At 37.3% G+C, this 122,785-nt stretch overlaps 3 protein-coding genes across 5 annotated transcripts; 1 reads left to right on the plus strand and 2 right to left on the minus strand.

The window, feature by feature from the left end:
* Positions 1 to 18,840: 18,840 nt before the first annotated feature.
* LOC149837030 (ranBP2-type zinc finger protein At1g67325-like) lies at positions 18,841 to 27,013 on the minus strand. Its single transcript, XM_090005768.1, has 10 exons — positions 26,912 to 27,013; positions 24,921 to 24,966; positions 23,997 to 24,112; positions 20,737 to 21,004; positions 20,506 to 20,576; positions 20,156 to 20,207; positions 19,956 to 20,071; positions 19,736 to 19,766; positions 19,291 to 19,442; positions 18,841 to 19,087 (listed from the first exon to the last, which is right to left on the minus strand). Exons 1-10 carry the CDS (start codon positions 26,918 to 26,920, stop codon positions 19,085 to 19,087), a joined length of 864 nt encoding a protein of 287 aa, XP_089861894.1. The 5' UTR covers positions 26,921 to 27,013; the 3' UTR covers positions 18,841 to 19,084.
* Positions 27,014 to 52,318: 25,305 nt separating this feature from the next.
* Positions 52,319 to 70,381, plus strand: LOC149837031 (YTH domain-containing protein ECT4-like). 2 transcript variants are annotated; one of them, XM_090005771.1, is made up of 8 exons: positions 52,319 to 52,417; positions 53,778 to 53,853; positions 53,931 to 54,102; positions 54,588 to 54,664; positions 54,750 to 55,289; positions 55,988 to 56,521; positions 56,939 to 57,151; positions 69,691 to 70,381. In XM_090005771.1, the coding sequence occupies exons 2-8, from the start codon at positions 53,797 to 53,799 to the stop codon at positions 70,033 to 70,035; spliced, it is 1,938 nt and encodes a 645-aa protein (XP_089861897.1). In that variant the 5' UTR covers positions 52,319 to 52,417; positions 53,778 to 53,796; the 3' UTR covers positions 70,036 to 70,381. The 2 variants fall into 2 exon arrangements, with proteins under 2 accessions (XP_089861897.1, XP_089861899.1); XM_090005773.1 differs by having other exon boundaries at positions 55,994 to 56,521.
* A 5,377-nt stretch (positions 70,382 to 75,758) lies between these two features.
* On the minus strand, positions 75,759 to 102,476 carry LOC149837032 (serine/threonine-protein kinase STY13-like). Of its 2 annotated transcripts, XM_090005770.1 has the most exons (4): positions 102,250 to 102,476; positions 102,026 to 102,113; positions 100,790 to 101,758; positions 75,759 to 76,456 (listed from the first exon to the last, which is right to left on the minus strand). In XM_090005770.1, the coding sequence occupies exons 3-4, from the start codon at positions 101,659 to 101,661 to the stop codon at positions 76,117 to 76,119; spliced, it is 1,212 nt and encodes a 403-aa protein (XP_089861896.1). In that variant the 5' UTR covers positions 101,662 to 101,758; positions 102,026 to 102,113; positions 102,250 to 102,476; the 3' UTR covers positions 75,759 to 76,116. The 2 variants fall into 2 exon arrangements, with proteins under 2 accessions (XP_089861896.1, XP_089861895.1); XM_090005769.1 differs by having other exon boundaries at positions 102,026 to 102,476.
* Positions 102,477 to 122,785: the final 20,309 nt, after the last annotated feature.

Consider the following 122,785-nt stretch of genomic DNA (forward strand, 5'->3'; position numbering starts at 1 on the left):
TATCATGGCTATATCATACATACCTTGAATAATTCCAATATATTCATACAAGATCTCTTCCTTCTTCAATATTGACCATATTAGTTTTCTTCCAGCTTTACCACAAGCTCTTTTTAAATCAATAAAGGCCATATGCAAATCTCGTCTCCCTTCCCTAAAATTTTTTCATGAGCTGTCGTAACAAGAAAATAGCATCTATAGTTTATCTTCCTGTCATAAAATCAAATTGGTTCTTTAAAACATGTGACTTTCTTCTCAGTCATTGTTCTATTATTCTCTCCAAAGCTTTATATTCTGATTCATAAGTTTAATATCTCTATAGTTAGAAGAATTTGAATGTCACGTTTATTTCTTATATACAAGGACCAAAATACTCTCTCCATCCCAATCTTACCCATTGACATTCAAAATTCAACAAACATCCATCTAGACCAATTATTTCATTTGTCTTCATTTCTTCATCACTAATCTTGTCAACCATAACATGGTTTGATTCTTTCTCTTGCAATATTTCATTTATTTCTTGAGCTGCAAAAATATTTTCTCAGTAAGTCCTTGACTTGATTATCTCTAAGGAAGACCTTTTCAGCAGCATCTTTACCACAGCTCACCCAGTTCAAATCTCTAGTCCTAGATGTTATAATTCACCATAAATATATACACCCCACAATTTTTATATAATATGGTGGTTTCATGCATGCATAAAATGGAATCAAGATGGGAGAAGTTGCTTAATTGACACCATGATATTTTAAAATTTGTTTGGGGGTACAGATTTGTGGTAAACATGCCAACATCCACATATGGCCATGTGTCACACAAACATTTGTAATATAGTATTAGGAGAATAAGGAAACTGAAAATAGTTTTAATTTAAATGAATGGTATTAGTTGTAGTTTATTGGAAATTTAGTACTTGATCTGTTTATGATGTGCTAATTGTTACTAAGATGCTAATTTTTTATATTGCACACTAAGACCTATTGAAAACATCACAACCGTTACAAGTTCATTAGGTGGATTGTTCCTATATTTCAAGAATATAATATAAAAAATCCTAAGGTTCACTCTGATCTTTAACCTTGCTCTTACATCACTCTGCATATGTCACTCCAAAAAAGAGCTATTAAAGCAGATGTCCAATCATAAACCTCATTAGCACAATTATAAGCAATCGGGTCACCTTCTCAGCTCGTTCAAACTCAGTTTCACTCCGTGCAGCATCCTCAATGTTGAAAGGAGCACGGTTAACCAGGGGGAAACGGGTCAGATACACTTCGGATCAATTTTTAGATCCGAATTGAATCCAAAATTTAAGGACCAAGTCCAAATCCAAGTCAGGGTCCAAATTAGACCCGATGTACTACCTCTGAGTTCGAATCCGAATTTGATGTGATGCTACTACGTCTGGTAAAGAGAGGTTGGAAAAAGTGTAGCTGGATACAAACCCAGACACGAACCTAGGGATGTAGACCATTAGGAATCAGGTTGGATATCTGACCGAATTCAAATCCATTTAGTAAGATTTTGTATTTAAGTTTGGATCTGATTAATAGATGTATCTGGATTTAGTGTCAAGTTTTGCATCTGAATCCCAGTTTGAATCCAATAAAAATCCTAACACGGATATATGTAAATGTCGGATTTTAAGCAAGTGAGATCCAAATTTGGCATTAGCTGATCTCTATCCAACTCTAAATCTGAATCCAGATCCCCATTAAGTTGCCCCAAGGAGGGTTGGTGTAGTGGGGTGGAGCCTTGGCTGTTAGACAGGCAGTCAAGGTTGGATTCACATGGGTGTCACCCCTCTGCGCAAGCCAATGTGTAGCATAGGCCCTGGGGGCAGGGGTACTAGTCTAGGAGTTTTTAGGTATGACGACCATAGGTATGGCAGGCTGAGCCAGTGCAACCAGATCTTCTTGCCGGGTGCGATTTTTTCTAGTTACAAATTAAAAAATAATCCTCATTAAGTCATATTCCGTATTGCCTAGATGTGTCAAAGTCTAACTCATTTACATCCCTACACTAATCTGATAGAAAATTATTGACTTGAGTCCTAATTCAACACCAGAAGAAGTCCATTCATGTAAGTCTGAATCTGACTCAGATTCAATTACTCATTCCTGCATTGTTTTATACCTGAATTGTTAGGATTTTCTCGTCACATCTGATCCATTTACATTACACCCCTTTAATGTGCTTCAAGCGGTTGTACTACAGAGAAATGCACAAACTGGGTCTGGATCTGAGATCAACTGTCAGCCGATCGAATCCTTTTCGGCAGACAAAGCACGTTAGTGTCCTTGGTGTCATGACCTTTTTTTTTTGTAGGATTGTGTGGCGCTTAAGATACGGACTAGGCAAGCCTGCGGGGCGAAAGCGGCACATTGGAGCAACCCGAGAGCAACACAAGGCGATGCTTCGAGAGAAGGCACCAAGGAGCGAAAGCGACATGTGGGAGGCAACTATCGAAGGCCACCGCGTAGGAGTGGATGCCCAATCAGTGTTCTTAGTACTTGGGAGGCCCAACGAGGCTAGAGGCTCGTGAGCAAGCAACAACTTGAAAGGTATGACCACACGTGATGCCACAAAGACAAGCAGTGTGGCAGGCAATCACCAAAGAGCACAAACAACCCGCAAGCAATACAAGCAAACACACAAGTGGTGCAGCAAGGCACCGAGCAAGGCAACCGAAAAGAGATGAAAGCATAGTGTCCAAGAATTTAACTTATATTCATAAGTTGGCCAAGCGGCACTTATAGACGCGGCATAGGAGTGGCACGTAGACTCACCATGGGGGAATGTGAGGTGGGATAATCTTTGAGAGTGTGCCTTCGAGTTCACCGCTTTCATTCGGCTTTCTTTTTCTTTTGGCCTTGAAGCTAAGTTGGGTAGCTTCGTTAGGAAAAACGAAGTTGTGAGTAACGCCCGTATCCACCATGGCCCTGATAGTTTTCTCGTTGATGCAAACATCTAAGTACATGAGTTCCTTACAGGAGACTGAGGGGGAGGCACGACTCACCTAAGTGTGTTTAGCTTATGAAGGGCCCCATCTTTGGTTCTTTCTCTTGATTCTCTTCTTCGATTTGAGCTGCATTGGCGTTGGCTTAACGGTTGAAGCACTTGGGGAACTCAACCATCCAATGCATTGCATCACAAATGAGGGAGGGAGAGTTAGGGCATTATGGATGCCCTATGTGGTTGGACTCACCCTTAGAGTGATAGACATCATCAAGCTTATGAGGAGGGTCGTAGGACTCTTGTTTGGCATCCTGTTTGAGTCCCTCATGCTTTGTCTCATTCTCCTCCTTGTGCTCGTGGGAACATTTATCATTATTTTGATGGTGGGGCGCATTGGATTTACTATGGTTATCATTCTGACATTCATTTTTTTTATAGTCAATGAGTTGTCCTGCAGCAAGCACTTGGAGTACTCAACCATCAAATGCATTGCACTGTAAATGAGGAAGGGAGAGTTGGGGCATTATGGATGCCTCGTGTGGTTGGACTCGCCCTTAGGGTAATAGACATTGTCACGCTTATCAGGAGGGCAATAGGACTCTTGCTTGGCATCCCGTTTGGGTCTCTCATGCTTTGCCCCACCCCCCTTCTTGTGCTCGTGGGGATGATTGTCATTATGTTGATGGTGGGGCGCGTTGGACTTACCGTGGTTATCATTCTAACGTTTATTTTTAAGATAGTTAATGTGTTTTTCTATGGCAATAACATCTGCTATATTCTGTGGGCATTGCTTTTAAATTTTTTGTTTCGCCCATGGTTGTAAGTCGTGTATGAAGTGGAACAGTTTGTCCTACTATGGCATATTAGAAATGTCCAAGATAAGGCTAGTGAAAGCCTTAATATAGTCGTATATGGAGTCAGTGTGACGAAGGGCCATCAACTTGAAACAGGATTCAAACTCTGCATTGGTGAGTAGGAAGTGACCTCGTAGCTCCCTCCCAAAGTGTCAATTTCTGTCAACCCACGATTAATGTCTTTGTTACGTCGATGCCACCAGAGAGTGGCATCACCTGTGAGGAACGATACAGTGGTGTTGATCTTAGCTTCATCATCACAGAGTTAAGCCACCTTCATGTAGTGCTTGACTTCTTAAATAAAGTTCTCCAGTTCCTTTGCATTCTGAGCACTGACATACTTTTAAGAGTCAGGAAGCTTTCTTCGGTGACCTTCTTGGTGGACGAAAACTCCACTTTGAGCGAGGTCGCCTTGCAAGAAGCGTTTGAGGGCACCCATTATAGTAGAGAATTGAATGCTCTTCCCTTCCAACTTGACAACACGTTCACATAGTTGGAGCAGTTCTTTGAGCAATGGAATGAGATCGCTCCCTTATTCTCGAACAGTGAGTAGAGAGAGCTACTCCCTTGGTCACGAATGGGCACAAGTTATGTCACCCTGTCCTATACAACTTGCAAACCATCGATGTTAGGCCATACATCATGTTCCAAAATCTGTTGTTCCTCATCGATATTGACAATGGTTCTTTTAACTACGTTGAGAGTTCCATCGATGCGACTAATAGTCGCTTCTACATGAATCAATTGAGCTTCAAGTGAGGCCTCTGTTGTGAACGCGAAAAAAAAAGTTTGGGGGCTCATCGAAAGAGGGACCGAAGGGAGCTGAGAGCTTTGTGTCGCTTCATAGGAGGAGCTAAAGGATCTTTTCTTCTTATTTTGTTTGACAGGAATAAAGTCTTCATCAGCTGATATGGTGGCAATGAATTATGGCTCTGATACCAGTTGTCACAGTCTTTTTCTTCGCACTTCCTGCCTCGCACGAAGAGAGAGCTTAACAGACAGTTTGGGTCATGTGGCACGTAGCTTACCTTGGTGGTAAGAGCTACGTAAGCCTAGCGGAAGCAGACTCGAGGTTGTGTATATCTCATGCATGCTTAGCACAACAGAATTGTTTGCCGCAATATAGTCGAACTGCTCGATAGTGTGGTGATGCCAAAGCTTTTGGCGTATAAGTGTCCAAGCCAACGAGGGATGGGTGTGTCAGTCGATCAAATCCTCTTAAGCAGTCAAAGTATGTTCGTGTCCCTTGTGTCATGACTTTTTTTCTAGGATTGTGCGACACCTAGGATACGGACTAGGCAAGCCTGCGGGGTGAAAGCGGCACGCTGAAGCCACCCGAGAGCAACGCAAGGTGGTGCTTCGAGAGAAGGCACCAATGAGTAGAAGCGATATATGGGAGGCAACTATCGAAGGCCATCGTGTAGGAGCGGATGCACAATCAGTGCTCTCAACACTTGAGAGGCTCAACGAGGCTAGAAGCTCGCGGGCAAGCAACAACCCGAGAGGGACGATCACATGCGATGCCACAAAAGCAAGTGGTATGGCGGACAATCACCAAAGAGCACAAATAACCTGCAAGCAACAGAAGCAAGCACACAAGTGGTGCAGCGAGGCACCGAGCAAGGCAACCGAAAATGGGCGAAGGCATAGTGTTCAAGAATTCAACTTGTATTCATAAGTTGGCCAAATGGCAATTACAGACGTGACACAGAGGTGGCCCGTAGACTCACTGTGGGGGAATGTGAAGTGGGATGGTCTTAGAGAGTGGGCCTTCGAGTTCACCGCTTTCATGCGGCTTTCTTTTCTTTTGGCCTTGAGGCCGAGGTGGGTAGCTTCGTTAAGGGAAACGAAGTTGTAAGTAGCGCTTGTATCTACCATGGCCCTGGTGGTTTTCTCATTGATGCAAACATCTAGGTACATGAGTTTCGTACTTACAAGAGGCTGAAGGGGGAGGCATGGATCCCCTAAGTGCGTAGTATCTGAAGGGCCCCCATCTTTGATTCTTTCTCTCGATTATCTTCTTTTATTTAAGCCGCATTGACATTGGCTTGACGAACGAAGCGCTTGGGGCACTGAACCACCCAATGCATTGCACCGTAAATAAGGAAGAGAGAGTTGGGGTGTTATGGATGCCTCGTGTGGTTGGACTCGCCCTTAGGGTGATGGACATCATCATGCTTATGAGGAGTGCGTTAGGACTCTTTCTTCGCATCCCGTTTGGGTCCCTTATGCTTTGCCCCATTTTCCTTCTTGTGCTCTTGGAGACATCTGTCATTATGATGATGATGCGGCGCATTGGACTTACTGCGGTTATCATTCTGACGTTCATTTTTGCGATAGTCAATGAGTTGCTCTGCGGCAAGCGCTTGGGGCACTCAACCATCCAATGCATTGAACCACAAATGAGGGAGGGAGAGTTGAGGTGTTATAGATGACACGTGGTTGGACTTGCCCTTAGGGTGATGGACATCATCATGCTTATGAGGTGGGCGGTAGAATTCTTGCTTGGCATTCTGTTTGGGTCCCTCATGCTTTGCCCCATCCCCCTTTTTGTGCTCGTGTGGACGTTTGGCATTGTACTGATGATGGGGCACATTGGATTTACTGTGGTTATCATTATGACGTTCATTTTTTGCAATAGTCAATGAGTTGCTCTACGGTAGTACTATCACAGACTGTAGGCATTGCCTTTAAATTTCTTGTTTCACCCATGGTTGTAAGCCGTGTATAAAGTGGAACAATTTGTCCTTATTTAGCATATTAGAAATGTCCAACATAAGGCTAGTCAAAGCCTTAATATAATCGTGTATGGGGCCAGTGTGATGAAGGGCCATCAACTTGAAAGGAGACTCAAACTCTACATTGATGAGTAGGAAGTGACCTCGCAGCTCCGCTTCCTCCCAAATGTCAATTTCTATCAACCCATGATCAATGTCTTTGTTACGTCGACGCGACCAGAGAGTGGCATCACCTGTGAAGAACGATACAGCGGTGTCGATCTTAGTTTCATCATCACAGATTTGAGCCACTTTCATGTAGTGTTCCACTTCCCAAATAAAGTTCTCCAATTCCTTCGCATTCTAAGCACCAACATAATTTTGAGGGTCAGGAAGCTTTCTTCGGTGACCTTCTTGGTGGTTTCTTCGGTGACCTTCTTAGCGAACGACAACTTCACCTTGAGCAAGGTCGCCTTGCAAGAGGCGTTTGAGGGCAGCCATTATAGCAGAGAATTGAATGTTCCTCCCTTCCAACTTAGTAACGCGTTCACGTAATTGGAGCACTTATTCGAGCAATGGCATGAGATCGCTCACTTGTTCTCGAACAGTGAGCAGGGAGAGCAACTCCCTTACTTGGTCACGAATGGGCACAAGTTTTGTCACCCTGTCTCTTACATCCTGCAAACCATCAATCTTAGGCCATACATCATATTCCAAAATTTGTTGTTCCTCGTCGATATTGGCAAAGGTTCTTCCAACCAGGTTGAGAGTTTCATTGATGCAAGCAATAGCCGCTTTTATGTGAATCAATTGAGCTTCGAGCGAGACCGCTGTCGTGAACGCGGAAAAAGGAGTTTGGGGACATATCGGAAGAGGGACCGGAGGGAGCTGAGAGCTTTGTGTCACTCCAGAGGATGAGCTAAAGGATCTCTTCTTCTTACTTTGTTTGACAGGAATGGTCTTCGTCAGATGATATGGCGGCAACAAATTATGGCTTTGATACCAGTTGTCACAGTCTTTTTCTCTGTAGTTCCTGTCTCTCGCGAAAAGAGAGCTTGACAAACAGTTTGGGTCATGTGGCACATAGTTTGCCTTGGTGGTGAGCGCTACGTAAGCCTAGCGAAAGCAGACTCGAGGTTGTGCATATCTCTTGCATCCTTAGCACAATAGAATTGTCAGTCGCAATAGAATCGAACGGGTCGATAGTGCGTTGATGCCAAAGCTTTGAGGGTATAAGTGTTCAAGCCAACGAGGGACGAGTGTGTCGCCTTTCTGTAATGAGTGCACGAGCAATCAAGGATCGTAGAGATAGCTACGCGTCTGAATAAGCATCACAAACATTGGAGTGAGCATCGAGTTCCTGAGATGCACTGAACGAGAGACATTGATTTTTTGAACCTACGGACCCCGCGAAGTGCAATGCGCATCCCACGAAAAAAACCCCGCTATGATTAAAAAGACCTTTCGGGCCCCAGCCTAATTAAACCGGTTGTTAGTATGGTGTAGTGAAACTCTTTAGCCAAGATGAATCAATGTTGTTCGACATGCACTTGTTGAGCCCCTCGCAAGGGTGGGCGACAAGAGTGGGCTTCGCGCATGCCTGAGATGTCCATGGAGAATTTTCATACTCGTGAGTACCCTCGTGTACTCCGATGTGCTAGTCATAAGATATAAGAGATCATCCTCTTGCATTGGTGCACCATCGTGCGGTCCGAAGTAGGTAACACCAGAATTTTTCGAAAGACAAATGTAGCTCGACTATGGAAAAATTGCATTTTTGTGCTCCTAAGAAACGAACGTGCCCTAATAAATAACCACACATCACAATAAACCTTTAAAGAAATTAACACCAGGCCACGCTTTGTCGGCAATCACATAAACAAAGGAATACACACTGAGTGTGGCTACCCATCAAGGAAATGCTTCCAACGCAACAAAAATCATCTCTTCCAAAATCACAAGTCAAAGCCCTCGCTTGTCTGGCATGAGGAGTTAGTGCACGTCACCTTGTGTTGGGACGTTGCAAGTTCCAATCCCAATGGTATATGGTTGTATAACCCCAGCTTTCTTTGTCGAAAAGAAAGAAAAAAAAAACTGCCCTTCTTAACAAAAGCCAAGAGCACACCCACGTTGCTTTGTCCAGGACCTGTGTGGGAAAGAGAGATGCTGATTGTTGTCTTGTTGAGAGGTCCAACCGTAAGCTAAGCTAATCTTTACCTTCAAAGAATCAAAGATCTTCCTGTTCCATTGTTAGAAAAGGGCTCATAATCTTCTTTGAAAAAATGAGATGGAGGTTCATATTCCAAAACCTTCAGTTCAACGCATTACACCTGCAACAATTTGGTCAATCTCTTATCATATCCATAATCTGCACTCTTACTAGCTAGTCATTCCATACATAAAGCTTCCTTCATCAAGCATATCCATACAGTATGCATAAGGATCGGAACAATCAGAGGCTAATCAAAATCAATTATGACTAGGGGTGGAAATTTCTGACACGACCCACCAACCCGACCCGCCAACCTGCCTCTTAGGCGGGTTCGGGTTGGGCTTAAGCCAACCCGTTTAATAAACGGGTCGACCCGTGTAACCCGTTTATTAAACAGGTCGGGTTCGGGTTGGGGGTATGCCAACCCGCCAACCCGGCTGACCTGTTTAATAAACGGGTTAGGCGGGTGGGTCAACCCGCCAACCCGTCTGCCCGACCCGTCAACCCGCCAACCTGCCTACCTGCCAACCCGATCCGTCAACCCGCGAACCTGAAAACCCGTTTACCCGACCCAACCCATTTATTAAATGGGTTGGCGGGTCGTGTCGGGTTACCCGTTTAATAAACGGGTCGGGTTCGGGTTGAGGTATGCTGACACACCAACCCGCCAACCCGACCCGATTGCCACCCCTAATTATGACATATGATCATCAAACATGTAAGCAGCCTGGCAGTTCACGATACCAGGAAGACCTGTTCTAGTTTGGTCACCAATCTCTAGTCTTGTACGTCAAAGTTCAACTCATCCCCACCAATCTTTTACAGCCACATGTGCACAAGAAATCCAAGTAGAAATTTCGGGAAATGGCCGTACTGTGCAACAAAAAATGATGCATTTAAAAAAAAACTATAATTTTCGAAAATCCGATGGCCTGTGTCCAAAATTGCAACTTTTTGGCTATAAAATAACTTTTTCACCCTTCTCACATGTGAATTTCCTCTGTGTATGTGAACTTCTCTCTCAAATATTCAAATATGTGAATTTTCTCCCATACGAATGTCTTCTCAAAAGATGAGAATATACGAATGTCCTAAATATATCATTTTCTCCCAAAATATATGAATGTCATTAATGTATTTTGTGATTTCCCCCAAATATGTATTTTTGAAGAAACACTAAAGGCTTTAGCAGCATTTTTAAAGGCCCATCACTCTTTTGAAGCATCACTAAAGGCTTTAGTGGCATTTTTAAAGTAGCGCTAAATGCTCATCACGATTTTGAAGTGTCATTTTTTCCAATAAACTCTTTTTATTAAAAATCGCATAAAGGGTGCAGGTAGAAGTACATTCACAGATGTGTAGGAAAAAATTCACATATTTGGATATTTGAGAGGGAAGTTAATATATCAGAGAAAATTCTCTTGTGCAAAAGGTGAAAAGGTCCTTTTATAGCCGAAAAGTTATTGTTTTGGACGTCGGGTGGATTTTTGAAAACTATAGAGCTTTTTTGAAAAACACATCATTTTTGCCATACATGGTCATTTTTCTTAAAACTTTTTTGCAAAGTACCAATCAAAATTTTTGCAATAGAACATCTAATTGGTGCTCCTCAATGCTACCAATGGATCGAGTCTCAATTATTTCTTAAACAAGCATCCACTGTAACAGTACCAGGATTTTTTTTTCAAAAAATAACCATACCATCCTTGAATATAGTAATTTCCAAAAGTAAAAACAAATACAATAAAAAAGTCTCCTTGTAGAGTCCCCTTGTTTTTTGGATGATTTTGTCCTTGTCGACGAAACAATAAATATTGGCCCTCAACTTGCCAAGCCCTACCTTTACTAACAGCAAGCTCTCTCTCTCTCTCTTTCTCTCTTAGGGATGGCAGTGGACCGGGGGACAACAGGGCCCCACCTTGCCCCGTTTGGACTGGGGATGATGGGCATGAAACGGGGATGGAGGCGGGGATGAAGGTTAAAATTTATCCCCATGCGGGGATGGACTTACGTTTTTTCCCGCTAGCCCCGCCCCGCCCCGCCCCATCCCCAATCCTTTAAGGGATGACTATAGACTAAGGGGAAACGGGGCCCCGCCTCGCCCCCGTTTGGACCGGGGATGGAGAACATGAAACGGGGATGGAGGCGGGGGTGGAGGTTAAAATCCATCCTCGTGCGGGGATGGAGGTTCGGATTTTGAAACGGGGCAGGGGTGGAGACCTTGTCCCCCGCCCCGGTCCACTGCCATCCCTACTCTCTCTCTCTCTCTCTCTCTCTCTCTCTCTCTCTCTCTCTCTCTCTCTCTCTCTCTCTCTCTCATGCACGATCCCAACCAAAGAGTGAAAGATATGCTAGTCACTTCTAACTTCTTATCAGAGTTTGTAATTGAGAATAATGAGACATTTTTGTTGGGTTGAAATAGTATTTATGGATAGCTGATGAAATATACAAATATATCAGAGAATCAACATAGTTTCTAATTATAAATAAAATGAGTTTGAAGAGATTGCCATATATGAAACATAGTAGTGCAATAAAATGATTATATTGCACCTATAACAAACGAGAACTTATATAAATATATAAACTATTAATATGACCCTAACATCAATAGCTGTGTACAAATTAGATAAAGAAATAAAAGAATCAAAGTGAGAAATAAAAGAACGAATTTGAGAAACTTCTGAATGTTATTGTTCCCCTTCAATTAATTGACTATTTAACATACACAAATCTTGCTTTGATCTTCATTTTCTCCAAGTAATGTTGTCTTCTTTTTTAATGAGAGGAAAACCTCGGGTGGGGCCCCACGACCACCATGCCTTACGTGGCCCACCTCTGAAAGCTAAATGATACTCCCTTGATGAAATAGACTGCAAATAGAGATTAAGACTTCAATTATGCATCTTTTTGCATCCAAGCTTTTAGACGCTTCCATATCTCAGCCTTTGCAGTTGTTGGTAGACAATGCTAGTTTCTACTATTAGTATTAGTATTATAATATTATGGAAGCTTGGAGAATAATAGCTTACACTAGGATTAAAACCTGAGATCCCTTAGCTAAGATAGTGACATTCTACCAATCCATCCATCCTGAATACAAGATTGCATTCAACCTAGTTGTACTTAATGTTCTTTGGATTGCAAAGAGTGTGTACTTGCTGATAACCAGATATACTTGCCGGTGTTGGTAGTGGGCCACCTGAATGATGATGAGTTCGCCAATCGCCACTGATCGATGTTCTTGAGTGGGGAGGGATAGGCAAGGTAGGTTGAGGGCTATGTCACAGGGATTCGGCCAAGAAGGTGCCGCACCCACGTCGACGTGACTCGACTCAAGTGTGGGTGTGGCACCCGGTGCGCTCAAGCTGACCCTGGGTGCAGTGAACGCACCCAGGGTCATAACTGTCCAAAAAAAAAGATGAAAGGAGGCTGGGTGAATGATTAGGACAAATCTCCCTCCCATCGACCTCGATGCCTCCCTCTTTCTCTTCTCCTACTCTTCTCTTATATTAATCTTGGCCCGTCCAAACAACGGTGAGGATGAGTCCACATTGTCACCTGGATCTGGACTAATCCTAACAGTCCAGATGCATCGAATGAACCACTAAGATCAACATAGGATCCTCTGGCATTTGATGTCAGAGGACAGTATCCTTTTTGAGCTGGATAGTTGCTAATTCATTGTCCACTGGGCTAAATTATGTGAATGACCCCACTATATATAATGGCAAGATGGCTAAAGCCACTCTCTGATCTGGCGAATGGATGAACTCAAGCCTTTGCAAAGATCAATGGGTGATATGTAATGCTTAACAAGAACTCGCTAGTCCATATTGCTGTTCTAGAGAGTCTGTGGATCACGGTTCTAGATGACACGGATGCCTACAAGGGCTCTGCTCATCTGGTTGAGGTGATACATGAAGGTCACCATGTCGATGCCTCCCCCTTTCTCTTCTCCTACTCCTCTTCTCTTTCGACGGACAACGGCTGCACTCTTGATGCCTCCTCTCCTTCGACGAGCAGCGGCTGTCAACCCGAGCTCTCCTCTCCTCCTCCGGCGACTACAAGGTATTTCTCTCTCTCTCTCTGGGTTCAGCTCCCAACCTTGCTTCTGCGATGTCAAACCCAGGCTCCCAGCCCAGGGATGTCGAACCCAGCCCATGATATTTCATTAGTGTTACTGTTAAAAATTTTATATATATATATATATATATATATATATATATATATATATATATATATATATATATATATATATATATATATATATATATATATATATATATACCCAACTGCACCCACGCACCCAACGCATCGCCGCCACACCTATGTGACAGGTTGAGGGAATAATATTTTAGAAGGTTCTTTTAGTTCTCCAAGTTTCCCATTGTTTAGCCAATAAAACACCAAAAAAAGTGAATAAAAAGATTAGCTATGAGGGGAATTTTCTAATATTTGGTAACATTTTTTAAATAGTTATATTTTGAGTGATAGTATGATCATTATCCTTTTTAATTCCTTCTCACCATATAGAACCATGCAAGAAAGTTGAACTGTCCCAACACCACATCAGTGCCTCATCTTATCCAAATCTCCTGTTTATGAGATGAATGTTTAACCTGCTTTAAGCTACCAGCTAGTGTCCTTGCCTTCTTTCACATTTACTCCCAATCCAAAGAGCTCCAGATCCAGCCAACACCAGAGTAAGAACTTGAAAGCGCACACAGACCAAGTTGAGTTTTACGCGGCTGTTAGCTAAGATGCAGGCTCATGTGCATCAGCTTGCTAAAATTCAGCTTAATGGGATATCCCTTTTGTTGAAGCTTGCTTTTTAGACTTTCTAAATTCCCTAATCTTGCAGCATAGTGTCTACCTTTTGCATATGTTCTTCAACCTCCCATTGAATGGTTCAACTTGCTAGTTGTTTTCCCCTTGTTCCCTGCATGTTTCAGGTTCAAAAAACACAACCCCTCAAGATGAGGAAGCCCCAGGTGCACACTGTTGATTGAGTTTTCCCAGATCTTCAGAACATCAAATAAAGTTGGTTTCATTTGCCCATACAAGACTTGCTAACTGAGGTATAGTCTGAGAACAAATTTCTTTCTCTGCAAAGAGATCTGACTGCAATCTATGAGAAGATTCAGAGGTATTATCTTAGAATAACACGAAGGCGTGGATCCCTTCCTCCCCCATCTTCTCTCTCACAGCTCCCAAATCTTTCTAATAAGGGTAGGGAACCTAGTCTAATTGCTCGGTTAACCAAAAAATGCAGGAAATCTAATAGAAAAGATGTGATTGAGAGAGCTATGCATGGGTGAAATGAATACGCTCCTCATGGCTCCTACAGCATTTCGTGGCTTGAACTTGGGTACCTTGAAAATGTACAACCTGCATTTTGGCCACGGTTAAGAACTACAGAAACCAAGGAAATTGCCCTTATCTAAACTGTAGATTTTCCTGTAGGCCAAGAGTGATTTTCCACATCATTGCTTCATAGAACAGCTTGTAATTAGCACCGCACATCTACATCTGATCAATGCCCCTGTTATCCACACCAGATCAAGACCCGTGTAGGAATCTCTTGTTTTTGGGGCAAGTGAGTTGAATTTGGTGATTATGACATCAAAATTGGTTTGACTATGCAGTGGCCTTTGTTCATGATATACAATATACAATGGCCTAACGGTGGTGGTGGATAACAATCAATATCCTGGTCATTAAAGTACCTACTTTGTTATGGTTTAGCAGTTACCCTTCCAACGACAGGTAACTTGCCTTCCATCCACTATCTTACATCATTCTCCCGCAAGGGCTCCGCTCATCTGGTAGGGGCAACTTGTGCATGTCACCAAGTTGACAGGACGTCACAAGTTCGAAACCCACGAGTGGTGTCCCTTGCTGCAATGTCGAAGCTGGGTGTACTCCCCGGTGGGCAGGGGGGACCCTAAGGGTTTTACCAACCGGAGGTCAGCCAAGGTGTGGTCGGTGATGGGGAGTTTCCCTTGGATTATCCAAAAGAAAAAAATTTGCTCCCTTCCAGTTCAGGGAACTGGAATGGCGGATATGGATATGCACAAAGTGTTGCAACTTACAAGGAAGCAAAAATATCAATAAAACTCATAGAAAACGCACATAAGATGCCAACTTGAAATAGATAGTTGATATATCCAAATAAGTTACTGATAGTATAAGACATTCCTGGCTGATAACGGAAAATTGTACAGCCCTCTACACAACTGCTGGCATTGGCTATCCATTGAATCTTCATGCGAAAATAATAACACGTAGCAGCTTAGCTTTTTTATTTTATTCCCGAGCTGCACCCAGCACAAAGACCTGGTCATGCTGGCTCAGCCTGTCATATCCCCGGCAACGTAAAACTCCAAGGCTAGGACCCCTGCCCCCGGGGCCTATGCTACGTGTTGGCTTGTGCAGAGGGGCAACGCCCATGGGAATCGAACCTTGACTGGCTGTTTAGCAGCCAAGGCCCCACCCCACTACGCCACACCCCCTTGGGGAAGTGGTAGCATAACTCAATTTGGCAAAATCCAAAATCATGACCACATGGTAGCTTACCTCCTTGATAACATCACCAGGATACAAAAACTACCAACTAATAGCAAATCTAATTGATGTCTTGAAACACAACTGAGACCAGCACTAGGCTTATTTAACAAGTTCACAACTATAAAAATAAACTGGTTTCTTATAGTTGCAGCCCCCACAAAAACAGAAGTAAATCTTTTTACTGATAATTGTTAATACAAACGGATTGAAGGTGGCTACCTACACTCGTAAAAATTTGAAATCTTAAATAGCTTCAGAAATTTTGCTTTCCATAAGCACTTCTTATTGGTAATATCAACACTTGGGTCAACTATACAAATCTATCTGTCTTTACACAACTTGGTTCTTCACCACAGTGCTTCAACACTGGTGATCAATATGAACAAAACCTAAAGAAAACAACCTTAATCGATTCCTAATATTCACAAGTAGGGGTGCAAACGGAATATGCTTCTCATTTGAAATCGAATCTGAATAGTCTAATTTTCTGGAGTCAATGGAAAAGAACAATCATGGTGGATCTAGTGGTCAAGTTTCAGTGGACATGATGACTAGCGAAAAAAGATAAGTGGATTCAATGCATATCTTAATTAATTTTAACATTGAACTTTATATAACTAAATTAATGTCAAGTTTTTTTTTATTTACTTTTGTTATTTCCATGTAGCTTTGGAGCTTACTTCCGACATGGATGACCTTGTGTTGGACTCATTCACATCGTAGTGTATTGTTGGCTTAGTTTGCAAATGGTATCTCTTTGTGCACAATAACATTTGGGATAATTCCCATATATTTTTTAATTTCCATAAAATATACATCATCTTGACTAATTTTTAGTTTTCAGGAGGCCATTTTGAGGGATGTGTATGCATGATATCTAGTTGCATTCTTTTGCTCTCATTTCTGGTGGTTTTCTTTTTTGTATGTTTTGGTGGTGCCATTGTACTGCACAAATTTTGGTGGATTTCCATTATCAATAGATGTGCATATTCACATTAAGTTTGGTATGCTATTAATTTTTTATACATGTATTTGTTTACAATATAAACTTTATTGATCCATATTTTGGAAAGTTCATTATCTTTGTTTTAGTTTTTCCTTGATAATGTGAGTTAGTGTGTTTTTTCAGGTGTAGATTTGGATTCAAGATAATCAATGTGGTGGAAGCTCTCATTCAAGCATTTGATAGCTCACTAAATCATTTCGGTGTTATATTTTTTTAACATGCACATACATTTCTTTTTTGTGATATGAATGTATATCAACTACTTATTGGAGAGTGATGCTTTATAAGTGCTAGATGTGGAATTTTTTATGTTGAACAATATACATATGTTTCTTCCAATTAGTTTCACTTTTTTTGTCAATTTATTCTGTCTTTAAAAACAATATAATGAATCTATGTCAGCCGGGTGGGCATATTTTTGACAGGATGCATGACAATGCAGGAAATACTTTTTGTCAATTTATTTTGCCTTTAAAAACATTATAATGAATCTATTAGAAGCGTGGATATATTTTTTTGCCAGGATGCATGACAATGCAGGAAATAGAGTTGGTGGTGGCACCAAACAAGTTCTTTGTGAGCTGTTAAATTGTTTGGAAAAGTTTGTTGATACATCAGATATGTGCATATATAACCTATTATGCTTTTTGACACGAGAAATTCTCACAGCTTGTTGGAAATTTGAATATAAAACCATTAAGTCAAATTGGCTTTCATAGTTTCTTTTAAAGTATGTAAATAGCATAGAAAAATGTAGTGAGAATCAGATAAAGATTTGAATCCAAATGGTTGGATTTAGTTTTCTCATTCCGATCCAGATTTTTCAGATTCAATATCAGATTTGGATTTGGTTCTGCGAATAGTAGTGTCAGATTGAATTCGGATGTGATTTTTCAGAACAATTTGGATTTGGATACTGGACTCGGATGTTCTTAGATCCGCCCGAATCCAACCCGCTTGTACCCCCTATCCACAAGTATGAAAACTGTCACAAGTTCTCTTATCATGTCTGGTTGATCTTAATCCTTTCGAAGACAATGGACAAGCTTATTCAATTAATCTAGATGAACAAATCATCAAATAAATCTCAATAATTTTATTGGTCGCTTCGGAGTTTAATAAAATTCCTTGTAAACGAGTTCAAGTCTGTTTCAAATCTCAACTTGCACCAAGTTGAATAAAACCTTATTATGTCAATATTTCCTCAACTCAAAAGCATTTCAAAGATAGCATCCAGCCATAAAGTTCCTACCTAAAAACATATTGAACAGAATTATCACATCAAGTATGGTGGGATGTACCAGACAAAGTCATGATTAAGGCACTTTAACATATCACCAATATTTCCCTTTCATTACCAGACCGACAATTAACCACCACCACCCACCGCAACACCCCCAACCCCCAAAAAAATAAAAATTTAAAAAAAAAAGAGAAGGAAAAAATCCTAGGCAAAAAAGTCATGACCAGGGAGTTCTAACATGTCACCAATGTTTCCAGCTTCATCATGTGACTGAGCCCACCTTCTACAGTAAACACTTTCGATCACTCACCAACAACTGCACACACCTACCCCCCCCCCCCCCATCGGGTACTTCCCAGCCAACCACCAACCCAACTCTCTAAAATAAATAAATAAATAAAATTAATTTCCTGATGCTCATTGTTTTTTAGTTCTAACAGCTCATGTACTGCATCTGTTTCAACAGATTCACATTACCATGTAACTTACAATTTTGCTCCAGCCTCCAAGCAAGACAATATACAAACCAAAATTATTCTACGGTCGCACGTTCACTGGCTACTCAATGCCAAGCTTTCCGATGACACATGATAACCAAGTTTTAGTACAAAGATGTGCAAATAGACTAACCTATTCATAGAATCATAAGCTGTAGAATTTCAAAAAAAAAAAACATACAAACCAATCGAGAACCCACGAATCTAGCTTCAAATTTAGATGCTAAATGTTGATGCCTTCGTCTAAAGGGTTTAAAGCCATATTATGATAGTAAGGAAGTGATATTCATCATTGAAAAAATAATACGAGGGTTGAAACTTTGGTGTGCATCCAATAGCAAGCAGAAAGATGCCATGACAAGACCTGGAGAACTTTGGCACAGAGCTATACATGCATAACCAAGGAAAACATGACTCAAAACACAATGAACGAGACAAGACAGCAGCAACACTTTCGAACATATCCTACTATAAATTCAAGATCAGAATCTACCCTTTTCTTCCAACAGATCAACCAACAAGTCAACAACAAACCTTGCTGAAAACAAAACTTTCTGGATCTGATGATAGGAAAACACCCTTATGGAGACCCATCAAAAAGAAAGAACTGAATGCATGAACGCTAAAAAAACATAATTCTAAAAGAAATTTACAGGCTCCCAAGAACCCTCATGTTCTATCTATAAGACTAGGCGGCTCATATCAAAGGGGCTAAGAGAAGTACCACCAGAACAGACAAGAATTTAATCAACAACAAAAACTAACTACTAACAACCGACAATAACCAACCTGTAATTGTAGCCAATGCATATGTTTTCAAGAATATGATCCATAAAGACAAGAAAATTCATTTCCAAGTTGAGACCAGGTTGCTGCTAATACAAATTAAACATGGATCATGAGAAGGCGAAGTAACTTGACAACCGCTGCAACAGGATGACACATGACTGACTTTCAGAGACCCATAGTGAGCGACGCCAACGACGACTCTGGACCTTCTCAACCCTCAAAGGGATTCTAGTACTCACTGGAACAGTAGCATAATGAAAGATCAATGCGTGCAGAAAACATTCGTACCATATCAAAAGAATTGAAAAAAAAAAGTTTCCAAAAGAACTTATTCTCACAAAAGAACCAATAAGATACTTTAATATTTTTCGGTTCATCATGTACAAATAACAATAGGAGGTAGTGGCATGGGGACAAAAACAAAAACATTTGAATACAAACCTGTTCCTCCTCATCAGTCGCTGACCTAGGAGAATTCTTTGACTCAGATGGCTTCTCCGCACCACAGTTTGCTCTATTGCACTTGGTTCTAAATGGGTAATTAATGTTATTACACTTTTCGCATTTCCAACTACCCTCAGGCATACTTGATTCTGCAGTTCCAGCATGGCAGTGGAATAAAAAACTGAAATCAGCATCAATGTACTTTCACGAATATAAAACTGTACCACAGATACCAAAACATGACATATACTAAATGATTATGGCAATCCCCATCAAGGCATTCTCCTTAATGGGGTCAAGCAGATCACACCTCATAAGTCAAGTGTGATTAATATCAACCACCTATTACCAAACATGTTTGGATCAAATTATGGAAATCATTCCATTTCTACCATTTGGTGTGAGTGTGTGTGTCTGTGTATAGAGAGACACAAAGACTTACTGGAGCCTTTTGCATTGTCAGCCTTTCCACCCTGAAATCAGTAAACAACGGTGCCTCCATCAGTGAACCAAATCCATAAATCAAATAGAAAATAACAAAAGCACGGACACTAGAAGTAGACCTAGGTATATTATGCTTCTATCACAAGACCAAAAGGAAACAAACAAAGCGGACACAACAAATCGTAGCCCGCTATGGAATGGGACAACTGAAAACTAACCTTTGACTGAGTACCAGGCTTGGGAGTACCACACTTCCTCATGTTACAAACAGATCGGAAGGCAAAATTAACATTTCCACACTTAGGGCAGGTCCAGTCACTATCTCGCATACCATCTGCTTGATGTGCATACTTTAATCGAGTAAAAATCACTGGAAAAAATGAATCAATGAAGGTCACAGTGAACAATCCAGGCTTACCTCCACCACGTTTTTGGTTATTATCATCTGCAAATGGGCCAGGCCGAACACCCTGAAACAGAGTTCAATTCATAATTCAAAGTGGAGAAGTCGGGCCCCTGTGATCTTCAAAGTATGAACACACTGTTTATTCTTGCAAACGGAGTAATTATAAAATGAAAATTGACAATAGAAAACGAATTTATGTACATGCAAGGGCCAGGAGAGAGAGAGACTCAGTAAGTTTTGTGGATGGATTAACAAGAATCAGCAATTAAATTTGAAACTAGATGGAAGTTTGACTAGAAAAGAACAAACAAGAAAAGAAAATGCAGATACAAATACTCCAAATTACATAATTGATAAGTTACCATGACACCAGGAGCCACAGGCATCCCCATTCCATATCGGTCCATAAGAGAAGGCATACCATATACTCCACCTGGGTTACAAAGGAGAAAAGAAAGATAATCAACAGTCTCACAGGATATGAACAACATTAATGGAGATCCATATGGTTTCTTCTGAAAACAAAGTTTTGCATTCAGAAAATAAAATTGCCTCTAAAACCATCTGATATCAAACAATGTTTGCATCATTACCAGCTCCCATTACAGATCCACCAGAATAAGGATTTGGTCCAGACATCATAGGCCCATAAGGACTTCCACTAGGAAGGCGGTTAGCATAGTCGTAAGGATAGCCCGATCCTCCAGAGAAAGGGACATTGTAAGGAGGCATTGAAGTTCCACCAAAGAAAGATGACCCATATGGTGGCATACCAAGGTACATTGACGAAGCACCACCAGGACCCATGTAGGGAGCTGATGAGTTGAAACCTTGAGGAGCTTGAGGAGGTTTCGCAGTTTTCTGGAAGAAAGTAGCCCGAGTTATAAATATATCATAAAGAGAACAGCATTATGAACCACTAACTTAAAAAGAGATCTTTCAAAGACCTTGCTAGTAAAAAGAGAAGCATAACGACCAATACACTGAAAATACAAAACCACTAGCAACTGATCATTTTATAGTATTGCAATTTAGACTATGATTGATAATTTGATATGGAATAATGCATACAGAAGTCGTCCAGTGAAATAATCAACCATCTTTCAAGTTTCATCCCATGACTCAAATTTAACATGGTCAGGTGCATTATGAGTTGTTTCACGATTACAAAACCTTAAGCATAGCATACTACTAAGCTTCACAACTGCATAAATGAAAAGTACAAAATTATGATTCTAATGTTAGAGAGTAGAGAATCAAAGTTGCTGACTAACTATGCATATTAATCCATGCCAATCACCAGAACAATAAAAGGAAGAAGGAACATCACGGCATGTCGGCCAACTTTTTTTGGTTGAGAAGAATGAAAAAGATTTACTAAAATAAGAAAGGTAACAAACAGTCACCGATATACAAACATAAAGAGAAAGGAATGGGAAGAAACAGATGTTCAATGATTCCAATCCTAGCTCCGCCTACCCGAGATAGATCCTTTAAAGCCCAACTGCCTTTGGCACGGTAAAGAATGTCTACCTGGATATGCTGGTGAATAGCAGTAAGGCAAGAGAAATTTTCTTAAAGATCCTATCATTCCATTTTAACTATAGACCCTAGTGACCCACTAAGCAGTAAATAGCCACCACTTCCAAACAGACCACCATTTGCATGACCTAATAAGAGACTCTAGGACAAAGAGAAGATCCCTAAAACATGTTTCTGACCTGACTCAGACCCGATCAAGAAAGGTGAAACAACTTCTGAAAGGATGAGCATAACCAAAATAGGTGTCAGCTAGTCCTCTTCACAACCACATATCAGACAACTGCTGGAAAGACAACACTGTCTTTTAAAGGTTATCAAGGGTGTGCACCTTTTCCACTAGGACCAACAAAGAAAACAATGTTGCATGCGGAGATAATTCCTGCTCTCAAGCACATCTCTAGGGCATAGATCCAAGACTTGCTCCAGCCTTGCAAAGCAGGATGAGAAAACTGTCAAGAATACATTCTTAGAAGTCTCCATTGAAGGCCGTCTTGCTAGTTGAATTAACACAAAAAAGGTTCCCAGGGAAAAGTAATCAGTCAACCGGTTCTTTATGTTTGGCACCTAAAGAACCATACCAATGATGCTGACCGAGCCTTTAAATCTCAAAAGGTAGCACTCTATGTTTAAGATCATTGATCCCAATTCTCAATAGCTGTAAATTTGATAGTGTTCGAAATAAAACCACCTCAAGGACTTAACGCGCAGAGGTACATTAAATACTCAATAGATAGAGATGTTCTATCAATAGTCATCACAAAAAGGAAAATCAGGACATCAAGGTGGAGTTTGCCTTTTCCTGTAGCTAAGCACTGGATACAAAGAGGCCCAAGATACCTGGAAGATATCAGTCAAAGGACGGACCGACCCCTTCCCTTGTGACTCATGAGTGAGGCACCAGCCATTATACTAAAGAGAGACTCAATTATCACCTTGAAGGCCCATAACAACTGTTTCTTTGTCTAATACGAACACTGGATGGTTGAGTGTGGCTAACAAGAAAATTTGATTTAGATGTAATTACCTTTTTTTGATGGTCTGAGCCCTGAAAGTAATGTTCAGAATTGATCAGACATTCAGAATTTATACATAATTTGGCTAGGCACAAGCAAAAAACTTCCAACATGCTTATCTGGCTTTGCAAATGGATTTACTAGCTATTGATGACAGGTCTATCTTAATTTGGCTGCCCTCACAAAAGGCATGCAGAATGATCACAAAATTCACATTGTACTGCAGCATCGCTGAGAGTTTTTGGATGCCTGTGCAAAAGGACTGGCTGATTCTTCACTGCCAGATTTTGACCTTTGAAGCTGAACAACCCATGTAAAACCTAGTAACAGTTTCTTCTTTTGGTATTCAATAAAAATATATTTGAGCAAGCAACTATTCTTATGTGCAACAATCAGTAGTCAGTAAATCTCTACAATTTTAAATTTCTAACCTACATGACTTAGATTGCTTGTGACGTGGAAGAATCATTTCAACAGAAAAATAGCTCATAAATAGAAGCAACAAATGCCAAAAATGGCTTACTTTTGGCACAAAATATGAATCACATGACAAATAGAAACATGCCAACACTAAAAATTGGATATGGAGCTAACATATTCGCATGTCCAAAAGGGCAAATAAAGGCTTCAGTGAACCTTCACATTATATTGTCCAAAGATATATAATTTCCCAACAACTAATAGAACTGGAAGAGAGAATATCTTGATATTCAAACATTTCATAGGTCTAGTAACAGCTCCAGCAGCAAAATATAACTGACACTTTGCAAGGAAATGAAATAAAATCACAACATAAACAAATAATTTTCATAAATCTTCAACAACTCGCAACAAATCAGCAACCCACCCAGTATTTAAAACAAGTTGAGATGTAAATAGAAGATAAATACAGAGCAGCACAGAATTTTGCTTTTATTTTATCATATATCTGTGTATCATGTGCAAACTCGTGTCAAGCATAGCCAACACAAACTACCAAACTTTTAGGTTTAAAACTGCTGATTAAATCATTCCTGTGTAAATAAAGAGGCTGATGCTGCACCCACTATTGGTATAACAAATGTAGATTAATTGAGCAAACACTGCATTGCTATATTATCCACGTATCACCATAACTAGAAGGTTGACTGTAGTATTAGGTCAAACAGGTGAAGCATACTTGTGCCTCCAAAATAACTTGGACTTTAAAATCTTAAAATTTTATATCTTACAGGAATCTAATCAAAGAATACCATGCACATATAATAAAGTTGCTTATTTAAATTTCAGATAAATGTCAAGGATTTTAAAATATGTACCATGTTATGATCTGTGGGCCTCGATTGGGTACAATTTCTCATGTTACAAGTGGTCCTAAAAGAAAAGTTGACATTTCCACAGCTAGGGCATGTCCAATCATCTTCTCTACGGCTACCTGTATTGACCACAAATAAGAACATGAATAATAGAAAAATAAAAACTCAAGACCAAACTCTCTGGTTGATGGAATAAAAGCTACAGAGGAAGAACTGAAAAAAAAATAGTGGAGAATAGAATTATAGAACATGCATTTTCTCATCTTTTATTACCCACTTTGATAGAAATTGAAACAACTTCAAGCACATTTGTATCAAAAAAGAGCAATGGCAGCTTAAACAATTTCAAACTTGGTTGCAGCAAAGAATATTTGAGATATAGATTGCCTACATGAAATGGAAACAGCGTACAGATTTTGGTCTTTACAATATGAAATAAAAGAGAAGGTAGCAGAGATACAAAAGGTTAAGATTCTATTTGGATGCACATACTACAAAACCTGATTTATCCAATAATTTATTTGGATTTAGACTTAAATAGGGATAACACTTTCCAATTCAGATCCAGTTAACTTCTTGTCCTTATTAGATACAATTTGACAATGTGTGTCAATGATTTCATTCATAATCTTGTCAGATTAAGATTTTGAAACCCCAAGGCTCAAGCTAACACCATCAGGTCTAGTCAAATATTGGAAAGAGCATCTGGATCCAGCTAAATGGTAATTCAGTCAGTTGAATGAACAAACAAAACATAGAGAGAGAGAGAGAAAATGACTCAATAACTGCAGATTAGAACCCTTCACTTGCAAGTGTCTAATGCATGTGTACATACAAATGGCACAGAAAACCATGTTTTTGCGGTTGGTGGGATGTTCAAACTGGAAAATACAAATATAAAAAGAGTATAAACAAAGATACACATACCATCAGTTCGAGCGCGTTTGGTTGCAGAAGAGTTGCGATTATCCACCTATGAAAAGAAAATTAGCACAAGAAAGAGAAAGTCACTAGAGCACAAATTTTAGCTTGTGCATATTTCACCAGAAATTAACAAACAATCTCAATAATGAATAAATACTTTAGCACAAAGTTGCCAGTCGATGAAGTGGGAGCGGGAAGCGATACGGGAAGTGAGGCACTTTCAAAATTTTAGGAAGTGGGAAGCGTGGGACGACTTAAAAGCGAACCAAGAATCGTCTCAAAACCGACCTAAGAAGTGAACCGGAAACGAGGGGGAAGCGAAAAAAAAGAAAAAAAAAAGAAAAAGAAAAAAAAAGAAAAAAAAAAGAAAAAAAAAGGAAGAAGCGAGGGGGGAAGCGAGCTTCCCCAAAATGGGAAGCACACTTCCCAAAAAAAATGGCGCTTCCCAGCGCGTTTCAAAAGCATGGCGTTTCGCGCTTTGGGGAAGCACGCTTCCCCACTGCATATGAAGCTTCCGGTAACTCTGCTTTAGCATGCAAAACAATATTAACATTATGAATTAAAGCATATGAATTATGTGAAGCAATGTAAAGAGGTCAACAATTATCAAAACTAGATGACAATAATGAAACATATGAGAAGTAAACATGGATGGGATTTTTTCAAGCAAAAAGGAAAAATAAGGAAGCGTCCATCACGAATGGTTCAAAGGAAAACAGGCCAGAAACATAAGGAATTGAGAATAAACAAATAAGGCGCTAGAACATATTTTGACACAAGGAAATGGTCGTCATGAACAGCTGATTTATGTTTGAACATGAAGCAGCTGTAGAAGTGCAGCTCACTTTACATATGAAATACATGTAAGTGCTCTAAGTAACACCTTTTACAGCTTGTAGAATTCAACCATTAATACATATATGCAAAAGCTAATAGGCAACTAGCGGGAAATATTGTGCATCCAGGACAGTGGCAAAGACAATGTTTAAATCAACCACAATTGGGGTCCTAAGCAGTACCCAATTCCCAAGTACCCAGAATCGGTAAAAGCCCATGAACTTCGACAACCCAAATTCCCTCTATCCCTAAATGCCAGTGAAAACAGAAAATGTTACCATACTGCCATCTACACCAAATGATGTCAAGCTGAATCGGCCCCATCTTAGCAGAAACGGTCACAGGCATAAACAATGAACCATACCAAAGACCCAGTGCACATGTTCATACCAAGCATGAATGCAGTTATCTTTTTCTGGACCGCATAATGTGGAAAACAAGAAACAGTGCCCACAGTAGATATAAAGATCATGAAGCATACTCGTTGTTCACACTATGTGCCCCTCGGCTCAATCTCGTAAGTTTGATTTCTATGTTTCCATTGATCTCCCGTTAAAACCCCTAAAACCCACGCACTCAAAACTATATTCTTCGCTTTAATATTTTTCTAAAACCTACAGCAACCAGCCCATCGACGCCAAAATATTGCACGTAAACTAATTATTCACGCTATAAAAGATCACAGCCTTAAAATGCCCAAAATTTATCAACATAGAACCTAAAGCAACTACGATATGTAAGATGATACGAATGATTCAAAGGTCCCAACGGAAAAAACCCTAGAAGCACCAAAACAAAACAAAAATCAATAACTAAAACCCTAGAATCGCCAACATTCCAGATATCTGTAGGGAGAACCCCAGAACTCAAAACGTCTCGTGAAACACAACTTATGAAACACTAGAATGACCAAATCTAGCCTCAAACACACGCAATAAAGAGGATAAAACCACAATACGGCTAAAACTCATTATCGACTACATCGTAAACCAAAAAACTTGATGACAATCGAACCCCATCAATCAGTACATGGAACAAAACGCTATTTGACGCGAATTACGCCAATTCTCGAAATTATGCACCAAATTTCTCAAGGAAAAAAACAAGAAAAACGAAGTAATGGAAAATGGCGCAGCTCAGATGAGGAGAAGGGTCACCTGAGACATTGTTCCGTGAAGAACAGCAAGACTTTTGGAAGAAGATAGACCGCAAATCAAGCGTCTCGCTTCCTCTCTCTCTCTCTCTCTCTTTGCCCTAAAACGAAAGGGGAAGTCGGGGGGGGGGACGCTAGGGTTGTTTATCTAAGGCCGTAATGGCGGAAAAGCCCGTCAGCTTTTCACAATATTTACGAAAATGTCAAGGGCAAGAAGCGAGCGAGCCTATGCTAGGGTGCAACTGGGTCTTGGGTCTGGGACCAATTTCATGAGTCAGTTTGGTTGGAGCTGTAGAATTTGACTCTACTCCGTCGACCTTAACCGGAGTCAATTGAGGATGAGTCTGATCCGGTTTGGTTTGGATATCCAACTGACTGATTGCCTATGTCACCAAGATACTAACATGCAATGCAGGTTTGACCCGTGTGTTCAAAAACTCTTCAAAGAAAAATAAAGGCTTGTTTGGGATCGGTAGTTGGGATGGGCGTTTATGGAGTTTAAGCATAAGAAGTGGCTTCTACTTTGCACTGCCAAATCCATCATTTAGTGTAAATACAAAGGAGAAAGGGCCTCACTTCTCATCCCAAACCTCCCATCCCAAACACATAAACGCCCATCTTAGAGCCGGGGTTCCAAACAGGACCACCATGGGTGTTTGACCAAGATTTTGCCTCGGGAACACCAAATGCATAAACACCCATCCCAGCCCCAAGATTCCAAACAGACCATGAGGACATAGATTTCTTAAATATTTTAAAAATAATAACTTGTTTTTATATTTTAATACTTCAAAATACTTTTTCAATGTTATTAACAATAATAAAAAATGATAGAAATATATTTATATGAATCCATGTATAAATCACCATTTTCAAAATGTTATGTCCGTCTGACATAACTTATTGTTGTTTAATCGGATTAATGGTGCATACAAAACCATGATCATGTTGGATCATGGTTGAAATGAATATGAGTTTGACTTGTACCTAAGGCATAGTGACAAACGTTTTTTAGGCAAAAAATCTCGCTCGCGAGAATTTGAAATTTTTTCATAAAACTTGCATTTTTTTGGCAAAATCTCAGCAATAAAAAAGTAAATTAAAAAATATATAAATATTTTTTATAAGAAAATATTAATAAAAAATATTTAAAAATAAAAAACTCACATTTTTTACGATAAATAGCCATTTAAAACATAAATATTGCAATATTTATGTCTTTTTCATAAATCTCACGATATTTTGAAAATCTAGTGAGAAATTGTCGTTTTAAACTTTCAAGCAATTTCTCATGATATTATCGCCCATACGGATGTGATATACATGTTTGGTTTCATGAGTACATGTAAATCATCTGATTTTGATGCATGAAAGAGATCTTTTAATGCTTTAAAATCAATTGCTCATGTTCTTCATAAATATTGAAGCATTCAAAAATCATATTGAATCATTCAAAAATTATATTTTTCATCGAAAATACAACATCTAGGTTGATTCCTAGCAAATTCATCATGCCAAGCACAACCACGTGGTTAGATTTGCAAAAAAAGTGTTGAAAATACTCATATTTTCAGTTCTCATATTCTAGTGATTATATATATGATATTTAAAAAAACAAGAAATATATTTTTGTGTTGTTTCGACAGCAACATGAGATTTAAAAAAAAAATGGAATTTGTAAAAAAATATTTTAATCCAGTGAATATTTTGATTAACAAAACTTAAAAAAACTTGGGTCTTTTTTTTTCTTAAAACAAGGCTCAGCCCACTCCCTCCACCACCCCTCAATCCAAACCAGACCTCTCTCTCTCTCTCTCTCTCTCTCTCTCTCTCTCTCTCTCTCTCTCTCTCTCTCTCCTTTTTTTCTTTCGGGTAAGGTTGGGAATTCAGCAATAGCTGATTAGTGTGCAGAAATCATCGATCTTCTCGAGTTGATGACTTCGTTGGTAATTTCTTCTCTCTTTTTTTGCTTCACCTATCTTTTATCAGTTTCTTGTTTGTTGGGTTTTGATGGATCGGTTTGTGAGGTCTTAGGTCTGAGTCCTCTCATTCCCCTCCTCTTTAAGGAAGCTTGGACCTCTTTATGAAGCCCTTACAAACATAAATTTGTTGCAATACTGGCTTCTTTTTCTAATCATTGAAAAGGAGGAAGCTTTGACAAACATAAAATTTCTTGGAGAATTTAAGGGACAAAAGATCACTCAATATGTAACGAGTGTTGAGGGATGAGAGCACTATGATGCCACTGAGGTCATAGGCGCAAGCGAGTGATAGGGGTACCTTAGCGATACAGATCTTCATGGGCTAAGAGTTTGACTTTTCATGATGATATACAAATTCAATATGACCTGATTGTGACACTGGTGTGCATGATTTCGGTGTCACACACTATACTTCTGACTCTTTTACTTGACTCATGAATGCATGAATAAGAAAATAAATGTTATAAATTTATTACATGTAAATGAGATACTAGGAAATGAATCAGCGGCACACATGACTGAACAAGTGATCTTTCAAGAACTCGCCAAACCTTGAGAATTTTTTATTTATTTTTAGATATGTGACTCGTGTTTGCACAAGTATGCCCCAATTATCTTTCGTTCAATGCACATTTGTTCAAATTGACTTCAAAACTTGGTCATTTCAACATTTCACCTTTTAAGATTATCCCAGATTAAAAAGGTCGGCTTGACATTTTACCATCACCCTCCTTATTAGATTCAATCACTATATTGAGTCTTAGAGATTATAACTCTATATGCGGACAAACAGGGAAAGAACCTTGGGTATTTTTCATGCCCTAAAAAAAATATTAGAGATAAATTTAGGTTCACCTCAAGTTAGTTCACCTTGTTATGGCTTTCCCCAACTAATAATCTACTCATTTCCTCACTTTCACGGACTTTTTTATTTTATTTTCACGTGTGGCAACTTTTGGCTCTTTGTGACTATGACTTTGTATGCTTGTGGTCACTTTGGCCCTTTTCATCTCTTGACAGTTGTCACCTGAACCTATGATCGAGACATATCCTTCACAGAAACCATCAAGCCTAAGGGTATGACAATGTTTTTCTCACCTTTGACACATTTTTATCATATTTGGTCCTTTTTCACTTATATTTTCGGTTTGACCATTGGTGAAATCCACCTAAGGATAGTGATTAGGGATTTCTTGGGATCGACCAAAGGAAATTGAGAAGTAAAGTCAAACAAAAGGTAACTTAAGCCTGGTTTTAAGCTCATAGAGTTGGTTATATAAGGAAGTCTTCTATGGTCTTACATTATTGACTAAGGATATCTAGCTATGACTCATCATGATTCGCTTCTAGAAATATCTGGTTATGGTACAATGACTTGGGCAACTCCACTTCATCGCCAATCTTTCTTCCTTAGTATAACCTCTTCAATGGGATTCTGATCTCCACACCTTTTTTTTTTACCAAATATTTCTAAAAGACATATTTTCAAATGACAAGAGGGATTTTTGTGAAATTTTCAAAAAGATCCATTTGAATGATATATTTTTTCTTTTAAATACATGGCATCAATTGGATTGAGTGATTCAATTAAATCATAATTGATTAGCTGATATGAATTTGCAGGTAAGACTCACTTGACAATGTATGGCCCTTCATAATTAAGGCACTATTTTCTCAAAAGATACGGGCCCACATGGTAAATGAATCATAGAACTAATTCATTGTCTTGAAAAGATCGCTCAAACATATGCCAAACAATATCTCTTAATGAAGCTACATGTTGAGCCTTGACTCTAACTAAGAAGACAACTTTGTCCTACTTGGTGCAATACTCAATAACGCTTAAGATGTAGTAATAATTGTTAGATGTGTGAGGATATATGAGACCTATGGCATTGAATGCCCACATGGAGAATGTCATAATGCAATGCAAATGAGGGTGCATGAATGATATTACCATGAAAGCTTGATGATGTCTTTCCCGAACTCTCCTATATCTCATGCTCCAGATTTCCTTCACACTTATTTTGGAAAGACTCCTAAAAATCAAAAGCATTAGGTTTTTTGGTTTTCTTTTCTTTTTTTGAAAAAAATTCTTTTTTTTAACAAGGACGAAAGAAACTGACAAAAAAGGGGCAGACTGCAACAAATCCTTAAATTTCTATCCTCAAGACACATTAAAGTTCCATAATATGGGTAAAGTTATGGCATGTAACGCCCCAACTTTTTATAGTAAAAATTTTGGAGTAAATTTTTTTTTTGAAATAGCGGAAGTGCAAAAAACACAAGTCGAGTGCATTACAGGGTAAAACAGAGAAATACTAAACATATCATTCATTAATTGAAACATTAATGTCATTAATTACATCCCATAACAGAAATGCAAATCTACTAATCAGAGTTCAAACATAAAATACTGAATAAATGAGATCTCTTGGTTTTATCCAAAACGACACCCCGATGCTCCAATTAGATGCTACCTGAAAAACATTTAAAGCAGAAGGGTCAGACTCCCTTGTCTGCGTAAGAAGCATTATATTTATATGTGGTGCTCAGTGACCTGTGTACAAATATGTGCAAGTATTGCAGATATAACTAGCATGGAAGTTTATAACATTCTAAGAAGATCATTATGCTTTCTAATTCATGATACAGTGCAAAAGATAACTGAACTAAAGGTAGATTTATCCACATTAGTACAAGCTGTAGATTCTACAAGTTTTACTAAAGTCAACTCAACAGTATATAATTCTTCAAAGATAAGTTTCTAGTCAACTTAAATTATTTAATGTTTATCTTACTCTTACCCTGTGGGTACGCACAGGCATAGACCTCGTAGCGGACCGAGACCATATGAGGGTCTATTATTTAATAACCCGTATGACTAGCCGTACAGATATCCAAAGGGGACGGTCAGTGACCGAGAGAGAACTCCCCAGTGGCTAGAACAAAAATTAGGATGCACCCTGTACTTCTGCAGAAGACTTGGATCTACCACCTAGAACATACTGGTAGTCCTGGTCCCCTAACTTCGTGGACTGAGAACCGGGTGAGACGCCTAGCTCTCACAAGAACAAGAATGTCCACGAAGCTTGTACCACCTACTCTCTCTAAGGTAGACCATGGGTCCAGTAACATACACCATCTTTTAGGTGTACCCAGAGCCCTAGGAAACCAGTAACATATACCATTTTCAGGTATACCAAGAATCCAACATTTAATTTATATGTGTATAAATTTTTATTCTTGTTTGTTTGGATCTAGTAACATACATTTTCTTTCAGATGTACCCAGAACCTTGGGAAACCAGTAACATATACCATCTTTCAGGTATACCTAGAATCTCATATTTAGGTTATGTGTGCATATTTTTAATTTTATTTATTCTTATGTGCAAGTCAGGTTGATCTTAGTATATGCACATTACCCATTGAATGCCTCAAAGGCACCAACCACAATTTCTCATAATTCTGGTTCAACTTTGTGTCCAGTACTTATACAATCGGCACTTTAAGTTTTGTTTATGAGCTCGAATGTACGTTTCGTACCCCCACTGGTTATGCCGCAACATGGCATTATCCAACTTTATCATTTTTTAAGTGCTTGTTTGGCACTCCCAACATTTAGCGAAACCACATGATCATTTTTGAACTCTTATATTGCCCTGAACAAGAAATGATCTTCGTTGTGCAAGTATCTGTACCACGTGTCTTTCATGTATTGGACATAATCCTAAAGTCCATATGTGAATCACATATTTAGTTTATCATCAAAACTATTTCCTTCATAGATATTTCAATTGCATTTCACCTAAAGAGTCTTTAGGAGAACTTTTCTAAAAGAACCCTTCATGAAAATCATTTTAGAAATCTCTTTACTTAATTTTTTTCCAGGTTTATTAGTCAACCAATAGATTCACCGGTCGACCAACCTTTTTGCTTCAAATCTTCTAAGCAAAATGTTATTTTTTTTATAAAATTAGTCGACCGAAAGTTTTATCAGTCGACCAGACAGAATGTCTGTTTTCTAAAAAAAATTTAGCAGCAGTCGACTGAAGGTTTTATCAGTCGACTGAACAGAATATCAGTTTTTTGGAAAAATTTAGCAGCAGTCGACTGAAGGTTTTATCAGTCAACTGAACAGAATATCAGTTTTCTAGAAAATTTAACAGTAGTCGACTGAAGGTTTTATCAGTCGACTGATCAGAATATCTGTTTTCTAGAAAATTTAACAGTAGTCGATTGAAGGTTTTATCAGTCGACTTATCATAATGTTTGTTTTGTGGAAAAATTTTAGCATCAGTCGATTGAAGGTTTTATCAGTCGAGTGATCAGAATGTCTGTTTTCTGAAAAAAATTTAACATCAGTCGACTGAAGGTTTTATCAGTCGACTGATCAGAAAGTCTGTTTTCTGGAAAAAATTTAGCATCAGTCGACTGAAGGTTTTATCAGTCGACTGAACAGAATGTTTGTTTCCTGGAAATTTTAGCAGCAGTCGACTGAAGGTTTTATCAGTCGACTGAACATATTATCAGTCGACTAACTATTGTTCCAGTCGACTAATTTTGTCGTTTTTCTGTAACTTTTAAAAGGGTGTATCTTTTTATTTTTCAAACATTTTGATCATTCTAAGTGGATTGTTTTGCCACCCCTTTCATTCTTAATGTATGGAATCTTTCAACTATAAATATGAGTGCGTTCCACACTTCAAAACATCAAATCTAATAGAATTACCCTATAGGAATGATATATCTTTATTTTTCTATGATGTAATATTGCAATCACGTATACATAACTTCAGACTTGATTAAGACCATTCAATCTACAAAGTATGAAAAGTGTATTGAACAAGAAAATACAATCAAACAATAATTTCATGAATAATAATCCGAGATACTTAAGGTTCCACGTCATTCGCCTACTTAATTTTGTTTCGATCTTGAATCCGTCATGGCTAACACCCACACCAAAAATATATGCATTTTCCTACATAGATTCGAACTGTAGGTTTTGATATGAGTACTACATATCACCATGCATACACATAGGAACAAAATGCCCTTACAAAGAACACCACAGTGCCCCAATGTTGGCCAAGGGTGAGAACCATTGGCTGAACCACTACATATTGACCTATTGGCGAGTAGGTGTTTCAGCTCATGCCACCTGGGTCTCGAGGCCCTAAACATACCTACATATAGGTGGCGCTTGTCGCATAAACTCCATGATATTGCAACATATATGTGCAACAAGGCATCAACCACTTACATACAAATAGCAATGCTCCTTACCTCTCGTTGAAGCGTCAAGCGAACGAAGCAACGCTTCTTCCTTCGTTGGAGTAGCACACTACGTTTGCCAATGGAAGTCCAGTCGTGCAGCAATAGAAAACTCCACCACCAACTATGGAGGTCTGATCACCCAAGAGAGAGAGAGAGAGAGAGAGAGAGAGAGAGTCTAACTCCTTACCAAAAATCTCTCATTTAACTCCTCTATTTAGGGGGAAGTTACTAAATTTTCAAAGCATTAAATCTTCACCCAAATCTCACGTTTTTTGTGGGTGATGTCTATTTCCAACAATGCCCCTTCCTCTCTTTGGCATGATTTCCTCTAACTTCCCTCACTATTTGCTTTATGGGTACCCATCTTCCATGTCACATGGGATTCTTCTCAATCCTTGGTAGAGCTAGATGAAAAAGCCAAAAAATTAGGCTTAACTTAATCCCACGTTTTTACCCTTTTCACCAAGGTAGAAATCATCACTTTCTTGTAAAAAAAATAATTTGTGTATAAGAGGTTTTGAACTTGGGTGGTGGTATCACACACCGTGTGTCCTACCACAACACCACACCATCACTTGGTGTTTACTTTTGCAGAAAATTCTCTTTATGTCACAATGGGACATTTTTCCTTGTTGATGGATTTCTTTCGTTTTCACATGGATTTTTCACCCGTTTGGTCTAAATTTGCACTCGCTTACTCTAATCGTGTTTCGGATCTCACACTATCATTCTGAAACCATCAGTTTTCTCATTGGGCCCCGTAAGTCGGGTCGGATCATCGGATCTCGCCAAGATCCGGATCCAAAACCACTTGTGAGAGTTTGTTATCGGTTTCGTTCTAGGAACCACAAGTCATAAAAATTGTACTGCCTAACTTAAAATCTTACTAATTCACTTAACTGCTCCCTTTTATTCATTTAGAATTTCATAAATTTCACGGGTTTTACATACTTCCCCTCTAAAAAGAAATTTCGTCCGCGAAATTTGTAATACATATCAATCAAACAATTGTGGGTATTTGTCCTTCATTGCTGCTTCTGGTTCCCACGTGCATTCTTCTAAGCCATGATGTCTCCATCTCACTTTGACTAATGGGATGATCTTATTTCGTATCACCCGCTCACTGCGATCCACGATTTCAATCGGTCTCTCTTCTACGGTTAGATCTTCTTGCACACTGATGTCCTCGAACTGAATCACGTGTGACATATCTTGAATGTATTTTCTCAACATTGATACGTGAAATACATTATGAATCTTGGCAAGTTGAGATGGTAACTCAACTCGATAAGCAGTTTCGTCGATCCGCTCCAATATCGAGAAAGGTCCGACATATCTAGGACTCAACTTTCCCTTCTTTCTGAATCTGAAAACGCTCTTGGTCGGCGATACCTTGACAAACACTGCATCTCCCACTTCAAAACTAAGCTCTCTGCGTCGTTGATACACATAACTTTTTTGTCGACTCTGTGCTGCTCTAAGTCGATCTCGTATCTTCTGTATTTGTTCAGTGTAATGTTGAAGTACCATTGGTGACTCAACTGTTCTTTCGCCAACTTCATCCCAATATACTGGTGACCTAAAAGGCCGCTCATACAGTGCTTCGAAGGGCGCCATGCCAATACTCGCATGGTAGCTATTATTGTAGGCGAACTCTGCTAGTACCACGTGAGCATCCCATTCGCCTTTCCAATCCAACATACAAGCACGTAGCATGTCCTCCAGTGTCTGTATGGTCCTTTCTGACTGTCCATCGGTTTGTGGATGAAAGGCAGTACTGAATTTCAACTTGGTTCCTAATGTCTTTTGTAACTGCCCCAACAGTCGTGAGGTAAACCGAGGGTCTCTGTTGGATATGATAGAGACAAGCACCCCATGTAGTCGTACTATCTCCTGGATATACAGGTCGGTCAAGCTCTCATGCCTTGGTTTCTTGGTTTGATGGTTGAAACGTTTTCCACCAAACCTCTTCTTGAACTCGGGTTTCTGAACCCCCGTTCTGTTCTTTTGCGACTTTTGCCTCTCCTTCCAGTCATCGTCGAGGAGAGTCGCAACCTGAATAACAAGGATAGTTGATAACTAGTCAATGTTTCTTGATAGTCTAAGTGTTAATTTTGCTAACTTAAAATAAGACTTGTATCACAATGAGTATAGTGATTTTACCTGAATGGCTTCGTCAAGGCTCTTTGGCCCTCAAGTATACAGACGGTTTCTCAAGCCCGTCTTCAAGCCTCGAGCAAACTTCATTGCTCGATCTTCATCCGATGTATACACATTTGGGCAATAGCGTTCCAAACTGTGGAACTTAGTGATGTACTTGGCGAGGGACATCTCACCCTGCTGTAGGTCCAAGAACTCCTGCATCTTCTTCGCCCTCTCGTGCTTTGGAAAGTAGGCAGCGTTAAAAACCTCTACGAACTCCGTCCAAGATACAGGACCATCCTGCAACTTGACTGCCCTAGTGGTTTCCCACCACTTTTCAGCATGATCCTTGAGACGATAAGTCCCAAAGTCCACCCGACGCTCCTCGGGCACCTCCAGTACACGAAAGATACGTTCAATCTCCCGGATCCAACTCTCAACAGCTTCTGGATCCGTCTTTCCGAAGAAAGCAGGAGGATCCATGTCCATGAATTTCTTGTAGGACATAGTCCCACCGTTTGTACTCTTCTCCTGGGCCACATGGTGTAGATTGTCACCCATCTGCTGCATTGTCGTAGCTTGTTGGCCTACTACTTCAGCCAAGTTATGTAGCGTTTTCATAATATCGTTGCAACGATTTGCCCACGCCATCTATTTGAGCAAATAAAATTCATTATAACCTGAGTTATGATTTTGTGAATTAATCGTACGCACTCATATGTTTCTTGTTTCTACATTATAAAAATAACATTTATACATACTTACAGAGTCATCGCGGTCGCTGAAAAAGCCAAGATCTCAAATTATTCAGTCCTGCTCTCATATCAAAGTTGTAACGCCCTAACTTTTTATAGTAAAAATTTTGGAGTAAATTTTTTTTTGAAATAGCGGAAGTGCGGAAAACACAAGTCGGGTGCATTACAGGGTAAAATAGAGAAATACTAAACATATCATTCATTAATTGAAACATTAATGTCATTAATTAAATCCCATAACAGAAATTTAAATCTACTAATCAGAGTTCAAATATAAAATATTGAATAAATGAGATCTCTTGGCTTTATCCAAAATGACACCCCGATGCTTCAATTAGCTGCTACCTGAAAAACATTTAAAGCAGAAGGATCAGACTCCCTTGTCTGCGTAAGAAACATTATATTTATATGTGGTGCTCAGTGACCTGTGTACAAATATGTGCAAGTATTGCAGATATAACTATCATGGAAGTTTATAACATTCTAAGAAGATCATTATGCTTTCTAATTCATGATACAATGCAAAAGATAACTGAACTAAAGGTAGATTTATCCACATTAGTACAAGCTGTAGATTCTGCAAGTTTTACTAAAGTCAACTCAACAGTATATAATTCTTCAGAGATAAGTTTCTAGTCAACTTAAATTATTTAATACTTATCTTACTCTTACCCTGTGGGTACGCACAGGCATAGACCTCGTAGCGGACCGAGACCATATGAGGGTCTATTATTTAATAACCCGTATGACTAGCCGTACAAATATCCAAAGGGGACGGTTATTGACCGAGAGAGAACTCCCCAGTGGCTAGAACAAAAATTAGGATGCACCATGTACTTCTGCAGAAGACTTGGATCTACCACCTAAAACATACTGGTAGTCCTGGTCCCCTAACTTCGTGGTCTGAGAACCGGGTGAGACGCCTAGCTCTCACAAGAACAAGAATGTCCACGAAGCTTGTACCACCTACCCTCTCTAAGGTAGACCATGGGTCCAGTAACATACACCATCTTTCAGGTGTACCCAGAGCCCTGGGAAACCAGTAACATATACCATTTTCAGGTATACCCAGAATCCAACATTTAATTTATGTGTATAAATTTTTATTCTTGTTTGTTTGGATCCAGTAACATACATCTTCTTTCAGATGTACCCAGAACCTTGGGAAACCAGTAACATATACCATCTTTCAGGTATACCTAGAATCTCATATTTAGGTTATGTGTGCATATTTTTAATTTTATTTATTCTTATGTGCAAGTCATTGCACCACAGGGGATTTTCAAAACCTCAACCCACACTCAGGTTGATCTTAGTATATGCACATTACCCATCGAATGCCTCAAAGGCACCAACCGCAATTTCTCATAATTCTGGTTCAACTTTGTGTCCAGTACTTATACAATCGGCATTTTAAGTTTTGTTTATGAGCTCGAGTATACGTTTCGTACCCCCACTGGTTATGCTGCAACATGGCATTATCCAACTTTATCATTTTTTAAGTGCTTGTTTGGCACTCCCAATATTTAGCGAAACCACATGTTCATTTTTGAACTCTTATATTGCCCTGAACAAGAAATGATCTTCGTTGTGCAAGTATTTGTACCATGTGTGTTCCATGTATTGGACATAATCCTAAAGTCCATATGTGAATCACATATTTAGTTTACCATCAAAACTATTTTCTTCATAGATATTTCAATTGCATTTCACCTAAAGAGTCTTTTGGAGAACTTTTCTAAAAGAACCCTTCATGAAAATCATTTTAGAAAACTCTTTACTTAATTTTTTTCCAGGTTTATTAGTCGACCAATAGATTCACCGGTCGACCAACCTTTTTGCTTCAAATCTTCTAAGCAAAATGTTATTTTTTTTATAAAATTAGTTGACCGAAAGTTTTATCAGTTGACCAGACAGAATGTCTGTTTTCTAAAAAAAATTTAGCAGCAGTCGACTGAAGGTTTTATCAGTTGACTGAACAGAATATCAGTTTTCTGGAAAAATTTAGCAGCAGTCGACTGAAGGTTTTATCAGTCGACTGAACAGAATATCAGTTTTTTGAAAAATTTAACAGCAGTCGATTGAAGGTTTTATCAGTCCACTGATCAGAATGTATGTTTTATGGAAAATATTTAGCATCAGTCGACTAAAGGTTTTATCAGTCGACTGATCAGAATGTTTGTTTTCTGGAAAAAATTTAGCATCCGTCGACTGAAGGTTTTATCAGTCGAGTGATCAGAATGTCTATTTTCTGGAAAAATTTTAGCATCAGTCGACTGAAGGTTTTATCAGTCGACTGATCAGAAAGTCTGTTTTCTGGAAAAAATTTAGCATCAGTCGACTGAAGGTTTTATCAGTCGACTGAACAGAATGTCTGTTTCCTGGAAATTTTAGCAGCAGTCGACTGAAGGTTTTATCAGTCGACTGAACATATTATCAATCGACTAACTATTGTTCCAGTCGACTAATTTTGTCGTTTTTCTGTAACTTTTAAAAGGGTGTATCTTTTTATTTTTCAAACATTTTGATCATTCTAAGTGGATTGTTTTGCCACCCCTTTCATTCTTAATGTATGGAATCTTTCAACTATAAATATGAGTGCGTTTCACACTCCAAAACATCAAATCTAATAGAATTACCCTATAGGAATGATATATCTTTATTTTTCTATGATGTAATATTGCAATCACGTATACATAACTTCAGACTTGATTAAGACCATTCAATCTACAAAGTATGAAAAGTGTATTGAACAAGAAAATACAACCAAACAATAATTTCATGAATAATAATTCAAGATACTTAAGGTTCCACGCCATTCGCCTACTTAATTTTGTTTCGATCTTGAATCCGTCATGGCTAACACCCACACCAAAAATATATGCATTTTCCTATATAGATTCGAACTGTAGGTTTTGATATGAGTACTACATATCACCATGCATACACATAGGAACAAAATGCCCTTACAAAGAACACCACAGTGCCCCAACGTTGGCCAAGGGTGAGAACCATTGGCTGAACCACTACATATTGACCTATTGGCGAGTAGGTGTTTCAGCTCATGCCACCTGGGTCTCGAGGCCCTAAACATACCTATATATAGGTGGCGCTTGTCGCGTAAACTCTATGATATTGCAACATATATGTGCAACAAGGCATCAACCACTTACATACAAATAGCAATGCTCCTTACCTCTTGTTGGAGCGTCAAGCGAACGAAGCAACGCTTCTTCATTCGTTGGAGTAGCACACTACGTTTGTCAATGGAAGTCCAGTCGTGCAGCAATAAAAAACTCCACCACCAACTATGGAGGTCTGATCACCCAAGAGAGAGAGAGAGAGAGAGAGAGAGAGAGAGAGAGAGAGAGAGAGAGAGAGAGAGACGTCTAGTCTAACTCCTTACCAAAAATCTCTCATTTAACTCCTCTATTTAGGAGGAAGTTATTAAATTTTCAAAGCATTAAATCTTCACCCAAATCTCACATTTTTTGTGGGTGATGTCTATTTCCAACAATGCCCCTTCCTCTTTTTGGCATGATTTCCTCTAACTTCCCTCACTATTTGCTTTATGGGTACCCCTCTTCCATGTTACATGGGATTCTCCTCAATCCTTGGTAGAGCTAGATGAAAAAGCCTAAAATTTAGGCTTAACTTAATCCCATGTTTTTACCCTTTTCACCAAAGTAGAAATCATCACTTTCTTGTAAAAAAAATAATTTGTGTACAGGGGGTTTTGAGCTTGGGTGGTGGTATCACACACCGTGTGTCCTACCACAACACCACACCATCACTTGGTGTTTACTTTTGCAGAAAATTCTCTTTATGTCACAATGGGACATTTTTCCTTGCTGATGGATTTCTTTCGTTTTCACATGGATTTTTCACCCGTTTGGTCTAAACTTGCACTCGCTTACTCTAATCGTGTTTCGGACTATCATTCCAAAACCATCAGGTTTCCCATTGGGCCCCGTAAGTCGGGTCGGATCATCGGATCTCGCCAAGATCCGGATCCAAAACCACTTGTGAGAGTTTGTTATCGGTTTCGTTCTAGAAACCACAAGTCATAAAAATTGTACTGCCTAACTTAAAATCTTACTATTTCACATAACTTATCCCTTTTATTCATTTAGAATTTCATAAATTTCACGGGTTTTACATGGCATCCCTAGATAGAAAAGCTAACATATTTTTGGACATTTCATTATTTTATTTTATTTTTTAATTTTTAATGATAATGTACATAGTCCAAGTGAGAATTGTTTACCTAGGGTTTTTGGTATCACTACCCAATTATGCTTCTTTGTTGACCTCTTTGACAAATGGCAATTCTTCAATCATAGAAGAACATGCAACAAATGACATAGCATAGAACAAAGTATCCATGCCTAAGGTTTCAAAATCTAAATCCAAAGCAAAAAGGCTTGTTGTGTCCTCAAACTCATCAATCATGTGGAGAAGAACTGAATGAACAAAACAAGGACTATCATAATTATTCATAAACACTAGGATCTCCAAATATAGGTGGACTTGAATTCTCACAAACTCTTAAAGAGGTTCTTAAAAGAGAGTCGATTTAGATCAAAGTCCTCATCTTTGAATCTCCTAGAGTGGGTTGGCTTTGCGGATATAGTTGCTTTCTCAAATGGTAGAGAGTATTTCAAAGATGGTATTCCCATGTTGAAACCATGAGATTGTAGGCATACTGCTCCCATAATTTGGTTTCCTAATAATAATATTTCTCTTCCACCAAATGCTAGTGGTCCAAATGATCGATCCATTTGGTGTACCTCAGCCATTCAACATACATTTTGATAGTAGCTTGAGGGTAAGTTCACTCCACCTATGAAATGGCTGAGAACTCTATCTTCGTAGGAGTTACCTGTTGAAGACGCCTTTAGGGGTAATGTGTAACGTGTTTTCACACATAATCATTTTGATAGTCATCTTACATATGTTTTAGCCATACCTCAAATGCTTTTTGGACTTCCATTTCAAAATGATGGAGTCTGAATCAGTTCTCATATATGAGTTCATTCCCAAAGTTTCACCATTTGGATGTGTTGGTGGCAGTGGATCATGATCATCATAAGGGTCAATAGAATCAAGATTGAATTCAGGATTATTAAACCCCTCATAATTATCATAGACATCTTATTCAAACCAGGCTATAGTGGTTTCACCTCCATGATTGATCTCATTAGAGAGGAAAGTCAAACCTTCAGAGCCTTTTTGTGAATCTGACAATGTTTTGACATTTTCATCTTTCAAACTAGACTCACATTCTGACTCATAATCTGAACAATTGGTTGCCTCAATATGGATGCTTTCTCATTGGACAAAGTTGAGCAATGACTTTGAGTAGCCTACTTTTTTTTTGTTGCGCTTGTATCTCAAGACTTTGCTTGGGTTGGACCTTGTAACTTCAATGAGTTCGTGTATACCTTGGTCATGCTTGTCTATACCTTTAAATGGATTATTACTCATCCTTATGATCATGGCCTACTCTTTCACAAACTTTACAAAGAGAGACTATTTGTTTTAACTTTTGAATTGGGGCCTCCTGGAGCAATCTACAATTGCCACTTTGAATTGGTTTCCAAAGGTTGATATTGAGGTTGAGGATGAAGTCTCCCCCTTTTCCCAGATTAAGGGTATGATGGGTAACTTGTTAGACCTAGGGATCATGGGTTGGAATAGCCTAATAGTTGAATCATTTACGAAGATAACAATTATCTTGTCACTCCATGAGATTTTGATACATTGGTGATACGTTGATGGAACAACTTTCAAATCATAGATCCAGGGTGTCCCTAATAATAACAAGTTGTAAGAGGTAGGTATATCAATGACATATAACAATGTTTTATGATATATGAGTCTGGCTCTTACATCCAAAATGCTGGTTCTCAAAGTCATTGTTATGTTCTCATCATACCCACCATTTGGATTCTATGATCCTTGATTCAGCTTGGGTTATGTCAAGTTTTTTGGAGACATTGTAAGGATAGATATTCAGACCACCTTCACCATCAGCTAAGCCATTTGGGATAGGGAACCTATTGATCTAGACAATAATATGAAGATCTTTGGTATGATGAAAGAGATGTTCAAGTGGATCATCTTCTAAGAAGGTGATAAGTATTTGGGTCATGACTTGAGATACTAATACAACTATACCATTCAATTTTGTAGATAGGGGGACTCTCATTTTGCTGAGAATTTTCTTGATTACTTGTTTATACTCTATCAATGCTCTGATCAATTTCAAGATAGAAATGAGAGTTGTGAGCTTGGCTAAATGACACACAATATCATATCAACCTTTCTTCCTTTGATTTGGCCCAACTAGAGCAACTAGCACTCTTGTTTTTAGATCTTAATAAGTGTGGCCTCATTTGGTATCACAAGGGGGGAATGTCGTTTATGAGGTGTTCTAGTTGGTATATCTACCCAGACTGCATGAGATGATCAACACCATGGGATGGCATGCAGTTAGAAGATAAACACAAAGTTTAGAGCATGCTTTGACTGGAAGACTCTTGACTGTTTATTTTGAGAGCGTACAAGATACTCCTGATTGACTTATCAAGGCAAATGATTTTGACCGATTACAACTAGCTAAACATACCTTTATCGGCTTGAGGCATGATCTTGACAATGGTTACCTTAACCAAACTTGGAATGGCCACAAAGTGTTGTTTGTCTTGAGGATCTCCATAGACTGCTCGTAAGACCATCACATTTGACTTTCTTGGTTGAGGAAAATCCCGCTAACAATGACTATCTATTTTTTCTACTGTCTCAACATTGTTGGATTGATGGCAAGTGAATAGGTTGGTATAAATACTCGTATTCTAATTTTCAGACTAGTTTTCTTTTATGAGCTCGAGCTCTCCTTTTCAAGGTAATCTTGAATGATGTGACAAAGAACAATGCATTGCTCAGTGTCATGACTCACAGTTTGACGAATTTTGTAAACCTTTGTGGGATTCTTACCCTTGATTGGATGAGGGTTAGAGACATCAAGGAGCTTAATAATCTTGGCTTGCAACAAGAATTCAAAGACTTCTAAACTTGGCGGACTTCTGATCTTGAGTCCAATTTTGGTTATAATTAGAACTGGGCTTCCCCTATTTTTGGGATTCTAGCCTTTGTTGATTTTGAGAACTTTGGATATCTAGCCTTTGTTGTGTTTGATTTTGAGATGCGTCTGACTGCCTTTGACCTCAGTTTGGCCCTCTCGATCTCATAGTGTTGACATGGTTCTTAGGGTCAGACTTCTTAGAGCTTGAGTCCTTGCTTCCCCTACTTTTGAGGACTACCCCTTCTTACATTCCTCTTTTCAAATTGGAATCCATCTAGGTGGTTGCACTTATTAACTCCATAAAAGTATTACACTTATGGTGTCATGCTACCGAATTTTTGTCAAGTTTTTTTTAAATGATATTGAAAATAGTTAAAGGAAACTTGGTTTAAGAAAACTGATTTAAGAGAAAGAATTCTCAATACTAAACTAACTCAAGAGTTTAAATCCACCTAAGCTTTGCATTTCATTCAAAAGAGAGTTCATTTATACATAGTTTAGTTACAAAATATCAAAATTCATAAAATGTGAAAGTCCCAAAAAATACAATGGTCATATGAATAGAAGGGTACATGATCCAGCTCTAGAGATACTCATCTCACCGCATTCATCGCCACCAAAGTACGCCTATCCGTGGGTACCTGAAAAAGAAAAAGTAAGCAGGGGTGAGACCAACCACTATCTCAATAAGAAACTCGACCTCCCGTCTCACTATAGTGAACATGACTAGGTCTACAAGCAAAAGGACCTCACAAGAGTCCACAACACAACCATGAGCTATACACTCGTCTCTCTACAAGATTTGACTCAACACTTCCTCAGACTCTAGAAGAAACTCCAACAACCGGTCACACAGACAAAGAAAGACATGTACAATCATAGATGATTGCATATATTTTATTTACTTTCTCCATTTAAGTTTTTCTCTTTTGCACTCTACATAATGCAAATGTAATTACTTTATTTCGATATTAATTAATTATTTTCATGAAGACACCACCGCTTTAGGCCGTTATAGGCTTACCAATCTACATAGTGTTGTATTTTCAAATACAAGTATTTTATATATTTTATTAACCCCAAGAGCACACGGTTATACCAGCACCAAGGTCCAAAACCCTTTATCAAGGCATAACTTTCTTTGGACAAAGTCATAGTGCACTGTTGCCAGTGTACGTAACATGAACCTCCTACTTTCAGGAGTCCTTATCCCCTAAACCATTATGGTTGGAGACTAGTCCACCCTTAGTTACCTAGACGAAGCCCATAACATGCCACCGTCGTTAAGAAGAGGTTGATGCAAACTCGCTCACAAGACGAGTACAAAATCACTGAAGGTGATAGGTTACCCCATCTTTCTGGGTGTAACCACACATCTCTGTGTAACTTATTCCACTTTATGTTTTAGTTTATATGCATTAATGCAAATTATTTAGGTACCCACATCAGTACCTTATGTGTTTTCCCAACAAACTACACACTTTTATTTATTAAGCAACGTATGTATGCTATTTATGCACAATTCTCATTACATGCATGAGGTCACACTCATAACCCAATTGACATCATGCCATGCATTCATCTATGTATTGTCCATCCTTGCAATACAAAACAAAATTTGTGTGCCCACATCAGCATTACAACTTTGTATTGCCACACTTGCAAATACGAACCACAACCAAACATTACCATGCATGCTTAAACCATGCAATGTCATATATGCATTGATATAACAAAAACCTTTTATCAAGCATACTGAAAGGAAATGAGCATGAATCACATTCATATGCATCGTCCCATGCATGTATGCTTGCAAATTTGTATATCTGAACACAAATCGGGTTCTCCTTGAACCACTAAACACATATCAATGCATTAATCTCAAAAATACAACAAATACAAGCCTTTCAGCATGTTCCTGGGGTGATTCACTTGAATCTCTAGCTCAATAGCCTTTACCCAAGCTCAAAACATTGAAACATCAAAATCTAGAATGCAAGAGTCGACTCTCCCAAATACTGGAGCCGATCCTTAGGCCAAACATGTCTTAAATCATATATAAGATTTGACTCTCATAATCCAGGAGATGACTCTTAAGTCAAAAATCTCCCAAACAACTCTTGAGAGTTGACTCCCCTAGTTCAAGAGTTGACTCACAGGGTGCAGGGGTCAACTCTCCATAGAAAAAGTTGAGTCTTCTATTGCAGGGGTCGACTCTGAGTCTGCAAGGGTCGACTATTCTAAAAAGAGTCATCTCATTTAAAATAGGAGTCAACTCTTTTGAAAGGAGTTGACTATTCAAAATAAGAGTCAACTATTTTCAAAAGTAACAGTTGACCCTATGCAAAGAGGAGTTGATCCTCAGGAAAAAGAGGTCGACCCTCGGATCTTCCCAACTTCTATAAAGCAATAGGGTCCTATACCTTGCAGATTCGGGTAGCTCCACCAAACCCTCATTTTGAGCTATAATACTCTACCAAACAATGGTTATACCCCATCACACTCCATTCCAATATGCTAGGGGTTAAAATGAACAATCACTACATACATGATTCGTGAAAACCCCAAACTTAGAACAATTTTAAGAAATCGTATCATGAATAATAACTTGGGTTATACAACTAGAATGCATACATTTTTGCCAAATTCCCAAACACATATTACATTCTTAACTTATCAATTCCATCATAGCTCTACGAAAGAGCTAATCACTAACACATTTGGAAGCATGTCAATTCATGAAACATGCTACGTCATACATTCTACACATAAAATCTGTTGTACATGCAATTTCTAAAATACCATCTTTTAAAACATGTTTTTCCTTAAAACTAAGTCCAAATTCAAAAGAAACACTTTTAGAAATACCCACATGCTAAAATAAATTTTTAGTTTGTTTAACAAGTACTAAAATTTATGTTGTCAACACTTTGTAATGTGAAAGAACTACGAGATTTGAATTCATGTAATATATACATAAATCAGATTTTAAACACTTTTATAACAGAAAAGTAGGACAAAATTTTCAATTAATTTAATAGATAGAAAAGATTAGATTTAAATACACTTTTTTAAGAGTGATGAACTATAAAATTTTCAGTTCATATAACAAGTACAAAAATTATATTGTGAGCACTCTTTGTAATAGAAACTAATTCATATTTGCATATCCAGTTTACAACAACAACAAAAGCATATATTGTTCTTGAAACTTGTCTTGAGCAAAGATACGAGAAAAAGCATATGCTTCAGTTGAAAATCTAATGAAAAATATGAGTGAAGATCACAAGAGATAGTAATCATAGGTCCTACCGACCTATGCACGACTGTTGCATAACCCACTCAGAAGTCGACTCTCCTGAGTACATGAGTCAACTCTTGAGCTAACTAGGCAAAAACAATATATAGCAGTCGACTCTTATGTTGCAGGAGTCAACTCTTGAAGTGCAGGAGTCAACTCAGCAAACTACAATAGAGAACTCTTTGATCCCAGGAGTCGACTCTTTAGCTGCTCAACCACACCAAACGGAACAGAATAAGGAGAAATCGACCCTAGTTCTGCAGAAATCTTGCCTTGGGTAAACCATAACCTAAAAAATACACTGAAGTCGACTCTCGAATTGTAGGAGTCGACCCCTGAGATATTCTAGTTCGGTTCCATACTTCTGAAACACTGAAATCTTGGGATTTGAAGCATCAAACTCGAATGAAACTCAACCCCAACACATCTAAAGGTGTCTCAATTCAGTTAAACACATCAACAACCATGAGCATCACCAACAATCAAATTTACCAACAAATCAAAGCATTCTAAGCATGATCCTAAGCATGTTATTTCACAAAAGCACAACACGTCTTACACATAGTCCTAGCATAGTCACTACCTATAAAATAAAGAATCAAGCACCTACCTTGCAATGATATGTTCGACTCGAATAGGAACACAATATGCACAACACAAACACTAATACTCTATATGCAGCTCTCACACATGTCACGAGCTCATGTTGTCTCCAACCACTACACTCGAGCTTAGGAGACGCCTACACCGAAACAAGCCTAAGCATGCACTAGGATATCTCCACACCTCATTTCAGCTGTAGCAAGACTCCAACAATGGTGCATCTCAACCATAGAATGTGGCAAAACAGGTGGTCATCCACTAGGGGAGGGACAATGTGAGATTGTAGAAAGAAGGAGAGAATGAGTGTCAGAGTGAAGGTAAGAGAGTGTTAGCCCAAAAAGAGAAAAAAGATGTGTGGCCTTAGAGGGGTCCCATATATCCTGGGTAAACATGATTCGAAAGGGTCCAGATTGGTTAGGTTCCAACTAGATCCCAACTAGCTAGTGGTGTGGGTTCCTAGTTAGCACACTAGTTTGGTTAACTAGGTCTCAACCTAGTTGGTCTAACCAAATAAAAGACAACAAAAAACAAGAGCCTGCCACTTGGCTAGGTCCTACTGGGGTTGGCTGAGCTGGGTGGCAACTATAGTTGTTGCCTTAGTCCAAAAGATCGTAACGCCCTCAAAAAGAAAATTGTGGCCAAGTAGTCCATCCAACCCATTTTTAGCCTTTTCCAAAACCGAAAACTATAAAAATGCCACTCAAATAAATCAAGCATTTTTGGATATGTCCCACATGCAGTTAACTGACCTGGTCAACTCTAGGTTTGATGACTATAACTTGTGGGACAAAAATGCCCCCTAAAACAACTCAAAATTATCCAAAATACCTTGGAAACTTGTTGGGCACACTCTCAACTCATTACAACTTTGATTTTGATGAAATAAAGACCGTTCTTCTAGAAAATTTATAAGAACACAACTAAATATGTAAATGGCATGAAAAACTTATCTTTATTTCAGTTTTTTAGATATTACAAAAATAAAAAAATGACAAATATTATATATGGGTATCAAGAAGACCTTCGAGGGAGAACACACAACACCCTCTCCAAAGAACGGGCCAACCACTGAATGGACCTGCCCCCAATGACGCAAACCTTGGGTGTGGCCCTTGACCACCTTGCTTTACGCTACATGGCTCACCTTCAAAAGCTAGATACACACCTGTGCACTAAGGAGTTTGATCTGGAACCTTCATCTGAACGACTTACTACCACTCTGCTGGCCACACGAGTGACCCATATGATGGCATTTGCTGGGTGGTTGACTCCTTGTCGAAAAAAAGAAAGGAGCCTTGATGGCTACATGCAAAGGAATTATTTTATATCCACCTATTTTTTTCACTTTTTTTTTCCTCAACTCCCTAAGTGTTACTTAATTATAATTAGTTAAGGATTATGTCTTGCTTTCACCATAGTGATTTTAAAAATGACACTTTTAATTATGAGCCATGAGCTTTTGAATTTTGTCTTTCCTCCAAAATAGATCCAAAATAAAAAATGATGAGATAAATTTAATCAAAATACCTAGGTGCACTTAAGTGGTTATGTAATGTGAATTTTAAAATCAAATAGGTAGAGTTAAGAAAATAAATACGACCAGTTTAACAACTTCTCATTTTGTGAGAATCATGAGCGTATTTGGTTTTAAACTTTTCCCGTGTTATAAGAAGCTATTTTTATCAAATCTGACCCCATTTATGTGCTTAGCATGGCCAAAATAGTAGGGATCATACATAAAATTATCATTTCTTGATAGTTGAAAGTGCAGTACGTTGCGTGCTATTATATTTTCAACCCTAGAAAATCCAACATACACGTTAGAAGAACATGATCTACGAGCTAGCTTCTCCTAAACTAAACATGTAGATCATATTTGGATGATAAAATATACAAAAAGAAAAAAAAGAGCTTTCCATTGGGAGATTTGGGATCCACAGGGACGACAAACAGTGTCCCTGTAATCAATGGGTTTATGCTTTGCCAATGATTCCAAACGTCCCTAAGATCTCGGAAAACCAAGTACCCTCTCAGCATCAGCATCCCAGCACCCAAAACAACAAAAAAAAAACACAGGATTTTGGCTCCTGAGAACCGAAATTCTCCACCGCCAAAAAAACCCAAACCCCATCCCACCACAGAAAACCAGAAATTCACCTTAATAAAATGAATAACCCACAAAATTCAGATCCTAAAAGTGGACCTCCTTCTGAATCATGTCCAGAGTTGCAACTGGCAAGAAGAGGAGGAGGGTGGTGGCGCACCATTGGTGGTTGCCGGAAAGAGGGCCGGAGATGGGTCGGGCTATCGATCAGTGGGAGAAAAGGTAGAAGGAGGCGTGAGGGAGAGAGAGGTCTGCAGTGAGGGCAAAGAGAGTGAGATATACAAAAAGAGTTCATCGGGCCTTCTCTAAATATGACTCTATAACAGCAAGATAACTCTCATCGTTATAAAGTAAACCCTATAAATGCTAGATCCAGATCTTGCTATTATTGATCTATAACAATAAAATTTTGTGGCTGTCATAAGTATTTTTATGATAATATTTAACTGCAAGATAATTTTGCCCTTAACAATATATTTTTAATGACAAAATCCAAATGTCGTCGTTGTAGATATAAGCAATAACAATGCGATGTGTGCAAGAACAAGGCATTCAATGACAGGTTTGAAACAACAACCATGAGCTTCATGGCTATAGTAGAGTAAGGTGGAAACAAAACTATCAACCCATATTGCATGATCAATAGTGTTGAGTTTTTTTCTGACCGTTAAATAGTCGCCGCTATTGACCCTAAGCTACAAACCTACCAATTGGGGCTCCGCTTGTCTAGTAGAAGCAGTTAGTGCAAGTTACTCTGTGTTGAGATGTTGCAAGTTCGAAACCCAATGGTATAATTGTATAATTTGTAGGGGTCAGCTTAACCCCAGCTTGCCTTTAAAAAGAAAGGCTGAACAACCTATGTCATCCAATGTTGGTATTAGATCATAGTCGTACTTAGAATTTATGAAGAGGTTGAAAATATGTTTGAACTTGCTCTATTAAGACTGATTACGGATTCTATTGATCAATGTTATCAGTATCGGTGCATATCCACAGAAAACCGACACCCTTTACCCCTGAAGCGGTTATTTCTTAATAAACAAAAAGATATTAAACATTAATTTTTAATATTAGTTTAATATTATTCTAATAGTTTTAACAGGTGTCACATTATTATAGACATGTAATAATTTTTATTGTTTTTTTACGGATATAGAACAATTGACCTGAGTATCAATATGGGCCGATACATGTGAATAGTTGGCCAAACGATTCAGGACCGATACCAAGACAACATTGCTATTGATCTTCCTGGTTAGGATTGGCAATCGGGTCGGGTTGGTGGGTCATGTCGGCGGGTCAGCATACCTCAACACGAACCTGACCCGTTTATTAAAAGGGGTCGGCTATGGCAAACACGAACCCGGCCCATTTATTAAATGGGTAACCCGACACGACACGGTTAACCGGTTTAATAAACGGGTCGGGTCGGGTAAATGGGTTGACGGGTTAGCGGGTTGGCGGGTAGGGTTTTACATTAATAAATTTTTGTGGAATCATATCAAATCTAAAGGTAGCACTTAACCATGGAGTGAATTGATTTGGATGGGTAATTTCTTACTTGGAGCAGCATGAGTTCTGTTTTTGGTGTGTGATGAGCCAAGCTGCATGGCCTACCATGGTCGAGTTTGGGCCAAGATTTTAAGCACAAGCCTATAGGTACCGGGCTGAAACTTGGCCCGTGATATAGTGGGTCAAGCTCGGCCAGGTCCATGTGCTATCACGCCAGTTCAATGGGCCTGAGTTATTTATTAAAATTTTAATAATATAAAATTTTAAAAATTAACTATTGCATAGGAACTTGGTAACTACCCAAGTATAATTTCCCTTAGCATTTTGCGCCCATATCTGGATATTCGGGTTTGGTACATGAAACAAACCTGACCCATTGACATCACAGTACCTAAAAGGCTAGTGATGTGACTGTGAACAATTTGGAGTCTGGCCAGATGTGACCGATACCAGTATACTAGCTAATCCGTATGGGATTCTGCTGATGAAAAAAAAAACGTACTACCGTATCTCATTAAATACATGTAATCGGATTTAGATATCCGTTGGATTCAGTTAGAAAATCCTAAACCGAATCCGACTAATCACAGTCGAATTCGAATTCGAATTCGAATTCAGTTCGGATGTTATCCAACCCGTTCACATGGAATAAAAGGCTAGAGAGGGAGAGAGAGAAGAGAGGGAGAGAGATTATTCTTCGTGCTGGCACTGCTCCTCCTGCTGCATCGTCGCCCCTCCCCACGTAAGTCTCCCTCTCTCTCTCTCTCTCTCTCTCTCTCTCTCTCTAGAATTTCATTCTCTATGGCCGCTTTTTTACGGGCTAGGGTTAGGGTTTCGGAACAAGCGATCTTTCCCCGAAAATCACTTTTTTTGGATGGAAAACCCAATCTCCTCCTTCAAGAAATAAGGGTGTTCGTCCTTTTTCCGCTCTCCCTCACTTACAGCGTTAGATCTGCAAATTATGATTGGGATCATCAGTTGTTCTTTCGACCTTTGGTCGTTTTCTGCCATCATCTTTTTGCTAAGCGGATTTAGGGTTTCTTGGTCGTTTTCTACCATCATCTTTTTGTTAAGCGGATTTAGGGTGACTTGTGGGTATTAAAAAACCTAACAGATTTACATATGTATGGAGATAGAATCCTTTAATTTGCGTTTTTCGTGAGCTGTGAATTCAAGAATTGTGTTATCTTAATTGATGGACTGTGATTATAAGACGTTGACTAATCTTCATGCAATCTCCTTTTGAATGGGCATGTTTTTTCTGTGTGGTTCTGCTCGATTTAGTTGTACTTGGGGGGTTTCTTTCATGGATTGCGTTAATTTGATGCGTCGAGAAGTTTTGTATGTATGCAGATTTCTTTTGCCCACTAGGTGAAAATTGTCTAATGTGCTAATCCTGCCATTCACCATATGATTTGGCGGGCACAACTGGCTGGTGCTTCTGTTGATTTGTATTTCCAGGCTTGATTAATGATTGTCACATCTTAGATTCCAAATGCTTTTGGAACTGTTACAGTTGTAACTTTCATGTTTGAGGATCAAAAGCAGGTGACTGAATTCTTAGATATTTGAAAGGAAGACGATTCAAGAAATTTTCCATCCAAGAAACTGCCTCTTCTGTGAAGAAAGGAATGTTCTTGCGGTATATTGAAGACCGTTAGTGTTTGTATTAATCAAGATCCGTTCCTTTATTGTTCACATGAGACCTATGGAATTCATCGGAAATTTTCTTTCCCCCAGTTGTGCACTTGCATCGTGTGAAATTATATATAGAGGTTATGGCTCACTGTATTATGGTTAACGTTTTTGTTGTGCATGCTTCTGGTTGGTCAGATGGATTTTAAATCATGCACTGTAATTGCATGCTTTTTATAAACATTGGTGCTGTTAAGTTATTTTTACATTGTAGTAGTGACACGCAGTTTCACTCAAAGAATGCAGGCACATACAAAAAAATCTTTATTTACTGAAATTTCACCAGTTATTGTCTATGTTTGATTAGAGCTTTGCTGGAAATTTTGACTTGTGTGCATTCGAAATCCGGAGCTATTTTGCTTTATTATATCTGTTAAATCACTTTGAAAAAACTGGATTTGCCTCAGATCCTAGTGATTTGCTAAAATGTTGGTGCATGATGCCAAAGAAGAATCGTCAGATGTGGAAGGTGTTAAGGAACAGGTAATTTCTCTACATATAATTATTTTTTTTTCAGCTTTAGAATTTCAAGACAACTGAGACTTATCTCTATGGTGCAGCCCATGTCAAATGAAGGTGAGGGGATGTCCTCATCTGATGTTTCATTAGATCCAACCATGATTGATTGTTCAAAGGATTCAGCAGGCCAACCTGATCCTCGGGAAGTAAGTGGAGCAAGTAATGGCGTACATCTGCCTAATGTCTATGCACCTCAACAGATTTACTATGGAGGTTAGTTTTGTGTCCATCTATCACCCCCCACATATGTTAGGTTTTATTTTTGGGAGCAAGCCTTTACTTAATAATGTGAGTCGGTGTCTATCCAGAAAAAAAAATGAGTTGGTGTGTTTCCAGAAAAAAGTGAGTTGGTGGTTTCGTGGAGTCTAGTATGGATTTTTAGTTAGGTTTACATAGAGTTTGCAACCTGTCAATCAGAATTACTGAAAAGAGATATATAATCTTCTCCTTTTGCTCTCTGTCCTTTGTATCCCTTCTCTTTTTCTAATTGAAATTTGATAATTTTTCCATATAAATCTTCTTCAGTTAACTGTGTGGTAATTCATGGAATTTAGCAAAAAAGGACAAATAAAGAAGGATTGGGGTTTTGCTGTTTCCTTTTCTGGGCCATGTTCATGATGGTTTTGGTTGTTTTTACATATTTTTAGCATTTGAAGGATGTTGTTTGCAACCCTTTATATTTTGTTTATTTTTAACAGGTTATGAAAACTCCATTGTTGAATGGGATGAATACCCTCAATATGGAAATGCTGATGGTGTGGAAATTGGTTCTCCTGTAAGTGTTGTGCATGGTTTTTCTTCTCAATTTTCATTAAACATACTAGTGTTGTTAACTATGATTTTTGTTTCTTTTTTCACAGGGAGTTTATCATCCTGGATATGCGTATAACCCTCAAATGCCTTATGGTCCCTATTCTCCAGCCACAACTCCTGTGCCTCCTATCCATGCAGATGGTCCTTTATACCCTCCACATCAATTCCCATACACAGGTTCCTATTACCCACCAGTAGTTCCACCCAGTATGCCATATATAAGTTCACCAACACATATCTCTCAAGCGGATCTTTCTATGCCATCCAGCATTGATCAGCAAGGAGGTTCTATTCCAGGCAGTTCCATGAATAACAGTGCGCAATTTGGACCAAGGCCTGGTTATTCTCCTCCTTATGGATCTTTAGGTGGGGGGAGTTTTGCTGGGAATGTTGGCAATACTGGCTACCGTGATTTTAGGCAAGGCTTTGGTGGTTTTGGATCTAGTGGATCTTGGTCAGATTGGTCGAAATCATCTGATGGCCACAACAGATCATGGAATTCATTGTCTCCGTCTTCCACTGGTCCACAGCCAATTTCAGCATTTGGATCTTTAGGGCATAGCGTTGCACCTTTGGCTCCTGGAGGTGTAAGTTGTTTTGCTATGTACAGTGTGCGTTTTGATTATCAGACTTGCATCACCTCATCTTGGATTTGTGATTGTACATGGTTCTTTGTTCTACCTGCTCATTGTGTACATTTCTGGATAACAAATGTTTCCTCATCTGGAAAAACTTTTCTGCCTGAGGATCATCTCTCTTTGATGGTTAAAAAGTTGGTTGATGTGCTATTTTTCTTACCCATTTCATGTCTGCACCTTTTTGTGTTTTTTGCACCCTGTGGTTTGCCTTGCCGAAGTTTGTGTCTCCTGTCCTTTTTTCATTCCAGGAAAAAGTTATAACAGCTGGCTTGCATTTTCTTTTTGTTTCAAATGGTTAATGTGGTCGGTTTAGGGGCTTCAATGTATTGGTTGGTATGTTTATGTGGGACGTGTATAACCTTTTTCTACCTGCTTTATCCCTGTTGATTTAAAATATCCGGAAAGAAAAAGATGTACTGTTGTGCATTTCTGGAAGTTAATAGAGAATTAGAGGTCATGCTGCATGAAGTTTCATGGTGCTACATTGTCCTAAAATCTAGAACGTGTAAAGATTTGGTAAAAGTCTGTATTTTTTGGTGTTCCCTGAATTGGTAATATCCTTGACATTTATGTCTTTTCCTTTATATGGTTAGCAACTTTGATTAAGAAGTTCTTCCCTTTAAACACACATAATATAGATTCTCTAGTTTCAGGCTTCTCCACAGCAAAGTCCAGCATATGGCTCTGGTGCATCAATGGGTTCCTATGGCAGACTTTATGGACATGGTGGAATCTATCATCAAGGTGTTAATCTTGGAAGATCTACTGTTGGTTTTGGAGCTAATAGCAGGAACTGGATTTCTATTGACAAAGGTCAGTGGAGAACAAGAGGTACTGGCTCCTTGTGCAGCTGCAATGGCACACTTGATATTCTCAGTGAGCAAAACAAGGGACCTAGAGCTACAAGGCCAAGGCCAACAGATCAGGAATCACCGATTGAGAGCAAGAATGGGAGATCTACTGTGGATGCACATAATGAAAAATACAACCGGCCTGACTTTGTCACCGAGTATGAAGATGCTAGGTTTTTCATAATCAAATCATATAATGAAGATAATGTTCACAAGAGCATTAAATATGATGTTTGGGCTAGCACACCCAATGGGAATAGAAAGCTAGATTCTGCATATCATGAATCAAAGGAGAAAGATGGCAGCTGCCCTGTATTCCTTCTTTTCTCGGTAAGCAACCTGAAGGTTCATCTATTATTTATCTTCTCTTCTGCACTCCCTATATCTGGTTTACTACAGTCCTTTGGGTGCCTTGAGTCGGTCTGTACTTTAATAAGCCTCGTTTTAGTTTAACTCTTGAAGTTAGTGGATAATTATATCAATGTTATCCAAAACACTTAGGGTCCTTTGGTGCTTCATGGTGGTTGGTACATTAATATTAAGCATTCTGGTAGTGTAACTCTTCAAGTTGGTGGGTAATTATATCAAAGTTATCCAAAAACCCTCGGTACATTTTCCTATCATTTGTAAAATAGAGATGCTTTTGTGAAGATCCATATTTCTCTTTCTCTTCATGGTTCTTAGCACTTTTTTGATCTCTTGAAACTTGTTTGCTCATCTTTTTCGATTATCTTGTAATCTATACAGGTTAATGCTAGTGCACAATTCTGTGGGGTAGCTGAGATGGTGGGCCCAGTGGATTTTGATAAGAGCGTGGACTATTGGCAGCAGGACAAGTGGAGTGGCCAGTTTCCAGTCAAGTGGCATATTGTAAAAGATGTCCCAAACAGCCTGTTCCGTCACATTATTCTTGAAAATAATGATAACAAGCCTGTGACAAATAGTAGGGACACACAAGAGGTAAGAATTTCTTCATGGCAAAATCTGTGATTGTTGTTGAAATATTTCCTTGATTGTATGGTGTACTTTAACCTGATTGTGGATCCATCTACCTAAAGCAATCTCAGAGTGTGTACAATTTGTTCTTGGTGTTGTTTTTGTGGTTTGAGTCTTAGATGTTGTGTTTGTGAAGCCTGTAGTTTTTTTGGGAAGTATAATGCATGAGGAATACAGTTAAAATTATTCATGTTCTCATGATTCTTTTTCTTTCATGCAAATGGACACATATAATGGGTTACAAGATTTTCATTAGACATTTAGGGCATGTTTGGAAGCGAGAAAAACTCTCATAGGAAAATAAAGTTTTGCCTATGAGAAGTTTTCCAAAAGATTTTTTTGCTTGTTTGTGTAGCATGAGAAAAACAAAGTGGGAAAATATGAAAAAATTTGCCAGAGGTGAGATGGGTGGTGGTGGGTGGTGGTGAGATGGATGGTGGTGGTGATGGTGGTGGGGAGATGGGGTGGTGGGGAGTGTAAAAATAAATTCTCTTGTTATAAAGCATTCCTCCACCCCTCCCATGGAGGAATGTTTCCTATCAAAAAGTGTACTTTTTAGAAAAACTCTCAGCGAAAGTCTCTTTCGTTTGGAAGTGTCGGAAAATCCATATGGATTTTCCATTTTGCATGACTTTTCCTATATCCTTCTCGCTTCCAAACGTGCCCTTAGTACACAGATTTTTTTTCTTTTTGTTTGATTTTTTTTCTTAACAGATGAAGGGATACATGCATATATTGATTGAACTTATGACATCTGATCCACTTACCCAAAGCAATCATGAAGTGTTTAAAACTTTTTCTCGGAGTTTCTCTAATTTTAACCCTAGATGTTATAATGCACTAGACTGTAGCATGTATCTTCTTAGGAAATTATAATGCACTACACTGTTAGTCTTCTATATGTTTAGGCTATGCAAAATGAACAGGCTGATAGAAAATTTAAAAAAATAGAAATGATAAAAGATAGGTAAATTTAAAAGGTTTTAAGTTATACGTTCTTTTAACTTGCGACAATGTGCTTTCAGATTTAGTTCACCTTTTTGATGAGGAAGTTTAGTTAATAAATATCTAAGAATGTGAATGGTTTTACATAGAAACTAAAAAGAAAAACATAAAAACATACTTTTTAAAGAGAAAGGAAAAAGGAAAAACTTAAAAAACAAATGGATATCCTTTTATCCTCTTTGGACCATCTTGTTCAAATTTAACCCTTACAGTGCTTTTACATTTTTTTAAAATTAACATCGTATTAAGAATTCATTTTGGAGGGAGATATCACGACTAATTTTAATTACATTGGTAAAAGTTCCAAATAAAATACATGTGAAGTACTGTCCCGAAAGTCAAACAATTTTTGATAAGAAAATAGGGAGCATGGTCTGTTACTTTAGGGAAACGTGGAGAGGGGTCTTTTAGAATTTCATCTAATAAAGTTACCACAGTTGGGAAAAAAGAAAGGTTACTTCACTACCATAACCAGAGAGTTTAGCACTTTATAAAGTTTTTTGAAAAAATTATCTTGAATGTTGCCTTATATTTACCTTTTCAGTTTGGTACTTGCCATCAACTTATGGATTAAAAAATGTGAAATTGCCCAAAGAAATTTAAGATTTCACTCTAACTACATGGGACAAAATGCCATGTCAGAAAAAAAAAGTTCTATATAGCAAATATTTTGGATACCACTAGCCTTGCATTTGCTTTTACAAGAACATGGTTGGCTATATAGTGGTTTGTTCTCATGAGTAATTTTCTGTTTATGTGGATGAAGGGCGCGTGACAGCTTCCAAGATCTTCATTAGACATTTGATACATAGTTTTTCTTTTATTTTTACAGTAAATGCATATACAGATAGAATTCATTTAACGTTGGGCCATTCTTTTCTTATGGGTTGAAAAGATTGATCATTAAAACCTTTCTGGTTTTAGTGGATCTAGCATCAAACACAATTTGCATTGAACTTTTTTACATCTAGGATGTCACTCTCTCTCTCTCTCTCCTTTTCCTTTCATTGTACAACACACACATATACATCTCCTTCCTTTTCATTGTACAACACACACATATACGTGCATGCACATATACAGGGGTGCCTGCGGGTGAGTGATTTAAGCATTTTAACTTTATTAGTCCCAGTTAGCATAAAATCTCGATAGTACCCTGGAGTTGGTGGCACTTTGAACGTCTGTTGCTAAACTATGTTGTACTTTTTGAAAATCTTGTTTGGCTTCTACTTCTTGCTTAAGGAAAAAAGCGACCTAGGCTTTCCCAAAATGTAATGATGTAAAATTCAAAAGTGCTGCCACCTACTGTTAGGTAATTTATGTTTGTTGAACCCTCTCTCTCTCTCTCTCCTACTAAATATGAAACTATATAACTCGGCAATTCTGCTCTCTCTCTCTCTCTCCCCTACTAAATATAAAACTATATAACTTGGCAATTTCTGCTCTCTCTCTCTCTCTCCTACTAAATATGAAACTATATAACTTGGCAATTTCTGCAGTTTTTATCGGAGATTACGAAGTTCATCAGTTTATATATATATATGGCCAAGATAAACCTCATCTGTGACGGGAGCACTGTCCTGGTGGCGGCGTAAAACTCCGAGTCTAGGACCCTCACCCCCAGGCTTATGCAGAGGATATGATGCCTGCAAGTAGGGGTGGGCATTGGGCCTTCCCGGCCTGCTAATGGACCCCATTTACTAACCCCGTTTACTAACGGGCCGGGTTTTGGCCCGGTTCTTAACGGGCTCGGGTTTGTAGAGAAGCCCATGGCCCCGGCCAATGTGAAGCGGGTCCGGCCTGGCCCAAATCTATTTATTTTCCTTTATTTCCATGATACGACACAAAAACCTAATTCTTAATTAGTGCAACTAATTAGGTAAATAGTAATAATTAACAAATAGCAAGTTCCCATGCAACTAATTAGGTAAATAGTAATAGTTATCCAAGTTGCTATGTAATAGTTAATTTTAAAAAATTTATATTATTAAAAAATTAATAAATAACTCGGGCCCATCGGCCCGGCCCACGTATGTACGGGCATGGTTTCAGCCCCGTACCTAAGAGGCCCATGCCTAAAATCATGGCCCAAATCCGTCCCATGGCGGGCCGGGTCGGCTTGGCACATCGGGCCACCCGGCCCGTTGCCCACCCCTACCTGCAAGATTCGAACCTCAGCTGCCCCATCTGACGGCCTTGGCCGAACCCCACTACACCAACCCCCTTGGGGCTCAGCTTTTGTTGATTTGCGATTTTATAAATACCATGATGGTGCCAAGGCCGAATGAGATAGCGGGATGGCTTGGTTGCACCATCACAACCTGAGGGATCTTGCTTCAAATCTCATGAGGGTCATTCCCCACTTGCCTATTGAGAGAGAGAGAGGTGCCTTGTATTGGTGAGGAGGTATGTACAAAAAACTTTATAGGGAACTGCATATCATACAGAACTTTATAGAGGATAGTTCTGGAATTTAAGAAATCTTTTGGCAAAGATGGAACTATCTTTATTTGACTTTACTAAAAATAGTCTTGGCAATGTCAACCTACACAAAGCACCAGTTTGATATTTTTAGAATTGTTAGTGATTTCAACTACACAAAGAACCAGTGTGATTTTGAATTGCTAAGGTCAAACCTACACAAAGCACCAGTATGATTTGTCTAGTCAAGGGTTTGACGTTGTTGACCTCCTCAGAACTCCCGAAACTAGAACTAACCCTTGGGATACGTTTCACATGGCTTATTAACCATTATGATGTATAGATTGGACTTGAATATGACAAATTTGGCTATTTAATAGCATTGTTATCCTAGTAAAATGTAGTTCACATTTTTCCCCTTTTAGGAAAAAACATACAAAACTTGTTGGCGTTATCAAGCTTGTTGGGTAGTGGTAGTAATATGTTAAAATGTACTTCATATATATATATATATATATATATATATATATATATATATATATATATATATATATATATATATATATATATATATATATATATATATAAACAACAACAACAACAACAACTACGCCTTCATCCCAAAACAATTGGGGTCAGCGATATGAACCAAAAAAGAAATTCATTTTGGGTCTTCCACATGAATCCTTTTCCTCCAATCATTTCTATCCAACGCCATGTCCTCGGTGAGGTTCAAAGCATTCATATCCTTTCCTATCATCTCCATCCAAGTCTTCCTAGGCCTACCCCGACCTCTTTTAACTAATATATTTTCCCATTTCTCCAACCTTCTAACTGGAGCATCATTAGGCCTTCGCCGAATATGTCCAAACCACCGTAAACGATTCTCTCGCATCTTATTTTCAATGGGTGCAACACCTACCTTCTTACGTATCTCTTCGTTCCGAATCTTATCTTTTATTGTATTTCCACACATCCATCTAAGCATCCGCATCTCAGCTACACTCATTTTTTGAATATGATGTCTCTTGGCAGCCCAACATTCCGTACCATATAGTAAAGCGGGTCTAATAGTCGTCCTATAAAACTTTCCCTTCAACCGCAATGGCATTCTACGATCGCACAACACTCCAGTAGCACTTTTCCATTTCATCCACCCAACCTTTATCCTATGATTTACATCTCCATCAATTTCTCCATACTTTTGAATGATGGATCCCAAATATTTGAAATAATCATTATCTTGCTCACCAAGCTTCACTACACTCCCATCACTACTTCGTTGCTTACTAAACCGACATTCCATATATTCAGTCTTACTCTTACTCAACTTAAAACCTCTAGCTTCCAATGTCTGTCTCCATAATTCTAACTTAGCATTAACCCCAGCTCTAGACTCATCAATCAAAACAATATCATCAACAAACAACATACACCACGGTACATTTTCTTGAATTGATCTCGTAAGCTCATCCATCACTATTGCAAATAGGAAAGGGCTTAAAGCAGATCCTTGATGTAACCCAACCGTTATCGGGAAATTGGTTGTCACCCCTCCACAAGTGCGGACATTGGTTACTACTCCTTCATACATATCTTTAATTATACTAATGTACTTGAGAGAAACACCTTTCTTCATCATTGTCCACCAGAGAACGTCCCTAGGTACTCTATCGTATGCCTTCTCTAAATCAATAAAAACCATATGCAAATCTTTGTTCCTCTCTCTATATCTTTCAATAAGTTGTCTAAGAAGATGTATAGCTTCCATAGTTGATCTTCCAGGCATAAAACCAAATTGATTCTCCGATATCATGACAACCTTCCTCAACCTAGACTCAATCACCCTCTCCCAAAGTTTCATAGTATGACTCATGAGTTTTATACCACGATAGTTTGTGCAATCTTGTATATCACCCTTATTCTTATATAAAGGCACCAAAGTACTCTTCCTCCACTCATTAGGCATCTTATTTGTTCGCCAAATCAAGTTAAAAAGATTTGTCAACCATTCTAAACCTTTCTCTCCCAAGCATTTCCAAGCCTCGATAGGTATACCATCTGGGCCAACTGCCCTTCTTGATTTCATTTTCTTCAAAGCCTCTGCAATTTCTTTCTTTTGAATCTTGCGCATGAAGTCACGATTTATCTCATGAAAAGGAATGGAGAAGTCTCCAAGATCTTGAGCATGACTATCATTAAATAGCTTATCAAAATAATCTTTCCATCTCTCCTTAATCTCCTCATCTTTGACTAAAACCCTTTGCGTTTCATCTTTGATACATCTAACCATACCCAAATCCTTCGATTTCCTATCTCTCATCTTTGCAAGCCTATAAATATCCTTCTCGCCTTCTTTGGTATCCAACTTGTCATAAACCTCCTTATATACCTTAGCCCTCGCGTTTCGAACAACTTTTTTAGCTTCCTTCTTTGCTATCATATACTTCTCCAAATTCTCATTATCACGACTCTTACTTAGATTTCTATAACACTCTCTTTTAACCTTAATAGCTAATTTGACATCCTCGTTCCACCATGATGTATCCTTACCTAGTGGTGCACCGCCTTTAAACTCACCCAATACCTCCTTAGCTACTTTTCTCATACCACCCGCTATCTTATTCCACATTAATTCTGAATCCTCCTCGAGACACCAAGCAACTTCCTTAACTACCTGCTCTACAAACATTCCTTGTTTAGCTCCTTTCAGTGCCCACCACTTAATTCTAGGATCTATCCTATGTCTATCCCTTTTGCGGCATTGTCTAATTTTAAGATCTAAAATTAAGACTCTATGTTGTGTAGCTACACTTTCTCCTGGATCTGTTTTTAGCTTCCTTCTTTGCTATCATATACTTCTCCAAATTCTCATTATCACGACGACCTAGCAACCCTTGCACATTTATCACTGCCTCCGGGCCTAGAGAGTACAGCGCGTCGCTCAGTAGGGAACGCCCCAACGAAATTCTCATATTGGTTCATTTTCATAGGATATGACAGTTTTTATGCTGGCTGTCACAGGCCTACCGCAACCCTCCTCCTTTATCCGGGCTTGGGACCGGCAGTGTATAACTACACAGGCGGAGTTATATATATATATATATATATATTACATCAATACCCAATAGGGGTATTTTTGTAATTTCACATAGTTGTTTTAGAAAACAACTATTTTCGAATTTTGCTAAAATGTATTTTTTCTTTTTTATTTTTTATAATTCTTTTTTTGTATTTTTTAGAGACCAAAAGGGGCTCCAACCATAGAGTCGTTGGAGCCCCCAACGGTCACATTTTGTGACCGTTGGGGGCTCCCAACGACTTCATGGGTGCCCCCTTTTGGGCTCTCCTTTTGAGGCCCTTTGGCCTTCCTTTCTCTTCTCTCCCTCTTGTATAAATAGGGGTGAACCCCTTATATATTTTCATTCTTGAGAGCTCTCTCTCTTTTCAATAAGAGGCTTTTTATATTGTTGCCTTCTTAAAGGCTTGTGCTTGTATTGTCCCTTAGTGGACTTGTGATATTGTCTCTTTTATTCATTGTTGTAAGTGCTCATAAGCACTCTTTACATTTCCGCAATATCTCATTACATGGTATCAGAGCCACTCGATTCTTGAAGGGAAGGTGTGGTTCGTGTATTTCATATTTTGTGTATTTCTTCTCACTTCTTGGAAACATCATGGAGGCGAAGATTGACCTATCCTTCAAGCTCAATGGAAAGAATTACATGATGTGGGCATCAGCAATGAAAAATAATCTCAAAGGAAAGAAACTTTGGGGTTTTGTCATGGGCACCGTTCCGGAACCTAAGCTTATGCTCACGAAGAACGAAGGAGGTCAAGAAAAGGCTCTTGAAGGAGATGCTCGCCTCAAGGCCATTGAAAATCATCAAAAAGAAGTGGAAGATTGGGAAAGCAATCACGCGAAAATCCTTGCGTGGTTTATGAATAATGTTGAACTTAAGGTATGTGCTAATATAGCTAAATTTCGTAGAGCCAATGAGGCTTGGTCCTTTATGAAGGGTATGTATACCCAAAAGGATCTTGCAAGAGCATATTTCTTGCAAGAAAAGATTAGAACCACCAAACAAGGTGATTCTAGCATTCAAGACTATTATAGTGCCCTAAACCCTCTATGAGATGAATTGGCTCTTTTAGAGCCAAAATGGGTTTCTATGGAAGATATTGATTTAAGACAAAAACAAATGGAACAAAAACGATTGTTTCAATTTCTTTTTGGGCTACGTCCCGAATTTGAGCAAGTGAGATCCTCACTTCTCCATAGATCTATTTTTCCTCCTATTGAGGATGCTATTGCCGAAATCACTCAAGAGGAGACAAGGCTTGGCATGAGTAAACATGTTGATGAGTACTTGCCGTATCAAAACCGGGTAACAATGTAAGAACCTATAAACCTCCTCATTTTGGGAAATAAGGAAACTATAATTGAGGAAGAAAAATGATTGTTTGTCATCATTGCTATGAGCCGAGTCACATTAAACCCGCTTGCCCAAAGCTTAATGGAACTTTCAAGCCTAAGGTGACCTCTCTTGAAGAAACTACCACCAAAGATGATGAAGGCAAGAACAATGACCTCAAGGAGACTCTTGGGCAAATATTTATGGCTTTCCAACAAATTCTAAAAGTTTCTTCCTCCACATCGGGTGTGGCTATTGCTTCTACATCTTCACCCGGTACGTACTCTTGGATCCTTGACTCCGGAGCCTCTTTTCATATGACCCCTCATGAAAATGCACTTATTGATATTTGCACCAATTCAAAGGATTCTTGTGTTTCTACGGTCGATGGAACCTTTTTAAAAATTTCAAGTATTGGTTCTTTTAAAGATTCTCAAAATTTTTGTGTTCCAAAAGTAAGAGTTGTTCCCAAACTAAATTTAAACCTTTTTTCAGTCTCCCAAATTGCCGACCATGGATGTGAAATATCTTTCTCATCTAATGGTTGCTTTGTGCAGGATCTCCGGTCCGGGAAGCGGATTGGGCAAGGCCATAGAAAGGGAGACCTCTATTATATGGACCATCTCGATCTCCCTACAAATTATTTTTGTTCTTATGTCCAAGAAAAAAACATGGAAACTTGGCATAAAAGACTTGGTCATCCAAGTTATTCCAAAATGTATCTTTTCCCTTTTGGAAACAAATTTTGTAAGAAAAAAGAAATTAATTGCAAAGATTGCATTTTTGGTAAAATGAAGTCTATTCCATTTCCAACTAGAATTTTTCTTTCATCAAGACCTTTTGAATTGGTGCATTCGGATGTTTGGGGGCCTTCTCCGGTTATGTCTAAAGGGGGCTATTCATATTATGTTACTTTTATTGATGATTTTACTCGGTATGTTTGGATTTATTTTCTTAGTCATAAATCAGAAGTATTTACCTTCTTTAAAGATTTTCATAGAAAAATTCAAAATCAATTTCAAAGTAATATATCTATTTTGAGATCCGATTTCCGGTGGTGAATATTTATCTTACGAATTTCAAAACTATTTAACCCAAAATGGAATTTGTCATCAAAGGTCATGTCCTAGGACCCCTCAACAAAATGACCTAGCGGAAAGGAAACATAGGCACATTATAGAAACCGCTAGAACATTACTCGTTTCTAGAAATATTCCAAAGAAGTTTTGGGCCGAAGCCGTTCTAACCGCAACCTATCTAATCAATAGAATGCCCTCTTCTAAATTAAAAATGCTTTTCCCTATGAAAAACTCTTTAAACTTTCACCCGATTTCAATCGTCTTCGTATTTTTGGTTGCAAATGTTTTGTCCTATTACATAAAAGGGATAAGTTGTCTCCAAAAGCAATTGAATGTGTTTTTCTAGGGTATGGTGAAAATAAAAAAGGGTATAGATGCTATGATTTTAAGAATGATAAACTATATGTTTCAAAAGATGTAACATTTCTAGAAGAAGAGAATGATTTTGACAAAATAGAAGAAACAAATGAAATTGATTACATATTTTTATATGATCTTATTGATGACATACTAGAAGATTTTCTTGAAAACATAGAAGATACATGTGAGGCGTCCCATCTTGATATAATACCCTCAAATGATAATGATACAAATATGAATGTTTACTCAAGAAGAAATCAAGAAAACCCTATTAGTGCCCTCGAAAAATACTCCCAAATTTCTGAAGAACCACAAGTTAGACATTCTTCTAGAATATCAATACCACCAAATAGGTTTGTATCCTATGATTCCCTAACACCCAATTATCAGGCATGTTTAATAACCCTACATTCTTATTTTGAACCCACTCACTATAATCAAGCTAAATCCATACCACATTGGGTTGAAGCAATGCAAGTTGAACTAAATGCATTAAAAAAGGCTAATACTTGATAAATAGTTAATCTACCTCCACAAAAAAAACCTATTGGGTGTCACTGGGTCTTCAAGGTTAAAACTAAAAGCGATGACTCTTTGGAACGATATAAAGCTAGATTAGTCGCTAAGGGATACTCCCAAGAATATAACATTGATTATGAAGAAACATTCGCTCCTGTAGCTCGTATGACGAGTGTCAGGACCTTAATAGCTGTCGCATCAACCAAAAAATGGCCTATTTATCAACTTGATGTAAAAAATGCTTTTTTAAATGAAAGTTTAAGTGAAGAAGTTTACATGGATCCACCACCCGGAAATTAATATTAAGCAAGGTCAAACACTTCAGCTTTTAAAAGCATTATATGGCCTTAAACAAGCTCCTAAGGCTTGGTATGATCGTTTCAGTGATATCATGATAAAGTTGGGATTTAATTCTTGTTATACTGACACTGTTCTTTTTGTTAAAAATGCAGGTACTAGTATCGTAATATTGTTACTTTATTCTGATGATATGATTATCACTGGGAATGATCAAAATAGTATTATTAATGTTAAAAATATGTTGAAAAATAATTTTGATATGTCTTATTTAGGTTTTCTTAGACATTTTCTTGGAATTGAAGTTGCATACTCTTCTCGAGGATATATTTTATCACAGATGAAGCTTGCTGCAGATATCTGTTCTAAGTCTGGGATTTCTGATGACAAAAAAGTAGAGACTCCCGAGGTTATTAATGCCAAATTACGGTTGGAGGATGGGGTTCTTCTGGAAGACCCCACACCCTACAGACAACTCATTGCGTCTCTCACCTATTTAACAATCACCAGACCAGATATCACCCATGCGGTTCATTCAGTTAGCCAATTTCAGCATGCTCCTACAATTGTGCATATGAGCGTTGTTCTCTGGATCATCCATTACATTCGGAACACCATCAATAAAGGGCTATTTCTATCTTTCTCTTCTTCCTTGAATCTTCTTGCTTATACTGATACAGATTGGGGAGGTAATCCTAATGATCGAGTCTCAACTACCAGTTTTTGTGTCTTTTTAGGGGACTCTTTGATTGCCTGGCGATGCAAGAAGCAGCAGAAAGTTTTACTATCATCTACTGAAGGTGAGTATCGGGCTATGACAACCACGACAATGAAGCTTGTATGGCTTCGCAGTTTGCTTAAAGACATGGGGGTTGATATTACCGAAGCTTCAAAATTATGTTGCGACAACAAGAGTGTCATATATATTGCAAGCAATCATACCTTCCATGAGCGTACAAAACATATCGAAATGGATTGCCACTATGTTCGTGACGAATATTTACGAGGAACAATTGCTCTACCGTATGTCACTTCAGAATATCAGTTGGCGAACTTCTTTACTAAAGCTCTTCCGACTCTCCGCTTCATGTTTCTTCTTGGCAAACTTTCCGTCATTTCCCCGTAAAGTTTGAGGGGGGGGGGTGTTAAAATATACTTCATATATATTATATATTATATATTATATATTATATATTATATATTTATATTACATCAATACCCGATAAGGGTATTTTTGTAATTTCACATAGTTGTTTTAGAAAACAACTATTTTCGATTTTTTCTAAAATGTATTTTTTCTTTTTTATAATTTTTTTTTTGTATTTTTTAGAGACCAAAAGGGACTCCAACCATAGAGTCGTTGGAGCCCCCAACGGTCACATTTTGTGACCGTTGGGGGCTCCCAACGACTCCATGGGAGCCCCCTTTTGGGCTCTCCTTTTGAGGCCTTTTGGCCTTCCTTTCTCCTCTCTCCCTCTTGTATAAATAGGGGTGAACCCCTTGTATATTTTCATTCTTGAGAGCTCTCTCTCTTTTCAATAAGAGGCTTTTTATATTGTTGCCTTCTTAAAGGCTTGTGCTTGTATTGTCCTTTAGTGGACTTGTGATATTGTCTCTTTTATTCATTGTTGTAAGTGCTCATAAGCACTCTTTACATTTCCGCAATATCTCATTACATAATAGACTGTAACGAATACATCCTAAGAATTAACTTTGAGTTTTCATCGGTGTGAAAAGCAAAAGCTTTACCACAGTATCATTTTAATTCAGCACCATAAAATCGTTAATATTTTTTTTGAGAATATCATTAATATGTGTCTATGGTTATGTGCCATGATGCCATCTTGTATAATTGTAGTATGCATTTTTAAGGCATGCTTTGGTGGTTTTGTCTCTTGATGCAAAGGTCTTTCCTTGAAGAGAATATTCCATTTCTCTGTTGGTGCTATATTTTGTTTGCACATTCAAAATTTGCATGGCACATGATTGCAGTTGCAAGTTAGGTCCATGGTATTCAAGTAGAACCTTGAAGTATTTTGATCATTTCAACTCCATTTTTATCCTACTCGGGTTGTAAACTATCCATGTTATTTATTTATCTATTTTGTATTGGAGGAAACTTGAAAGTATTATCATCTTTTCTACTGTGTTCTTGATTTGCATTGTTGATTTGAAATAGTCCATGTTATTTATCTGTCTGTATGCTAATATTGTAATTTCTAGTTTGGGAAGCATGAAAATTTGAACTCATGATTCCTTGGCAGACTTGCAACTGATCATCACATTCAATCCCAGGAATGTTTCTTACATATCACATGCAAAACACTATACAGATGTTATATCTATAGTTTGATTATGTTGTGCCTACCTTGAGAATCAGGTTATATGTAAACATCTCTTCTTGCAGGTCAGATTAGACCAGGGAATAGAGATACTGAAAATTTTCAAAAATTATGATTCGAATGTCTCCATTCTGGATGACTTTGATTATTACGAGGAACGAGAGATAGCCATGCAAGAAAGGAAGGCCAGACAGCAGTCTAACTTTGTTGCTCCAGTTACCACCAGTGTGGATAACACAAAACCATCATCTGTTTCTGCAGAGCTGGTTAAGACCTTTGCTAGCGTTGTACGCTTGGGAGAAAGCAAAGTCAATGGTGCCGACAAAAGGTTTGCTGAATCAAGAAGGGGCAAAGAAGATCAGGATACAGAAAAGGGCACCACTGTTTCTAACAGCGAGCTTGATAAATGAATGGATCCTGTAGGACAATGAAGATGGTATTGTGGTTATTCGCCTGAATCTGATCCTATGTCTACCAATAGTCTGATTTGCATGGTGGGGCTGGAGATGTACATCGGTGTGCAGTGCAATATATTAGTGATACTTTTGGAGTTGGAGGTGGTTTCTGGGGTTTCCCCGCTGTATAGTAGTAGTTGGCATCACTCCTTTGTTTTTACATTTGGATATGCCTTCCATTCGTTTGTTGTTCTCTTCTTTTTTCCGAAGTCTTTGCAGCTGCAGGTGGCTGTAAGCCTATGTAAAGGTGGCCTGCTTGAGATATGCTGATCAATAAAGAAAAAAAAGTGTTTTTTTTTTTGTCAAGAATGTTCATTCTATTTTTTTATTCGTTTGCCTTTGCTTTTCTCTGCATTGTTCTGGGGTTCCAGGCTCAAGTTACTGTTTCTGCAAGTCGGCCGTGATGTTACTAAAAAATTGCAGTCCTTTTGTGAGTTTGGATGGTTTTGCATCCTATTCTTTGTCCTAAAGTGTTGTCCATGTAAGACTTAATTCTGTAGGGAAGAGCATTTGATGGTTTCGAATTCCCACTATCATGTCTACCGGTGATTAGTCTTTCTCAGCGGCCACTCAACCACAGTCGGCCTCCATCTAAGCCCCTACTACTGAAATGATAACCTCAGAGTTGGCATCTCAGTTAATTTCATATGGTAATTGCTGGTTGTTTTAGGAATTGGGATGATTGAGCCTGGCTGCTGTGTCATCATCAAGCCTTTTAACTACTTTTATAAGACAGACTGAAATATATTCGAAACAAGTCCCCAGAATTTGTACGTGTAGATGCACTCACATTGTAGTACACATGGATGCATCAGTCCTATATTTGTAGACATGCATAGAGTATTGAATTTATCATGTTAGTCTTGTGATAAAATGTGCTGATATTTTCAAAATGTGACAAGAATGTGATATCTGTTGTGTGTGTGCAATGAAAAATAGTTGCACAATCTTCCAAAAAAATCATGGTTCACAATGCCACTTTTGAACTTTCATCATTGTGCAGTCATTTTGGAGTACTGATGCCCTTGCAATATGCTGTAAAATTATTGATAACATTCAACACGAAATTATAAAAGACAGAAAAAGAAGTCAAAAGCCAAAGACAACAAGAAATGAAAATGCAAATAGATGCTCAAAATAAGAGAAATGCTATTAAAACATGATTCCCTACAACATATTTAAAGATGTCAGTCAATAGAAAATGTCAAAATGAACAAATTGAAAGAAAAACTTTCTGATATATCAAAACAGCATTACAAAATGCGTGAATACCTTAAACTGTTTGGATTTTCTGAGGAAAAGAGGGGTGATAGAAGTTTAAAACATTTCTCACTGTCAATAAATATGTTTTTGAATCCAAAATTTCAGAACATTTAGCTTTTGAGGTTTCATCCATGGAACATGACGCAGTTTGACAGCAAAGAGATTCACACACTCCACAATTTCAAGCGAATTAAAAGAGATTCCTTAGTGTTCAAAGATTTTCACGCGAATAAAAAACATTTTAGCAAATCTAGAAGGGGGAAGACATTTTGACAATTTTTAGACATGCAACTAGAGAGGGCACAATAGAGATGCCTTATCACATAAAGATTCCAAACTTATAGGATTTAGGGCATGTTTGGTTGCATCTCATGTGATTTGGAATCACGAGATTTCAAGTCACATTCTACCTTGTGATTTGAAGTCACGAGGTTCACTCTAAATGTGATTTCAAATGAATTCGGTTTCTCTTTTTCATTTTATGATGTTTGGTTAGTTGTGCAAATGAGATTCATTCCCTAATTTTCATGAGATTCTAATCCAAAACAAGATTCAATTTGTACGTTGCTATTTTACGTGGCACGTAAATAACCACAATAACCTCCAGATTAAGTCTACCAAACATTGACTGGTAGAAGAAATTGAACTAGACTGCAAATGGATTGGATATAGCTGGGCATCTGATCTAAATCTGGCATACCATACCAGATTCAGATCCTTAGAACAAGATTGGAATGTGCATATGGACCGGATTTAGATTTATTTAAGATTATTTTTAGATTCGGATTGGATTTATATGTCGCATCTAATTTTGGATTCAGAGTGAAAATTTGATCTGATTGCACTCTGTAGATGCAAAAAGTTTCCTTTTAATCTTTTCTACTGGATCTAATTTTAATACATGTATTTAAGATTCAGATAGCCTGTATCCAGTCCATTTGTATTAAACAAAAGTATAGCACTACTTGAAAGATGGTCACTACAAGAAAAATGACCATTAGCGACGGATTTTTTTTGTCGCAACTTTGCGGCGAATTAACGAGAGAAACAAATTCGTCGCTAAAATCCGTAATATTTACGAAAATAGCGACAGAAAAACTTGGCAATGATTAGATTTATATGTTGAATTTGTTCTACCTTCTTTTTGTTTCAAAAATATAAATGTTGAATTGTAAATAATTAGAACTTGCGAATTTTACAGTGGATCGATTAATTGTTTTAGTTTTCTTTTATATGTATTTTGATGTGTACTTTATTTTTTATTCACAGGAAATATAAATTGTACAGGAAATATAAATTGTATCACGAAAAAAAATTTCTCGATATTTAATTTTCAATTTTTTTGATTTTTTTTCTTTTTTGCGATGCATTAGCGACGAATATATCCGTCACTAATTAATATTAGCGTTGAATGTAGCGACGACTATAAATTCACCGCAACACCAAAATCACCGTATAGTAACGACGGTCGTGCGACGGATGTTAGCATTCGTTATTCCGTCGCAACTTAGCGACGAAACTGGCGACAGATACATTCCGTCGCTATTTAGCGACGGAATGGGCGACAAATATATTCTGTCGCTAATTAGCGTCAAAACATTCGCGATGAAAGCTATCCGTCGCTAAGCTGTTTAGCGACGGATTAGCGTCGACTTAGCGACGAATTTAGGTCGTCGCTAATCCACAGGTTTCTTGTAGTGGGTTGACCAGAACTAGAAGTGAAACTTAAAGTTGGATCTGCCCTCCAAGTTTAGCAGTTTGTAACCATTAGATCAGACTCCCTAGATTGAATTTCCAAGTGATGGATAGTGGGCATTCATTAAGTAATTTAAATCACTTCCAAGATGAATAACCAATATTGGCAATATTTTTAAAAAAACACTATTTTGTGATATTTTCAGAACCTGATATAAATCCAGAAAAAAATTGTCATTTTAAAAATATCACGTATTTTGAAAAGTGATGATTATCATGAGATCATTGTGTTATTCATGCAATATTAACATTTTTATATTTAAATGAATTCTCAATGTATTTTGTAAAAAATTTAAATTTAAACATACCATGTTTTTTTGAGATTTTTCTGAAAGAAAAATATATAGATTTTTAAAATATTGTGAGATTATCCCTTGCCAATAAAATCCAGAAACCTGGATTCGTGAGTCGTGACTATGATGAGTAGCACAGCCTGCTATTGGTGGAGTCCTATAGATTGATGGAAGCAACAATAAGAAAAACTACCAACGGGGGCTCCACTTGTTTGGTAGGAGCAGTAGTGCACGTCACCTTGTGTTAGGACGTTTCAAGTTCAAAACCCAATGGTATAAGTTGTGTAACTGGTGGGGGTCTGCCTAACCCCAGCTTTCTTTGTCGAAAAAAAAAAGAAAAAAGAAAAACTGTGTGCCTAATAAGAAGAGAGAAAAAGAAAAGCACCCTCCCCACAATCTGCAAGAAATTTAGCATATTAATTCTTTCTAGAATCATTTCAATCAAAAGTACCGAACGGTGTATATCTAGGTGCCACCAGAAATCTAGATATTGGGATCGGACTTGTGGATCGATTCATGACCTCTTGGGCGCAGCCAATATATATTCGAACTCCTTGAGACCCACGAAGCATTAAATCTTTTTTCTTATAATAGCATTATATGACATCCATACAAGTTTCTCAAACAAGGTGGATAGAATTCTATCATCAATTTGTGCCAATTTAGGATGGGCCTGTGCATGTGGGGAACGCAAAAACAACACAGTTTGGTACAGGTTTACACCGGGACAGCGACTGTAAGTACAGCAGGCATAGCCAGCGCAGCTAGGTCTTTGATCCTGGGAATGGTTTCCCCATTCCTCATGGGAAAAAGGAAAAACAACACAGTTTGGCACACCAAGGCCTCATATGAGAAACCACTGAAGTCCTATCAAAACAAGTTCAAGTCAGGCCTTGATAATCATGTAAAATAAAACATATACTCACAGAGTAACAGGAGCACTGAAGTTTAGCTGTTAAGTTCAACATTGATTACCACGAGTGTAGTTCAGGGGGAAGCAGATCAGGTCATGCTGAACATGAGCGTTTTTGCTCATGCCGACATCATGGCCGTCTGTTTGCATTTTGGATGAATGCCACGTGGTTTTGTTGACTTTTGAGCTTTTTAAAATGCAAATAGGATGACCACGATGTCGGCATGAGCAAAAACGCTCATGTTCAGCATGACTTGATCTGCTTCCAGTTCAGGGAGCTCCGAAAGATATCGACTGTGTTTCTTGTTATATTCAGATGAGTGAATTCAGGATAATGGCTCTGCTGGAGGATGGAGATCATGTGTGTCACACACACACACACACACGTGTGCATGCTAAAATGCACATATGCATGTAATCTTATGCACACATAATACTGTATGAGAAAAAGAAATTGAGATCAGAAGCGTGTGGGCTTGAACATTCAATGAGCGAATTCAAGATTTGGCAACAATCTAGTCAAGAGAACAAGCTTAGAGATAATGGTGGTGATGACAATGGTGATGTTAATAGTGATGGCTAGTGGTGTGTGTGTGTGTGTGGAGAAGTGGTGGTGGTGACGATGAGGGTGAAAGGGAAAAAAAAAGTAATTAAAAAAAAGGTCCCCTTATTTTTTTAAAAAAGGTGAAATTTATAAAACATTATAAAAGAAATAAAAACAAATGATCCAAACACCAAAACTTGCTATTTAAAATAAGTATAAATGGCAAGGAGCAGTTTAAAAGAGATGGAAGAGGTACTTGATGAAATTATGAAAAATTGTGTGGAACAGTGACATGAACATGAATGAATGGATTTATTAAGATTTAGACCATATTGTTTATTGTCCTTTCTGCTTTTGAAAAATGATGTGAGACTTTCATGAGATGTTTAAATTGATCACCTTGTGGAGCTTGTGTGAGACGTGTAGATCTGATGTTAATTTTGTTTTTGTTGACATTATCCATCAAATAGTAGTTTATATTAGCCATACCTAGATTTCAAATATAAGTTTTAAGTTGAACATTGATTTACACGGTGGGTTTGTATAATAGGAGCTTGGCATATAGCTGATATGTTGGTATGTGTCATATGTGCAAAGTTAACCATTTTTCATGTTTTAAACTTGGAAAGTTCCTGAAATAGATTAACGAGTACCCTTATAGGGATGCGCAGAAGATTATAAAAATTGATATGCATTAGAGTACCTGATGGCAAACACATATCCATCATGAAAAAATAAGATCTGCTGTTGATTTTGATGGTACCTCTCTCGTGGTTAAAGAATTGAAAAATTCCTACACTGTTTAGGATCAAAACTGAATAGAAACGTGATTCAGATATGATGATCTCATGTGTAGGATAGCCATTAATCATGTAGCACACATGCATGCATATGGATTTTCCTCTTGTACAACATGCAAACATAATACTTTTTCTATTGCATCATGAACATTGTCTTATCTCATGATATAAAGAAATGTAAGAAATCTGCATAACATAGTATCCAGAATATCCTGTTCTGTTATCAGTAAGGATACCAGAGATTTGATAAAATATTCTGAAAGAAAGAAACAATGACCACACTTATGCAGAAGATCATATCAAATCTCTATTCAACAACAGCTTAACAAAAACATTAAACAAGCAGCAGTAGATACGAGGTACCAGTAAATACTGGAAACTGGGAGCCAGAAGTAAGTTATTCTTTGCCTAGACAAGAAAAATAAAAGATAAATACACAGGATTCGACTACTACTGGGGGGGGCATGACTAGTCCAGAGTCATGGGTTGCATCATGCAGCATCTAAAACGTGCTTTCCTGACAGTCGTTAAGATTTCCCGCTGCGCATTGTCAAGCATCTTGACAACCTCAGTGAACGGTGGACGCACGTCAGGATTCACATCCCAGCATCGAGTCATGATTTCGCTAAGCACTGGAAGGCAATCATGGGGAATAGCCGGCCTCACCCCTTTGTTAACAACAGCAAATGCTGCCTGAACTGCCGTCATGTTCTGAAAGGGAAGAGATCCTGTTATGAGCTCCCACAAGACAATACCAAAGCTGTAGACATCAACTTTATGAGTGTAAGGCCTGTGCTGGATCATCTCTCTGCAAACATTCAGAACATTCCTTTTTAAATTCAAAAACACATTATTAGCAGAAAGATGACAAATATTAGAGCAAACAATGAAAACAATGCACTCAAACTGATAACAAGGTCAGTAATTAATAATAGATTTAAAACAAGTACCAGGGAAAAAGATTGGGAGGCAGTCTTAATTCTACCAATGGAAAATTCATTCTGAAATATTACTAGAACTAAGTCAAACCTCCATTACAAGGATAATTTCAAACAAGTTAATGCAATGAAGATCATCTGTTTTGTTTGCTTTTCAACATACAGAAGCTTGAACCTGAAAAGCAGTTTAGAGTTAAATCAACCTGTCCTCAATATATTGCAAGCTCACCCAGCTCTTGATTCCAAGAGGTTGTGTTGATTCAGACTCCAGAGTTCCCACGACACTCAAGTTATCATAGTTTTGACTTGTGCCAAAAAGGTGAGCCGTTTTGAAGACTGAGAGACAGTGGTCATCTCCAACAATATAACTTATTTGTCAGGATATTGGAATCATATCAGCCATTTGTTGCAATCGACGCCATCTCTATCACTGAGAATAACATGATAATACCCAATTTTGAAAGCCACACATTTCTAAAATGGTTAGTATGTCAACAGGCTCATAATGTCCTAGAGGAACAGTTACATAGCCAAAGGGCGTTTAGCAACCTACAATCTAATCCAAAATTCCAATTCCACAGCCCCATATAGCAACCATTCACAAAGTAATCTAGGCCTATGAAAAACAATGGAGACAGTCAACCTTCGCATCAGGGATATTAAAGTGGCCAACTACAATACTGATCAGGAACTGTGGAAACAGTAAATTGGAGAGCTTCAACTACAGACCCCTTCTGTCAATTTAAATAGTATATAAAGACATTGGAACTAGGGGTGTCAACGGGTCGGGTTTGGTTCGGACCCAGTGTAACCAGGCTTGGACCCGATTTTTGGGTATGGTATCAGGTCCGGAACTGGGTCTAATCGGGTCCACTATAAGAGAAACCATACCCGGACCCGATAAGAACTACATGAACCAGACCCGGACCATATCCGGTAAAATAATATTTTTATCATTTTTACATTGAAAAATTGTGGGTCTTAATCGGAACTCGGGGTTGGGCCCAGGTCTGCTAAAAAATTTCACAAACTATACCCGGATACATGTATTAATCAGAGGTTCGGGTCCGGACCAGGGCCTTAATCGGGTCTTCTTATTTATCACCATACCTGAACCCTATAGGGTTTGGTCCGGTAAACCCGACCCGTTGACACCCCTACTTGGAACCCAACTATGAACTAAAATGTGTGTTCTGGAAGCTCAAGCATAGTCAGATCACCTCGAACAAGCCAGTCATAAGTGACTTCATGCAGTATCTAAACCACATGGTTAGGTACTACAGAGTACTTGAGCAGATACATTCTTGCTGATTGCATGAGGGTGACCCACTCACAGACAGCAAGAAGCTCATCAGAAGCTAAAGAACAAACAAATGAAAAGAACAAAGTCATGTTACTAAACAGTTATAGTGGAAGGCACAGTCCCATGATGATCATCATGTTCCCATACCACATTCTCCAAGAACAATAAAATATTTACTTTATTATAAATAAACTGGGAAAAACTTCAATCATGAGTTGGAAATTCATATTAACCACAGGTTTTGGCAATGAATTATGTTAAACCTGGTAACTTCATCATTTTTCTTTTTCCTAGGAAAAAAAGAAGGAAGAATGTAATAACAACATAAATATGACACATTATGGAATTATTGGCTTTTCACAAAATGAAGGATCACTTTGAAGCAACATAAAAGATGCATGCCCACAAGGGCTCCCTCATCTGGTAGGGGAGACTCATGAATGTCACCAAGTTGACGGGACGTCATAAGTTCAAAACCCACGCGTGGTGTCCCTCGCCTCAAGGTCGAAGCTGGGTGTACTTCCCGGTGGGCTTTGGTGGTTCCCTTGGATTATCCAAAAAAAACACAATAGATGCATCATAAAGCATTCTTCTTAGTTCTTACCCAATCTGGAAGTAATGCATGTACTGGTGCCCTTTGGTCAGAATTCCAGCTGGAGTCTACACATAGCAACTGGGCACCTAGAATTAGTGATTAGTAGGCTATTGCTATTCTCGAAGTTTATTCTTGGGTATACTATGGGATTTGGTGGTTACAGATATGCCCTACACAACTCAAGTGATGTAGCATAGAAGTTGCATGTACTCATCTAATCCTTAGAAAAGCTGAAAATCTATATGATATGCGCATATGATGCAAAATGCATGAGACAAGATGTGATGTCATAGATATTTACACATGCAAGAATTATGTTATACACTTTTTTTGGATGATCATTTAAGTTGGAAGCTTATTAACTTACAAAAATTTACATATACTATAATTTTGTGTTTTTCAACTTTAAGGCATTGACTAGACACCAGCTGTACCTCCTCTTTCCTTTTTTTCTTCTTTTCAGTAAAGCAAGTGTTGCCCTTAGTAGATTCAAAACCGAGATCCTTAGGCCAAGATAGTATCTCAAAATAACTGCCATATCTCATGTATTTTATCTACATAGGCATAAGTCTTTGTAATCAAAAGTGCCACCTAGTCGGTTTAGGCATGGCCTACCGCCTACACCTAGGCACCTATGCAGTAGGGATTTTTTTCTTACTCTATTTTTACATATATATGTAGGTTTATCATTCTCATATTCATGTTTTATTTTATGTTTGAACTATTTATCGTACTGTATGTATAATATAATATACATTGTATAAGATATATATATATATATATATATATATATATATTTGATTCTTTGAATTTTTTATAGTTCTCATATTCATGTTTTATTTTGTCTATCTCATTTTTGTTGATTAATTTTGTTACATACATCTTTGTTCTTAGTTTTTAACAATTTTGTATTTTTTGTATTCTTTTATTTAAGATATCAACTAGTCCAACTAGTCCCCGACTAGCCCTTTTAGGGGTCTACCGACTAGGGCTGACTAGTGCTTCTCATTACATAGGCGTAGTGCAACTGAGGAGAAAAAGCAGTTGTCCTCATCCCACATCTTTGCCAATCTGATATGCATGAGCCTACGAGCTGGGATAATTAATGATCATTGAATACCTTGATTAGGATAATCTAATCTTAAAAGCCTGACAGTTCTGATTCATTAAATTTGCAAGGCCCATATTTGGATTTGGTTGATCTACTACTATAGTTAGGCAAATTCAGGTTCTTGGCAACAGAATAACTTCAAGACTATCAAAAACTTGTTTATCCTTGCAGAAAATGGGAAGAAAAAAGATGAGCAATTACTAAGAAAAAAAATAGATTTTCTTTTCATGTTTTCAGACAATTCAGTATATTATAGCTGTAATATATATCACGACAAATATGGTGATATTTATAATATAAGAATGTTTTTTAGAAAATATCATGATAGTTTTAAATAAGCACAAAGAAACCATTGCTGCACAAAATTTTAAAGCAATAGATCAATTTGGCATCTGGTTTCCTTCTAGGACATAAAGAAAGCTGATTAATTGCTCACTCAATTCAACATTTGAAATATTGCAATGTACCACCAGATGGAAGTTAAATAATATATGTTGTTATTTTTTTCTCTTATATATATATATATACAATCATATGTATATATATTTTTGTCCTTTTTCCTTCTAGCCGTTGGCCTGGTCCAGCTAGCTCAACTAGCCGTTGGACTAGCGCAACGGCTAGTTGAGTCTCTTCTTTCCTCCTTTTGTGTATATATAGGGGATTATCGCCCTCTTGTATCATATGCTTCTCTTTAGCATTCAAATTAATAAAAATATTTAATTTTTTACTTGTGTTGCATGTCCCTTTAGTGGGCTGTGAATGCGCTAATTATTGTGATCTTGTATTAGCCCTTAGTGGCTTTTTTTGTATTGCCTTAAGTGGCTTTGTGTTTGTGTGCTCTCTTGTAAGTGTGTGGTAACCCTTAGTGGGTTTTACATTGTGCACTCTTGTATTTCATTACAATGGCAACCATAATAGTTAAAAAATATTTATCCACCAACTGCATGGAAAAATTAGACATGTAGATATCAAAATATTTATATGATTTCAGTATTCTGTAACAATCAATCATATCAGGATTTTCCTAGACTTTTCACTGATGGCATGCACGTACATACATACCAACTAAAATGCTAATTATTGCAGATTCACTTAGTATAAAATATAAATAGAAACCATATTATAGATATGGTCTAAAGCATGGGAATTCAATGTTCAATCAAAATAACCATATCAAAATAAGTTGTTAGCTCTTCATTACATGTGTTTTGAGTCATTAACATGCTCTTTCTAAATTATGGAAGTAATCAATCTTCAAATAGAAGATCTGACCACCATCACCATTGCGATCTCAATCTCAAGTTTTTGGAGACTTGAACTCAAGCTCAATTCCACCTAATAATGAATTATTGAAAAATAACATTTTTCAAAATTTACAATAAGACAAACTAAAGGGGCATTGCCACAATACTCCTAAACCACAACCTCTTGAATGAGAGTGAGCTCAGGTAATCAAAATTGTTTTCCTGAGCTCATGAGTAACTCGGTTCATTTTCCACTCCTATGCAAAAATAACATTACAGGAATAGGAAATCATTGCAACATGATATGATGTATGTGAGTGAATGCATTCACGTGCATAAAGTCAATGACTGGTAGGAGTTACATGACAATGATGTGATGTATAATCATGTCAAGACTCAAGATGCATGTTAGATGGCAAATATGCATGCATCATGCAGGTTGTGTTACCAATAAAGTCCATATGCATAAAGGACATAAGAACGTGGATGTGCTTGAAGATGCAACCACCCTGAGAACATGGATTAAGTTTCACGTTTTCCTCAGTTAATTCTCAACAAACTAAATTATTCAACTAATTAGCAATAATAATTTAAAGCAACAAGAAGCAAATACAAAACTGATATGTTAAGTGTTTGAGAAAGTTTTAACATTTAAAGGGTACAAATTATATGCTATGCCAATCTTTCTATATCTAGGAAAATAATTGCACCTTTAAAAGGAAAACCTTATAAACTTTTATCAAATTTGGAAAAGAAAAATTAATTGTTTTAGTCTATACATGTAATAATGGATGATTTGTTCCATCAATTTAATGCATCTAAAATAACAAGCATTCTATGAAGTAGATTCTGTTACTCAAATTTGCCAAAATGCCCTTGTGAATGATTACCATTTTTGTTTAAAAAAAATTGCATATTTACTAAGGACAATCATCAGGGTCTTTTTTTACTGTTTTGAATGGGCCTCGCAAACAGTAAAAGGAGACAGCTTTGTTTGGTGTTTTTGAGGGAAAGAAATCCCCAAAAACACAGTAAGAAGTCAGACCTCGAGGGTCCAACTTTTTATCCTTGTCAGATAAAACATCGGTGTTTTCAAACGCACGCTAATTGGCCATAGACCTTTTGTCTTAAACCCATACAAGCACAATAAAGTTGGTGATAAATAAGAAGCGTTAAAAGGAGTTTTAAGAATTTTTGGTTGCAAATTCAATGAAATATTGCAAAAGGAGTCTTTAGTAATAAAAGGTCTAAGATGGAGCTTTCCAATGTGCTTGTGGTGTTAATAGAACCTCATAGCATGAGAATCCTTGGTATTGTGTACATGTCCATCTGCAACATGATGTTAGCAGCCCTTGCATGCTATGGACATTTGTGCATTGGGCAGATCATGCCTTTCACATATTAGTCCAACATGGTGCTGTAATGAAACAAGGGCACAAATACAATGCCACAAAATGGCTACAAGGGTGCACACTCACAAGCACAAGAGCCTAGAAATTACAAGGGAAAGGAGTGCCTTTAAATAGGCACTCCATGTACCAATCCAACAGCTAGTTGGGCCAACACCCAATGCTGTCCTGCATTAATTACAAGAACAAAAAAACAAAAGATAAAAATAAATAAAAAATAGGAGGTCGTCAGTCCCTCATGGAATTAACACCAATCGCAATGTGGAATTACTGAAATACCCCCAAGGAGTATTTCAGTTTACATACACATTAGAAGACATATATATCTTTAAGATATATATAATACAAAAATGACTCATATACAATAGATTTTAACACCCTCCGTCAAACTTACAGTGTGATCACGGAACGTTTGTCAAGAAGAAAATAAAAACGAAGTGATGAAAGCACCTTGGTGAAGAAGTCCGTTAGTTGACATTCAGAAGTAACATAAGGCAGAGTGATGGTGTGCTTCAGAAATTCTTCACGCACGTAGTGGCAATCCATTTCGATATGCTTGGTTCTTTTATGGAATGTATGATTGCCAACTATGTATATCACACTCTTATTATCACAACACAATCCGGAAGGTGTTTGAAGATGAACACTCATGTCTTCAAGTAATCTTCACAACCAAACAATCTTTGATGTTGTCGTAGTCATTGCACGGTACTCAGCTTCAGTGGATGATAAAAAGCCTTTATACTGTTTTTGCACTTCTACGACATCAGATAATCACCTATAAAAACACAAAGACCAGTAGTTGAGCATCGATCATTTGGATCTCCTCCCCAATCTGAGTCAGAATAAACAATCAACTCCGGAAAGGAATAGGAGGATAACAGAAAACCTCTAGAGGTAGAGGTTTGTAAATATATAACAATTTTCATCACAACACTCATGTGAACTGTGATGGAAGAATGTTGGAATTAGCTAGCAGTATGAACTGCATGCGCAATATCAGGCATAATAATAGTTAAATAAGTCAAAGTGTCAATCATTTGACGATATGGAGTAGGATCATCCAGGTGTCCTGTCATTAATCTTCATCTTGCAGTTAATAACTTCAAATGTGTCCATCCTTTTTTCATCAGTAATGCCTAACTTGTTAATAATATCATTAGCAAACTTTGTTTGAGAAGGCAAATATCCTCCAAGAGAGTAAGCAACCTCGATTCCAATAAAAAATCGGAGAAATCTAAGATCAGTCATTTCAAAATATTTTTTGAAGATATATTTAATATCCTTTACTCCCTATTTGTCTTAACCTGAAATGATTATATCATCAACATAAAGGAGAATGCTAACAATACATGCATCACATTTTTTAGTAAACATAGCAATATCAATATAACAAAAATTAAAACCAAGCCTTAGCATAACAGAACTAAAGTGATCATACCAAGGCTTTAGGTGCATGTTTCAAACCATAAAGAGCTTTTCTGAATCAAAGAACCTTACTAGAGGGGACTTCATATCCAGGAGGTGAATCCATATAGACCTCTTCTTTTAAATCTTCATTTAAACATGCATTTTTAACATCTATTTGGTATATAGGTCAACCTTTAATAGCAGCAACAATAAGAGTCCTAACTAAGGTCATCCTGGCTAGTGGTGCAAATATCTCATCATAATCTATTATGTATTCTTGTATACACCCTTTGGCAACTAATCGAGCCCTGTTTTTTTCTAAGGTATCTGTTAAAAGATGATCATGAATGCAATAGGTTAAAAAAGGAACCAATAATCACCCACATAAAGTGTGAATACACAAACCCATTTAAAGGGTTACCAAATGCACATAAAGTGCAAACCCATAAACCCACAAAGGGGTTAAGCCAAAAGGCTAAAAGAATACATCTTTATTAAGAGAGTGAGGGTAAAAAAGCTTCACACAAAAAAGAATACATTGTAAGGGGGTTTACCCCATATTTATACATGAAGGGAGAGCTAGGGAGAGAGAGTCGTTGGGCTCCCAACGGCTCTATTTAGAGTCGTTGGGAGCCTGTCTCTCTACCTTTTTGACTAAAGTCAAATGTTGACTTTAGTCAAAACGTTTACAAGGCCAAAAAAGTAAAAAATAAGAAAAATAAAAAAGTTTTCTAACTAAAATAAAAGGAGAACTAATTCCTAGTTAGTCTAGGGGATTACGGAAAAGAAAAATGACCAAAATGCCCCTGATGGGTATTTTGGATAACACAGAAAAACACACACACACACACAATATATATATATATATATATATATATATATATATAGTGTAGATCAATATTTTAACACCCCCCCCCCTTAAACTTTGTGTGGGAAAACAAAAATTTTTGAAGAATACAAGAGGAAGAATCTCAAGTCTTCAAGAGTCTTTAGTAAAGATGCCATTGAGATTTGAAAAAGTCTTCCTCCAATTGTCTTTAATGGTGATCATCCCAAAGCACCTTCTATGATCTTATCAAAGGTACTTCTTCTATCTCATCTTTAAGAACCTGTGGAACAAAAAAAAATCCAAGTAAAAGATATCTTTGCATTTTAATGAAGTTGAATGTGAAAATAACATTAAGAAAACATCAAAAAAGCATAATTATCTTATTTAAAACACATGATCCATCAAGATAAGATAATTACTTATGCATGCAAAGTGTGTTTTCAAGAAGTCTCATATAGACTAAATTTCAAGATCATATACTTGAAAATGAGTAAAAGTGAGAATTTTAAAATGTATGCAAAAATGTATAATAAGAATGCTTAGTGCATTCACACGGTCCAATAATAGACAAACAAGAACCCACAATGAGGAATATCGAAATAGTCCATGAAGGAACAACACAAGAAGCTTTCAAAGACGCAACACATAAAAAATATGAACTTTATTGAATGACGGCTTGAAAAGCCATTATGGGCATATGCATACGATATCATGTAGCTAAAATAAGTCATTCATGGACATGCATCAATCACATTTCAATCAAGTATATTACTTGAGCTTACAAGAGGCAAGTGTTTATTGAATACATCAATTCTCTTAAAGAAGATTTTACAAAGGAAATGCTTAAATGATAAAAGAAAAGGTATGAACCTTACACCAGAACAAAGGTAAGAACACATGCAAGTCCACTTATGAGACAAAGATATATCCTTAGATACACAAGAACACGTGCACATACAAATTGTGCTATAAAACATGAACATGAATTAGAAAATCTCATATGCAAATGAAAACCAAATTACACATTCCCATAAACATGAAATTTTGCAGATCTCAACAATAGTTCATCCATTACAAGCAGTCACCTCATTAGACCTCTAAAACCAACAAATCAAGTGTATAAGCGACTAGAACAATAACATAAATATAATGCCACTAACGGGCCAAAGACACACACGAAAATGCGTATAAACACCTCTTGTCTACATATAATGATACTTGAAGTGAGTGTATCAACGACTAGAGCAAGAGTACAACAGTCAACCATGAGCTAAAAGTCACATACAAAAGTGTGAACATACATCTCTTGTCTACATGTAGTAACACTCAAAATCAAGTATGTTCAGCGACTAGAACAAGAGTACAAAGCCAATCATGGACTAAAACACACACGGAGGTGTGACAAAACATCTCTTATCTACATAAAATGATACTTGAAATGAGTGTATCAGCGATTAAAACAAAAACACAAAAGTCAACCATGGGCCAACATCACACACAATGGTGTGAAACAACAAGCCTTGTCTACATATAATGACATTCAAAACAAGTGTATCAACTACTAGATCAAGAGAACAAAGCCAACAAAAGGCTAAAAACACACGAAGGTATGAACAACATTTCTTGTCTACGTAAGGTAACACTTAGATAGTAGGCATAGAAGGAGAAAGTCAAGAGGTAAGAAGACTTGTAATGTCAAATACTAATGCAAATAAAATTGACAATTTTAAATATATTTCGAAACACTATGGTTTCAAAAACAATATATATCCATCATAGGTACTCATAATAAGGAGCATCCATAGTGAAATCAATGGCCAAAGAGAAACCGAGTGATACCACACACTCATAATCAGAGAACATAAAATAATCAGTTTGAGTCAAACCACATGTGACAACCAAAATTGACCTAAACCGAGGTGCCCATAACTCACCTCAACATCTCTGATATAACAATAATACGGCCAAAAAGTAATGCATTAAATAACCTGTGATGGACAATAAGAGTGCCATAAAAAGGCAAAGAATACTCTATTAAAAACAACATTTTTTCGAATACGTAATGTTGTGTGAAGGAACTATTTTGGGATAATCCAAGAATAAAACCAAGCTTTAATTATGCAACTATATGCTCAACAAGTGCAATTCAATGCAAGGTTTTAAAACCCGTGACTCGGGACTCGACTCGTTCTTTATTGACTCGTGACTCGGCGGGTCAACTCGGTGACTCGGACCGGGTTTTGTTAACTTTTGATTTTAAAAGAAAACAATATATAATTTGTCTCAAACCATGTTTTTCAGTAAACAAGAGATAATAAACTCATATACAGGCTCTATGATGCAACAATATGGTGGGCTTGATGAAGATATTACTAGTAAGATGAGTTCGATGGATTAAATATTGACATGGTGTTGGTGTTGCATGGTGTTGCATGTTTGGTGATATTGAAGTTCCAATAGAGATTATACATAAAGGTGTCCTTCGTTGCCAGGCTCCTCCACATGTCACTGGAAAGGTCTCATTTTGTATCACTTCTGGAAATAAAGAATCCTGCAGTGAAATAAGAGAGTTTGAGTATCGTTTTAACCCTCACAATTATCCTATGGTCTATAATCCACTACAACATGATACACCTAGCTCAAGAGAAGAATTGTTATTGCTTGTCAAATTTGCACAGATGGTTTTGCATGGAAGTGTACATGCTTCAATAGAAAATAATATGGAATCAAAAGGTGCATCCTCAGATCGGTTAAAAGTGGTTGATAATCAATGGAAAGGAATTATAGCTTCAATTTTAGATGGTTCAGAGAATGCTTCTAATATCAAGGATTGGCTATTAGAAGAACTTTTAAAGGTGAGATTGGACTAATGGCTTTCGGAGAAATGCCAGAATGATGCAACAACAACTTGCTCCCTACCCAAAAAATCAAATTTCAAACATCCCAGAACTCGCCCGAGTCAGGCCGAGTCAGCCCGAGTCTTGGCAAACTGAGTTTACCTTGCCGGGTTGACTCGTTGGAGGGCCGAGCCGAGTCAGCCGAGTCAGCGAGTTGACTCAGCGAGTTTTAAAAGCTTAATTCAATGAGAACATATTACGGCCAACGTACGCACCCTTTAATAGAAGTGATACAAGCAACAGGTTTGAAAATCTCTTGTGAAAAATTAACACACGAACGAACAAGTTTATAAACTTGCATCATTAGAAGAAAATCGAAACTAAAGGATTAAGCTAAACATAATCCATTCTTCAAAAATGAAATCTTTTATACCAAAAGATCTTATTATACAATAAACACAATATGAAATTTTAGGCAAATAATGCATACTAAGGTTCTATATTATGTGGAAAATTCTTTAAAAGATCTTTCTTAATGAACACAATGGTTCATACAACATTCTTACCACAAAAACTTTCCAAAAGAGATGACCAAGATTCTTAAATAAACCAAAAACATTGAAGGACCTTTACAATCCTTCTTTCCACAAGGATCGCAGAATTCTCATAAATAGTTATCACTAACAAGAACCACTTAGGGTTCATACAAAAAAGAAAGACAAAGACTTAATTCAAATGTGAGATATTCATATTCAAGAATTACCAAATTCATATATCAATTAAAAAGTGCACTAAGACACATAAACAAGACTCTGAGAGGTCCTCAAAAAAAAGATTAGGTTTCAAATGAGAGTTAAGTGCATTAATCAAATACCAATAATACTTATTTATCAAGAAAATATATGTAATTTTAGAAGTTAACTTATAAGTCAATCATGAAACAATTATACAAAAATCATCAATCTTACATAATTGAAGACAAAAAAACATCACTACCTGGAGGACCATAAATTACTATTATATGTTATGGGTAATTGATGAATGTGTAGAGAAGTATGTGAATTATCACAATCCTTCATATACTAGAATTTTCAATCTCAACCCAATTTTCTTTAAGAGCTTCCTACACATATGTAATTCATGTTTTCAAACAAAGTTAAGTGTATACGCAAGAGATAACTTTTAAAATACCAAAGTTATTTTGTAAGATTTAAATTCAAAGAGTCAAAGAATTTTATCACAACCATGTATGTTTATCTATGTAAAAAATTCTATAAAAAGAGTATTTGTGTATAAACACAATGCCAAAAAAAAACAAGTGTGCACAACGGCACGGATACTCATACACAAAGGCATGGAGAAAATATGAACAATATATTGAATCCCAAAAGGGGGCCTTACAAAAAGCTTTTAATACTTGAAGTCAACATAATAATAAAACATACACGAGTTTAAATAGGATTGACATCAAATTTAAAAGATAAACATGATATATGACCCATTTTTGAGCAATCATATATCTAACAAGTTTACCAAATTAAAAAAAAATATTATTCAAAGATATTTTTAAAACATGCGAACAAGTGAAATATGATATGTGAAAAGTAAGAGATCAATGTTCAAGTACCACAAGCACTAAATGTGCAAAATACATTTTGATTTTTAAAGAGAGCATAATGATAAAGAAAACACATGCAAGAAAATAGTTTCATAATGCATGATACTTTAAGAAAAAGACTACATACCGAATAATCTTCAAGAAAGAGAAAAAACAATGAATACTTCACCATTCTTTGAAGTTTCTTGAGCGACACACTTTCTGATGCAACAAAAGACAACCTGATCACAACCTCGCTCTGATACCATGTTAAAAGATGATCTTGAATGCAATAGGTTCAAAAATGAACCAGTAATCACGCACATAAAGTGTGAATACACAAACCCATTTAAAGGGTTACCAAATGCACATAAAGTGCAAAGCCATAAACTCACAAAGGGGTTAAGCCAAAAGGCTAAAAGAATACATCTTTATTAAGAGAGTGAGGGTAAAAACCCTTCACACAAAAAAGAATACATTGTAAGGGGGTTTACCCCATATTTATACATGAAGGGAGAGCTAGGAGAGAGAGTCGTTGGGAACCCAACTTCTCTCTACCTTTTTGACTAAAGTCAAATGTTGACTTTAGTCAAAAGGTTTACAAGGCCAAAAAAGTAAAAAATAAGAAAAATAAAAAAGTTTCCTAACTAAAATAAAAGGAAAACTAATTCCAAATTAGTCTAGGGGATTACGGAAAAGGAAAATGACCAAAATGCCCCTAATGGTATTTTGGATAACACAGAAAAACACACACACACATATATATATATATGTATATATATGGTATACATCAATATTTTAAAAGTATCATCACTCTTGGTTTTAACCTTATACACCCATCTACCACCTATAGTTTTCTTACTTTTAAGCAAATCAGAGACTTTAAGTCATGAATTTTTTGAGTGCTCCTAATCAAGGTTTTAAAACCCGTGACTCAGAACTCGACTTGTTCTTTATTGACTCGTGACCCGGTGGGTCAACTCGGTGACTCGGACCGGGTTTTGTTAACTTTTGATTTTAAAAGAAAAACAATATATAATTTGTCTCAAACCATGTTTTTGAGTAAACATATAGTCTCTAAATGTCTGTAAGAATATAAAAATTGCAAAGAGCTATAGAGGTTTGCTTGAATTTGATATCTATAGATTCTATACAAGCACTTTGACTAATTCATGACTTGAATTAGAGGATGTGGTCACCATGAGTTCAGTCTGCTACTACCTACGGTTCCTAAAATGGCCAATCATATATGCTAGCTTGTTTTAAAAGTTTCAATTCCCTCTCTAACAAATCCATAAATGTAAAATAGGGATATATGTGCATATTGAAAGTTTACAGAATGCCCAATATCAACATAAATAAGCAATTTTCTCATGTATGAAAACTATGCAGGAAATATATTAATGGCACAACTATAAAAAGACTACTAATATTTGAATCTGTACAATGCTTGTTCACGTAACAAATGGATGATGAAACCTAAATGTGACTTCCTATAGGCACATTTGACCCTCCATATATAGTGAGGTGAGAATCATTTCTTTAAAATATTTTGCTAGAATAAGTTGATAGCACAGGGTGAAGAGTAGTTCGAACAACATGGCGATTTTATTCTATGGATTTAAAAGGTTTTTTATCTTTAAATGATTTTTATTTTCTTTTTTATAAAAAATATGGGGGTAACCCTTGTTAAAATATATGTACTTATATATTTCTAAACAGTAATTTGAAACTCAAAAATCAAATTTCAAACATCCCAGAACTCGCCCGAGTCAGGCCGAGTCAAGCCCGAGTTTTGGCAAACCGAGTTTGCCTTGCCGGGTTGACTCGCTGGAGGGCCGAGCCGAGTCAACGAGTTGATTCGGCGAGTTTTAAAACACTGCTCCTAATTCTTCATTCATAGATTTTACCCATTCGAGATATTCTTTTGCTTGTTTATATGTTACGTTCAAAATAAGCCAAAATCCTAGTTAGACATGCCCTATATTGAGGTGAAAATAATTCTTATGAAACAAATTTATCACGTGGCCTAGAAGTCCTATATGATATTCTAACAATTTCAGTTTGTTGATTTTCTAAGGTAACAAACCAGGTGCCGCACCCGCATGCGGTCAACGCACTGAGGATCATTTTGGTCCAATTTTTGGACTTCAAAAAAAATTGCCCAATAAAAGAGCTGCGAAGAGAGGATTAGGGCAAATTCTTTTTGCTCTAAACCTTTCTTCCTCTCCTCCCGACTTCGCAGCCGAACCCCGACGTCAATCTCTCCGTCGGACTCCGACGCCGCCGCCGACCTCCGTCGGACCTCTCCTCTCCCGCGCTCCTCTGCTCTCTCGCTCTCCTCCTCTCCTCCTGACGTCTCTCAGGGGAGCCCGACGCCACCTCCTCCTCTCCCTCATCGTAGACCTCCGGCGATCGCCGACGTCAACGCCACTCGCAACCCCGACGATGGCCGAAGCTCGCAGGTACGCTCCTCTTCCTCCACTTCTCCCTTTGTATTCTCCTTCCTCCCTCTCCCGGTGTTCGCCGGCAGGAGGCCGGTGGCCCCTGTCGTGCCTTCCTCCCTCTTTGTTTGCGGGAGGGAGTCCGGCAGGTGGCCGATGGCCCCTGCCGCCCTCCCCCTCTCCTTTAAGTTTTACTTTTTTTATTTTGCATCTGGTAAGGAGAGTGGATCCTGCAAAGCGCTGGGTTTACAACCAAACCCACCCATTTGTGAGTCCCACTTGTAAAACGTTGGGTCAGATTAGCAATCTCCTAATTACATAAGGCATACATTAGTCTACTTAATTAAAGGACAACATTTGTTACCCTCGTCGGTAAGGAACCGCTAGTTAGAACATATATGAAAATGTTGTTCTTACGTCGTGGATGCGTTCAGCGTCCTCAAAATAATAGGAATCAACCCTTGGATTTAGGGGTGTCAACGGTTAGAGTTTACCCAGACCAAACCTTATAAGGTTTGGGTATGATGATAAATAAGAAGACCCGATTAAGACCTGGGTCAAGACCTGAATATCCGATTAATACATGAACCCAAGTATAGTTTTTGAAATTTTATACCACTCGGATCCGACCTGAGTTTCGATTAAGACTCACAATTTTTCAATGTAAAAATGATAAAAAAATATTGTTTTATTAGGTATGTAATTTAGTTATTTTCTGTTTTACTTATTTGATTGATATTTAGGTTGATTTAATTGCAGTGTTAGTTTTTGTGATGTAGAATAAAATTTTTAGAATTGTTAATTTGATATATTGCATGCATGATGAATGATATTATGACAATGTTAACTGTTAAAACCAGAGTTACCAGTCGAGGAAGCGGGAGCGGGAAGCGGGAGCGGGAAGCGAGGCACTTTAAAAAATTTAGGAAGCGGGGAAGCGTGGGACAACTTAGAAGAAAATTCCGAACCGTCTCGGAAACGACCTAGGAAGCGAACCGGAAGCGAGGGGAAGCGAAAAAAAATGAAAAAATGGGGGAAGCGAGGGGGAAGCGAGGGGGAAGCGTGGGGGAAGCGTGGGGGAAGCGCGCTTCCCATTTATGGGAAGCGCGTTTCCCATAAAAGGGGGACGCGCTTCCCATAAAAGGGAAGCGCGCTTCCCAAAAAAGGGGGACGCTTCCCCTCACGCTTCGGAAGCGCGACGTTTCGCGCTTCCGAAGCGCGCTTCCCCTTTTGCCTAGGCGCTTCCGGTAACTCTGGTTAAAACTTCAAAATTATATATATATATATATATATATATATATATATATATATATATATTTTTTTTTTTTTTTTTTTTTTTTTGCCCCGTCGCACCCCTGCACCCAAGGTTTTTTAAAGTGCCTCATCCTCGCACCCGCACCCATGTGACATAGTATAGTATCTTTCTAAGTCATTTGGTTGACTATTATTATCACGGTCTTCTATATTGAATTATATTATGTCTTTCAATCTCAATGTTTTCACCATACTGACTGAATTGAGGCTCTTCATCTCTATCATTCTCATACGAAGAATCACTCTTACATTAAGGCAACGCGAACATTTTTGGATATATATAGTTTGTTATTTTTTAAATCAAGACATCTAAACCCCTTCTGAGTTTCTCCATATCCAAAGAAAGCACACAGTATAGCTTTGGGAGAGAGTTTATCATTTTTTGTCAGTGAGAACAAAACACTTGCATAAAAAAGGTCTTAATCTAAGATAATTGAGAGAAACGTTAAAGAGTTTTTCATAAGGAGAAATGTTTTGAAGCTAAGATGATGACGGGAGTCGGTTGATGAGATATACGGCTATCAAGCATGCTTCAACCCAAAAATGTTTTGGAACATCTTTTCCAATTAAAAGAGTTCTAGTAGTTTCAATTATGTGCTTATGTTTTTTTCAGCTAATCCGTTTTGTTGAGAATGTTTTGTGTTCTTCTATTTAGTTCTTTGATGTCGTGTATGCACTTAATAATTATATTGTGCCTTTGTGCTCTTGTGTTGTCCCAAATGGACTTGTGGTTGTGCACGTTGCATTGTGCTTTTGTATGCCGTTAGTTGGTTTGTATTTGTCTTCCACTCATTTCGTTACATGGTATCAGAGACAAAAAACTCTTTTTGGCATTTTGCCTCTTTTGGATCTTGGGATTCTTTGATTCGAGTTCGTGTTTCGTGAAGGATTCATGATCATTGTGTGGCTTGGATTTAAGGAAAATCTTGACCCGATATGTATCTTATATCTTTAAGTGTTTCTTGTATTATCTATCTCATGCATTATGCATGAGGAAGCACTCATTTTTCTTTGAAAACTAAAAACTTTAAATGTTTTTAATTATTTGTTATTTTTATTTAAAAAACTTTAAATGTTTTAAATTACCGTTGGACTTGTTTTATTAAATATCTTTTAAGGTTTATTTGTTTGATCTTGTGAAATTATATATATGTATGTTCTTATGAAATCATTTTTGAAGCTCAGTTTTTTCAAAACTTGTTTTATTTGACATATATGCATATGATCTTGTATGCTTGAGCATGAATTGTTGGCATTTAGATGCTTTATTTGAACAAATCATCATTATAAATGTCAAATCATGTTCGTATTTATTATTGAACTTTGTTTAGCTCATTTTTGAAAAATTGTCATATATTTTAAAATAATTTGAGACATTTTAAAATAATGGTGTTACATGTCTTTCACAAGTATGATCTTATGAAATTTTGATTAAACTTCGGTTTAATTTTTCTCTTTACTCTTGGTGTATTCTTATGTAAAAATAACTTATGAAGTGATAAAAATTATGATCAAGCTAATGAATACATAATTTTTATATTGATATTTGATTGTCTATTCGTGCCATAATTTCTTATGGGAGTCATTCACTTTAATAAACACTTTTTATGGTCCTTTTGTGGGACAATAGTTATGATATTGGGTGTTTCTCTTGTTGATCTTTTTTTGTGATACTTATGATTATATTATTTTCTTGGTCTCATGACTCTTTAATGAACATTATCTTACATGTTTTGCATAGGATTTAAATATTAAGTTAAAAATCATGAAAAACTTTTTTGTGCTTATTTTTTATGGGTGTTATAAGTGTTTCCCTCATGGTTCACTTTAGTACTTGGCCATTATTGATGGACTTGCTGGTCCACTTAGATCTTTGGTGGATGTATATTTTTTATTAAAGACTCTTGATTCATTGCATACTTGTTATTTATAAAATATAAATTTTTATATTGTGCCCTAGTGCCTTAAATCCATCACATGCATATATGCTTAAATTTAAAAGAGGGTGTTAAGATATATGTATGTAATATATATATATATATATATATATATATATATATATATATTCTCTTATCATTGTAATATATATAATACGTACATACATTATATATATTTATTTATCTCTTTAATAGGTAAATACCTTGTAGGGGTATTTTTATCTTTTTCTCTTGTAATAGGTTTTGTCTTCTAGGGACAGATTTTCCTTTTTTTATTTATTTTTATTTTGTTATCTTTATCCCAAAGACCAAGGGTATTAAGGTCTTACCCCTTGGAGTCATTGGAAGCATCCCAACGGCTATATTTATAGCCGTTGGGAGCTCCCAACGACTTGATGTGAGCCCCCTTTTGGCTCATCCTTTTTGTATATAAGGGACCTCTTATCCCCATTTTATGTAATGCTTCTCTTAAGCATTTATGCTCAATAAGATGAATATTTTTTATGTTTTGACTTCTTTTATTTAGTTCTTTGATGTCTTGTATGCACTTAGTGGTTGTGTTGTACCTTTGTGCTCTTGTGTTGTCTCAAAAGGACTTGTGGTTGTGCTCATTGCATTGTGCTTTTGTATGCCCTTAGTTGGCTTGTATTCGTCTTTTGCTCACTTGCCATAAGGTGAAATTACTGAAATACCCCCAAGGGTATTTTAGTTTACATACACATTAGAAGACATATATATCCTTAAGATATATATATAATACAAAAATAACTCATATACAATACATTTTAACAGGCACCACCTTAAGAATCAAATATTCAATGTCCCACAATAAAAAAATCCACTTGTCACCCATCAAATGATTAATCATGGCTCACACAAAGTATTTTTATTGCTCAAGAAAAAATTGGTCTCTAGCAACTTGAGTAAAGATTGTTTGAATTAGTTTACGCCATGTCAAAGGCATGCCATTTTCTTAGACAATTATAGCAGATGGCACATGCATGAATGTTCCATTTTCGTGTATAGTTATGCATCTATCAAGTACAACCATGCTAAGAGACCTTATTCACAAGGCTTGAGGATAACATGAAACATGAGAAGCAATAGTAGAATAGTATGATACAAATACCAGTTTGTCTTTAACAGAGTTACCCAAGGCATCTTAAATAGATGGAATCATGGAAGCATGCTTCCTAGAACCTTGATTCAGAAGCGCGGTACTCCTTGCTTCCGGTGCTTGGAGGGAATTTCAATTATTTCATGCTTCTCATATGCTTTCCTGCATCCTGTGTATATGTGTCTCTCACGCTTCTTTTCATATTTTCCATATGTTTTTTCTCATGCTTTCTACTCACTTCCTGTGTGCTTTATCTAAACGGGTAATCATCATTTTTAGATTTTAACAAAAGTTAAAAAAAACTATATTAAAAACTATGAAATTTCAGAGTAGTCATTACTATTTTAGTTTTGATTTGTACTTCAGATTCTATTCCCATATCACTTCCTTTTCATTCTCGTTTTACTTTCAAATTGATTTCTCGTTTCTTGCTTCCTATAAATTAAAATGTTTAGCTTCTCACTTCCACCTCCGGTATCATTTCCCTCTTCCGCTTCTTGGTATGACAACCTTGGTCTTGAATACCATTATTGCTGCATTAACTTTCAACATACAATAGTGTTAAGTTGCATCCGATATATATGTATATACATACAAATATATATGATACATATGTTCATATCAATGTAATAGGTAATACCCAATAGGGGTATTTCAGTCTTTTCACTGTATAGGTTGTGCCCGCTAGGGGCACTAGTGTCTTTGTATATTTTTTGTTTTGTTTTGTAAATTCTTGTTTTTGTAATGAGAAATATTGTCATTGCCCAAATACAGTTGTTGGGAGATCCCAACAGCTATATTTATAGGGGTGTAACGGGTTGGGTTTCCAGACCCGACCCGTACCAAACCCTATAGGGTCCGGCTATGCTGATAAATAAGAAGACCCAGGTTCGGATCCAAAGGTCTGATTAATACATGGATTTGGGTATAGTTTGTGAAATTTTATACCATACCCGAGCCCGACCTGAGTTCCGGTTAAGACTTGCAAATTTTCAATGTAAAAATGAATAAAAAAATAGTATTTTACCGGGTATGGCCCGGGTCTGGTTCATGTCGTTCTTATCGGGTCCAGGTATGGTTTCTCTTACGGTGGGTTCGATTAGACCAAGGTCCAGACCCGATACCATACCCAAAAATCGGGGCCAGGTCTGGTTCCACCTGAGTCCGAACCAAACCCGACCCATTGACAACCCTATATATTTATAGTTGTTGGGATGCTCCCAACAACTATATTAAAGGTTGTATGTATCATACGGTATGATACGGTACAAAAGTTATCATTACTATGAAGAAAATCGATATGATACGCACTCATATCGCGATACGAGTATATATCGTAGCTATATAGTATGTATTATATGATACATGCCACACTTAAAAAATGTCTGAATCGTATATTTTTTGTTAAGGTTTTAAAGACCCCTTGAGGGCTGACTCCCTCATTTGTGTAGAGGCCATTAGAGGGGTAACGATATGATACTTACAACCTTGGCTATATTGGCTCTCCCTTGTGTATATATAGGGGCCCCGTAGATGGGTATTGCTTTCTCAAGCACCCAATCTCTCAATAATATTCATTATTTTTGACTTGTGATTCAAGCCGGTAAGTGGCTTGTGTGTATGAGTTTTGTATTGACCATGGTTGCTAGTTGAGGAAGCGGGAGCGGGAAGCGATACGGGAAGCGGGAGAGGGAAGTGAGGTACTTTCAAAATTTTAAGAAGCGGGAAGCGTGGGACCACTTAGGAGCGAATCGGGAATCGTCTCGGAAGCGACCTAGGAAGCGAACCGGAAGCGACCTAGGAAGCGAGGAGAAGCGAAAAAAAAATTTTTAAAATACAAAAAATTTTGAAAAAATGGGGGAAGTGCGTGGGAAGCGTGATGGGAAGCACACTTCCCATTAAAGGGAAGCGCGCTTCCCATTTAAAAAGGGCGCTTCCCCGCGAGTTTTGGAAGCGCGATGTTCTGCGCTTCCGAAGGGCACTTCGGGGAAGGGCGCTTCCCCACTTACCTAGGCACTTCCGGTAACTCTGGTATTGACCCATAAGTGGTCATGGAGTTCTTGTATTCTTGTAAGCCCATAAGAGGCATCTATTTGTATTATTGGTTCCTTCATTATAAATAGCGCCAAATGCTTTCAACAAGTTCTTTTCTCCATTCTTCAAAAATTCGCTCTTTCTCCAACATTAATGTTGCAAAGATCTTTCTCAATATCTTGTCTTTAAGAGATTTGTGACTAAACTTTCCCTATTAGTGGGGATTTACTTCATGGGAACTTAACTGCCTGTACACTGCAGGTATGCAGATCCTATTACTTGGAAAGAACGATTTTTGATTGGTTGATATTCTTTGCACCATAAATATAATACAACCAAGTTCTTTTTCTCAAGCATCCAAAAAATCCATCCCTTCCAAATTGATGCTGTAACAATAGTATTGAATGTTGTCTTTCTTAGCGATTCATGATTGAATATTTCCTTGTTAGTGGAGATTTATGATAAACTTAGAAAGGAACTTCTTAGGAAATTAAACCACAAAGGACTTCATGCATGCAGATCCTATTACCTGGAAATGAAACTATATTGGTTGGTTAATCTTCTTTGCAGAATGCCGTGATATAAATCTCCATCATCTCTTGTAATCATATAAGTTTCATGGAGACAGTTAAAAGAAAAAAAAATACAGACCAGTTGTTAACATTTCCCACCACTTCATCATTATTTTTTTCCTTCTTACTTTCATCGATCACTCATCTTTACCATTTTTGCAATTTGTTTTAATCAGTAGGCATAACCAATATAATTAAAGAACTAAAAGAAACTTTTCAACTCCCAGATCATTTCTCCATCACCAAAAAGCACAACTTGGACTAGAGGTAGGTCCTTATTTTATTTATTAGATAGGCACGAATTTATTTAAATTATGTTAACTTAAGAGCAATATAAAAAGAAACAGTACACCAAATGTCACCTTACTATGCTACGCCAAACTCCAGTGTTCTATCTTTCACTGGAGGTGTTATATGAAATGTGGCACATCCATTAACTCCAAAAGTTTATATCTTAAGAAAATTTAGCAAAATGACGTCAAATGAATTAATATCAATAATACAACCAAAATCAACAACTTTATTAAGCTCTAAAATTTGATTCATAAAGGAAATTATTGTCATAGATATCATCAATATTTTAAAAACATAACAATATTTGTTGTTAAAAGGTAAAATATCAGGATACTTTTTATATTATCATGGAAAATTTCAGAGTACTTTCTATTTTATTTATTTTCTATCATAGTCTCATATATCAGTAGGATATGATAAGACTATAAAAAAAGTTCTGAAGAAATCCTGGCATTTAGAAATGCAGACATATAGAATAACAAAAAAGAAGACTGTACCAGGTCAGAGTCACCTCTGACGATACTGGGATGCCATTCATCTATTAGATGAACAGCAACCCAAACACCACCATTTTTTCTTGTTTCTCAATCGTTCATTTTTTGTGCTTTAGATGTCGTTCATCTGCAAGAAGAATGGCTCTGAAATTTTTGTGGGACCCACCTAGGAGGTAAACTATCCACCCATGGTCTTTGGGTTGCCGTTCATCAAATGGATGAATGGCATCCAAGGCACCTCTGACCTGATCCTGTCTCCACAAAAAATAAGAAAGGAATATATTTAAGGAATGTTTTTAAAGAAAAGGTAAAAGAGTTTTGCAAATATAGGCAAAATAAGGATTAAGAGAAGAATATTATTTAAAACAAAAACAAAAAAATTAAGTGTTGAAAACATTGTGATAATATCACATCACGGTAGGCAAACTATTGATATTTTCAAAAGATCGCCACATTTTACCTTTTAACTTGATTTCTTAATATGAAAAGATAATCTCAAAAAATATCTTCAACATATTGATAAGATTTACAACTTTCTCTAAGGTTTAAATATGACTGTTGTCTAATTTTTATTCTTCATTTTGCAAACTTCTTTTTTTTAGTTTTTCTTTATGTGTTTGCAAAAGAAAAAATCAAAACCTACTTGCTTTTGTCTTTTTATATCATTTTATTATAGTTTAACCTTTCCCAAAAGCCGAGATTTCCAAAGATTGAGGAAAACATATAATACCATGAGAAATTGCCTTGTCCAGATCATAGTCATCGATATCGCTGATATTATCAAATTTTCAAGGTCAGCCTATATTTTCAAAATATTGCCAAAACCTAAAATATTGAGATATTCTCCTGAGATATTACTGAGATCTTCAAAAAACATCTTTTTCATATATTTTAAGTATCTTTTTTGTTTCTTTTGTATTTTAAAACATTTTATAATTGTTTATTTATATTTTTGCAAGAAAAATACTATAAAACCTATTATTTCTTATCTCTTTTATTATTCATAGCTTCTGAAATTTTCCCGAGAAAAAACACTTTTTGAAAATGTCTTCAAGAAAAACCCTTGCCGAGAAATTACCTTGAACACTCCTCGTGACTATGGGGAAAATCCACAAACCCTATCATGTACTAACCTAAGGAAAATCCAAAAAAGACATAGTGAAACCCATAAATAATAAAAAAAGCAAAAAAAAACTCAATATGAAATATACAAGTGTATGGACAATTGGGTATAATATTTTTTTCTGTTTCTCGAAAATCAGAATGTTGTAATGCTCAACATGGTAGGTTCAAGACTTAGTAATGCCTGTACATCACTTATTCTAATGCCATCATTTGGAAGATAGATCAAGACAAGCACACACACATTACTTAATGCCAAACAAAATGTACTTACGAGAAGCTTGAGTTGGTTCAACAAAGGGGCATGAAAAGCAAAGAATGGAGGAAACAGTGTACTTTAATTAATAAATTACCATGGCACTGACCAACATCCTAATAGAATGGCCTAAGAATGCAGTAAATTGGCTTAGAGTGAAGAAAAATAAGCAGCCGCTACGATATTGGTGATCCAACATAGCATCCAACATTTAAAATGTACATACGGAACATGTAATGCCAACATCCAAGCTATCAGAAAACAAACACCCATTTTCCACTTACGGTGCCATCCAGCGGTATGTCCCAGTCTCAGGAGTCATGCCATCAGTCTGGACCTCAATTCTTGCAACCCCAAAATCTGCAATTTTGATCGATTTGTCGGTAGCTATCAAGAGGTTGTCTGACTTGAGATCCCGGTGTATAAATCCCAAGCCATGCACATATGCCATTCCCCTGGCTACATCCAGTGCCTGCTGAACTGCTATCTTCAATGGCACAGACCTGTTCTGCCTCTTCATCAAGAACTGCCTGACGGACCCGCCCTTAGCATACTCAGTCACAATACACCAGACCATCGGTTTTCTACATGCCCCAATAAATCTCACGATATTCGGGTGCCTTAGAGTCGCCAACATCATTACCTCCTGAGTGAACTGTTGCTCCATCAACTGTGCTTTCTCCAGGCTGTTCTCTGGCCTCTCCAATATCTTAATTGCCACATCTTCACCATTATAGGTACCCCTGTAAAGCTTCCCAAATGCTCCTTGAGCAAAGGCGGTACCCATAATAAGCTTACTCAAATCAATTGTCCATTCGTCGTACTGATCCAGACCTTGAGTAGGGTACCGACTGTCCATCAGCGCACGTGCCAATGCGTCCTCGGCAAGTGTGTGGGAGACCATACCAGGCCTAAGAACACTGTGACCAACAGACCCATTCATGCCGGTAATGCTCGGGTAAGTTACAATCATGTTCGCCGTTAGCGGGGTGTTCGAGCTAACACTGCTGTCCATGGACCTCGAAAGCGAACCATCAGCATTCATCTGCAAACTGCCCGTGCTATCCACTGACATATGTGAACCCTCGCCCAGCCGGAGGTAGTCGAAGAAATTGTCATTGTTTCCAATACCCCCAAATTTAGAACCCTCCACCATTTTCTTCTATATATTCCTTCTTTTCCGCAAACCAGCAAATTAAAGCATGCGCTTTTTCAGCATCTGATTACCCTTTATAGACGCCCAACAGGGAAACCTTACCCACCAAAACAACAAACAAACAAACAAGCAAACGAAGAAAAGACCGCCAATAACTCATCAGTAGAGTAATGAAGTGATCTCTTAAGCAGCATGAACAATATTCCAAACTCTAAAACAAAGAAATGTCACAGTTCTCTCAGGAAAATGAGAAGCATAATTCAAGTAGATACAGACAAATCTACCAAAGGAGGAGGTAAGAAAAAACGCAATAATTACTGAGAAAAGAAGAAAGAGAAATTCATCAATCGGGCCGAAATTTTACCGATATCAGAATCTTTCCTCCTCTCGCTTTCCCCTCAACGATCACGATCTCCACGCATCATCTTCATCAATCTCTTAATCCCCAAACCCTTAAAAGTCCAAGAAACCCCACGACCACAATCAAGAGGAATTAAAACCCCAAACAACCACCAAAATTTTCCACCCAAATGGCCCAAAAAGGGGAGGGGAAGCAACGGAATAAGAACAGGAAAACGCTCGACTTACAGAGAGAAGATGGGAAAAAGAATTCCTCGTCGATCGGCGGAAGAGGACGGCGAATTGCAAGAAAAGGAGGGAGGTGGGGCAGTTGTGGATTTTTAGGGATTTAGGGTTTCTTCCCCCTTCACTCGCCTTCCTCGATGTGTGGGATTCTCTCTCTCTCTCTCAGAGTTTCTCTTCTTCTTGCGCACGTCTTGGGGCTGGTAAACACGGAGACGGGGAAGACAAGTAACAAGTCATGGTCTTTCATTCTTTTTGACTCTCTCTCATTTATTATTATTTGAAATACTTTATCATATATTTTTAGTTCATTGTCTCTTTCTAATTTTCACTTTTACACCTAATAGGTCAATTTGCATTTTTCCTGAAATCTCTCTCATATGTTGTGTTAACTCATGGTGACAAAAGTTAAAAACGGCAAAATCTAGGCATGGCAAAAAACTCGGAAGATTTTGAAATTTTTCATAAATCTCGAGTTTTTTTTTGGCAAAATTTCAAGAATAAAAAATAAATTAAAAAATATAAAACAAATAATTTATATAAGAAAATATAAATAAAACACATTTTAAAATAAAATTTTTGGGGGTTTTCACGATAAATATCTCTTAAAAATATAAATATCATAATATTTGTCATGGTTTGAAAATCTTGCAAAAAATTGCCCTTTTAAACTTTCAAGCAATTTCTCACGATATATTTTTTATAAATCTTGTGATATTTGTCACATAGTGTTTACTCCCTCTTTTTTCCCTTTTTAGTCTTTAGTATACTTTTTGGTACTTACTTTCCTTTTTTATTTCTAACATTTATTTGCTCAGATCAACTATCACCTCTCTCTCTCTCACCTTTTCGTTTTTTTATAAATTTTATTTTTTTAGCTTTTAAATATTATTTAAGTAAAATTCCATTGAGGGGCCAACTTTTTTGCCACCTCATTCCACTAAGGTGCCTCAGGTTACTGATTTTCTTTAGAGGTTGTTATATGGCCCCTTTGAAGTGGAAAGATACCTTCATAAAAGAGAAAGATAGGTATTTTACTCATTTAAAGGTATTATTGTCATTTAATTCAATTTAATTAAAATTTAATTTGAGTTAAAGGTTACGGAAGACAAAGGCTTCTAACCATAGTACATGGTTTCATAAAAAACCGTACGATTTTCCTATCTATAATAAGATATAATAAGTGTATCAGTTTTCAGACAAAATAAAGACCTATATCATAACATTGACAAATGTGAAGTCTTCTTTTAAGATCAGAAAAAAAAAGGGTTGCCCCTCTCATTTTTTTTTTAAATTTATAAGTCAAAAAACTGCACCTAGCACCAAGACCTGATCGCGCTGACTCAGCCTGCCATACCTGCAGTCATCATGCCGACAGCGTAAAACTTTGAAGTTAGGACCCCTGCCCTCGAAGCCTATGCTACGCATTGGCTTGCGCAGAGGGACGACGCCCATGAGAATCGAACTTTGGCTGTCCTTCTAGCAGCCAAGGAAAAGGGTTGTCCCTTAATTAGGATTTCAATTAGTTACTTTGGTTGTAAAACCAAATCTATCTCCAGAGGGAGAAGGTGACATTAAGCTAAGTTGAATAGAGGGCAATTGTTTGCCCTACGGGTCATATGGGTCAATTTTTAGTTTCTGATTATAATATGTCCTTGGACATGCTACTATATTCATATTATATGAAGGTGGAGGTGCATGGGTTTATAATGTGAGGTATTAACGAGAGTTGAGGGGACTTTGTTGACTCATGTTGGATGGGATGCTGATTTTTCCACCCCCTCAATGTGAACGTGGTTTATTCCCTTCTTTTTACCATTTTTTCTCTCAGACTGGATCGAGAGCTGATCAGGTGATCTGTCATCTTCACCGTTCATTGCTTCATCTCACAAGGACTTCACGGTCCTTGTGTACATTGTGGACGGTGAGGATGCCAAATCACTTTTGATTTGGCAGATCACTTGGTCGGTCATTGACTAGATCATGTGTTGTGTGGACTATTGGTTGGTAGTTAGGATTAGGAATTGATACCTTGAACTGCTTTTTGCTTGAGCCATCATGCCCATGGATTTGCACATCATTAGCATCATGGCCATCATCAGCACAATCATCATGGTGGCGGCAATTGATAAGTTTTCGGTTCAGCATCATCATCATCATGGGATTTGGATAGGAAGAGAGAAATTTTATTAGGGGGTCATTGGCCTTGAAGTGGATGTTGTTTCTCAGGCAGAAGCTCCCAACAAAGTGGGTAGGAGTCCGTGTCAAATGGACATGCCTAAAGGACACGGGGCACGGCACGTCCTCTTTGGTTAGTTTCAATTAAGAACAGCATATGAAGAGACACGACACGGGCGTAAGTTGAAGCATCCATGAGATTTTAGGTGATGGTCTCAAAGGAATTTAATTATGGGTTCATCTACGATGAGAGGGTCTTGTTCCATATAAGCTTAGCACGGCTCCCATGCAATCATAGTCAATGCTTCATATGTTATTATTAGGCACTTAGACCACACACACCTCTTGGGTTTGTACTCATCCCCAATCTTCATACCCCTCTTAAATCTTATTATGTAGGTTGTTTTGATCAAATATGACCTTAATAGATGGATTCATCATTATCGGATTAATAAGAATTGATTCTTGAATTGTATTTTTTGACAAAAATGTGATTTTTAAATTACAAATTTTGTGTTTGGTCGACCATTAATTTTTTTAATCCCCAAAAAATCTTGCACACAAGCCGGATCTTGATTATTTAAATGTTGATCTTCACTAAATAAATAATGTAGATCACATCTATGGAGTCCTATTTAGTCAAAACAACTTGCATTAATGAAATCCCAAGAAGAGGTATGAAGATAGGGATGACTTTAGGGATGAGTGGATCCGATTTGCGTGCCCATGGTACAACTTGCATATCCCACCACCATGTGCGAGCTAAAAGGTAAATAAATATGATGATAATTTTGCTATTTTTTTATATTATGCCAAAAAAAATAATGATGGATATGGTAATCTGATATGAGGGAACCTTAAATGAACATGATGCTAGTTAATTTTATTAATTTTTTATATTATGCAAAAGTAATTGTGAGATAGATAAATTTAAAATGAAGTATGTGACAGCGATACTTCCATTTCACTCTCATGTATTGCCCTCTTATATACCTTTTTCTTAATTAAAATTGCACAAAAATAGCATATCCTACTATTTTTTTTAGTTTCATGTCCAGTATAACTCCGAAGGTTTACCCCTAGACCCAAGGGAGTTGCCAAGCTTGGGCTTATGCAGCCGCTCATGGGATTTGAACCTAAACTGCTGGCCAAACAGTCTAGGCCCCATCCAACTAAGCCAAACCCCTTGGGTATGGGAAAGAACTTACTTTTGCTATTTGAAAGGAGCTATAAATATGAGGCTAAGTGCCTAACTTAGGTTGGTTGTCTCTGTCATTATTGAGATTCCCCAAGTATTAATTTCAGCAAGGGCTTTTCTTTTCTACTACTCAATCATTGTTTTTGATAGATTACCAATACGTGGAAACTCATGAATATTGGAAGAGATGCCATTTGTCTTCCTTTTGCTGATGCTAAGGGTAGGGACTATAGGTGAGGAGGGGCACATGGGAGAGAAAGGTAACCCCCACCTAACTGTGTTATGGGTCAAGTGACCGTCCCAACTCTGTAGAAGATTATAGGAAGATCTGTTGTTTCTTTGTGTTTTTTCTCCTTTCTTGGAGTGTGAGGCTATGCAGACCCCCTTCACATGGAGCTTGCTTTCAGTTGCAACCGTAGACCAGAGTGCTGGACACCATGCTCTCACCTTGTGGTGTTTCAATCTTTGAATGCGTGTCTTAAACAGATTCTAAAATCTAAATGGTAGGATTAAGGCTTCCAAAAGATCAGATATGTGTCAATCTGTCAATTCTACCCCCACATGTATATATATATATATATATATATATATAATGCATAACCTATTAAATAAAATATATTATTAGATTTTCATAAATTTTGATGTTTTTTCAAAATTTCAACCATACAGATGTAATCTATATGCTTGCTTTTATAGGAATCACTTCCTTCGAACGTTTGATTTTGATGCAGGGATAGGCTTTTATAAGGTTTAAAAAATCAACGATCTATAATTTTCATAAATTTTTAGGTTTCAAATACCATTTTTTTCCATTCAAAATGTAAAGTTCAGAATTTTTTTTGGGTTTTTCAAAAATGATACGGGATTATTCCTAATACTTTTCTGAGAAACTCATCAACTATGTTCGGATCAATGAACTTTTGCATGTTTGCCTGGTTTCATTAATTAGACAACACCATCCGGATGTAGATCTCGATGGGGGGTCCAATCGAGGCCCAAAATGAGTCTCACATAAGATAACTAGGGGTTTGGGTCCATTCAGACCCAAACCAACCAAGAACTTAACCTAATCCCTTGCAATCTACCTTAAAATAAGGTTTATGTGAGAATTTGGACCTTTGAGATCCAAATCCAAACTCACACTTATATATATATATATATATATATATATATAGAGAGAGAGAGAGAGAGAGAGAGAAAGAGAGAGAGAGAGAGAGAGAGAGAGAGAGAGAGAGAGAGAGAAGTAATATAGATTGAGTAAGGCCCAAATGGACCCAACCCAATCCACCCCTCTTAGCCTAATGAATTGTGTTGAATCCAGGTTGGATCCAACTGGATCTAAATAGGGATGTCGACACTGATCCCCCTCTCCTCCCTATTTAAACCCCCTAGGGGGATTTTCTTTTTTTTTAAACAACGAACCCCTGCCTTGGCTCTCTCTTGCTACTAACCCCCGCCTTGCCTCTCTCTCTCTCTCTCTCTCTCTCTCTCTGAGATCGAGAGAAGGCCTTCACCTTCCTATCTTGCCCCCTCTCATCCCTCTATTTTTAATCCGGAGGGCACCGCCCTCTTGACCCCGCCTCCTCCTCTCTCTATTTTCGACAAGAGACCGACACCCTCCTTACTCTCTCTTTTTCTGGCTCTGCTTATTGATCAAAAGGCAAGTGTCACTTGCGCCTGCCTCCTCCCCTTTCCCCTGTGTATTAGCTAGCCATTGATCTCTCCCTTTTCCCCTGTGCCTGTAGAAGCCACTATTTTATGCAGTGGCTTGGCTGGTGGCCTCCCCCTTCCACCTGTGTAATCAGGTGGCCACAACAGCCATGATTGTAATATCTCATAATTTTTTCTTAAATTTTATGCTAAAAATATAATTTTAAATTAAATATTTATATTTAATATAACAAAATTATGAAAAATATTTAAATATGGGCTGACAATAACATGGGTTGGACATGGTCCAGGACCCACTAACAAGATTTATAAATGTTAAAGAAAAATTTATGAATTTATTTGTTTTTAACCTTTAAATTTGAGCAAAATTCAAGTTAAAATCAGGAGTGAAACAAATCTAAGACCATAGTTAAATTTGTTTCGGTATGTAGATCTTGTAAGAGATCTGTTTTATCGAAATCAGATATCTATTGGTTCAAAAATATTTTTTTCTAAATTATCTGGCCTCTATTTTTTAGGTCCTTTTCGATTTGGTTTGGATTTGACCTGCTTCGTTGGACCGATGTTAATATGGATATAGATTCAATCAATGATCCATACCAACTATATCCAATCTGGATTGAGATCCAATTAAAATTGGATATGAGTAGATCATGGGTCCAACTCGGACCCATAATCCATCCATACCCTTTTTAAAACTAATATGAATTTAAAAATAAAAAATACATGAATTTAAAGAGAGGTGAGATAGAATTCTACCTAGGCTAGAACTCTATCCCACTTAACTTTCTAGAAGGGGGCGCCCCCTAGTGTGGAATATTCCACCGGATGAGAATAATATATATATATATATATATATATATATAATAATGGTAGAGATAGAGTTCTACCATGGGTAAAACTCCGCCTCATTATCTAGTAGGGGGTGTCACCCCCCTTCTAGAGACTCTCTCTAACTATAAAAAGTGTGAAAGAGCCTCTCACTATCGGAATTGTTCCTTAAAGAGAGAGAGGAAATGAGAGAAAGAGGAAAAGAAAAGAGAAAAGAAAGAAGAAGAAGCATCTTCAATGTTTTCTCCTTCTTCTATACTTTTCGTGAGAACAAAAAAAATCAAGGTATGAGCTCCTCTCTAAATTGGATGGAAAGAGAATTAGTGTAAGTTGATTCAAACATAAGTTTAGAGTTGAAAAGAAAGTTCTGGTTTTCTTAACATATAGACATTTTTGGCAGGTTGTGATTTAAAAAAAAAATTTGTGTTTCTTTTCTTGCAAAACCAATTTTGGGATCTATGTTTTAATCAGATCATACACGTTTTTTATAATACCTCTTCTTTATTTATTTTATATCATGATATTGGTTGGGTTTCATAGGTATTATTTCGTTTGAGACATAAACATATATATTATGTTGTTTTATTAAATGTTGATCATGTATATGAGTTTGATCATAAACATGTATATTATGTTGTTTTATTAGCTGTTAATCATGTATATGAGTCCGTTCATAAAGAGAGATATTTTACTATCTACCAATCATGTGCATGAGTTTGACCATAAGTAGATATAGTTTGTTGTTTGTCGATCATGTGCATGAGTTTGAAATTGATATATTTTGTTGATTGATTGTCTATCGATCATGTGCATGAGTCCTAATCATAATCATATATGTTTTGTTGTTTTATTTTCTGTCGATCATGTGCATGCGCCGAAATGTTTTGCTGATTTTACCAGGCACATGTATAAATTTGCATGTTGTTAATACCTTCCCCATTGCTCGCGTATATATGTGTGTGCGCAGCGACAAGGATACCTGACTTAACGCTGCAACTATATATATGTACATATATACGCTAGCACAATGACACTGCCATTGTGTTGTACTTGAGCAACGACAACATGCATGCTATCAGCATGTCGTTGCCTATATATATGCAGTGATAGCGAGCATTCTGCTAGCTTAGTGTTGCTCATATATGTGCAGCAACAAAGCATAGTGGGACAACAGATAGTTGCTCATAGAATATGCAGAGAATGCACATAATTAGACAGTGTATCACTGCTCAATTATGTGAAGTGACAAAACGTATCTGAACAGCGTATCACAACTCAAAGATATGCAACGCCAACATGTTGATGATAGTGTGTCGTTGCTCAAATATGTAAAGTGACAACATAGATGGACAACATATTGCTGCTAATATATGTGCAGCACCAATGGGCACTTGGACTGTGATTCACTACTCATGTATGTGCAACAACAATAAGGATTATTGTTGCATATATGTATACAATAACCGTAGGTACGATATACATAATACTGATCACTTATATGCAACAACTTCAAGCACGTTATAGCATGAGGATTGTTGTCACATGTATATATTTATATAACCCTGTGTGCAATCTAGTTTGGCGTACAACTTGTGTATATATATGTGGGTCAACAAGTTTTCTATATACATATGTATGTGCTTGGTCAAATGCACGATCATTTTTATGTTGTGATTGTGCGTTGGTGTTGCAGTCAATGCATTTGAAAATATGATTTTTGTTGAAATTATGAAATCTGATCGATTTTGAATAATTATTTAAATATGAAGTAAATAAATATTGAAACTCGGCGATTTTTAAAAAAAAGTTGTATTTTGACTAATGTGATGAATTTGATAAGATTGTGTTTATTCATTTGCCATGAACATGCATAAATGATTGTGCATAGATAAACATAAGTTTGTATATCTATGTGTGTTTAATGTTCATTGAAATTTTGCAATGGCATTAATTATTTTTTAGATTGATTAGTGGTAGTATGTGAACTTCTGTGAGGCCTATGTAGGTCAAGAGCATGTGTTGCTCATGTGTTATTGAAACTATTTATGCATTATAAAATGTTTTTTGAAAATTATTGGTTTTTCACAATTAATTACATGGTTGAATTGTTAATCAAGGGCCCAAATTTGTTATTGCATGTAGATTTTCATAAATGTTCTTATGTAAAGAATTTTTAATTGATTAAAATAGCAAAATAGAACAAATAGTGTAATAAAGCTCTTTCTTGATGCCCGTTTTATAGTGTAGAAATCTTGGATGATGGTCGTAGAGGACCATAAGGATACTAAAACTCTATGTTCATTTATTGTCCTTAAAAACCCAATGTGAGGTTCATGTTCTCGACAACGATTTTTTGGAGCTTTCTGCCATGTTGCCTGGGGTGGTAGTGTTGTTTCAACTGTAGTTATTAGTATACCAATAAAGTGGTGTCAATAGTTGTTGATTTTTATTGATGTCCCAGCATTAGGTAAGCATTCCTAATATTTTGATGTATTGTAAGGACTTTTGATATCGATTAGGGAAAGTGTGAAACCTAGTAATTAAAATACAATTTGTATGTTAAGCTATAACTGGAAACTACCTTGAACATCAAGATTTTTTTTTGCTTTGAGTATCCACGAGTTTGTAATGAAAGTGAAAATTAAATTTGTGTGCATTTGATAGGGACATGCATGCAAAAAAAACTCTGATAAACAATTTAAGAAATTATTTGTGTATGTGCATTGATTCATGCATCCTTTACTATTCAACATTAGTTTCACGCATTTCTGAATATTTGATTTAGCATGATATTGTTGAATGCTTGCATAGTAAGTTAGTTATGATAAATTATTGCTTGTGATTTTTTCTTAAATTTATGCATGATTTAATTTATGCTATTTCTCTATCATTGGATTTTTAGAATAATTCATACAAGAACTTTGATTCTTACCCATTTTCTAAGAATATTTTTCAGGCATAGAGGCTCAGTGATGAGTGGGATTGGCTGGCTGGAGGACTCAAGGTGTTACGACCAGGTGGCTTAGGTTCTAATGTGTGCAAGATTGAATGGAGTCAATTTTTGAATTTTGAACTTCTTAACTTATTGATTAAATAAATAAAGTTTAATTTATTATTTTTAATTGACTCTATGCTTGGAATGGTTGATGAATGGATATATTAAATATGTGATGTGCCCCTGGTCCTTGAGAGGTTTTTTATAATTGTTTTAAAAAAGAAAAAAAATCCACATTTTTTGAAGGCCAGTTGGGGTCATTACATTGCCTACAGTAGTGGTCTAGCCACTGGCCTCACTTCCTTATTTCCCTTCTTTGTCAGTGGGTCACAGTGGCCTTTGGCAGTAGCCTAATCGTTGACCCTCTCACTCTTTTCCATCCTATTGGATGACCGAGACAAGCTCGATCCTATCCCGAGCCCTCAACCCCCAATCTCCTGTTGTACCCGAGCAACAACAACTACTGTTGTTGTTGTCTCAAGTCAGGCCGAATCGAGCTCAGACTGATTTGGTCCAACTCCCCCAGGTCAACTTGGGTGCATCGAGTTTGACTCTGTTCCACCAAGCCAGCTCGATCGGATCCTGTCCCGATCTGTCGGTTCTCCTTGGTCCAACTTAGCTAGCCACTGAGATCAGCTCAATTTCTTATACTGAGCCGCACTCAGTTCGATTGGCTCGAACTAGGTTCAAGTTTGACCATTGCGACACGATAGTTGCCACTTCCACTAAATTTAAGAACTTAACCTTGTTCCTTACGTAGTGCGATAAAAACCATTTGCAATGCAACATATGAGACTATATTTTTGACACACTTATCGATTCATGGACAATTTAATCACTTATGCTCAAAATTGTGAGAGATTCAAACCATCTCTGAGGTAAGAAAAAGTTGCATGTGATATCGATAGCAGAACACTTATGATATATATGTATTATATTTATATTATATATATACATATGCTCTTAAATCAAGGATGCAATTTTGCATATTCTTATCCCATTTTAATTACATCATTTACTTTGTCATCTCGCTGTAATGTGCATATGATCTAGTTTTACATAATTTACTTAGCGTGATATACGGTTTTGTACACTGGGCCTTTGCTTATATAATTTATTTAGCCCAATGTGTGGTTTCATACATCAGGCCATGTTTTATGTTATTTACTTTGTTGGCACGCTATAATATGCATAGGCTCTAATTTTACACAATTTATTTAATCTGATGTATGGTTTCATATATTGGGCCTTGCTTATGTAATTTATTTTACCTTATACGTGGTTTCACACACTGAGCCTTGCTTTATGCCATTTACTTTATCGTTTGTGCTGTAATGTGCACAGACTTCTGCATTAATATATATGCATTCTATGTACATATATAATTATATAGGGTATGTAGTTTTGCATACTTTTGCTTTATATTTCAATTATGCACACATCCAGTTAGAGTACACAATTTTGTGTACTCCTATTAATCTAAATAATCCTTGTTGAAACTCAATTTTTAAAAGAATCTTCATGTAAGGTTTCAAGCTTGCATGCACCAATGTCTCAAAAATCAAAACAAGTGTTTTGTGTTTGTATATTCGTGATATCCAACAATTTCATACATAGCTTATCCTATATACAATGCAAGGCTCTCATGCTTACATGCATTAATGTTGTCAAATTTGTGCTTATCGAACAAACTCTCTAGCATTGAAGGGTTCTTCTAAACATCTTTCCAACCTATTCGAACTTTAAAATAAGTTGAGATTGACATGACTTAGAAATTCGTAATTGAGTTTTCTCTTCGAACCAATATCATGAAAAGGATTCAACTATGTAACCTTTGATGGTACGTGTGTCAGGTCTTTCTCTTATGTATCAGGAATGACACAAATATTTCTCAACCTAAGGCACACAATATAGTGATTTCCAATGTTGTGTTTGAGTTTCTTTCTAAGAAACCAATATCTTTCTCATCGTTGTAGTACTATCAAATATGTATGACATGCTAGTATGATGATGAATAGACCGAAGGTTTACGATGACCTCGTAGTACGATATTGCACTATATTAAAAAAAATCCCATAAATAAAGATGATCGCCTTCACAGGCAAAATGCTCAATTTAGTTTAATAAACCAGAGCATATTGAATAAATTGTCAGATAAAATAAGACCTGACATACCCATTCATCATTTGGTTTAGTAAAAAAAGAGGATAGAAGGTACAAACTTTGATGGACAAGTTGTTAATAACTATGTTTCTTGAGTGACAATGACTCAACGTCCCCAGTCATCAGAGTTAGGAGATTGAGCTACCAAATATTATCTTAGATGGTAGATCTCATTGACTTCCGCAGAAGTACAGATGTATCTCCAAGTTTCAAGTTGCCTCTGAGGAATTCTCTCGGTCATTAGACCGTTCTCTTTGGAGCGGATTCAGCTAGTCATCCGGAGTATCAAAATACATAGAATAATAAACTCTAGAACGATCTCAGTTATTTATATGTATTATCCTGTGAGTACCTGCAGGTTGTAATTATCGAAACGAGATTATCATGTTTGCTTTGCTTCTCTTGAGACTTAATGCTATAAAATGTGTTAATGCATATGTTAGTCTTTTCTTGATGTCTCATATCGATCCACCTACCAGGATTTCATGAGTTTGACCCATTTTATGGGATGCATGTGACAATTAGGATGATGTTGTAGGAGATGGCACCATGACGCGATGATATCAAGAATCTATTTTCTTTGTTGTTCGCTTCTGAGCACGTTTTGTAATTTTATACGATGACTTTTGTATAAACTTTGTTTATCAAAAACCTTATTTTGAATCTACATGATTTCAAATGAATGTATGAAGATACTAACCTAAAATATTGAAAAAAAGTTTGCCTATAATCCGCTCAAGGTTCGTCGATTTGTTCTTTTCAAATATTGTCTTTCGCTGAACTATCATTTTTAACTTTGAAAAAGGATTGATTGTTACAAGTTTTAAATTTTTTCTAAAATTTTTCAAGTTTGGGATTTTAGGCCATTACACAAAATGTATGATCCAAGTGTCAATTTTTAGTAAATTAATCACGATGAACACATCTATGGGGTCAAAATTTTAAAAAAATCAACAAAAATCCACTATCATGTTTCATTTAGTACGTCTTCATTTCTTGATATATATATATATATATATATATTTGAAACCCATAGGAAGAGGTCTTTTGACTATATATGACCTTATGAATGTTTTATATACACTAGTTGAACTTTTTGTTCATGATATATCCCTATCATGAAGATATTCACAAACTAGGTTGATTTTTCATCATGATCACTTCATGCACTTTCATATAACTATATGGGTTTCTCGTTATGTCAAAATTTCAATCATAACCTTTAATGTGCAAAATTTTATTCTTGTTTTCATGTACATTGCATCATCAACTATGCATTTTATAGCTTAAGAAAAAACCATGATGAATTATTTTGCACATATACCATAAGGTTGTTATATTCATTCCAATATATCATAGGGTTTCACCTTCTTAGTTAGTTATGGAGTTTCTTATGGCTCTTTTTAATGACCATACCAAAGGACATCATCATGTGCTAATAACCTTACACAAAGTTCACATGCACATTAGTAAAGTATTATAAATTTTTATCAACTCATGAATTCATGATAAATTATGATTTGCCAAACATGATAAATACTCTCACTTTTCAATATTTCACCATAGGGAATCACTATTCATGTTCATCATCATTACATGCAATATGTTTTAACTCTTATTAAGTTAACCACCACCTGATCATTTTGTATTGATATATCTAAATCTAAATAATCACTAAAAACATGTATATAACTATGTTGCATAATGCATAAAGCTTCTAAAGTATAAAAATATTTCTTCATGCATTCATACAAACAAACTATAGAAAACATGATTTATGATGATTATTTATCATCATATGCAACTAAATACCCACATGCATGTGTAAAATTATAATTCAGCTTTTATTTTATTAACGTATTGCAATTATATAATATGTGTATATTAAGACATCACAAACTATAAACAATATGCATTGAGAATAAAATTTAAGTTCTCATATCTAGATTTAATTTATATATGCACTATATCCATATTCAATTATAGCTATCATTTTCATATTTCATCACCATTTATATATGTCAAACATGATAAGTTTATTCATTTTCAAGGCTTTAATCTTATAAAAAATTATAATAAGCAACCAAACATCAAGCATGTGAACATATAAGTTTAGATCTATTAACATGTCCAAATAAAAAATCTATACCCATATCTATTAGACTTATATGAATCTATATTCAAAACTAACTTGAGATATTATCATCAAGTCCAATATGATCCATAGTAAAAAATGGATATACATGCATCGATCTTGGCATCAAACATTCTGCTCTTGTTATTAGAAGTTAAATTGTGAAGAATGTTTGATTTGCATGCATGATGTGGTTATGTTTTAAATTGTTATCCATGTTGTTATGATTGTATGCATATGTCTAATGAGTAGATATTTAATTTTGAACCATTGGTTAATGTGAGATCCCCGTACTAGGAACAATGATCATACTGAGGACTGTGAGTTCTCACACCCCCATAGTATATGCAAGTGATGAAACTCAATCTTAGTTGAGTGGCATGGTGACAACGAGCTAACTAGTGGCAGGGCAAGGTCTCATGGGCTCTACAGAGTCTTGGATTTCTAAATGGTATGTTGGAACGAAACTTGAACTTAGTTAATTTTCTTTATTTGAAACTTATTTGATTTGATAATTCTAATTTATTTAAGTCCTAATTTAAATTCAAACTATTTATTTTATAGTGTGAATGAAATGAATGGTTTGAATGCGGATACTAAATCTGTAATGGGCCCCAAATCCTTGAGCATTTATTTTGCATTGCTTTAAAAAAAAATATGCAAAAAATTGGGGTATAATTTGTGGTCGTTACAACATAATCTTGGTATGAACAGAAATCAACTCTATCAAGCTCATTCACATGCTTATTTTTGAGTCATTAGGATTTTACTACTGTTCAAATATATATTCATACAAAATATTTTATTATCACCAAATATCTAGCTTGATACTATTCAGATTCATCATAAAAATTAGGTTAAATATGGATCCATACAATCAAAGGAATCAAAGAGGGACCATATAAATCACACATGCATTAACCATATATAGATCAATTATGCCAATATAAATAATTATGGATCCCATCATGTCAATTTGGATCCACACTTATACATATTAGGTAGAGTTTCATTCAAATTATAACTAGATCAAGTTCATACCATCAACTTTGAGTCAATAAAAAATTCTTAAATTTAATCTTTATGTTTAAATCCAATATTAAGTTATTTTTTCCAATAAATAAATGGTCTCACAAACCCATAAGCCTAAGCCATTCAAACACAATACCAAAATAAATCCAAACTAGTTAATCAATTAAGTTTAAGGATTGACTTTGATTTTATGTAAAATAAAAGTCCCTTAAACTTGTTTGTGGGTTCAATGCGCAACTTCAGTTTTGGTCCAATAGCAACCAAATTGTTTACACTTTTATTTGGATCCACTTTTGTCCAAATGAGTCCATTGAGTTCGATCATGTCCAACTAGATCAAATCTATTTTTGATTGATCTAAGTGGGTTTACTCGTTTCATATCCTAGCTTATTTTATCTAATTCAAGTGACCCGATCATCATGTATTAGATTTGATTTTAACACGATCCATTGATCATATCTAACCCAATTGAATCTAAACAGTTTCATCTTGATAACATGGATTGCATTTAGACCCCCCTCTATGTTATGTAGCTTTATTTTTGTCAAAATAGAGCACTAGGAGGTTTTCAACAAACCAGAACCAATTTTATGCAATATCAAAAAAGTCAGAAGATAATTCTAGGAAAAAATAACAAGCAAAAAACCTAAAACATAAATTTCAAAATATTCAGAGTTAAACAAAAATGTCCAGACACTTTTTTGTAATATCAAAAAAGTTAAAAGGTTGTTTTTAGAAAAAACAATAGACAATAAATCTTGTCCGAGGAATTTTTTTACTAAATAGGTTTATTTATGGAATTTCACAAAAAATCAGCCTATGTTATGAATAAACTAGAGGGTTCTAAATGAAATACTTAGAAATTATATAGACTACATCAATAAAACATAAATTAAATAATTATTAAATAACATTTAAAAGAAAAAATCTAAGAGGAAAAGTTCTTGATCCTTCTTCTTCTTAAAACTAAAACCCTGAACCCCTCTCTGCCTCTTCTGGCGATCTCCTTTTTTCGGCAACTTGTTTTCCCACCGGAGAAACCTTGTGCGATGCTTTAGCCCATCTAATTAGGTTCCTCTTCTATATATCCAAGTTGTGAGCCCTTCCATTCTAGAGGCATTTGAGTGGTGTTCCAATCTTCGGATATGATCCAATGCCTATGGGATGCCAAGTTATTGCCACAACTCGCTTCTATTAGCGGTCACATTCTGACCATACATAGTGAGTTATGTCCATGACGACTATCATCATCTTATCTAAAACCCAAGTGATATCTACTATAATTGAATTTTTATTCCAAATGCAGATAATTCTGTTATATTCAGTTGCCTCAAAATTCCCTAACAATGTGAAGCCTAAAAATTCTTTTTCTGGGTTACTTGGTCTTTGGTAACTTTTGTCTCCAACAAGTAGGCCATATCTATTTTATGTGTCCTCAACATATCCAATATTTGTCTAGGGGCCCACCGATGACCCAATCCCCTAGTATTCTATGTTATGATCTTCATTAATTGGGAGTGGGGTTTTGTTTTCCTAAGAACCCAAATTTTGATTATCTAAACTCATAGTGGGGTGACTAGTCATTGATCCCTTAGCTACCCCACATAGGGGTCTCCAGGGTCTCTCTATCCATGTTTGTACCATTATTAGGATCCATTAGAGACTCCAAGTTATTGAGGCTCTTATAGGTAGGGATCCCTTTTTCTTGAAGGAGTTTTGTAGGCTTTTAGAAGCTAATTTTTTCTCCTATAGGTTGGGGTCCCTGACCCTTTGCCTGTAACATGATCAAACCTCGTGGACCATTGTGTAGGATATGTTGGGATGTCGAGAGGTCGCAATGGCCCTCTTCTTTCTGCAGCAACACCATCGCGGGGTCACCCTCTTCCCCTTTCGTTTGGAGCGCATCGAAGCGATTTTCGACCTTTGGTTTGGGTCAATTATGAGTCTGTGGTCTTCGATTCGGCGAGACATTTTAACCTGGGTCCAGCCCTGGCTAGCCAAAATTTCCTATGGTTTCTAGCACTCAGCTTTCTCATCACATCGGTCTCACGTGTGCACAATTGACCCGCAAGAGGTATATTATTGTATGTTATTCTAATAGATGTTTTCCTGTTGATACATTAAACCCGTTTTAACTTCAGTTTCCACTTCTAGAGGCCACTCACCATCTTTCTTCCACCAGTTGCCATTATCACTTTCAGTTTTCATCTCCATTTCTTCCACTCGCTCACTGGATGAATCAATTTTGGGTGGACATACGCATAATCAAATCTGACGTAATTAGATCTAACTTAATCAGACTCAGAGTCAGATACCCGTATCTAACTGGCTTTAAACCTGATATTTACACTTGATCAGATTTGGGATTTAGTTAGATTCAGTTTTTAATCAAAATCTCATTTAGGTTTCAATGCAAAACTCAATACCAATCTTGAATTTGATTTTTAATCAGATCTAGCTACTGAATTTGACTGATTGGATTTGGATTTAGGTTGGATGTCAGGTTACATCCGACACCTTGACATCCCTACTAAGCATCAAAATCCGGTGTATCTTTCATAGTTACTAGGAAATGAAATGAATACCAGAAGCAACGTGTGAAGTGTTAAAAAATCGTGTGGGCTTACATACATTGAATCACACATCATAAGTTTGCCTTAGGTTCACACCCGGTTCATGTGGTCTAATCTAGATGGGCCCTGTGGTATCTCAAATGGTATGAAACACTCTGTGGAGAGACCTGCCCTGTCTGCAACTCTATAATGGGTTGAGTTGAGACAGACTCCTAAATGCATTAGGTTATGATCTCCAAACCTTATATTAAGACCCTTCATCTTCAGACTCTCTATTATTAGAAGAAGATTCAGTCCCTCTCATCAGGTTTAGAGAAAGCAAAAGAGCTAATATAAAGGTTCTGAAAGATTATACCCATCTACGATCAACCAGAGCGCCATGGATTCAGGTACAACTTCTGTCTTTAATTTTATTCTATTTTTTTTCAATGATTCAGCGATCGGTCGGTATGGGGTTCTGATCCCATTTGAACTGCCGGACAAGAAGGGCCATCAGGCCTTTTGTTTGGCTGCCAATCGATTGGAAAGGCTTTTCAGCCTTTCCCTTTTTTTTTGAGTCACTAGACGATCTAACAGAAATGTCATTTGGCCCTTTCCCGCTTTTTCCCTTTGCTCGTTGGACAACAGGAGGCATCGTCTCCCATCCGATTCATCGAGCGATGAGCAATCACCCTCATTAGGCAACCGGTGGTAGAGGGTTTGGTCTGATCATCCTCGCCTTCTCAGCGACAAGAGGGCAGGTAGACTTTCAAATCTGAGTTCGTCGACATCTGGGGTCGATTTTGACCATCGCCGAACACACCCTGCTGGCAGAAGTTAAAATGACTGAATTTGGATGCTACCGGAAGCACCCAATTCACCGATTAATGCTGCTTTTCAGGAAGCACTGTGGCAGTCTGGATTGACCATTCGCTCATCAGACATTACGATCCAGATCGGTCGCCGACCGAGAGGTGTTCAACGTCGGGATCAATCTTGGATGAATTGGGGTGGGGCAGAAGCTGGTTCTTGGCTGGATGAAAGGGGGTTTCCCTTCTTTTGCATCACCGACCATTTGGATTTTGGTTGCCTGCCGGATCACCGACCGACGCAGCAGCTCCCCACTTTGTTCGATGGATTGACTATTTTTTTGGGGTCGAGCGATCAATGATCGACAATGACATGGGGCATACGACTCTCCCCAAGCCACAACTGGTGACTTTTCAGAGCCGATCGTAACTGATGATGTTGTGCGGGGGTATCCAGCTCACCCCGCCACTGTCACTAGGTACCTTGAGGTCGGTGACATCCTTTTGATCGCCTCTGTTTAGACCACAACAGTCGAGGCCGATTCTGCATTGCATAGAGCCGACTCGGGTTTGAGTCAATACAAAGATCCTGATTGATTCAGCGCCCATTAACCAGCTCAGTTGCGCCAGGATGGTTCGACCATCGATCCTGTGTCGATTCAGTGCCCCTTCAGCTAGCTCAATCGGGCAAGGAGTCGTTCAGTTTCTATAGGCCAGTTCGGCCTTCTGCCTATATGACCAGTGTTGTTCAGTTACATTCAAGATCGATTCAGCTGTCAGAAATAAACTGCTTCGGTATTTTGGTTTTGGTAGGGTCGGACCTTATACACTAGACCAGTTCAGTCCAGTATGCTGTGGGCTCTGGTTTCACTGGCAACTCGAGCCGGTTCAGTTCTTAGTTAGGGTTTGAACCGACAAATGTTGTATTCGGAGGGTGTAAACCAGCTACCTAGTTCAGCCCCATTTGGTTATAAGTGTCGAACCGAGTCTAGTGAGCCCATGCCGAGTCTGGTTTATAGTCACATTGCAGAGGTTAGCAAACAGAAAAGGTTCATAGGGTCTAACCCGTTTTGGGTCAGACCTACTTCGAGACCCGCAGGAGGGTCCGACCAGGCCTGACTGGTCGGACTCATGCACTAAGCCTTATAAAAAAAAATAAAGATTTTATAGGGCTATTTGGCATGCATTACGGGTCACTCTGGTGAGTCGATATTCGATTACTTTTTGACCCATATATGCTATTATGCTTGTCTCATTTTATTCATATGTATGCATAGACATATTTGAACGATGATAATTATTTTTTGTTCTGGGTTCGATATTTTAAATTGAATTGATCAAATCAGTATGTTGCCAAAGTAACCTCTATTGTGTAGGTTGGTTCATTTTAGATTATTGTGATGGCTATATATTTGCGGCTCATGTGAATATTGATTGGCCCAAAGAAAGATTACTATTTGGTTGAGCCCAAATATATACTTTCATTAATGAATATGGGATAATCATTCAATTTTCTATGTGAATAACGAGTCTGTCCAAAGAAAGGTTTGTTGTTTAACAAGACTGTTTGCCCATATTTTAATTACTATATTGAGAGTACCACTTACAAGTTGACACTTCTGTCTAAAGACTAAGTGTCAATGTTGTGCTGAGTATCTTGTGTTGGGGTTCACCATTGTTTAAATGTGTAAATTTTATGTTATTGCATGTGAATATGAATGTTAATTGTGAGTTTGTTTGTTTTTTATTTAGTTAATACTTCTGCTTGCATGATATCTGTCAACATTAATTCTATCCCTTTTTTGAGTGGTTCAAATTTCAAGAACTGGAAAGAAAATGTTATGATTATGCTTGGATATATAGATCTTTATCTTGCACTACGAGAAGATCAACCACCTGCTCTTATAGACAAGAGTTCTTCTGAGGATAAAAAAAACTCTGAGTGGTGGGATCGATCTAATCACATGAGTCTCATGAACATGAAATGTGTGATTCCAAAATCTTTCAGGGGCACCATGTTTGAAGAGGCCAATGCAAAACGTTTTCTTGAAGAAATTGAAAAATGTTTTGCAAAAACGAAAAGGTTGGGACAAGTACTCTTCTTTCGAGTCTTGTCTCAATGAGATATATGGGCAAATGAAACATTCAAGAGTACATCATGGAAATGTCTTATCTTGCTTTAAAACTCAAGGCACTAAGGTTAGAGTTGTTTGAGGACTTACTCGTGCATTTGGTTTTAATATCTCTTCCAATATAGTACAGTCAGTCTAAGGTCAATTATAACTGCTAGAAGAAGAAATGGACTCTTAATGAGTTCATTTCATACTGTGTGCAAGAAGATGATAGGATGAAGCAAGAGAAGATTGAAAGTGCTCATCTGGAAATAACCTCTAAGAACAAGTTTAAGAAAAAGAAAAAGACTAAGGAAACTGCAGTTGACCCTCAATCGTAGAAGAAACAGAAAAGACATAAGGACCCAAAGTCTACTTGTTTCTTTTTCAAAGGGGAGGGTCACATGAAGAAAGACTGTACCAAGTATCATGCTTGGCATGAGAAGAAAGGTACGCTTCTTACTTTACTTTGTTCTGAAGTTAATTTAACTTCTGTGCTCGAACACACTTAGTTGATGAATTCTGGTGCCACCACTCACATAAGTGTGTCTTTGCAGGGTTGCCTAAGTTGTCGACCATCAATTGATGCTGAAAGATTCATCTATGTGGGCGATGGCAAAACTATTGAAGTCCAGGCAATAGAGACATTTAGGTTGTCATTAAAGACTGAAAATTTTTTAGATTTGAAAGAAACATTTATTATGTTGTCTTTTAGGCAAAATTTAATTTCTATTTTCATTTTAGACAAATACGGTTATTCTTGTTTATTTGAAAATAATGAAGTTAAATTATTTCTTGATTCAAATCTTATTGGCACCGGTTCTTTATCTACAGTTGATAACATTTATATGTTTGATACTATTGCCTC

This window comes from Nuphar pumila, chromosome 5, assembly GCF_984573655.1.
Source record: "Nuphar pumila chromosome 5, dmNupPumi1.hap1.1, whole genome shotgun sequence".
In the NCBI taxonomy this organism is placed as follows: Eukaryota; Viridiplantae; Streptophyta; class Magnoliopsida; order Nymphaeales; family Nymphaeaceae; genus Nuphar; species Nuphar pumila.

Coding starts and splice junctions, on each gene's coding strand:
- LOC149837030 (XM_090005768.1), bottom strand. Junction 24,113..24,920: donor CAAACGCGCTCGAACTGATG/GTATGTGTATCT, acceptor TGGTCAATACAG/GTAGCCGTAGAGAAGATGAT. Junction 20,208..20,505: donor CTGTGGCTCCTGGTGTCATG/GTAACTTATCAA, acceptor ACTCTGTTTCAG/GGTGTTCGGCCTGGCCCATT.
- LOC149837031 (XM_090005771.1), top strand. CDS start 53,797: ATGTTGGTGCATGATGCCAAAGAAGAATCGTCAGATGTGGAAGGTGTT. Junction 54,665..54,749: donor GTGTGGAAATTGGTTCTCCT/GTAAGTGTTGTG, acceptor CTTTTTTCACAG/GGAGTTTATCATCCTGGATA. Junction 57,152..69,690: donor ATAGTAGGGACACACAAGAG/GTAAGAATTTCT, acceptor CTCTTCTTGCAG/GTCAGATTAGACCAGGGAAT.
- LOC149837032 (XM_090005770.1), bottom strand. CDS start 101,661: ATGGTGGAGGGTTCTAAATTTGGGGGTATTGGAAACAATGACAATTTC. Junction 76,457..100,789: donor ACATACCGCTGGATGGCACC/GTAAGTGGAAAA, acceptor GAATGTTTGCAG/AGAGATGATCCAGCACAGGC.